At 39.8% G+C, this 140362-nt stretch overlaps 41 non-coding genes and 31 pseudogenes across 41 annotated transcripts; all 72 read right to left on the bottom strand.

The window, feature by feature from the left end:
* Positions 1-16442: 16442 nt before the first annotated feature.
* On the bottom strand, positions 16443-16561 carry LOC128650893 (uncharacterized; annotated as a pseudogene).
* Positions 16562-16751: 190 nt separating this feature from the next.
* LOC128650651 (5S ribosomal RNA) lies at positions 16752-16870 on the bottom strand. Its single transcript, XR_008400922.1, has one exon. It is a non-coding gene; the product is annotated as a 5S ribosomal RNA (ribosomal RNA).
* A 357-nt stretch (positions 16871-17227) lies between these two features.
* On the bottom strand, positions 17228-17346 carry LOC128650843 (uncharacterized; annotated as a pseudogene).
* Positions 17347-17702: 356 nt separating this feature from the next.
* LOC128650823 (uncharacterized) lies at positions 17703-17821 on the bottom strand (annotated as a pseudogene).
* Positions 17822-18180: 359 nt separating this feature from the next.
* Positions 18181-18299, bottom strand: LOC128650798 (uncharacterized; annotated as a pseudogene).
* Positions 18300-18659: 360 nt separating this feature from the next.
* Positions 18660-18778, bottom strand: LOC128650857 (uncharacterized; annotated as a pseudogene).
* Positions 18779-19139: 361 nt separating this feature from the next.
* Positions 19140-19258, bottom strand: LOC128650967 (uncharacterized; annotated as a pseudogene).
* Positions 19259-20636: 1378 nt separating this feature from the next.
* LOC128650836 (uncharacterized) lies at positions 20637-20755 on the bottom strand (annotated as a pseudogene).
* Positions 20756-21116: 361 nt separating this feature from the next.
* On the bottom strand, positions 21117-21235 carry LOC128650616 (5S ribosomal RNA). The gene has a single exon (XR_008400894.1). It is a non-coding gene; the product is annotated as a 5S ribosomal RNA (ribosomal RNA).
* Positions 21236-21600: 365 nt separating this feature from the next.
* LOC128650570 (5S ribosomal RNA) lies at positions 21601-21719 on the bottom strand. The gene has a single exon (XR_008400859.1). It is a non-coding gene; the product is annotated as a 5S ribosomal RNA (ribosomal RNA).
* Positions 21720-22076: 357 nt separating this feature from the next.
* On the bottom strand, positions 22077-22195 carry LOC128650733 (5S ribosomal RNA). The gene has a single exon (XR_008400993.1). It is a non-coding gene; the product is annotated as a 5S ribosomal RNA (ribosomal RNA).
* Positions 22196-22554: 359 nt separating this feature from the next.
* Positions 22555-22672, bottom strand: LOC128650960 (uncharacterized; annotated as a pseudogene).
* Positions 22673-23032: 360 nt separating this feature from the next.
* LOC128650808 (uncharacterized) lies at positions 23033-23150 on the bottom strand (annotated as a pseudogene).
* A 361-nt stretch (positions 23151-23511) lies between these two features.
* LOC128650981 (uncharacterized) lies at positions 23512-23630 on the bottom strand (annotated as a pseudogene).
* A 360-nt stretch (positions 23631-23990) lies between these two features.
* Positions 23991-24109, bottom strand: LOC128650952 (uncharacterized; annotated as a pseudogene).
* A 1378-nt stretch (positions 24110-25487) lies between these two features.
* On the bottom strand, positions 25488-25606 carry LOC128650837 (uncharacterized; annotated as a pseudogene).
* Positions 25607-25967: 361 nt separating this feature from the next.
* On the bottom strand, positions 25968-26086 carry LOC128650820 (uncharacterized; annotated as a pseudogene).
* Positions 26087-26451: 365 nt separating this feature from the next.
* LOC128650581 (5S ribosomal RNA) lies at positions 26452-26570 on the bottom strand. Its single transcript, XR_008400868.1, has one exon. It is a non-coding gene; the product is annotated as a 5S ribosomal RNA (ribosomal RNA).
* Positions 26571-26927: 357 nt separating this feature from the next.
* LOC128650758 (5S ribosomal RNA) lies at positions 26928-27046 on the bottom strand. Its single transcript, XR_008401016.1, has one exon. It is a non-coding gene; the product is annotated as a 5S ribosomal RNA (ribosomal RNA).
* Positions 27047-27405: 359 nt separating this feature from the next.
* On the bottom strand, positions 27406-27523 carry LOC128650944 (uncharacterized; annotated as a pseudogene).
* Positions 27524-27883: 360 nt separating this feature from the next.
* LOC128650867 (uncharacterized) lies at positions 27884-28001 on the bottom strand (annotated as a pseudogene).
* A 361-nt stretch (positions 28002-28362) lies between these two features.
* LOC128650979 (uncharacterized) lies at positions 28363-28477 on the bottom strand (annotated as a pseudogene).
* A 360-nt stretch (positions 28478-28837) lies between these two features.
* Positions 28838-28956, bottom strand: LOC128650994 (uncharacterized; annotated as a pseudogene).
* Positions 28957-30313: 1357 nt separating this feature from the next.
* On the bottom strand, positions 30314-30432 carry LOC128650752 (5S ribosomal RNA). The gene has a single exon (XR_008401010.1). It is a non-coding gene; the product is annotated as a 5S ribosomal RNA (ribosomal RNA).
* Positions 30433-30789: 357 nt separating this feature from the next.
* On the bottom strand, positions 30790-30908 carry LOC128651040 (uncharacterized; annotated as a pseudogene).
* Positions 30909-31272: 364 nt separating this feature from the next.
* LOC128650791 (5S ribosomal RNA) lies at positions 31273-31391 on the bottom strand. The gene has a single exon (XR_008401048.1). It is a non-coding gene; the product is annotated as a 5S ribosomal RNA (ribosomal RNA).
* Positions 31392-31750: 359 nt separating this feature from the next.
* Positions 31751-31869, bottom strand: LOC128650730 (5S ribosomal RNA). The gene has a single exon (XR_008400990.1). It is a non-coding gene; the product is annotated as a 5S ribosomal RNA (ribosomal RNA).
* Positions 31870-32359: 490 nt separating this feature from the next.
* On the bottom strand, positions 32360-32478 carry LOC128650835 (uncharacterized; annotated as a pseudogene).
* Positions 32479-32831: 353 nt separating this feature from the next.
* On the bottom strand, positions 32832-32950 carry LOC128650778 (5S ribosomal RNA). The gene has a single exon (XR_008401036.1). It is a non-coding gene; the product is annotated as a 5S ribosomal RNA (ribosomal RNA).
* Positions 32951-49650: 16700 nt separating this feature from the next.
* LOC128651069 (5S ribosomal RNA) lies at positions 49651-49769 on the bottom strand. The gene has a single exon (XR_008401075.1). It is a non-coding gene; the product is annotated as a 5S ribosomal RNA (ribosomal RNA).
* A 357-nt stretch (positions 49770-50126) lies between these two features.
* Positions 50127-50245, bottom strand: LOC128650559 (5S ribosomal RNA). Its single transcript, XR_008400853.1, has one exon. It is a non-coding gene; the product is annotated as a 5S ribosomal RNA (ribosomal RNA).
* A 14976-nt stretch (positions 50246-65221) lies between these two features.
* On the bottom strand, positions 65222-65340 carry LOC128651103 (5S ribosomal RNA). The gene has a single exon (XR_008401078.1). It is a non-coding gene; the product is annotated as a 5S ribosomal RNA (ribosomal RNA).
* A 344-nt stretch (positions 65341-65684) lies between these two features.
* Positions 65685-65803, bottom strand: LOC128650924 (uncharacterized; annotated as a pseudogene).
* Positions 65804-66163: 360 nt separating this feature from the next.
* LOC128650790 (5S ribosomal RNA) lies at positions 66164-66282 on the bottom strand. The gene has a single exon (XR_008401047.1). It is a non-coding gene; the product is annotated as a 5S ribosomal RNA (ribosomal RNA).
* Positions 66283-66638: 356 nt separating this feature from the next.
* On the bottom strand, positions 66639-66757 carry LOC128650902 (5S ribosomal RNA). The gene has a single exon (XR_008401059.1). It is a non-coding gene; the product is annotated as a 5S ribosomal RNA (ribosomal RNA).
* Positions 66758-67117: 360 nt separating this feature from the next.
* Positions 67118-67236, bottom strand: LOC128651017 (5S ribosomal RNA). The gene has a single exon (XR_008401070.1). It is a non-coding gene; the product is annotated as a 5S ribosomal RNA (ribosomal RNA).
* A 360-nt stretch (positions 67237-67596) lies between these two features.
* Positions 67597-67715, bottom strand: LOC128651133 (5S ribosomal RNA). Its single transcript, XR_008401081.1, has one exon. It is a non-coding gene; the product is annotated as a 5S ribosomal RNA (ribosomal RNA).
* Positions 67716-68075: 360 nt separating this feature from the next.
* On the bottom strand, positions 68076-68194 carry LOC128650475 (5S ribosomal RNA). Its single transcript, XR_008400774.1, has one exon. It is a non-coding gene; the product is annotated as a 5S ribosomal RNA (ribosomal RNA).
* Positions 68195-68554: 360 nt separating this feature from the next.
* On the bottom strand, positions 68555-68673 carry LOC128650488 (5S ribosomal RNA). The gene has a single exon (XR_008400785.1). It is a non-coding gene; the product is annotated as a 5S ribosomal RNA (ribosomal RNA).
* Positions 68674-69030: 357 nt separating this feature from the next.
* On the bottom strand, positions 69031-69149 carry LOC128650541 (5S ribosomal RNA). The gene has a single exon (XR_008400836.1). It is a non-coding gene; the product is annotated as a 5S ribosomal RNA (ribosomal RNA).
* A 360-nt stretch (positions 69150-69509) lies between these two features.
* Positions 69510-69628, bottom strand: LOC128650657 (5S ribosomal RNA). The gene has a single exon (XR_008400927.1). It is a non-coding gene; the product is annotated as a 5S ribosomal RNA (ribosomal RNA).
* A 356-nt stretch (positions 69629-69984) lies between these two features.
* LOC128650725 (5S ribosomal RNA) lies at positions 69985-70103 on the bottom strand. The gene has a single exon (XR_008400985.1). It is a non-coding gene; the product is annotated as a 5S ribosomal RNA (ribosomal RNA).
* A 356-nt stretch (positions 70104-70459) lies between these two features.
* LOC128650736 (5S ribosomal RNA) lies at positions 70460-70578 on the bottom strand. The gene has a single exon (XR_008400996.1). It is a non-coding gene; the product is annotated as a 5S ribosomal RNA (ribosomal RNA).
* A 356-nt stretch (positions 70579-70934) lies between these two features.
* Positions 70935-71053, bottom strand: LOC128650749 (5S ribosomal RNA). Its single transcript, XR_008401007.1, has one exon. It is a non-coding gene; the product is annotated as a 5S ribosomal RNA (ribosomal RNA).
* Positions 71054-71414: 361 nt separating this feature from the next.
* On the bottom strand, positions 71415-71533 carry LOC128650760 (5S ribosomal RNA). Its single transcript, XR_008401018.1, has one exon. It is a non-coding gene; the product is annotated as a 5S ribosomal RNA (ribosomal RNA).
* A 360-nt stretch (positions 71534-71893) lies between these two features.
* LOC128651115 (5S ribosomal RNA) lies at positions 71894-72012 on the bottom strand. Its single transcript, XR_008401079.1, has one exon. It is a non-coding gene; the product is annotated as a 5S ribosomal RNA (ribosomal RNA).
* Positions 72013-72371: 359 nt separating this feature from the next.
* LOC128650772 (5S ribosomal RNA) lies at positions 72372-72490 on the bottom strand. Its single transcript, XR_008401029.1, has one exon. It is a non-coding gene; the product is annotated as a 5S ribosomal RNA (ribosomal RNA).
* Positions 72491-72850: 360 nt separating this feature from the next.
* Positions 72851-72969, bottom strand: LOC128650784 (5S ribosomal RNA). Its single transcript, XR_008401041.1, has one exon. It is a non-coding gene; the product is annotated as a 5S ribosomal RNA (ribosomal RNA).
* A 361-nt stretch (positions 72970-73330) lies between these two features.
* LOC128650796 (5S ribosomal RNA) lies at positions 73331-73449 on the bottom strand. The gene has a single exon (XR_008401049.1). It is a non-coding gene; the product is annotated as a 5S ribosomal RNA (ribosomal RNA).
* A 361-nt stretch (positions 73450-73810) lies between these two features.
* On the bottom strand, positions 73811-73929 carry LOC128650807 (5S ribosomal RNA). Its single transcript, XR_008401050.1, has one exon. It is a non-coding gene; the product is annotated as a 5S ribosomal RNA (ribosomal RNA).
* Positions 73930-74290: 361 nt separating this feature from the next.
* LOC128650818 (5S ribosomal RNA) lies at positions 74291-74409 on the bottom strand. Its single transcript, XR_008401051.1, has one exon. It is a non-coding gene; the product is annotated as a 5S ribosomal RNA (ribosomal RNA).
* Positions 74410-74767: 358 nt separating this feature from the next.
* On the bottom strand, positions 74768-74886 carry LOC128650829 (5S ribosomal RNA). Its single transcript, XR_008401052.1, has one exon. It is a non-coding gene; the product is annotated as a 5S ribosomal RNA (ribosomal RNA).
* A 361-nt stretch (positions 74887-75247) lies between these two features.
* LOC128650840 (5S ribosomal RNA) lies at positions 75248-75366 on the bottom strand. Its single transcript, XR_008401053.1, has one exon. It is a non-coding gene; the product is annotated as a 5S ribosomal RNA (ribosomal RNA).
* Positions 75367-75727: 361 nt separating this feature from the next.
* LOC128650851 (5S ribosomal RNA) lies at positions 75728-75846 on the bottom strand. Its single transcript, XR_008401054.1, has one exon. It is a non-coding gene; the product is annotated as a 5S ribosomal RNA (ribosomal RNA).
* A 361-nt stretch (positions 75847-76207) lies between these two features.
* On the bottom strand, positions 76208-76326 carry LOC128650862 (5S ribosomal RNA). The gene has a single exon (XR_008401055.1). It is a non-coding gene; the product is annotated as a 5S ribosomal RNA (ribosomal RNA).
* Positions 76327-76687: 361 nt separating this feature from the next.
* Positions 76688-76806, bottom strand: LOC128650873 (5S ribosomal RNA). Its single transcript, XR_008401056.1, has one exon. It is a non-coding gene; the product is annotated as a 5S ribosomal RNA (ribosomal RNA).
* A 361-nt stretch (positions 76807-77167) lies between these two features.
* On the bottom strand, positions 77168-77286 carry LOC128650884 (5S ribosomal RNA). Its single transcript, XR_008401057.1, has one exon. It is a non-coding gene; the product is annotated as a 5S ribosomal RNA (ribosomal RNA).
* Positions 77287-95623: 18337 nt separating this feature from the next.
* On the bottom strand, positions 95624-95742 carry LOC128650966 (5S ribosomal RNA). Its single transcript, XR_008401065.1, has one exon. It is a non-coding gene; the product is annotated as a 5S ribosomal RNA (ribosomal RNA).
* A 358-nt stretch (positions 95743-96100) lies between these two features.
* LOC128650831 (uncharacterized) lies at positions 96101-96219 on the bottom strand (annotated as a pseudogene).
* A 356-nt stretch (positions 96220-96575) lies between these two features.
* LOC128650889 (uncharacterized) lies at positions 96576-96694 on the bottom strand (annotated as a pseudogene).
* A 361-nt stretch (positions 96695-97055) lies between these two features.
* On the bottom strand, positions 97056-97164 carry LOC128651102 (uncharacterized; annotated as a pseudogene).
* Positions 97165-97537: 373 nt separating this feature from the next.
* LOC128650985 (uncharacterized) lies at positions 97538-97656 on the bottom strand (annotated as a pseudogene).
* A 361-nt stretch (positions 97657-98017) lies between these two features.
* On the bottom strand, positions 98018-98136 carry LOC128650765 (5S ribosomal RNA). Its single transcript, XR_008401022.1, has one exon. It is a non-coding gene; the product is annotated as a 5S ribosomal RNA (ribosomal RNA).
* A 356-nt stretch (positions 98137-98492) lies between these two features.
* On the bottom strand, positions 98493-98611 carry LOC128651035 (5S ribosomal RNA). The gene has a single exon (XR_008401072.1). It is a non-coding gene; the product is annotated as a 5S ribosomal RNA (ribosomal RNA).
* Positions 98612-98971: 360 nt separating this feature from the next.
* LOC128650871 (uncharacterized) lies at positions 98972-99090 on the bottom strand (annotated as a pseudogene).
* A 360-nt stretch (positions 99091-99450) lies between these two features.
* Positions 99451-99569, bottom strand: LOC128650739 (5S ribosomal RNA). The gene has a single exon (XR_008400999.1). It is a non-coding gene; the product is annotated as a 5S ribosomal RNA (ribosomal RNA).
* A 361-nt stretch (positions 99570-99930) lies between these two features.
* LOC128651053 (uncharacterized) lies at positions 99931-100049 on the bottom strand (annotated as a pseudogene).
* A 360-nt stretch (positions 100050-100409) lies between these two features.
* On the bottom strand, positions 100410-100528 carry LOC128650866 (uncharacterized; annotated as a pseudogene).
* Positions 100529-100885: 357 nt separating this feature from the next.
* On the bottom strand, positions 100886-100994 carry LOC128651101 (uncharacterized; annotated as a pseudogene).
* A 353-nt stretch (positions 100995-101347) lies between these two features.
* On the bottom strand, positions 101348-101466 carry LOC128650949 (uncharacterized; annotated as a pseudogene).
* A 361-nt stretch (positions 101467-101827) lies between these two features.
* On the bottom strand, positions 101828-101946 carry LOC128650799 (uncharacterized; annotated as a pseudogene).
* A 361-nt stretch (positions 101947-102307) lies between these two features.
* Positions 102308-102426, bottom strand: LOC128650824 (uncharacterized; annotated as a pseudogene).
* Positions 102427-140362: the final 37936 nt, after the last annotated feature.

The following is a 140362-nucleotide window of genomic DNA, read 5'->3' on the forward strand; positions in this document are numbered from 1 at the left end:
ATATTCATTTTTATTTAGATTTATTGTAATTATATTTAAGTTAGGGGGTGTTAGGTTTAGGGTTATACTTAGGTTTAGGTGTTAATAAATTTAATATAGTGGCGGCGACATTGGGGGAGGCAGATTAGGGGTTAATAAATGTATGTAGGTGGCGGCGATGTTAGGGTCGGTAGATTAGGGGTTAATAATATTTAACTAATGTTTGCGAGGCGGGAGTGCTGCGGTTTAGGGGTTAATATGTTTATTATAGTTGCGGCGATGTCCGGAGTGGCAGATTAGGGGTTAAAACATTTATTTTAGTGTTTGTGATGCGGTAGGGCCTCGGTTTAGTGGTTAATAGGTAGTTTATGGGTGTTAGTGTACTTTTTAGCACTTTAGTTATGAGTTTTATGTTACATCGTTGTACCATAAAACTCTTAACTACTGACTTTTAAATGCGTTAGGGATCTTGGATGTAGAGGGTGTACCGCTCACTTTTTGGCCTCCCAGGACAGACTCGTAATATCAGTACTATGGAAGTCCCATAGAAAAAAAGACTTTACGAAGTTTACGTAAGTCGTTTTGCGGTAAGGCCAAAGAAGTGTGCGGTGCCCCTATACCTGCAAGACTCGTAATAGTAATAGTAGCGGGCGTAAAAAGCAGCGTTATGACCTCTTAAAGCTGCTTTTTTACCTTAACGCACAACTCGTAATCTAGCCGTAAGTTAGAAAAAATAACAAACACTAAGTTACACAAAAAAATAAACACTAAGTTAGAAAAAATAAAAAATAAATTATCAAAGATTTAAACTAATTACACCTAATCTAAGGGCCCTATGAAAATAAAAAAGCACCCCCAAAATAAAAAAAAATCCTAGCCTACAATAAACTACAAATATACCTTAAAAGGGCCTTTTGCTGGACATTGCCCCAAAGAAATCAGCTCTTTTACCTGTAAATAAAAAATACAAATACCCCCCCCAACAGTAATACCCACCACCCAAACAACCAACCCCCGAAATAAAAACCTAATTTAAGAAACCTAAGCTCCCCATTGCCCTGAAATGGGCATTTGGATGGACATTGCCCTTAAAATGGCATTTAGCTCTATTGCAGCCCAAAACCTAATCTAAAACTAAAACCCACCCAATACACCCTTAAAAAATCACACTAACCCCAGAAGATTCACTTACAGTTTTGAAGATCCAACATCCATCCTCCAAGAAGCCGGCAGAAGTCTTCATCCAAGCAGCCGAAGTCTTCCTCCAAGCCCGTAGAAGTCTTCACCCAGACGGCATCTTCTGTCTTCATCCATCCGGAACGGAGTGGCTCCATCTTCAAGACATCCGACACGGAGCATCGTCTTCAATCGCCGGGGTCTTCGGAATGAAGGTTCCTTTAAATGACGTCATCCAAGATGGCGTCCCTTAGATTCCGATTGGCTGATAGAATTCTATCAGCCAATCGGAATTAAGGTTGAAAAAAATCCTATTGGCTGTTGCAATCAGCCAAAAGGATTGAACTTCAATCCTATTGGCTGATCCAATTAGCCAATAGGATTGAGCTCGCATTCTATTGGCTGTTTCGAATCAGCCAATAGAATGCCAGCTCAATCCTATTGGATGATTGCAACAGTCAATAGGATTTTTTCAACCTTATTTCCGATTGGCTGATAGAATTCTATCAGTCAATCGGAATCTAAGGGACGCCATCTTGAATGACGTCATTTAAAGGAACCTTCATTCCGAAGAAGCGTTGATTGAAGAGGATGCTCCGTGTCGGATGTCTTGAAGATGGAGGCGCTCTGCGCTGGATGGATGAAGATAGAAGATGCCGTCTGGATGAAGACTTCTGCGGGCTTGGAGGAAGACTTCGGTCGCTTGGATGAAGACTTCTGCCGGCTTCTTGGAGGATGGATGTCGGATCTTCAAAACTGTAAGTGAATCTTCTGGGGTTAGTGTTAGGATTTTTTAAGGGTGTATTGGGTGGGTTTTATTTTTAGGTTAGGGCTTTGGCCAGCAATAGAGCTAAATTCACTTTTAAGGGCAATGCCCATCCTAATGCCCTTTTCAGGGCAATGGGGAGCTTAGGTTTTTTTAGATTAGGTTTTTATTTGGGGGGTTGGTTGTGTGGGTGGTGGGTTTTACTGTTGGGGGGGTATTTGTATTTTTTATTTACAGGTAAAAGAGCTGATTTCTTTGGGGCAATGCCCCGCAAAAGGCCCTTTTAAGGGCTATTTGTAGTTTATTGTAGGTTAGGGTTTTTTTATTCTGGGCGGCTTTTTTATTTTCATAGGGCCCTTAGATTAGGTGTAATTAGTTTAAATTTTTGATAATTTATTTTGTAAGTGTTTATTTTTTTGTGTAATTTAGTGTTTGCTATTTTTTGTAATTTAGTTGTAAGTTTTTTGTAACTTGGTAATGTTTTTGTGTATATTTTAATTATTTGAGTAGGGTTAGGTGTTTAAATATATAATATAGTTAATTTGTAGTTTAATGTAATTTAGTATAAAAGTTAGGGTAGATTAATTATTAATTTAATATAGTTTAATGTAATTTTAGTATAAAAGTTAGGGTAGATTAATTAATAGTTTAATATAGTTTAATGTAATTTTAGTATAAAAGTTAGGGTAAATTAATTAGTAGTTTAATATAGTTTAATTTAAATTAAACTATATTAATATTTAAATTTATTATAAGATAGGGATGAGTTAATATTTGATATAAAGTTAGCGGGTTAATAGTTTAATTTGGTTTATGGCGATGTGGGGGGGCTGACGGTTTAGGGGTTAATCGGTTTAGTAAGTGCTAGTGATGTGGGAGGCCAGGGGTTTAGGGGTTTATTTATTTAGTTGCGGTGGGGTCCATGAGCAGCGGTATAGGGGTTAATAACTTTTATTTAGGTGGCGGCATCGTCGGGACGGCAGATTAGGGGTGTTTAGACTCGGGGTACATGATAGGGTGTTAGGTGTAAACATAAATTTTATTCTCCCATAGAAATCAATGGGATATCTGGCAGCATCGAACATAAGCTTTCGCTGCTTTCAGACTCCCATTGATTCCTATTGCATCCGCCACCCCCAGGGCGGCGGATTGAAAACCAGATATGCTGGGCCGGAATAGTTGCGAGCGTACCTGGTAGTTATTTGATAACTAGCAAAAGTAGTCAGATAGTGCCGAATTTGCATTCGGAACATCTGTGGTGACGTAAGCATCGCTCTGTGTCAGACTGATCGTATGTTACATCACAGATTTCTACTTTTGCCGGTCTGTAGGCTTTGATAAATAAGGCGAATCAAGCTCTCCACAATTACGCTGTGGAATTCCAGCGTATTTGCAGTTGACGGCTTGATAAATAGGCCCCTCTGTGTGTCTTTGTGATTAGTATGATTTGTCCAATTAAGACTATTTTGTGCAGGCGTTAAAGGCTATACTGAACCCAAATTTTTTCTCATTCATGATTCAGATAGAGCATGCCATTTTAAACAGATTTCTAATTTACGCCTATTTTCTTCATTCTCTTGGTATCTTTATTGGAAAAAGCAGGAATGTAAGCTGATTGGTGGCTAAATGCAGCCCACCAATCAGAAAGAGCTATCCAGGGTGCTGAACCAAAAATGGGCCTTACAGCCTTGCTTTTTCAAATAACTATACCAAGAGAACGAAAGAAAATTAATGATAGGAGTAAATTAGAAAGTTGCTTAAAATGACATGCTCTCTCTGAATCATGAAATACAAATTGTTATGTTCAGTATCCCTTTAAAGTTTTGTTAAAGGGACATGAAACCCACATTTTTTCTTTCATGATTTAGAAAGAGCATGCAATTTTAAACAAGTTTCTAATTTACTTCTATTATCTAATTTGTTTTATTATCTTGTTATTCTTTGCTGAAAAGCATATTTAGAGAGGCTCAGTAGCTGCTGTTTGGTTCATGCACATAGAAGCCGCGTGTGATTGGCTCACCCATGTGTATTGCTTTTTCTTTAACTAAGGATATCTAAAAAATGAAGCAAAATAAATAATAGAAGTAAAATGTAATATTGTTTAAATTTGTATTCTCTATATGAATCATGAAAGAAAATTTTTTGAGTTTATTGTCCGTTTAATGTTCATGGTAATAGTAGGCTTGTCGCTTTATCACTACTTTATGCATGTTTGTGCATACTGTTAACTGTCCCTTTAAGACTTTTTTGTCTACTTTAATGTTCTGTCCCTTTTATTTTATACTATATATATATTTTTTAAATATAATTTTTAATTGATACACTGTGTAAAATACAAACAATATATGCTGCAATGAATACATTATTTACACAGTGATTCCTTTCACAAAGGGGGGGTAAAATACAAACAATATATGCTGCAATTTATGCATCTACATTCAGTATGAGAAAATTAGTTTCATCTGATAAGAGTACAATGAATACATTATTTACACAGTGATTCATTTACATCGCGCTTCGAATTGTTCTATTATCATTTTACTCATAACTAGTTCCGTGATTTATTTTAAACTTGGGGGTCTCTTCGACTTCCAAGTAGAGAAGATTACATTACGACCATATAGGATAACAAAGTTAATACATTTTACAATAATAAGTCCATTTTCCATTTCCTTTTAGGAAAATGATGTCTAATAAATTAATCAGCATCTGGAGTTAGTATTTTAGAGATCCAATCTTTGATCATGATCCAAAATTTCTTAAAGGGACAGTCTACACCTATAGCAACATCATTTCAAACCATAGATCGTGTTCCGATTGTTCTAACTCACCCCCTCTACCCTAACGAGTCTGCTACACAAAGCGAGTTATTAGAAACAAGAAGTTTGATTTCGGACGTTAGAAATGGCCGACAAACTCCGCCCAATCCCTTCTCCTCCTACCTTGTTGTCCTGTTCTTAAGTTAGCTCATACTCGTGCATGTAGCACAAAGTGACATAATGAGCCTCCTAACACGCCTGCAAATCTTTAGTGTTTTGTGTAACCGGAAGTCCATCCGCGCATCTGGAACCTAAAGCCTCCGCAAAAGAACAACAACATATTGCGCTTGAATAAAAAGGATTTAAACAATTGCAAAATAATATTGACTTAATTATTTTGATTGTCGCTTTACTTCACTTTAACATATGTTTGAGTTACGTTTTTTTGGTTCCTATGCTGCTGCGCATGTGTGAAAAAACTAAAGCGCAAGACAGATTTTTAACCTGTGATAAACTTTTGATTGGATCATTGAAAATAAGAGAGTCTATGATGTTGTTTATAGGAGGAGCTAGACGGCCATTTCTAACAATAGAAATCTAACTTTTGAATTTGAATAACTCAGTTGGTGTAGAGGACTCGTTATGGTAGTGGGGGTGAGTTAACTAATCGGAACACGATCTATGGTTTGAAGTTATGTTGCTATAGGTGTAGACTGTCCCTTTAACTTTCAGACACACTCCTAGGCAATGTGTAATATTGGCTTTCGGGACGCTAATGTACTGTTCCTTTTATTAGTTTCCTGGCCCCTTTAAGGCTGTGTGCATGTTGAGTGTGCTTCTCCTTTAAAGGGATACTGAACCCAAATGATTTTTTTTGCATGATTCAGATAGAGCATGACATTTTAAGCAACTTTCTAATTTACTCCTATTATCAGTTTTTCATCATTCTTTTGCTATCTTTATTTTAAAAGCAGGAATGTAAATTGTGATGATAGCAGGATGTGATGTCACTAGCTGGTGGGCGGGGCTTAGGTCCGGTGTCTGTGTCGCAGTTAGTTTAGTACAATCAACCTGTCTGGATGTGTATTGCTATGCTCTGTAATAAAATAGAGTTGTACCATCATTGCTGTGTCCTGCATATGTCCTGCATCTCATGACATGGTGTCAGAAGTTCTGGACTACGCTTCTGTTTCTGATGATGACGATGTCAAAGTTTACCCCACCTGAGCCTTTTGACTTTTCTCAGCCTGCAGCTTGGCCCACATGGCGTCAGCGGTTTCAGCGCTTCAGGATTGCATCCAAACTGAACAAGGAGAGTGGTGAAGTACAAGTTAATTCTCTTTTTATACTCTATGGGGAAAGATGTAGAGCCAGTGTTCAATGCTTTTACTTTTCAAGAAGGGGAAGAAGTTAACTTTGATATAGTTATGGATAAACTCAGTGCCCACTTTGTGCCCAAAAGAAATGTGATTCATGAGAGAGCTTGTTTTCACAAACGTAATCAGCGTGTGGGAGAATCTGTGGAGTCATTTTTGCGCAGCCTGTATGAATTAGCTGAATTCTGTGAGTTTGGTGTTGCTAAAGAAGAGCAAATCAGAGACAGAATAGTTATTGGAATTGCAGATGCTGAAGTCTCCCTGAAGCTGCAGTTAGAGCCTGATTTAACATTAGACGGGGCTATTAGGATGGCCCGCCAGAGTGAACTGGTGAAAAAGCAAAGTGCTGATCTGAGGTCTGAGAGTATTGTGGATGAAGTGCAACAGTCTAGGAAAATTACTAGTGAAAGGCACAGTGTGAGCGGTAGATCTAAAGTACTGGAAAGGCCTAGAAGTGGATGGGCGCAACATGGCCGATGCACACGGTGCTACCGGGCTCATGATCAGAGTGCTATATGCCCGGCCAGAGATAAAAGATGCAGAAAATGTAACAGAATAGGCCATTTTGAAGTGGTGTGTAAAACTGAATACATTAAGGAGATGCAGGTGGACAGTGACCAGGAGGGTCAGGAAGTGTCTTTTGTGGGGTCTGTTGTGGAACGGACAAGCTCAGAGGAAGATTGGAAAGTTACCTTTACTGTAATGGGAGCCAATGTTGATTTTAAGATTGACACAGGAGCAGATATCACTGTAATGTCTTTTGCTGAATTTATGAGACTGCCTCGACAGCCCCAGCTGGCGAAGGTTACTACAAATGTTCATAGTCCTGGTGGCCGCATTGATTGTGTGGGGAAATTTCTTGCCAGCTGTGAGTACAAACAAAGGAAGTTCACCATGTGGGTGCATGTGATCCGAGGTCAGTGTGTTAACAGTTTATTGAGCAGAAAAGCAGCCTGTGACTTGGGCCTCGTGGCCAGAGTGAATGAGATCTCTGAAGATATGTTTGGCGAGTTGGGCCTACTGAGCTGCAAACCTGTCCGTATAGCACTTAAAAGTGACGCAGTCCCGTACAGTATTTCTACTCCTCGTAGAATTCCGTTCCCGCTCATGCCTCAAGTGGAGAAAGAGCTCATGCGCATGAAGTCTATGGGGGTTATTGAAGAGGTTGTTGAAGCAACTGATTGGTGTGCCCCCATTGTACCAGTTGCAAAGAAAAACGGAAAGGTGCGCATCTGTGTGGACCTGAAAAGGTTGAATGAGGCAGTGAAGAGGGAGAGATTTGTGCTGCCGACATTGGAAGATATAGCCCCGAAGTTGGCTGGGGCGAAGTTCTTTTCCACATTAGACGCTTCTAGCGGCTTTTGGCAGATCCCCCTGGATCCAAAGTGCCGCAAACTGACTACCTTCATCACTCCGGTAGGTCGGTTCTGCTTCTGCAGACTTCCCTTTGGGATATCCTCCGCTCCTGAGATCTTTCAGAGGGAAATGAGTTCTCTCCTGAGTGGCCACGTGGGCACAGCAGTCGTCATGGACGACATTCTAGTGTATGGATCTACAGTGGAAGAGCATGATCAGCGTTTGAGTTGTGTGCTGCAGGCTATCAAAGAGTCTGGGCTGAAGCTGAATAAAGAAAAATGTCATTTTAGGAAAACTGAATTATGCTACTTTGGGCATATCATCAACGGGGATGGCATCAAGCCGGACCCCGAGAAAATTCGGGCTATCGAACAGATGAAAAGCCCTTCTGATGTACATGAGCTGAGACAGATATTGGGCCTTGTAAATTACGTGGGCAAGTTTCTTCCAGATTTATCTACAGTTTTGCACCCTATCACAGAGTTGCTTAAGAAAGATGTTGCCTGGGTTTGGGGACCCTCACAAGAAAAAGCGTTCCTGCATGCTAAGTCCCTGCTGGGGTCTGCCCCAGTGCTGGGGTTCTACGACCCTTCAAAAAAGACTGTGGTTAGTGCTGATGCAAGCAGTTATGGGTTGGGGGCTGCACTTCTGCAGCTGAATGACAACAAACTACAGCCCATCGCCTACTGTTCCCGCACACTGACGGCTGCGGAGTCAAAATACGCTCAAATTGAGAAAGAGTGCCTGGCTGCAGTTTGGGCCTGTGAGCGCTTTCAGCGTTATCTAGTGGGTTTGGAGAAATTTAGTCTGGAAACTGACCACAAACCGCTAGTCCCTCTTATCAATTCTTATGACATCGACAAAACACCCTTGAGATGCCAGAGACTTTTAATGAGACTGCTCAGGTTCAATGTTCAGGCAGTGCATGTGCCGGGGAAGCAGCTGGTTGTGGCGGATACACTGTCCAGGCTCCCGCTGGCTGCTGCTGAAGAATCCTCCACAGAGTCGGATGTAAAAGTGTATGTTGATTCAGTTCTGGCCTCTAAGTCCATTTCTTCAAGGAAGATGGAAGAGATAAAGAAAGAGACATATTTGGACACAGATCTGCAAGAAGTTATAAGGTACATAAGAGATGGCTGGCCCGAGAGCCGGGCAGCCTGGATGTCTTTAAATGCTTACCAGCCAGAGAGGTCACAGCTCACGGAGCTGGAGGGGTTGGTACTGTTCCAAGACCGTATTGTAATTCCTGTCAGCATGAGGAAGGAGATGTTGAACAGGATACACGATGGGCACTTAGGCATCACAAAGTGCAGAGAAAGAGCAGCTACAGCTGTGTGGTGGCCTGGGATCAGCTCCGACATTGCAAATCATGTGTCTAAATGTGCCTTTTGCCGGGAACGCCGGCCTACTCAGAGAAGGGAGCCCTTAATGTCTACTCCGCTGCCTGCGGGGCCGTGGCAGAAAATAGCTGCTGATTTGTGCGAACTGCACGGGAAAAAGTTTCTTGTTGTTATCGACTACTATTCCAGGTATTTGGAAATAGCACCCCTGAATGATATCACAAGTCAGGCCGTTATCATTCGCCTGAAGAGCTTGTTCGCCCGCTGGGGCATTCCAATGGAGCTGGTGAGTGATAATGGCATGCAGTTCGCTTCTACAGAGTTCAGTGCTTTCAGCAGGGAATATGATTTTGTACATTCCACGTCAAGTCCACATTATCCGCAGGCCAACGGAATGGCTGAAAGGGCAGTTCAAACAACAAAATTCATCCTAAAGCAATCTGAACCGTACCTAGCCCTCTTGTCATACAGGGCGACGCCCATTCAAGCCACCGGGTTTAGCCCGGCACAGCTGATGCTAGGACGCCAGATTCGCACCACTTTACCCTCAGTGGGTGTCTTCAAGCCGCCTGGCCCTGTTCCTCGGGACGAAGTCCTTAGGAGGGATGAAGAGGCCAAAAAGGGTTATCATTTCTTCTACGACAGGAGACATTCTGTCAGGCCTTTACAGGAACTGAAAGCGGGCCAAAGTGTCAGAATTAAACTGGATGATGAGAAGAAATGGAAGACGCCTGCTACGGTAGTGGGCCGCTCTCCAGAACCAAGGTCTTACACAGTCCTTACAGAGGGAGGGACGGTTACACGCCGTAACCGAAGACATCTTCAGCCTGTACCTGAGAGTCTGGAACCGGATACCTCAGTACCACCGCCGGTGGGATCTCCTGTTCTAAGAGAGGTGCCTTCCCCTCAGCAAGATCATAGCGGGGATATATCTTTGCCTCCAGCAGACTCTTGTTCACCATCTTCTGTATCAGAGGACAGTTCATGCAAAGTTACATCAAGCGGAAGAGTGGTGAGGCTTCCGGCCCGATACAGGGACTGACTTTAGCTAGAACAGTGACCGGAAGTATGGGCAGAATAATCCCATGGTCACTGTGGACTAGGGTAGTCTACCCCGATGTCCAAGTCAGGATGTAATTTATTTGTTCATGTTTTCTAATCCATCTGTTCTTATAATGTTCTAAAACAAAATGTTGTTGTATACCCTGTTGGTGTACTTTGTTATTTAATATATGCGAATGTATGCTTTGCCTTTGAAAAAGGGGAAGATGTGATGATAGCAGGATGTGATGTCACTAGCTGGTGGGCGGGGCTTAGGTCCGGTGTCTGTGTCGCAGTTAGTTTAGTACAATCAACCTGTCTGGATGTGTATTGCTATGCTCTGTAATAAAATAGAGTTGTACCATCATTGCTGTGTCCTGCATATGTCCTGCATCTCATGACATAAATCTTAGCAGCCAGCCCATTTTAGGTTCAGCACCATGGATAGTGCTTGCTTATTGGAGGCTGACATTTACCCACCAATAATCAAACAATAATCAAACATAACCCAGGTTCTCAACCAAAAATGGGTCAGCTCCTATGCATCACATTCCTGCTTTTTAAATAAAGATAGCAAGAGAATGAAGAAAAATTGATAATAGGAGTAAATTAGAAAGTTGCTTAAAGTTGCATGCTCTGTCTGAATCATTAAAGAAAAAAATGGGTTTAGTGTCCCTTTAAGGCTGCGTACACTGTTGGTGATTGTGCATCTGTGGTATCTTCTAGATTCCCATTCTACCCTCCTCCAACTAGACTATAGCTACCCAGATTACTTCTGCTCCTTCACAGAGCCCATATCCCCCACATCATATATTCCCTAGCCAGACACCCTGCATGTATTTTCCCTCTAGGTAGACATATTTCCCCCAACCAGATTACTTTTCTTTACCCTCCCCATTCTATCTTATCCCTATATTTCTCATTTCTCATTCTATCTGATCCCCATATCCCATATATTACAGGAATGGTTTGTTGTGTTCTGGCTAGCCTTGTCAAAGATGGAAAGAATGGGTCCTGTCATTTTTAGCCCTGCCCACAGATCGCCTTTGTGGCTTAGTGGGTTAGAAAGCAGCCTTGTAAACATAGGGTAGAGAGTTTGAATCCTGCTATGGGTGCAGGGCTTATGTTATGCTTTGCTTTTTAGTAGCATTTTACAACTAGCCATCGTGCCGGAGTGGTTTGGTCCGTTTTCTTGCAAGCAAACGGTTGTGGGTCTGTTTCCTGCTATGGGTGCTGGATCTTTGTTGATTTTATTCCATTTTATTTTCTTAAAACAACTCACTGCTTATATACTATTTCTATTTATTATTGTCTAAAAATGATGTCTACTGGTCCTGTCGGCGCTCCACATATCGGGCTTTTGCAGCTCAGTGGTTATCTCTACTGCTTTTGGAACGGAAGGTTGAGGCTTTCAATCCAGCTATGGTTCCATGGTCATCGGGGCCTTTTAGTAACATCCTTTTTAACTAGTTATTCAAAATTCAAAAATGTATTCTATTTTATGTTGTTCATTGATACAACTCAATAAAGCTGGCTGCAGTCACTAAGTTCTTATGTTGCATGTTCTTCTGGTAATATTTCACAACTAGTTGTCCAATTTGTTTTTGTTTTTTTAATTATTATTCTGCATGGTGCTCTGCCTGTCTACAGTTGGTAGTTTAGTAGTGGAATTGTATTTTAGCAAATTTCTTTTTTTCTTTTAGTCAACTGGACTCTTTGCTACTTACTGTATTTACAGTTTCTTGCATTGCTGGAGTAAAAGCAGCAAAATAATCGGTACTGGCCCAACAAACCCTCAATCTGTGGGGTTGTTGCGGCTCAGTGGCTAGGTCAACTGCGTCACAATCCAACGGTTGTGAGTTTGTACCCGGCTACAGCTTCCATTTCTTACGTTGCATGTCCTTCTGGTTACATTTGATAATAAGATGTCCATTATCAAATTTGTTTTATTCTCTTGTTATCCTTTTGCTGAAGGAACCGCATTGCACTACTGGCAGCAAGATGAACACATCTAGTCAGCCAATTACAAAACACAATTGTGTGCAGGCATCAATTAGCAGCAGCTCCCACTAGTGTAGAATATGTGCGTATTCCTTTTCAACAATGGGTACCAAGAGAAAAAAGCACATATGAAAATAGAAGTGAAGTTAAAAGTCTCTTAAAATGACAAGCTCTATCAGAATCATGTACGTTTCATTTTGACTTTCCAATCCCTTTAAGGATTATAGAGCACCCTAGCTTCGCCACCCCAAGACATTCTTCTAGCTTTAATAAAAACTAATAAACAAATTCCATTTGAAGAACCCAGTGCCCGAGTGTTTTTTGTTTTGTTTTTTACCCTTATTGCATCAACGCCCAAATGTCCTTTTTTTATTTGTCCTTTTTAACGTACAAGCAATGGGTAGTCTTAAATAAAACAGGCCATGGTCTAGCACCAATAGCTGGAATCAAACCCACAACCACTGGCTTGGAAGAAGAAACCACTCAACCACAATGGCACACCCTTTTTTCAGTTTTCAGGGCTTTTACCCATTACTTTGACCAATTTAGAACATTAAAGCAAGTAAAAGTATATAAGTACTTGAGCCACAATGGTTTGCAATGCCAAAGGAAGACAGGATCTGCATCCATTGTTTTTCTAGTTTTAGACCAATATTTGAAGCGATAGTATATAAGCAGTGAGTTGCTTTCAGGAAATAAAATGATTATTTATCTAGGTGTGATATGTCCCTAGAATGCAATACACTACAATAGCCCTGTTCCCCCAGCAGGATTAAAACTCTCATACATGTGTTTACAAGGTTGCTTTTTAACCCAACAATAAAGATAGCCCCAATAATGAGGTGACCCTTTGGGGCACACAGTATGTGTCTCTTTTTAGTGTAAAATTCGTAGAATGGCTGGTACTCTATTTTCTGCGATCACACGTTAAATACCAATGTCTCTGCTGTACTATAGACCCACAATGGGACTTACCCTCTCTTCACGGCCCTTGGTACTTTTACTCCGTCTCCATGCACCTTGAGTGGAGAGCCGTTTGGGAGACCTCACTCCTGGGCTCTCTACGGTACGCCGTATCCCTGCTTGGAGTCTGCTCCCACAAGCATGCAGCCGCCAACACGCTGCACTGGCGTCCGTCCGAACACTCTGGGGCTCCGAGAAATGACGTCACACAGACGCGGCCGGCTTACGGATGACGGAAGATATCGATGCCCAACAGGACAATCCTCTAGGCAATGGGGCAGCAGGTTAGTCGTGTGATCTAAATACACCACCTTAATTACTTTAGCCTCCAGGATTTCACCAGCTGCAATAGCTCCGTTCAGGAATAGGCTTGGGTATCAAAGAAAAAACAAGTAGTCCGGAGCTGCAGTTAAAAACGTCTAATCTTTTTTATTAATCCATAAAAGCATACAAGTATATGTTAGACAAAAACATGCCCTTAGTGTCCAAAGCTTTGGACACTAAGGGCATGTTTTTTGTCTAACATATACTTGTATGCTTTTATGGATTAATAAAAGATTAGAAGTTTTTAACTGCAGCTCCTTACTACTTGTTTTTTCTTTGCTTTTTAACCCACTAAGCCACCATAGATTTGTGAGCTGGTATAAAAACGACAGTACCTATTATTTCCAATGTTGGATCACAGTTAGTTGCTAGGTAGCTGCTGGGGTAAGTTCTTGTGCTAGAAAACACTAAGTCAGTGGTTCAAATCCACACTGTGACCACTACTTACAGAGTGACTTCCTGTGATTCTCCTGAAAGTAATGTACTAGTAGGTCTCCTGAAAGTAGTGTAGTGTAGTGAAGTGGGTATGGGATTATTCTGAAATATGGTCTTGTGATATGCAAAACATGATGGGATTAGTATATGGATGTGTGCAAAGGTGGGAGAAGTCTGGGTGGTGTGTGATTAGGGAAGATAGGATGTGGATTTGGAAGTGAGACATGGGAATGTGGGGAAGTAGTCTTGCTAGGTGACATGAGAGTGAGTCTGTTAAGGGTGGGAGAATAGAATGTTCATCCAGAAGGAAGAGGTGTTTGAGTAGACCGGATAGAAGCAGGAGGAACTGAGTTACGAAGCAGGATAGAGATGTGATGATGTGGAGCCTGGAATGAGAGGACTCATTAGGAAAAAAGAGGGGTTAGTGGAGTTAAAATTTGTGGCTGTGAGAGTAGTCATGCTGGGCTAAGGCAGGAAATGAATTGGGTGGTGTAGTCTGATTGGGTATGCAGTTTTTCATCTCTAGCCAGACTACTCCTCCATTCCTACCCCTATTTTTTCCCTCCAAGCTGACCCCTTCTTCTAGATTCACATTCTACCCTCCTCCAATCAGACTATAGCTACCAAGATTTCTTACTGCTTGTAATTTTTAGTAATATTAGGTTTTTTTATTTATGTAATTTTGTAAATTTTTTTAAGGTAATTAATATATTTGTCATTTTATTTCAGTGTATTTTAATTGGGGTTAAGTTAGGGGGTGTTAGGTTAGGGGGCTTAGTTATCTTAATACTTGGTATTGTGGGGGGTTGGTGGTTTAGGGGTTAATAGTTTAATTAGATACTTTGAGTTGTGGGGGGTTTGCGGATTGGGGTTAATAGTTTAATTAGATACTTTGATTTGTGGGGTGTTGGCGGTTTAGGGGTTAATAACTTTTATTAGTGATTGCGATGTGGGAGATGGTGGTTTAGGGGTTAATAACTTTTATCAAGGATTGTGATGGAGGATTGCTGTTTAGGGGTTAATAACTTTTTTTAGTGATTGCGATGTGGGAATGGTGTTTTGACGTGTCTGTTTAATTATTTTTTTTGGTTTTGATTTTTACGTGAGAATTCAACATTTGTTTAATTTTTAGTTGCGCGTGCAAGATGATATACTAGCGTAAGTTATTCCCTCCAGTTGTGGAAATGATTTTCTGCAGTGTAGCGGCCCCACCCTCTGATCACATTCTAAGGGTAAATCCTAAGGTCCTCCCACTATATCTTCCATATCGCTATGCTTAATGTTAAATATTACATTTCCCAGCATCCCTGTCTCTCACTGCAGATATATATAAAACAATGGCCACTTTAAAGCATCTTCACATGGACTTCAACCCCATTAGACTGCAACATTCAACCTATCTGTCCCTATACTGCTAACTACTTAAGGTGCTACACTGTCCCTGTTACCTACTCACCCAATCTGCACACATTCAGGGAGGGGTTTCTAGAAATAACATCACATTTTGACCCAACAGCCACTTTATCTACAGTGGGGGGTTATTTGCCCTACTCCAAACACTGCAGCTAATGGGAATCAAACATACTGCAGCAATCAGGCTGGCCAATTAACCTTAGTAACCTAACTGGTATTTATAGTCCTCAATCCAGGACTTTTTAACTTAGGGAGACTCCAAACAGTTTTATTTCACCCCTATATCAGAGCAACATTAAACATGCTAAACTGGCCATTTTCATCTGAAAAAAACAGACAGTAAAAACTGTTTTGTGATCCTGAATTTCAAATATTACAACTCCCAGCATGCCTTTCTCCAAGATCTGCCAACTAATTTGCATATTCAGTGAGATCACAGAAAGCTACATTACAGGAAGGGAATAGTAATATGACACAGTTGTTATCCATGTGTCTCCAATTGCAGTGCAAAAATATTGTCTTGTTTCATGCCAACACATAGAAAGAACTATTCTTTAAAACTAAACAAACTAAAAAAAAGGAAAAAAGGCAAATGTTTTCTATTTCCACTTACTTCTAGTTAAGTGGCTTAACCCTTTAGTGACCAGACCATTTTTTCCAATTTTCTTAACATTAAGGGCTGGTTTTACATTTCTGCAGTGTTTGTGTTGAGCTGTAATTTTCCCTCTTACTCATTTACTGTACCCACACGTATTATATACCATTTTTCTCACCATTAAATGGACTTTCTAAAGATACCATTATTGTCATTATATCATATAATTTACTATAAAAAATTATAAAATCTGTTACTCATCTACAACCACCAAAAACACCTATGCTAAATAGTTTTTAAATTTGTCCTGAGTTTAGAAATCCCCAATGTTTACATATTCTTTGCTTTTTTTGTAAGTAATAGGGCAATAAGTACAAGTAGCACTTTGCTGTTGCCAAACCATTTTTTTTCAAAATTAGCAAAAGATACATTGTATTATCTGTCAGGAATCCCTGAATAACCGCTCGCTCACATCTGTATATATCTTTTTTTTTTTTAGTAGACAACCCAAAGTATTGATCTAGGCCAATTTTGGTATATTTCATGCCACCATTTAACTGCCAAACTCAATCAAATTAAAAAAAAAATCACTTAGGCGAGTCATACTGCTCCAAAGAGCAGTAGAATGGTGCCACAGTGAAACACATAAAGCATGGAAACACATAGACAACATGATCCTTAACTCCAGGGATTTAGCCGCACTGTTATGGAGAAATGCCCAATACAGACCCACTAACATCTCAGATTTCCCACTTCTGGATGAAATGTTTACAGAGTGGGACAAAGTAAAGCACACAAGCTCCCACATTTCTACCCCGCACTCCCCTTTGACACCAATATATGGCAGTCACAAACTAGTTGCTAGTATCAGTAAATATGACGCATGCTTCACTGCTTTAAAAATGAAAAAAAAAAAAAAGCAAAGCGCACCTGGTGTTCCCAGGCGGTCTCCCATCCAGGTACTGACCAGGCCTGGCCCTGCTTAACTTCCAAGATCAGACGGGATCAGGTGCATTCAAGGCAGTGTGGCGGTAGACACTTAGCACTTCATACATAGATACAGAGTTTCCTGCCCCTCTTTCTGACTGTCTGTCTTTACAAAAGATAATTATCTTTAATACAATGGACATCTAATTTTTAGTAATTGCAAGCTACATTTGTTTCAATAAATATTGCTAGTATCAGTAAATATGACGCATGCTTCACTGCTTTAAAAATGAAAAAAAAAGCCTACCGCACCTGGTGTTCCCAGGCGGTCTCCCATCCAGGTACAGATCAGGCCTGGCCCTGCTTAACTTCCAAGATCAGACGGGATCGGGTGCATTCAAGGCAGTGTGGCGGTAGACACTTACCGCTTCTTCCCAACGCTTTTTGTTCTCGCTCATGCTGTCATTCACAGTCTGTAAAAAATTGAAGTTAAAACGGGGTTAAAATTTAGATGGCAAATATATAAATAAATTAATAAATAGTGCCAGTACAGGCCCAGATTCACTTGCTGACCCATGACAAAAAGTTTACACAGATAAAGAGTTTCCTGCCCCTCTTTCTGTCTGCTTGCCTGCCTGTCTGTCTTTACAAAAGTTAATTATCTTTAATACAATGGACATCTAATTTTTAGTTATTGCAAGCAACATTTGTTTCAATAAATATTGCTAGTATCAGTAAATATGACGCATGCTTCACTGCTTTAAAAATGAAAAAAAAGCCTACCGCACCTGGTGTTGCCAGGCGGACTCCCATCCAGGTACTGACCAGGCCTGGCCCCGCTTAACTTCCGAGATCAGACGGGATCGGGTGCATTCAAGGCAGTGTGAAGGTAGACACTTAGTGCTTCTTCCCAACACTTTTTGTTCTTGCTCATGCTGTCATTCACAGTCTGTAAAAAATTGAAGAGTTAAAACGGGGTTAAAATTGAGATGGCAAATATATAAATAAATTAATAAATAGTGCCAGTACAGACCCAGAATCACTTGCTGACCCATGACAAAAAGTATACACAGATAAAAAGTTTCCTGCCCCTCTTTCTGCCTGCCTGTCTGTCTGTCTTTACAAAAGATAATTATCTTTAATACAATGGACATCTAATGTTTAGTAATTGCAGACTACAGTTCTTTCAATGAATATTGCTAGTATCAGTAAATATGAGGCATGCTTCACTGCTTTAAAAATGAAACAAAAACCCTACGTCCCCTGGTGTTCCCAGGTGGCCTCCCACCCAGGTACTGACCAGGCCTGGCCCTGCTTAACTTCCGAGATCAGACGGGATCGGGTGCATTCAAGGCAGTGTGGAGGTAGACACTTAGCGCTTCTTCCCAACGCTTTTTGTTCTTGCTCATGCTGTCATTCACAGTCTGTAAAAAATTGAAGAGTTAAAACGGGGTTAAAATTTAGATGGCAAATATATAAAAAAATTAATAAATAGCGCCAGTATAGGCCCAGAATCACTTGCTGACCCATGACAAAAAGTATACATAGATACAGAGTTTCCTGCCCCTCTTTCTGCCTGCCTGCCTGTCTGTCTGTCTTTACAAAAGATAATTATCTTTAATACAATGGACATCTAATTTTTAGTTATTGCAAGCTACATTTGTTTCAATAAATATTGCTAGTATCAGTAAATATGACGCAAGCTTCACTGCTTTAAAAATGAAAAAAAAGCCTACCGCACCTGGTGTTCCCAGGTGGTCTCCCATCCAGGTACTGCCCAGTCCTGGCCCTGCTTAACTTCCGAGATCAGACGGGATTGGGTGCATTCAAGGCGGTGTGGCGGTAGACACTTAGCACATCTTCTTAACGCTTTTTGTTCTTGCTCATGCTGTCATTAACAGTCTGTAAAAAATTGAAGAGTTAAAACGAGGTTAAAATTTAGATGGCAAATATATAAATAAATTAATAAATAGTGCCAGTACAGGCCCAGAATCACTTGCTGACCCATGACAAAAAGTATACATAGATACAGAGTTTCCTGCCCCTCTTTCTGCCTGCTTGCCTGTCTGTCTGTCTTTACAAAAGATAATTATCTTTAATACAATGGACATCTAATTTTTAGTAATTGCAAGCTACAGTTGTTTCAATGAATATTGCTGGTATTAGTAAATATGAGGCATGCTTCACTGCTTTAAAAATTAAAAAAAAAGCCTACCGCACCTGGTGTTCCCAGGCGGTCTCCCATACAGGTCAGTACCGGGCCTGGCTCTGCTTAACTTCCGAGATCAGACGGGATCGGGTGCATTCAGAGCAGTGTGGCGGTAGACACTTAGCACTTCTTCCCAACGCTTTTTGTTCTTGCTCATGCTGTCATTCACAGTCTGTAAAAAATTGAAGAGTTAAAACGGGGTTAAAATTTAAATGGCAAATATATAAATACATTAATAAATAGTGCCAGTACAGGCCCAGAATCACTTGCTGACCCATGACAAAAAGTATACATAGACACAGAGTTCCCTGCCCCTCTTTCTGCCTGCCTGCCTGTCTGTCTGTCTTTACAAAAGATAATTATATTTAATACAATGGACATCTAATTTTTAGTAATTGCAAGCTACAGTTGTTTCAATGAATATTGCTACTATCAGTAAATATGAGGCATGCTTCACTGCTTTAAAAATGAAACAAAAAACCCTACTTCACCTGGTGTTCCCAGGCGGTCTCTCATCCAGGTACTGACCAGGCCTGGCCCTGCTTAACTTCCGAGATCAGACGGGATTGGGTGCATTCAAGGCAGTGTGGCGGTAGACACTTAGCGCTTCTTCCCAACGCTTTTTGTTCTTGCTCATGCTGTCATTCACAGTCTGTAAAAAAATGAAGAGTTAAAATGAGGTTAAAATTTAGATGGCAAATATATAAATAAATTAATAAATAAATAGTGCCAGTACAGGCCCAGAATCACTTGCTGACCCATGACAAAAAGTATACACAGATAAAGAGTTTCCTGCCCCTCTTACTGCCTGCCTGTCTGTCTTTACAAAAGATAATTATCTTTAATACAATGGACATCTAATTTTTAGTAATTGCAAGCTACATTTGTTTCAATAAATATTGCTAGTATCAGCAAATATGACGCATTCTTCACTGCTTTAAAAATGGAAAAAAAAAAGCCTACCGAACCTGGTGTTCCCAGGCGGTCTCCCATCCAGATACTGACCAGGCCTGGCCCTGCTTAAAGGGACAGTTTACTCAAAAAATTTCTCCCCTTTAATTTGTTCCCAATGATCCACTTTACCTGCTGGAGTGTATTAAATTGTTTACAAGTAGCTCCTTTACCCTTATATTGGCATTTGAAATTGTTAATTTAGCATGTGGTATCCCCACCTATTCTGAAAGTTTGTGGCCGCGCGTACCAGCTATAGATAAGCTTTGTAAACACAGCCAGCAGAAGAAATTACACTCCCAGTCGGATATAGCAGAGATAAGGTAATACAATGTTGATTTTCCATTGTTCTCTCAAAGTACTGGTGATTGTTTTAAGGACAGATATAAGATAAAGAAGCAGGTATATGTGCACAATGTGATACAGTAATGAGATCTGATTATACCTACAAGCTCAACCCATTTTATTAGGTTGTGGCTTCAAAACACAAAACTAGAGCTTTAATATACACAAATAAGCCTTAAAAAGCTAATTTTCATTCATTTTTTACTCTGCAGTTGGTAAAAAAAGCAATTGTAAACACATTAAGGGAAAAACTATTTTACAGTATACTGTCCCTTTAACTTCCGAGATCAGACGGGATTGGGTGCATTCAAGGCAGTGTGGAGGTAGACACTTAGCGCTTCTTCCCAACGCTTTTTGTTCTTGCTCATGCTGTCATTCACAGTCTGTAAAAAATTGAAGAGTTAAAACCGGGTTAAAATTTAGATGGCAAATATATAAATAAATTAATAAATAGTGCCAGTACAGGCGCAGAATCACTTGCTGACCCATGACAAAAAGTATACATAGATACAGAATTTCCTGCCCCTCTTTCTGTCTGCCTGTCTGTCTTTACAAAAGATAATTATCTTTAATACAATGGACATCTAATTTTTAGTAATTGCAAGCTACAGTTGTTTCAATAAATATTGCTACTATCAGTAAATATGACGCATGCTTCACTGCTTTAAAAATGAAAAAAAAGCCTACCGCACCTGGTGTTCCCAGGTGGTCTCCCATCCAGATACTGACCAGGCCTGGCCCTGCTTAACTTCCGAGATCAGACAGGATTGGGTGCATTCAAGGCGGTGTGGCGGTAGACACTTAGCATTTCTTCCCACCGCTTTTTGTTCTTGCTCATGCTGTCATTCACAGTCTGTAAAAAATTGAAGAGTTAAAACGGGGTTAAAATTTAGATGGCAAATATATAAATAAATTAATAAATAGTGCCAGTACAGGCCCAGAATAACTTGCTGACCCATGACAAAAAGTATACATAGATACAGAGTTTCCTGCCCCTCTTTCTGCCTGCCTGCCTGTCTGTCTGTCTTTACAAAAGATAATTATCTTTAATACAATGGACATCTAATTTTTAGTAATTGCAAGCTACAGTTGTTTCAATGAATATTGCTACTATTAGTAAATATGACGCATGCTTCACTGCTTTAAAAATTAAAAAAAAAAGCCTACCACACCTGGTGTTCCCAGGCGGTCTCCCATCCAGGTACTGACCAGGCCTGGCCCTGCTTAACTTCCGAGATCAGATGGGATTGGGTGCATTCAAGGCAGTGTGGCGGTAGACACTTAGAGCTTCTTCCCAAAGCTTTTTGTTCTTGCTCATGCTGTCATTCAGGGTCTGTAAAAAATTGAAGCGTTAAAACAGGGTTAAAATTTAGATGGCAAATATATAAATAAATTAATAAATAGTGCCAGTACAGGCCCAGAATCACTTGCTGACCCATGACAAAAAGTATACATAGATACAGAGTTTCCTGCCCCTCTTTCTGCCTGCCTGCCTGCCTGTCTGTCTGTCTTTACAAAATATAATTATCTTTAATAACAATGGACATCTAATTTTTAGTAATTGCAAGCTACATTTTTTTCAATAAATATTGCTAGAATCAGTAAATATGACGCATGCTTCACTGCTTTAAAAATGAAAAAAAAAGCCTACCACACCTGGTGTTCCCAGGCGGTCTCCCATACAGGTACTGACCAGGCCTGGCCCTGCTTAACTTCCGAGATCAGACGGGATCGGGTGCATTCAAGGCAGTGTGGAGGTAGACACTTAGCACTTCTTCCCAACGCTTTTTGTTCTTGCTCATGCTGTCATTCACAGTCTGTAAAAAATTGAAGAGTTAAAACGGGGTTAAAATTTAGATGGCAAATATATAAAAAAAAAATAATAAATAGTGCCAGCACAGGCCCAGAATCACTTGCTGACCCATGACAAAAAGTATACACAGATAAAAAGTATCCTGCCCCTCTTTCTGCCTGCCTGTCTGTCTGTCTTTACAAAATATAATTATCTTTATTACAATGGACATCTAATTTTTAGTTATTGCAAGCTACATTTGTTTCAATAAATATTGCTAGTATCAGTAAATATGACGCATGCTTCACTGCTTTAAAAATGAAAAAAAAGCCTACCGCACCTGGTGTTCCCAGGTGGTCTCCCATCCAGGTACTGACCAGGCCTGGCCCTGCTTAACTTCCGAGATCAGACGGGATTGGGTGCATTCAAGGCAGTGTGGCGGTATACACTTAGCACATCTTCTAAACGCTTTTTGTTCTTGCTCATGCTGTCATTAACAGTCTGTAAAAAATTGAAGAGTTAGAACGAGGTTAAATATAGATGGCAAATATATAAATAAATTAATAAATAGTGCCAGTACAGGCCCAGAATAACTTGCTGACCCATGACAAAAAGTATACATAGATACAGAGTTTCCTGCCCCTCTTTCTGCCTGCTTGCCTGTCTATCTCTCTTTACAAAAGATAATTATCTTTAATACAATGGACATCTAATTTTTAGTAATTGCAAGCTACAGTTGTTTCAATGAATATTGCTACTATCATTAAATATGACGCATGCTTCACTGCTTTAAAAATGAAAAAAAAAGCCTACCTCACCTGGTGTTCTCAGGCGGCCTCCCACACAGGTACTGACCAGGCCTGGCCCTGCTTAACTTCCGAGATCAGACGGGATCGGTGCATTCAAGGAAGTGTGGCGGTAGACACTTAGCGCTTCTTCCCAACGCTTTTTGTTCTTGCTCATGCTGTCATTCACAGTCTGTAAAAAATTGAAGAGTTAAAACGGGGTTAAAATTTAGATGGCAAATATATAAATAAATTAATAAATAGTGCCAATACAGGCCAAGAAACACTTGTTGACCCATGACAAAAAGTATACATAGATACAGGGTTTCCTGCCCTTCTTTCTGCCTGCCTGCCTGTCTGTCTGTCTTTACAAAAGATAATTATCTTTAATACAATGGACATCTAATTTTTAGTAATTGCAAGCTACATTTGTTTCAATGAATATTGCTGGTATTAGTAAATATGAGGCATGCTTCACTGCTTTAAAAATGAAAAAAAAAGCCTACCGCACCAGGTGTTCCCAGGCGGTCTCCAATCCAGGTACTGACCAGGCCTGGCCCTGCTTAACTTCCGAGATCAGACGGGATCGGTGCATTCAAGGCAGTGTGGCGGTAGACACTTAGCGCTTCTTCCCAACGCTATTTGTTCTTGCTCATGCTGTCATTCACAGTCTGTAAAAAATTGAAGAGTTAAAACGGGGTTAAAATTTAGATGGCAAATATATAAATAAATTAATAAATAGTGCCAGTACAAGCCCAGAAACACTTGCTGACCCATGACAAAAAGTAGACATAGATACAGAGTTTCCTGCCCCTCTTTCTGCCTGCCTGCCTGTCTGTCTTTCTTTACAAAAGATAATTATCTTTAATACAATGGACATCTAATTTTTAGTAATTGCAAGCTACATTTGTTTCAATGAATATTGCTAGTATTAGTAAATATGATGCATGCTTCACTGCTTTAAAAATGAAAAAAAAAAGGCTACTGCACCTGGTGTTCCCAGGTGGTCTCCCAACCAAGTACTGACCAGGCTTGGCCCTGCTTAACTTCCGAGATCAGACGGGATTGGGTGCATTCAACGCAGTGTGGAGGTAGACACTTAGCACTTCTTCCCAACGCTTTTTGTTCTTGCTCATGCTGTCATTCACAGTCTGTAAAAAATTGAAGAGTTAAAACGGGGTTAAAATTTAGATGGCAAATATATAAATACATTAATAAATAGTGCCAGTACAGGCCCAGAATCACTTGCTGACCCATGACAAAAAGTATACATAGACACAGAGTTTCCTGCCCCTCTTTCTGCCTGCCTGCCTGCCTGTCTGTCTTTACAAAAGATAATTATATTTAATACAATGGACATCTAATTTTTAGTAATTGCAAGCTACAGTTGTTTCAATGAATATGCTACTATCAGTAAATATGAGGCATGCTTCACTGCTTTAAAAATGAAACAAAAAACCCTACTTCACCTGGTGTTCCCAGGCGGTCTCCCATCCAGGTAATTACCAGGCCTGGCCCTGCTTAACTTCCGAGATCAGACGGGATTGGGTGCATTCAAGGCAGTGTGGCGGTAGACACTTAGCGCTTCTTCCCAACGCTTTTTGTTCTTGCTCATGCTGTCATTCACAGTCTGTAAAAAAATGAAGAGTTAAAATGGGGTTAAAATTTAGATGGCAAATATATAAATAAATTAATAAATAAATAGTGCCAGTACAGGCCCAGAATCACTTGCTGACCCATGACAAAAAGTATACACAGATAAAGAGTTTCCTGCCCCTCTTTCTGCCTGCCTGTCTGTCTTTACAAAAGATAATTATCTTTAATACAATGGACATCTAATTTTTAGTAATTGCAAGCTACATTTGTTTCAATAAATATTGCTAGTATCAGCAAATATGACGCATTCTTCACTGCTTTAAAAATGAAAAAAAAAAAGCCTACCGAACCTGGTGTTCACAGGCAGTCTCCCATCCAGATACTGACCAGGCCTGGCCCTGCTTAAAGGGACAGTTTACTCAAAAATTTTCTCCCCTTTAATTTGTTCCCAATGATCCACTTTACCTGCTGGAGTGTATTAAATTGTTTACAAGTAGCTCCTTTACCCTTATATTGGCATTTGAAATTGTTAATTTAGCATGTGGTATCCCCACCTATTCTGAAAGTTTGTGGCCGCGCGTACCAGCTATAGATAAGCTTTGTAAACACAGCCAGCAGAAGAAATTACACTCCCAGTCGGATATAGCAGAGATAAGGTAATACAATGTTGATTTTCCATTGTTCTCTCAAAGTACTGTTGATTGTTTTAAGGACAGATATAAGATAAAGAAGCAGGTATATGTGCACAATGTGATACAGTAATGAGATCTGATTATACCTACAAGCTCAACCCATTTTATTAGGTTGTGGCTTCAAAACACAAAACTAGAGCTTTAATATACACAAATAAGCCTTAAAAAGCTAATTTTCATTCATTTTTTACTCTGCAGTTGGTAAAAAAAGCAATTGTAAACACATTAAGGGAAAAACTATTTTACAGTATACTGTCCCTTTAACTTCGGAGATCAGACGGGATTGGGTGCATTCAAGGCAGTGTGGAGGTAGACACTTAGCGCTTCTTCCCAACGCTTTTTGTTCTTGCTCATGCTGTCATTCACAGTCTGTAAAAAATTGAAGAGTTAAAACCGGGTTAAAATTTAGATGGCAAATATATAAATAAATTAATAAATAGTGCCAGTACAGGCGCAGAATCACTTGCTGACCCATGACAAAAAGTATACATAGATACAGAATTTCCTGCCCCTCTTTCTGTCTGCCTGTCTGTCTTTACAAAAGATAATTATCTTTAATACAATGGACATCTAATTTTTAGTAATTGCAAGCTACATTTGTTTCAATAAATATTGCTACTATCAGTAAATATAACGCATGCTTCACTGCTTTAAAAATGAAAAAAAAGCCTACCGCACCTGGTGTTCCCAGGTGGTCTCCCATCCAGATACTGACCAGGCCTGGCCCTGCTTAACTTCCGAGATCAGACAGGATTGGGTGCATTCAAGGCGGTGTGGCGGTAGACACTTAGCATTTCTTCCCACCGCTTTTTGTTCTTGCTCATGCTGTCATTCACAGTCTGTAAAAAATTGAAGAGTTAAAACGGGGTAAAAATTTAGATGGCAAATATATAAATAAATTAATAAATAGTGCCAGTACAGGCCCAGAATAACTTGCTGACCCATGACAAAAAGTATACATAGATACAGAGTTTCCTGCCCCTCTTTCTGCCTGCCTGCCTGTCTGTCTGTCTTTACAAAAGATAATTATCTTTAATACAATGGACATCTAATTTTTAGTAATTGCAAGCTACAGTTGTTTCAATGAATATTGCTACTATTATTAAATATGAGGCATGCTTTACTGCTTTAAAAATTAAAAAAAAAAGCCTACCTCACCTGGTGTTCCCAGGCAGCCTCCCATCCAGGTACTGACCAGGCCTGGCCCTGCTTAACTTCCGAGATCAGATGGGATTGGGTGCATTCAAGGCAGTGTGGCGGTAGACACTTAGAGCTTCTTCCCAACACTTTTTGTTCTTGCTCATGCTGTCATTCAGGGTCTGTAAAAAATTGAAGCGTTAAAACAGGGTTAAAATTTAGATGGCAAATATATAAATAAATTAATAAATAGTGCCAGTACAGGCCCAGAATCACTTGCTGACCCATGACAAAAAGTATACATAGATACAGAGTTTCCTGCCCCTCTTTCTGACTGCCTGCCTGCCTGTCTGTCTGTCTTTACAAAATATAATTATCTTTAATAACAATGGACATCTAATTTTTAGTAATTGCAAGCTACATTTTTTTCAATAAATATTGCTACTATCAGTAAATATGACGCATGCTTCACTGCTTTAAAAATGAAAAAAAAAGCCTACCACACCTGGTGTTCCCAGGCGGTCTCCCATACAGGTACTGACCAGGCCTGGCCCTGCTTAACTTCCGAGATCAGACGGGATCGGGTGCATTCAAGGCAGTGTGGAGGTAGACACTTAGCACTTCTTCCCAACGCTTTTTGTTCTTGCTCATGCTGTCATTCACAGTCTGTAAAAAATTGAAGAGTTAAAACGGGGTTAAAATTTAGATGGCAAATATATAAAAAAAAAATAATAAATAGTGCCAGCACAGGCCCAGAATCACTTGCTGACCCATGACAAAAAGTATACACAGATAAAAAGTATCCTGCCCCTCTTTCTGCCTGCCTGTCTGTCTGTCTTTACAAAATATAATTATCTTTATTACAATGGACATCTAATTTTTAGTTATTGCAAGCTACATTTGTTTCAATAAATATTGCTAGTATCAGTAAATATGACGCAAGCTTCACTGCTTTAAAAATGAAAAAAAAGCCTACCGCACCTGGTGTTCCCAGGTGGTCTCCCATCCAGGTACTGCCCAGGCCTGGCCCTGCTTAACTTCCGAGATCAGACGGGATTGGGTGCATTCAAGGCGGTGTGGCGGTATACACTTAGCACATCTTCTAAACGCTTTTTGTTCTTGCTCATGCTGTCATTAACAGTCTGTAAAAAATTGAAGAGTTAGAACGAGGTTAAATTTAGATGGCAAATATATAAATAAATTAATAAATAGTGCCAGTACAGGCCCAGAATAACTTGCTGACCCATGACAAAAAGTATACATAGATACAGAGTTTCCTGCCCCTCTTTCTGCCTGCTTGCCTGTCTATCTCTCTTTACAAAAGATAATTATCTTTAATACAATGGACATCTAATTTTTAGTAATTGCAAGCTACAGTTGTTTCAATGAATATTGCTACTATCATTAAATATGAGGCATGCTTCACTGCTTTAAAAATGAAAAAAAAAGCCTACCTCACCTGGTGTTCTCAGGCGGCCTCCCACACAGGTACTGACCAGGCCTAGCCCTGCTTAACTTCCGAGATCAGACGGGATCGGTGCATTCAAGGAAGTGTGGCGGTAGACACTTAGCGCCTCTTCCCAACACGTTTTGTTCTTGCTCATGCTGTCATTCACAGTCTGTAAAAAATTGAAGAGTTAAAACGGGGTTAAAATTTAGATGGCAAATATATAAATACATTAATAAATAGTGCCAATACAGGCCAAGAAACACTTGTTGACCCATGACAAAAAGTATACATAGATACAGGGTTTCCTGCCCTTCTTTCTGCCTGCCTGCCTGTCTGTCTGTCTTTACAAAAGATAATTATCTTTAATACAATGGACATCTAATTTTTAGTAATTGCAAGCTACATTTGTTTCAATGAATATTGCTGGTATTAGTAAATATGAGGCATGCTTCACTGCTTTAAAAATGAAAAAAAAAGCCTACCGCACCAGGTGTTCCCAGGTGGTCTCCAATCCAGGTACTGACCAGGCCTGGCCCTGCTTACCTTCCGAGATCAGACGGGATCGGTGCATTCAAGGCAGTGTGGCGGTAGACACTTAGCGCTTCTTCCCAACGCTATTTGTTCTTGCTCATGCTGTCATTCACAGTCTGTAAAAAATTGAAGAGTTAAAACGGGGTTAAAATTTAGATGGCAAATATATAAATAAATTAATAAATAGTGCCAGTACAGGCCCAGAAACACTTGCTGACCCATGACAAAAAGTAGACATAGATACAGAGTTTCCTGCCCCTCTTTCTGCCTGCCTGCCTGTCTGTCTTTCTTTACAAAAGATAATTATCTTTAATACAATGGACATCTAATTTTTAGTAATTGCAAGCTACATTTGTTTCAATGAATATTGCTGGTATTAGTAAATATGAGGCATGCTTCACTGCTTTAAAAATGAAAAAAAAAAGCCTACCGCACCTGGTGTTCCCAGGTGGTCTCCCATCCAGGTACCAGGCCTGGCCCTGCTTAACTTCCGAGATCAGACGGGATTGGGTGCATTCAAGTCAGTGTGGAGGTAGACACTTAGCACCTCTTCCCAACACGTTTGGTTCTTGCTCATGCTGTCATTCACAGTCTGTAAAAAATTGAAGAGTTAAAACGGGGTTAAAATTTAGATGGCAAATATATAAATACATTAATAAATAGTGCCAGTACAGGCCCAGAATCACTTGCTGACCCATGACAAAAAGTATACATAGACACAGAGTTTCCTGCCCCTCTTTCTGCCTGCCTGCCTGCCTGTCTGTCTTTACAAAAGATAATTATATTTAATACAATGGACATCTAATTTTTAGTAATTGCAAGCTACAGTTGTTTCAATGAATATGCTACTATCAGTAAATATGAGGCATGCTTCACTGCTTTAAAAATGAAACAAAAAACCCTACTTCACCTGGTGTTCCCAGGCGGTCTCTCATCCAGGTACTTACCAGGCCTGGCCCTGCTTAACGTCCGAGATCAGACGGGATTGGGTGCATTCAAGGCAGTGTGGCGGTAGACACTTAGCGCTTCTTCCCAACGCTTTTTGTTCTTGCTCATGCTGTCATTCACAGTCTGTAAAAATTAAAATTTAGATGGCAAATATATAAATAAATTAATAAATAGTGCCAGTACAGGCCCAGAATCACTTGCTGACCCATGACAAAAAGTATACACAGATAAAGAGTTTCCTGCCCCTCTTACTGCCTGCCTGTCTGTCTTTACAAAAGATAATTATCTTTAATACAATGGACATCTAATTTTTAGTAATTGCAAGCTACATTTGTTTCAATAAATATTGCTAGTATCAGTAAATATGACGCATTCTTCACTGCTTTAAAAATGAAAAAAAAAAAGCCTACCGAACCTGGTGTTCACAGGCAGTCTCCCATCCAGATACTGACCAGGCCTGGCCCTGCTTAAAGGGACAGTTTACTCAAAAATTTTCTCCCCTTTAATTTGTTCCCAATGATCCACTTTACCTGCTGGAGTGTATTAAATTGTTTACAAGTAGCTCCTTTACCCTTATATTGGCATTTGAAATTGTTAATTTAGCATGTGGTATCCCCACCTATTCTGAAAGTTTGTGGCCGCGCGTACCAGCTATAGATAAGCTTTGTAAACACAGCCAGCAGAAGAAATTACACTCCCAGTCGGATATAGCAGAGATAAGGTAATACAATGTTGATTTTCCATTGTTCTCTCAAAGTACTGTTGATTGTTTTAAGGACAGATATAAGATAAAGAAGCAGGTATATGTGCACAATGTGATACAGTAATGAGATCTGATTATACCTACAAGCTCAACCCATTTTATTAGGTTGTGGCTTCAAAACACAAAACTAGAGCTTTAATATACACAAATAAGCCTTAAAAAGCTAATTTTCATTCATTTTTTACTCTGCAGTTGGTAAAAAAAGCAATTGTAAACACATTAAGGGAAAAACTATTTTACAGTATACTGTCCCTTTAACTTCCGAGATCAGACGGGATTGGGTGCATTCAAGGCAGTGTGGCGGTAGACACTTAGCGCCTCTTCCCAACACGTTTTGTTCTTGCTCATGCTGTCATTCACAGTCTGTAAAAAATTTAAGAGTTAAAACGGGGTTAAAATTTAGATGGCAAATATATAAATAAATTAATAATTAGTGCCAGTACAGGCGCAGAATCACTTGCTGACCCATGACAAAAAGTATACATAGATACAGAATTTCCTGCCCCTCTTTCTGTCTGCCTGTCTGTCTTTACAAAAGATAATTATCTTTAATAACAATGGACATCTAATTTTTAGTAATTGCAAGCTACATTTGTTTCAATAAATATTGCTAGTATCAGTAAATATGACGCATGCTTCACTGCTTTAAAAATGAAAAAAAAAAGCCTATCGCACCTGGTGCTCCCAGGCGGTCTCCCATACAGGTACTGACCAGGCCTGGCCCTGCTTAACTTCCGAGATCAGACGGGATCGGGTGCATTCAAGGCAGTATGGAGGTAGACACTTAGCACTTCTTCCCAACGCTTTTTGTTCTTGCTCATGCTGTCATTCACAGTCTGTAAAAAATTGAAGAGTTAAAACGGGGTTAAAATTTAGATGGCAAATATATAAAAAAAAATAATAAATAGTGCCAGCACAGGCCCAGAATCACTTGCTGACCCATGACAAAAAGTATACACAGATAAAAAGTTTCCTGCCCCTCTTTCTGCCTGCCTGTCTGTCTGTCTTTACAAAATATAATTATCTTTATTACAATGGACATCTAATGTTTAGTAATTGAAAGCTACAGTTGTTTCAATGAATATTGCTACTATCAGTAAATATGAGGCATGCTTCACTGCTTAAAAAATGAAACAAAAACCCTATCTCACCTGGTGTTCCCAGACGGCCTCTCACGCAGGTACTGACCAGGCCTGGCCCTGCTTAACTTCCGAGATCAGACTGGATCGGGTGCACTCAAGGCAGTGTGGAGGTAGACACTTAGCGCTTCTTCCCAATGCTTTTTGTTCTTGCTCATGCTGTCATTCACAGTCTGTAAAAAATTGAAGAGTTAAAACGGGGTTAAAATTTAGATGGCAAATATATAAATAAATTAATAAATAGTGCCAGTACAGGCCCAGAATCACTTGCTGACCCATGACAAAAAGTTTACACAGATAAAGAGTTTACTGCCCCTCTTTCTGTCTGCCTGCCTACCTGCCTGTCTGCCTTTGCAAAAGATAATTATCTTTAATACAATGGACATCTAATTTTTAGTAATTGCAAGCTACATTTGTTTCAATAAATATTGCTAGTATCAGTAAATATGACGCATGCTTCACTGCTTTAAAAATGAAAAAAAAAGCCTATCGCACCTGGTGCTCCCAGGCGGTCTCCCATCCAGGTACTGACCAGGCCTGGCCCTGCTTAACTTCCGAGATCAGACGGGATTGGGTGCATTCAAGGTAGTATGGAGGTAGACACTTAGCGCTTCTTCCCAACGCTTTTTGTTCTTGCTCATGCTGTCATTCACAGTCTGTAAAAAATTGAAGAGTTAAAACGGGGTTAAAATTTAGATGGCAAATATATAAATAAATTAATAAATAGTGCAAGTACAGGCCCAGAATCACTTGCTGACCCATGACAAAAAGTATACATAGATACAGAATTTCCTGCCCCTCTTTCTGTCTGCCTGCCTGCCTGTCTTTACAAAAGATAATTATCTTTAATACAATGGACATCTAAATTTTAGTAATTGCAAGCTACATTTGTTTCAATAAATATTGCTAGTATCAATAAATATGACGCATGCTTCACTGCTTTAAAAATAAAAAATAAAAAAGCATACCGCACATGGTGTTCCCAGGAGGTCTCCCATCCAGGTACTGACCATACCTGACCCTGCTTAACTTCCGAGATCAGACGGGATCGGGTGCATTCAAGGCAGTGTGGCAGTAGACACTTATCGCTTCTTCCCAATGCTTTTTGTTCTTGCTCATGCGGTCTCCCATCCAGGTACTGACTAGGCCTGGCCCTGCTTAACTTCCGAGATCAGACGGGATCGGGTGCATTCAAGGCATTGTGGAGGTAGACACTTAGCGTTTCTTCCCAACGCTTTTTGTTCTTGCTCATGCTGTCATTCACAGTCTGTAAAAAATTGAAGAGTTAAAATGGGGTTAAAATTTAGATGGCAAATATATAAATAAATTAATAAATAGCGCCAGTACAGGCCCAGAATAACTTGCTGACCCATGACAAAAAGTATACATAGATACAGAGTTTCCTGCCCCTCTTTCTGCCTGCCTGTTTGTCTGTCTTTACAAAAGATAATTATCTTTAATACAATGGACATCTAATTTTTAGTAATTGCAAGCTACATTTGTTTCAATAAATATTGCTAGTATCAGCAAATATGACACATGCTTCACTGCATTAAAAATGAAAAAAAAAAGCCTACCGCACCCGGTGTTCACAGGCGGTCTCCCATCCAGGCACTGACCAGGCCTGGCCCTGCTTAACTTCCGAGATCAGACGGGATCGGGTGCATTCAAGGCAGTGTGGAAGTAGACAATTAGCGCTTCTTCCCAACGCTTTTTGTTCTTGCTCATGCTGTCATTCACAGTCTGTAAAAAATTGAAGAGTTTAAACGGGGTTAAAATTTAAATGGCAAATATATAAATAAATTAATAAATAGTGCCAGTACAGGCCCAGAATCACTTGCTGACCCATGACAAAAAGTATACACAGATAAAGAGTTTCCTGCCCCTCTTTCTGTCTGCCTGTCTGTCTTTACAAAAGGTAATTATCTTTAATACAATGGACATCTAATTTTTAGTAATTGCAAGCTACATTTGTTTCAATAAATATTGCTAGTATCAGCAAATATGACGCATGCTTCACTGCTTTAAAAATGGAAAAAAAAAGCCTACCGCTCCTGGTGTTCCCAGGTGGTCTCCAATCCAGGTACTGACCAGGCCTGGCCCTGCTTAACTTCCGAGATCAGACGGGATCGGGTGCATTCAAGGCAGAGTGGCGGTAGACACTTAGCGCTTCTTCCCAACGCTTTTTGTTCTTGCTTATGCTGTCATTCACAGTCTGTAAAAAATTGAAGAGTTAAAACGGGGTTAAAATTTAGATGGCAAATATATAAATAAATTAATAAATAGTGCCAGTACAGGCCCAGAATCACTTGCTGACCCATGACAAAAAGTATACACAGATAAAAAGTTTCCTGCCCCTCTTTCTGCCTGCCTGCCTGTCTGTCTTTACAAAAGATAATTATCTTTAATACAATGGACATCTAATTTTTAGTAATTGCAAGTAGTGATGTCCCGAACTGTTCGCCCGCGAACGGTTCACAGCGAACATAGCTTGTTGGCTTTCGCGTTTGTGGGCGAACACATGGCGATGTTCGATCCGCCCCTATGTGTCATCATTGTGGAAACTTTGACCCTTTATGTCACAGCCGCTTGACACATTAGAGCCAATCAACATCAGACACTCCCTCACAGACACTCCCAGCTACTCGGAATCCGCCATTTTAGACTCATAACGACCTTGCTTTTTTAATGAGAGGACGTGTTGTGTTTTTGCTCCTGACATTAATAGGAAAAACATAGCTAGGCTAGTGTATTTACAATCCAGAAGGACTCCACTCATCTCTGCTGCAAGCACAGCACCCCAAAAAGCCCTTTTTAGGGCTTTATTTTGTGCCGTTTTTTTTTTTTTTAGCATTTGCCTGGCTTTCAGCTGTGTGTTTAAGGCTCACAGCATATGCTGTGACTACTGCCACCACTGATATCTCCCTAACAACATTAGTTTAAATTTAACTAACCCAAAAATATAATTATTTTTCTAGTGTAATTTTTTTTCATTTTCTATCAGGCCAGTGTCACACAGCTCATACTCTGGTTCATTGCTCTGTGCCAGCCAGCAGCCACCAGTGTTAATATCCGTTTATAACATTATTTTAAATTAAAAAAAAAAAAAAAAAAAATTTGCTAGTGTAATCTAATTACATTTACTATCATGCCAGTGTCTGTCAGGCTCACTCAGCATTAATATACCTCTTTTTTTTCAGTCTTTTGGTTAATTGGTCTGTGCCAGGCAGCCACCCAGCACTCATATCTATTCTCCTTCACCTTAATTTTAATATAAAAAAAAAAAGTTTAAATTTGTTTGCTAGTGTAATCTAATATAATTTTCTATCCGGACTGTGTGTTTTGCTGACATAGAGAGCCTACTGTGTTTACTTGCTGCCCTCCCTAGTCTATGAGCCACGACTCATATGTGTTTAACCTTTTTTTAATTCCTCCCCCCAAAAAATAATTTCAATCATTTTTCTAGTGTAATCTAATAGTATTTTCTATCAGGCGTGTGTGTATCCGACATACAGAGCCTACTGTTTTTAATAGCTGCCCTTCCAAGGCCATCAGCCACGACTCATATGTTTGTGCTTAACCTTTTTCTTAAAATTTCCAAAAAAAAGTCTTTAAATCATTATGCTAGTGTAATCTAATTGTATTTTCTATCAGACCTGTGTCTAACTGTCTATCTGACTTACACAGCATACTGTTGTTATAATTGCTGCCCTACGTAGCAGCCAGCCAGTGCGACCACTCATAGAGTCATATGTGCATTGCACTTCTTAACATAATTTTAATATTAAAATCTAAAATTTTCAAATATTTTGCTAGCGTAATGTAACTTAATTTTCTATCAGTCCTGTGTTTTTGTCACTTACACAGCATACTGTGTTAAATTGCTGCCCTACCTACCATCCACGACTCATATCTGCCAGCCTGTCTGCCAGGCCAAGTAGCCAATTAGTGGCACCAATCACAATTCTTGTAACAGTAATAAAAAAAAAAAAATCATAATTTTTTGGACTGCAAATATTCAGTCTCCTAGTGCCATTGAATTTCATTTACCTCCTGCCTGCCACTGCCAGCCTTTTGTGCCAGGCCGTCTAGCCAACTATTTACACCAATCATAATTGTTGTCACAGTCAGACAGTATAGTTATTAATTTAAATAAAAACATTTTTTAGTGTTGATCTTAATCCTCAGTTTGCTCGTGCCTTTGAATTGCACTTTTCTACAGCCTTCCAAGCCTGTGTGCCAGGCCTACTTAAAAAAATATTTACACCAATCATATTTGTTGTGACAGTATTCTAATAATTAAAAATTAAAATTTTTGGTAATAGTTGCTGTGATTTGAATCCTCAGTTTGCTGGTGCCATTGAATAGCACTTTCCTCCTGCCTTGCAGCCTGCTGTGAGCCAGGCCCACCTAGCCAATTGTTGTCAGCAATCATATTTCTGTTAACAGTATTGCAAAAATTGTCAATCATCACTGTTTAGACTGTCAGTAATCAGTCTCCTAGTTTCCTTGAATTGCATCTACCTCCTGCCTGCCATCCTTTTGTGCCAGGCCGTCTTGCCAACTATTTACACCAATCCTAATTTTTTTGTCACAGTATAGTTACTAATTACAATTAAAAAAATCTTTATTGTTGATGATCTTAATCCTCAGTTTGCTCGTGCGTTTGAATTGCACTTTTCTACAGCCTTCCAAGCCTGTGTGCCAGGCCTACTTAAAAAATATTTACACCAATCATATTTGTTGTGACAGTATTCTAATAATTAAAAATTAAAATTTTTGGAAATAGTTGCTGTGATTTGAATCCTCAGTTTGCTGGTGCCATTGAATAGCACTTTCCTCCTGCCTTGCAGCCTGCTGTGAGCCAGGCCCACCTAGCCAATTGTTGTCAGCAATCATATTTCTGTTAACAGTATTGCAAAAATTGTCAATCATCACTGTTTAGACTGTCAGTAATCAGTCTCCTAGTGTCCTTGAATTGCATCTACCTCCTGCCTGCCATACTTTTGTGCCAGGCCGTTTTTCCAACTATTTTCACCAATCCTAATTTTTTGCCACAGTATAGTTACTAATTACAATTAAAAAAATCTTTATTGTTGATGATCTTAATCCTCAGTTTGCTCGTGCCCTAGAATAGCACTTTTCTACAGCCTTCCAAGCCTGTGTGCCAGGCCTACTTAAAAAATATTTACACCAATCATATTTGTTGTGACAGTATTCTAATAATTAAAAATTAAAATTTTTGGTAATAGTTGCTGTGATTTGAATCCTCAGTTTGCTGGTGCCATTGAATAGTACTTTCCTCCTGCCTTGCAGCCTGCTGTGAGCCAGGCCCACCTAGCCAATTGTTGTCAGCAATCATATTTCTGTTAACAGTATTGCAAAAATTGTCAATCAACACTGTTTAGACTGTCAGTAATCAGTCTCCTAGTGTCCTTGAATTGCATCTACCTCCTGTCTGCCATCCTTTTGTGCCAGGCCGTCTTGCCAACTATTTACACCAATCCTAATTTTTTGTCACAGTATAGTTACTAATTAAAATTAAAAAAATCTTGATTGTTGATGATCTTAATCCTCAGTTTGCTCGTGCCCTAGAATTGCACTTTTCTACAGCCTTCCAAGCCTGTGTGCCAGACCTACTTGAAAAATATTTACACCAATCATATTTGTTGTGACAGTATTCTAATAATTAAAAATTAAAATTTTTGGCAATAGTTGCTGTGATTTGAATCCTCAGTTTGCTGGTGCCATTGAATAGCACTTTCCTCCTGCCTTGCAGCCTGCTTTGAGCCAGGCCCACCTAGCCAATTGTTGTCAGCAATCATATTTCTGTTAACAGTATTGTAAAAATTGTCAATCATCACTGTTTAGACTGTCAGTAATCAGTCTCCTAGTGTCCTTGAATTGCATCTACCTCCTGCCTGCCATCCTTTTGTGCCAGGCCGTTTTTCCAACTATTTTCACCAATCCTAATTTTTTGCCACAGTATAGTTACTAATTACAATTAAAAAAATCTTTATTGTTGATGATCTTAATCCTCAGTTTGCTCGTGCCCTAGAATAGCACTTTTCTACAGCCTTCCAAGCCTGTGTGCCAGGCCTACTTAAAAAATATTTATACCAATCATATTTGTTGTGACAGTATTCTAATAATTAAAAATTAAAATTTTTGGTAATAGTTGCTGTGATTTGAATCCTCAGTTTGCTGGTGCCATTGAATAGTACTTTCCTCCTGCCTTGCAGCCTGCTGTGAGCCAGGCCCACCTAGCCAATTGTTGTCAGCAATCATATTTCTGTTAACAGTATTGTAAAAATTGTCAATCATCACTGTTTAGACTGTCAGTAATCAGTCTCCTAGTGTCCTTGAATTGCATCTACATCCTGCCTGCCATCCTTTTGTGCCAGGCCGTCTTGCCAACTATTTACACCAATCCTAATTTTTTGTCACAGTATAGTTACTAATTACAAATAAAAAAATCTTTATTGTTGATGATCTTAATCCTCAGTTTGCTCATGCCCTAGAATAGCACTTTTCTACAGCCTTCCAAGCCTGTGTGCCAGGCCTACTTAAAAAATATTTACACAAATCATATTTGTTGTGACAGTATTCTAATAATTAAAAATTAATATTTTTGGTAATAGATGCTGTGATTTGAATCCTCATTTTGCTGGTGCCATTGAATAGCACTTTCCTCCTGCCTTGCAGCCTGCTGTGAGCCAGGCCCACCTAGCCAATTGTTGTCAGCAATCATATTTCTGTTAACAGTATTGCAAAAATTGTCAATCATCACTGTTTAGACTGTCAGTAATCAGTCTCCTAGTATCCTTGAATTGCATCTACCTCCTGCCTGCCATCCTTTTGTGCCAGGCCGTCTTGCCAACTATTTACACCAATCCTAATTTTTTGTCACAGTATAGTTACTAATTAAAATTAAAAAAATCTTGATTGTTGATGATCTTAATCCTCAGTTTGCTCGTGCCTTTGAATTGCACTTTTCTACAGCCTTCCAAGCCTGTGTGCCAGGCCTACTTAAAAACATTTACACCAATCATATTTGTTGTGACAGTATTCTAATAATTAAAAATTAAAATTTTTGGTAATAGTTGCTGTGATTTGAATCCTCAGTTTGCTGGTGCCATTGAATAGCACTTTCCTCCTGCCTTGCAGCCTGCTGTGAGCCAGGCCCACCTAGCCAATTGTTGTCAGCAATCATATTTCTGTTAACAGTAATGCAAAAATTGTCAATCATCACTGTTTTGACTGTCATTAATCAGTCTCCTAGTGTCCTTGAATTGCATCTACCTCCTGCCTGCCATCCTTTTGTGCCAGGCCGTCTTGCCAACTATTTACACCAATCCTAATTGTTGTCACAGTATAGTTACTAATTAAAATTAAAAAAATCTTGATTGTTGATCTTAATCCTCATTTTGCTTGTGCCATTGAATTGCACTTTTCTACTGCCTGCCAGCCTGTGTGCCAGGCCCAACTATCCAATTAGTGCCACCACTCATATTTATTGTAACAGGATTGGAATTTTTGTTAATCATAACTGTTTTGACTGTGATTCTTCAGTCTCCAAGTGCCATTGAATTGCAGTTTCCTTTCTCCCAGAGTGTGTGCCAGACAGGCCCATTTGCCAAATAGTGCCAAACAATCATATTTGTTACCACAGTACTTGTAAGTTGTAATATTTAAAAAAATTAACAATTTGTGATTTTTAAAACATCTGTCTTTTTTGTTGTTGTCAGTCTCACAGCGTATACTGTGCCCACTTTCACAGTGTCACCACTCAATTGGTGTAATAGTATTGTTAGTGTCCATTTAAAAAAAAATGACAGGCAGAGGCAGGCCACCCCGCAGGTTCCGTAGTCGTGGTCGTGGTGCTGTGATTCCTTTAGACCCTAGAAATATGCACATTGTTCAGACGCCGGGTGCCAGGGGGGATGCAAAAACTTCTGAGGAGGACCTAGTTGAATGGCTAACACAGGAAACCCAATCTTCTTCAGCTTCCGCTGCTAGTCCTCCTAACCTTGACGCACCATCTAAGTCCAGCTGTGCTTTGGGCAGGTCTAAAGTGACCAGTGCCACTCCGCCGCCTATCGCCACCACCAACACTAGCACCACAGCCGCTTCACTTGATCTGTCACAGGAGTTATTGACACATCATTTGGAAGAAATGAGTGATGCGCAACCATCATTGACAGAGGATGTAGATAATAGTGATCTGTCTCAGTCAGGCAGCATTACCGACATGGAGGTACGGTGTGATGATGATGATGATGATGATGATGTTGTACCCGCTGCTGCTTCCTTTCTTGATGTTTCAGATACAAGTGAAGCGGTTGATGATGATGTGTCGGTGGATGTCACGTGGGTGCCTGCTAGAAGAGAAGAAGAGGGGGAAAGTTCAGATGGGGAGACAGAGAGGAGGAGGAGACGATTTGGAAGCACGGGGAGGTCGTCTCAAGGAGCTAGTGGCACAGTCAGACAGCATGCATCGTCACCAGGGGTCAGCCAGACAGCCCGCCGACGCCCATCAACGCATGCTGTTGCCACCACCAGAATGCCGTCATCGCAGAGCTCAGCAGTGTGGCATTTTTTTTGTGTGTCTGCCTCTGACAACAGCGATGCCATTTGCAACCTGTGCCAAAAGAAACTGAGTTGTGGGAAGTCCAACAGCCACCTAGGTACAACTGCTTTGCGAAGGCACATGGTCTCCCATCACAAAGGCCGATGGGAAGAACACATGAGTAGAAGCAGCACACAAAGTGAAAGCCGCCCTCCTCCTCCTGCTCCAGCATCTTCAGCCACGTCAACCAGTGCTGTCCTCCTTGCCCCCTCTCAACCATCCTCCACTCAGTCTCTCTTACCGAGCAGTTCCTGGTCATCTGCCCACAGTCAGGTGTCTGTCAAGGACATGTTTGAGCGTAAGAAGCCAATTTCTCAAAGTCACCCCCTTGCCCGGCGTCTGACAGCTGGCTTGTCTGAACTCTTAGCCCGCCAGCTTTTACCATACAAGCTGGTGGAGTCTGATGCTTTCAAAAAATTTGTATCTATTGGGACACCGCAGTGGAAGGTACCTGGCAAAAATTTCTTTTCATAAAAGGCAATCCCAAACCTGTACTCTGTTGTGAGAAAGGAAGTTATGGCATGTCTGGCACACAGCGTTGGGGCAAGGGTCCATCTGACCACGGATAGCTGGTCTGCAAAGCATGGTTAGGGCAGGTATATCACCTACACTGCGCATTGGGTAAACTTGCTGACTTCTGACAAGCATGGAATGCGTGGCTCTGCAGAAGAGTTGGTGACACTGCCACGACTTGCAGACAGGCCTGCTGCTATCTCCTCTACTCCTCCTACTCCATCCTCTTCCATAACCTCTTCCTCGGCTGAGTCCTCTTCAACTTCTGCATCTTGCTCCACATCTATGGCACCCCCCCAGCTCCCCAGGTACTATGCTTCATCCCGGGTACGGCAGTGTCACGCCGTCTTGGGGTTGACTTGCCTGAAAGCGGAGAGTCACACCGCACCAGCACTCCTGACCGCCCTGAACGCACAGGTGGATCAGTGGCTGACTCCGCACCAACTGGAGATGGGCAAGGTTGTTTCTGACAATGGAAGTAATTTGGTGGCGGCATTGAAATTGGGCAAGTTAACACATGTGCCGTGCATGACACATGTGTGTAATCTAATTGTACAACGATTTGTCCATAAGTACCCAGGCTTACAGGACGTCCTGAAGCAGGCCAGGAAGGTGTGTGGCCAGGCCTTCCTTCACGGCCATGGCGCACTTGTCTGATATCCAGCGTCGAAACAACCTGCCAGTGAGGCGCTTGATTTGCGACAGCCCGACATGGTGGAATTCAACACTCCTAATGTTTGACCACCTGCTCCAACAAGAAAAAGCTGTTAATGAGTATTTGTTTGACCGGGGTGCTAGGACAGCCTCTGGGGAGCTGGGGATATTTTTGCCAAATTACTGGACGCTCATGCGCAATGCCTGTAGGCTCATGCGTCCTTTTGAGGAGGTGACAAACCTTGTCAATCGCACCGAAGGCACCATAAGTGACATCATACCATTTGTTTTCTTCCTGGAACATGCCCTGCGAAGAGTGCTGGATCAGGCAGTAGATGAGCGTGAAGAGGAAGCGGGAGAGTTGTGGTGTCCATCACCCCCGCAAACAGCCGAATCAGCATTGCTTGCTGGACCTGCGTCAACGCAGGAAGAGGATTGTGAGGAAGAGGAGTCAGAGGAGGAATGTGGCTTTGGGGAGGATGAGGAGGAGGAAGACCGAGCACAACAGTCATCCCAGGGTGCTAGTTGTTGTCACCTCTCTGGTACCCGTGGTGTTGTACATGGCTGGGGGGAAGAAGATACCATCAGTGAGATCAGTGAGGAGGAGGAACGCGACATGATTAGCTCAGCATCCAACCTTGTTCAAATGGGTTCTTTCATGCTGTCGTGCCTGTTGAGGGACCCTCGTATAAAAAAGCTGAAGGAGAACGACCTGTACTGGGTGTCCACTCTCCTCGACCCCCGGTATAAGCATAAAGTGCCTGAAATGTTACCAAATTCCCGCAAGTCGGAAAGGATGGAGCATTTTCATAATAAATTAAAAACTATGCTTTACACAGCGTATAAGGGTGATGTCACAGCACCACGGGAATGTAACAGGGGAAGAGATGAAATTAATCCTCCTCCTCCCACGACCACGGCGGCAAGGACCGGGCGCTTTCCTGACGTCTTGTTGATGGAGGACATGCGTACCTTTTTAACTCCCATGCACCATTAGAGCCTTTCGGGATCCAGCCTTAGAGAAAGACTCAACCGACAGGTAGCAGACTACCTAGCTTTAAGTGCGGATCTCGACACTCTCAGGAGAGATGGACCCCTTGACTACTGGGTGTGCAGGCTGGACTTGTAGCCTGAGCTATCCCAATTTGCAATGGAACTTCTGGCCTGCCCCGCTTCAAGTGTCCTGTCCGAAAGGACTTTTAGTGCAGCAGGAGGTTTTGTCACTGAGAAGAGAAGTCGCCTAGGTCAATAAAGCCTTGACTATCTCACTTTTATAAAAATGAATGAGGGCTAGATCCCGAAAGGACTGACATTGGGCGATACATTTGAATAAAAAACTACTGATGATGATATGAGCTGGCTTGGGCTACAACTGTTACACAGGCTGGCCTTTTTTTTTTGGTTATAAAGACGGAGGACTTGCTTGACTTATCCGCCAACAACTAGTGTTCAAGCCACAAGCTTTTAGGGCACTTTATAAATGTTTTACAAACATCGATTTTTCTGGCCGCTGCTACAGCAGTTGCTACAACAATACCCCAATTTTTCAGTCATTTGTACATTCCTAATTTTTCTGGCCTCTGCTGCATCTCTGTGGGTACAAAACTCAAATAAAAAAAATAAGGCACATAACACTAGTGATTAAACTGTTACGAATTGTACAACTTAACACACCACTCATATCCGGTGGACCATTCAATTGAACGCAAAATGCAACAAATTTGAAAGAGTAGGACCGACCAAGCATCTTTATCCATCTCTTGGTTGCTGCTCTAAATTATCTCCGTGTTCCATCTATGCCATACCTGTACTCTATTGTGCAAAAGGGTGGCATATGTTGTGTTTCATGCTGTTGTGCCTGTTGCGGGTCGTGGCCCATGATATAAAAAGGCTGAAGGAGAACGACCTGTAGTAATGGGTGCCCCATCCAGTTTTTAGAAAAATGTTCCTGGTTCCTCTCAATTATCTTTGGGTTTCTAAAATGGATGCCATACCTGTACTCGCTTGTTCAAAAGGATGGCATATGTGGTGGTGTTTCCTGCAGTTGTTTCTGTTGAGGGCGCTGGACCCTCTTATAAAAAAGCTGAAGGAGAACAACCTGGAGTGGGAGTCCAAGCATGGTTTTTGGGGCTATTTCACTTTTACAAAAAATTATCTGTGGGTTTCACAAATCAATGCCGTACCAGTACTCTATTGTTCCAAAGTATGCCATATTTTCTCTTTCCTGCTGGTATTTTGTTTGAGGGTCCTGGACACTCTTATAAAAAGGCCTAAGGTGAAAGAGGTGTACTGGGTGTCCACTCATTTTTCTTTTCTATTTCACATTTGACCAAAATTATCTCTGGTTTTGTAAAATCAATGCCGTACCTGTACTCTATTGTTCAAAAGGATGCCATACGTCCTCTTTCCTGCTGGTGTTTTTTTTGAGTGTCCAGGACCCTCTTATAAAAAGGCCTAAGGAGAAAGAGGTGTACTGGTTGGCCACTCATCTTTATTTTTCTATTTAACAATTGACCAAAATGATCTCTGGGTTTGTCAAATCAATGCCGTACCTGTACTCTATTGTTCAAAAGGATGCCATACGTCCTCTTTCCTGCTGGTGTTTTTTTTGAGGGTCCAGGAGACCCTCTTATAAAAAGGCCTAAGGAGAAAGAGGTGTACTGGTTGGCCACTCATTTTTATTTTTCTATTTAACAATTGACCAAAATGATCTCTGGGTTTGTAAAATCAATGCTGTACCTGTACTCTATTGTTCAAAAGGATGCCATACGTCCTCTTTCCTGCTGGTGTTTTTTTTGAGGGTCCTGGACCCTCTTATAAAAAGGCCTAAGGAGAAAGAGGTGTACTGGGTGTCCATCAAATCATTTTTTTTTATTCAAATTTCCATTTGCAAAAAATTATCTATGGGTTTCTAAAATAAATGCCTTTCCTGTACTCTATTGTTCAAAAGTATGCCATATGTCCTCTTTCCTGCAGGTGTTTTTTTGAGGGTCCAGGACCCTCTTATAAAAATGCCTAAGGAGAAAAAGGTGTACTGGCTGTCCATCGAATCATTTTTTTGATTCAAATTTCCATTTAAAAAAAAAATTCTATGGGTTTCTAAAATCAATGCCTTTCCTGTACTCTATTGTTCAAAAGTATGCCATATGTCCTCTTTCCTGCTGGTTTTTTGTTTGAGGGTCCTGGACCCTCTTATAAAAAAGGCCTTATGGAGAAAGAATTGTACTGGGTGTCCATCCAATCATTTTTTTAATTAAAATTCACGGTTGCAAAAAATTATCCCCGGGTTTCTAAAATCAATGCCTTTCCTATATTTTTTTTTTTCACAAAGGATGCCATATGTCCTCTTTCCTACTGCTGGTTTTGTTGAGTGTCCTGGAGCCTCTGCTAAAAAGGCCTAAGGATAAAGAAGTGTAATGGGTGTCTATTCAATGTTTTTTTAGATTTCCCGGTTGTAACAAATTTTTCTGTCTTTCAAAAATCAATGCCTTTCCTGTAATCTATTTTTCAAAAGGATGCCATATGTCCTCTTTCAAGCTGTTCTTTCTGTTGAGGCTCCGGGACACTCTTATAAAAAGGACTAAGGATAAAGAAGTTTACTGGGTGTCCAATCAATGTTTTTTTTCTATTTCCCGGGTCATATAACTGATCTCTGTGTTTCTAAAAACAATGCCTTTCCTGTAATCTAATTTTCAAAAGTATGCCATATGTCCTCTTTCCTGCTGGTGTTTTTTTTGAGGGTCCAGGACCCTCTTATAAAAAGTCCTAAGGAGAAAGAGGTGTACTGGGTGTCCATCGAATCATTTTTTTTATTCAAATTTACATTTGCAAAAAATTATCTATGGGTTTCTAAAATCAATGCCTTTCCTGTACTCTTACTCTATTGTTCAAAAGTATGCCATATGTCCCCTTTCCTGCTGGTGTTTTGTTTGAGGGTCCTGGATCCTCTTATAAAAAGGCCTAGGGAGAAAGAATTGTACTGGGTGTCCATCCAATCATTTTTTTTATTCAAATTCATGGTTGCAACAAATTATCCCCGGGTTTCTAAAATCAATGCCTTTCCTATAATCTTTTTTTCACAAAGGATGCCATATGTCCTCTTTCCTACTGCTGGTTTTGTTGAGTGTCCTGGAGCCTCTGCTAAAAAGGCCGAAGGATAAAGAAGTGTACTGGGTGTCTATTCAATGTTTTTTTAGATTTCCCGTTTGTAACAAATTTTTTCTGTCTTTCTAAAATCAATGCCTTTCCTGTAATCTATTTTTCAAAAGGATGCCATATGTCCTCTTTCATGCTGTTCTTTCTGTTGAGGCTCCGGGACACTCTTCTAAAAAGGCCTAAGGATAAAGAAGTGTACTGAGTGTATAATCTATGTTTTTTTAGATTTCACGGTTGCAACTAATGATCTCTGTGTTTCTAAAATCAATGCCTTTCCTGTAATCTAATTTTCTAAAGGATGCCATATGTCCTCTTTCATGCTGCTGGTTTTGTGGAGGGTCCTGGAGCCTCTGCTAAAAAGGCCTAAGGATAAATAAGTGTACTTGGTGTATAATCGAAGTTTTTTGCGATTTCACGGTTGCAACTAATGATCTCTGTGTTTATAAAATCAATGCCTTTCCTGTAATCTAATTTTCTAAAGGATGCCATATGTCCTCTTTCATGCTGCTGGTTTTTGTGGAGGGTCCTGGAGCCTCTGCGAAAAAAGCCTAAGGATAAATAAGTGTACTTGGTGTATAATCCAAGTTTTTTGAGATTGCACGGTTGCAACTAATGATCTCTGTGTTTCTAAAATCAATGCCTTTCCAGAAATCTATTTTTCTAAAGGATGCCATATGTCCTCTTTACTGCTGCTGGTTTTGTTGAGGGTCCTGGAGCCTCTGCTACTAAGGCCTAAGGATAAATAAGTGTCCTGGTTGTCTAATCCATTTTCTTTTAGATTTCCCGGTTGTAACAAATTATCTCTGGGTTTCTAAAATCAATGCCTTTCCTCTAATCTATTAGTCACAAGGATGCCATATGTCCTCTTTCATGCTGTTGTTTCTGTTAAGGCTACGGGAGACTCTTCTAAAAAGGCCTAAGGATAAAGAAGTGTACTGGGTGTATAATCTATGTTTTTTTAGATTTCACGGTTGCAACTAATGATCTCTGTGTTTCTAAAATCAATGCCTTTCCTGTAATATAAATTTCTAAAGGATGACATATCTCCTCTTTCATGCTGTTGTTTCGGTTGAGGCTCCGGGTCCCTCGTATTAAAAAGGCCTGAGGATAAATAAGTGTCACGGGTGTGTAATCAGTGTTTTTTTCTATTTCACGGATGCAAATAATGATCTGTGGGTTTCTAAAATCAATGCCTTTACTGTAATCTTTTATTCAAAAGGATGACATATCTCCTCTTTCATGCTGTTGTTTTGGTTGAGGCTCCGGGACCCTCGTATTAAAAAGGCCTGAGCATAAATAAGTGTCACGGGTGTCTAATCAATGTTTTTTTCTAATTTCACGGTTGCAAATAATGATCTGTGGGTTTCTAAAATCAATGCCTTTCCTGTAATCTATTATTCAAAAGGATGACATATCTCCTCTTTCATGCTGTTGTTTCAGTTGAGGCTCCGGGACCCTCGTATTAAAAAGGCCTGAGGATAAATAATTGTGTAACAGGTATCTAATGAATGTTTTTTTTTTATTTCACGGGTCAAATAAATGATCTCTGGGATTCTAAAATCAATGCCTTTCCTGTAATCTATTATTCAAAAGGATGACAGTACTACCAAAATACAGCCAATGAAGGGCCTTAGGAAGACTGAGCCAAGGTTGGATTGTAGTATTTGGTTAGGCTAATCATGATGGCCATGTAGACCACCACCACCGAGAGTCCTGGAAGTAACAGGGATGAGATGAAAGAAGTAAAAATATTAGAACTTGAAACAACAGAGTTAGCCATGGGTGTTAGTGCAAAACCGCTTGGCTTTTTTTTGGCTTTGGGTGCGGCTATTCATGCAGGCCATATAGAGCTGACAACATTCGGTGTCGTATCAGCTATTAAACTAATAAGAACAGTACTACCAAAATACAGCCAATGAAGGGCCTTAGGAAGACTGAGCCAAGGTTGGATTTTAGTATTTGGTTAGGCTAATCATGATGGCCATGTAGACCACCACCACCGAGAGTCCTGGAAGTAACAGGGATGAGATGAAAGACGTAAAAATATTAGAACTTGAAACAACAGAGTTAGCCATGGGTGTTAGTGCAAAACCGCTTGGCTTTTTTTTGGCTTTGGGTGCGGCTATTCATGCAGGCCATATAGAGCTGCCACCATTCGGTGTCGTATCAGCTATTAAACTAATAAGAACAGTACTACCAAAATACAGCCAATGAAGGGCCTTAGGAAGACTGAGCCAAGGTTGGATTGTAGTATTTGGTTAGGCTAATCATGATGGCCATGTAGACCACCACCACCGAGAGTCCTGGAAGTAACAGGGGTGAGATGAAAGAAGTAAAAATATTAGAACTTGAAACAACAGAGTTAGCCATGGGTGTTAGTGCAAAACCGCTTGGCTTTTTTTTGGCTTTGGGTGCGGCTATTCATGCAGGCCATATAGAGCTGACAACATTCGGTGTCATATCAGCTATTAAACTAATAAGAACAGTACTACCAAAATACAGCCAATGAAGGGCCTTAGGAAGACTGAGCCAAGGTTGGATTGTAGTATTTGGTTAGGCTAATCATGATGGCCATGTAGACCACCACCACCGAGAGTCCTGGAAGTAACAGGGATGAGATGAAAGAAGTAAAAATATTAGAACTTGAAACAACAGAGTTAGCCATGGGTGTTAGTGCAAAACCACTTGGCTTTTTTTTGGCTTTGGGTGCGGCTATTCATGCAGGCCATATAGAGCTGACAACATTCGGTGTCGTATCAGCTATTAAACTAATAAGAACAGTACTACCAAAATACAGCCAATGAAGGGCCTTAGGAAGACTGAGCCAAGGTTGGATTGTAGTATTTGGTTAGGCTAATCATGATGGCCATGTAGACCACCACCACCGAGAGTCCTGGAAGTAACAGGGATGAGATGAAAGAAGTAAAAATATTAGAACTTGAAACAACAGAGTTAGCCATGGGTGTTAGTGCAAAACCGCTTGGCTTTTTTTTGGCTTTGGGTGCGGCTATTCATGCAGGCCATATAGAGCTGACAACATTCGGTGTCGTATCAGCTATTAAACTAATAAGAACAGTACTACCAAAATACAGCCAATGAAGGGCCTTAGGAAGACTGAGCCAAGGTTGGATTGTAGTATTTGGTTAGGCTAATCATGATGGCCATGTAGACCACCATAACCGAGAGTCCTGGAAGTAACAGGGATGAGATGAAAGAGCTAAGAATAGTAGAACTTGAAACAACAGAGTTAGCCATCGGTGTTAGTGCAAAACTGCTTGGCTTTTTTTTTGGCTTTGGGTGCGGCTATTCATGCAGGCCATATAGAGCTGACAACATTCGGTGTCGTATCAGCTATTAAACTAATAAGAACAGTACTACCAAAATACAGCCAATGAAGGGCCTTAGGAAGACTGAGCCAAGGTTGGATTGTAGTATTTGGTTAGGCTAATCATGATGGCCATGTAGACCACCACCACCGAGAGTCCTGGAAGTAACAGGGATGATGAGATGAAAGTGCTAAGAATAGTACTACTTGAAACAACAGAGTTAGCCATGGGTGTTAATCCAAGACCGCTTGGATTTATTTTTGTATTGGGTGCGGCTAATCATGCAGGCCATATAGAGCTGCCACCATTCGGTGTTGTATCAGCTATAAAAATAATAAGAACTGTACTATCAAAATACAGACAATGAAGGGCCTATGAAGACTGAGCAAAGGTTGGATTGTAGTATTTTGTTCGGCTAATCATGATGGCCATGTAGACCGCCCGTAACAGGGATGAAAGTGCTAAGAATAGTACTAATTGAAACAACCGAGTTAGCCATGGGTGTTAGTCTAAGACCACTCTGCTTTTTTTTGGGTTTGGGTGCAGCTAATCATGAAGGCCAGATAGACCTGCCACCATTTGGTGTTGTAACAGGTATGAAAATGCAAAGAACAGTACTACTTAACACAACCTACTTACCATGGGTCCCACAGCATATGTTTGGTTGTTATATTTTGTAAGGGTAATCATGCAGGCCATATAGACCTCCACCGATAGGGTGAGTATGAGTAACAGCTATTAAAATGTGAAGGACATTACTAATTAACACAACATAGTTACCATGGGTCGCAGACCAAGAGCAGATGTCTTATTATTATATTTTGTATGGGTAATCATCCAGGCCGTATAGACCTCACCAAATAGGGGGAGTTACAGAGATTAAAATGCTAAGAATGGTAGTACTTAAAACACAACCTATTTAAAATAGGTAGCAGACCACATGTCTTATTATTATAATTTTTCAGGGTAATCTGGCAGGCCATATAGAACTCCCCCGATGGGGGGGGGGGGGGAACAGGGATTAAAGTGCTAAGAAAAGTACTAATTAACACAAGCTAGTTGGGTCCAAGAACGCATGTTTGATTATTAGAATTTATTAGGGTAATTATATATCTAACAAATCTATCTATTTCTCTTCTATCGATTCTATCTAACTATCAATCTATGTATATCTATCTATCCTATCTATCACTATCAATCTATCTTCTGTCCGGGATGTTTTGAGACAGCCACTTTGGGAATGTTAGTTGATTTAGACCCATTATGGCTTAAAAGCAGACTCTGCATCAACTATATAATTTTCCATGGGAGTTTTGCCAGGGATCCCCCTCCAGCATGCAACAGTCCAGGTGTTAGTACCCTTGAAACAACTTTTCCATCACTATTGTGGCCAGAAAGAGTCCTTGTAGGTTTTAAAGTTCGCCTGCCTATTGAATTCAATACCGGAAGTTCGAGTCCGCCGTTCGCGAACCGAAAATTTTAGGTTCGCGACATCACTAATTGCAAGCTACATTTGTTTAAATAAATATTGCTAGTATAAGTAAATATGACGCATGCTTCACTGCTTTAAAAATGAAAAAAAAAAGCCTACCGCACCTGGTGTTCCCAGGCGGTCTCCCATCCAGGTACTGACCAGGCCTGGCCCTGCTTAACTTTCGAGATCAGACGGGATCGGGTGCATTCAAGGAAGTGTGGCGGTAGACACTTAGCACTTCTTCCCAACGCTTTTTGTTCCTGCTCATGCTGTCATTCACAGTCTGTAAAAAATTGAACAGTTAAAACGGGGTTAAAATTTAGATGGCAAATATATAAATAAATTAATAAATAGCGCCACTACAGGCCCAGAATCATTTGCTGACCCATGACAAAAAGTATACATAGATACAGAGTTTCCTGCCCCTCTTTCTGCCTGCCTGCCTGTCTGTCTTTACTAAAGATAATTATCTTTAATTCAATGGACATCTAATTTTTAGTAATTGCAAGCTACATTTGTTTCAATAAATATTGCTAGTATCAGTAAATATGACGCATGCTTCACTGCTTTAAAAATGAAAAAAAAAAGCCTACCGCACCTGGTGTTCCCAGGCGGTCTCCCATCCAGGTACTGACCAGGCCTGGCCCTGCTTAACTTCCGAGATCAGACGGGATCGGGTGCATTGAAGGCAGTGTGGCAGTAGACACTTAGCGCTTCTTCCCAATGCTTTTTGTTCTTGCTCATGCTGTCATTCACAGTCTGTAAAAAATTGAAGAGTTAAAACCGGGTTAAAATTTAGATGGCAAATATATAAATAAATTAATAAATAGTGCCAGTACAGGCCCAGAATCACTTGCTGACCCATGACAAAAAGTATACATAGATACAGTTTCCTGCCCCTCTTTCTGCTGCCTGCCTTTACAAAAGATAATTATCTTTAATACAATTGTCGTGAGTGAGCTCGTCTCAGGTGCAGTAATAAAGAGGTCCAGACCAGATATTTATCAAACAAGGGCTCACCTCAGGAGAGGTAATCTTTATTACACTGTTGCAACAGTGTCCCAGAACAAAAAACAGCAACGCAAGACTAACACATTTTCATATACATGCATTTTTATACTATTACAGTAACTTACAAAGCAGAGAGCTAATTGGCTGATAATGATTGGCCAATAAATCTCACATGATTAGTGGTTACTAGGAAAGGAAGAAAAAAAACAGGTCCTCTATGTTAAAATTTGGGAGATATGTTTTCTTGGAATGTGTCCAGAGGCTAGCTGGCTAATTGGATTGAGAAGTTGATACTGTACAGAGAAGCCTTGGATTTTACCTTGAGTTTCAGATATTTAAAAAAACAATGTATGGGAGAAGCCATAACTTTAAGATGTACTGATATATACTTTTTAGGCTAAAAGTAAGTTGTTAAAGATACATCACTTATTAGGTCAGGAGTGAATTGCTGGAAAATACAGAAGTAATATATCTGCAGTTTCAGAGAAGAGTTCAGTAAAAGAAAAGGAAAAGTTTGGTTAAACATATAAAATAATGAAAATAGAATAAGCAGCTCATAACATTCCCCCCTTTGATCGCAAACGTCAAAGTGCTGCGATCACAAAAACTTAATGTGACTCATGGCGGTTTGACAATTACAATCACAATGCTATTAGTACATGGGTGCTCGCATCCAAGATGGTTCACAGGACTACAAGAGGGTAAGCAAATACAAGGTAGGAGTGAAGTTATTAGGTAGTAGGCAATTCCGCTATTACCGGACGCTAGTCGCCATCGGGTGGAGTAGACAACTACCTAAACATTCCTATGCTGTAAATGTGTGTGTGGCATGACATATGTGTGTGGCATGACATAGTGCAGAAACATCCCCTCCCAGATTTATTAACAACAATTAACAATCCCCATCATTCTTGCAGAGTTGATGGCGAATAGTGGGTTGTCAGGCAGTATCATGGCATGTTTGGGAGGTGAAGGAATTCTGCACCTGTGAAGGAAATATAGACAGTGTAAGTATAAGGTAATGCAATATGAAAGCAAAAAAAACAATACAGAAAGACAATGAAGAAATAGAAACCACCAGGGAGGGAAAAAGGAGTGGGTTATGGGTATACAGGCTACGACCGGGGTGGCCATCAAGGTAGATGATGGTCCATGGTCTCTCCGTGGCCAGTTTCCCAATGTAGGAAAGTTCTAGACGATCCCAGGGACGTAGTGCATCCTGCATAGGGATAAGACAGGGAATTTTAGGGCACAGCTGGTGGGTAGACAATAACATTGTAAGATCAAGAGGTCAAAAGAGACATAGAGTAGGAGAGAAGTAGGTGAACTCAGAAGAAATCAGGGTCAAGAGAGATCTCAACATGGTGGGGAGATTCAAAACAGATAGAGGGAAACAAGTATTTGGGAGAAGAATGAGACACAGTGAAAACATTCTTGCATGTAGAGATTAAACCAGGTACACATTGTATACAGCAACACATCAGGATAAGGCATACTATAATAACAATGCCATACAGAAAAACATAATTTATGTAAGAACTTACCTGATAAATTCATTTCTTTCATATTAGCAAGAGTCCATGAGCTAGTGACGTATGGGATATACATTCCTACCAGGAGGGGCAAAGTTTCCCAAACCTCAAAATGCCTATAAATACACCCCTCACCACACCCACAATTCAGTTTAACGAATAACCAAGAAGTGGGGTGATAAAAAAGTGCGAAAGCATATAAAATAAGGAATTGGAATAATTGTGCTTTATACAAAATCATAACCACCACAAAAAAAGGGCGGGCCTCATGGACTCTTGCTAATATGAAAGAAATGAATTTATCAGGTAAGTTCTTACATAAATTATGTTTTCTTTCATGTAATTAGCAAGAGTCCATGAGCTAGTGACGTATGGGATAATGACTACCCAAGATGTGGATCTTTCCACACAAGAGTCACTAGAGAGGGAGGGATAAAAATAAAGACAGCCAATTCCTGCTGAAAATAATCCACACCCAAAATAAAGTTTAACAAAAAACATAAGCAGAAGATTCAAACTGAAACCGCTGCCTGAAGTACTTTTCTACCAAAAACTGCTTCAGAAGAAGAAAATACATAAAAATGGTAGAATTTAGTAAAAGTATGCAAAGAGGACCAAGTTGCTGCTTTGCAGATCTGGTCAACCGAAGCTTCATTCCTAAACGCCCAGGAAGTAGAAACTGACCTAGTAGAATGAGCTGTAATTCTCTGAGGCGGAGTTTTACCCGACTCAACATAGGCAAGATGAATTAAAGATTTCAACCAAGATGCCAAAGAAATGGCAGAAGCTTTCTGGCCTTTTCTAGAACCGGAAAAGATAACAAATAGACTAGAAGTCTTACGGAAAGATTTCGTAGCTTCAACATAATATTTCAAAGCTCTAACAACATCCAAAGAATGCAACGATTTCTCCTTAGAATTCTTAGGATTAGGACATAATGAAGGAACCACAATTTCTCTACTAATGTTGTTGGAATTCACAACTTTAGGTAAAAATTCAAAAGAAGTTCGCAACACCGCCTTATCCTGATGAAAAATCAGAAAAGGAGACTCACAAGAAAGAGCAGATAATTCAGAAACTCTTCTGGCAGAAGAGATGGCCAAAAGGAACAAAACTTTCCAAGAAAGTAATTTAATGTCCAATGAATGCATAGGTTCAAACGGAGGAGCTTGAAGAGCTCCCAGAACCAAATTCAAACTCCAAGGAGGAGAAATTGACTTAATGACAGGTTTTATATGAACCAAAGCTTGTACAAAACAATGAATATCAGGAAGAATAGCAATCTTTCTGTGAAAAAGAACAGAAAGAGCAGAGATTTGTCCTTTCAAAGAACTTGCGGACAAACCCTTATCTAAACCATCCTGAAGAAACTGTAAAATTCTCGGTATTCTAAAAGAATGCCAAGAAAAATGATGAGAAAGACACCAAGAAATATAAGTCTTCCAGACTCTATAATATATCTCTCGAGATACAGATTTACGAGCCTGTAACATAGTATTAATCACAGAGTCAGAGAAACCTCTTTGACCAAGAATCAAGCGTTCAATCTCCATACCTTTAAATTTAAGGATTTCAGATCCTGATGGAAAAAAGGACCTTGTGACAGAAGGTCTGGTCAAGAGTCCACGGTTGGCAAGAGGCCATCCGGACAAGATCCGCATACCAAAACCTGTGAGGCCATGCCGGAGCTACCAGCAGAACAAACGAGCATTCCTTCAGAATCTTGGAGATTACTCTTGGAAGAAGAACTAGAGGCGGAAAGATATAGGCAGGATGATACTTCCAAGGAAGTGATAATGCATCCACTGCCTCCGCTTGAGGATCCCGGGATCTGGACAGATACCTGGGAAGTTTCTTGTTTAGATGGGACGCCATCAGATATATTTCTGGAAGTTCCCACATTTGAACAATCTGAAGAAATACCTCTGGGTGAAGAGACCATTCGCCCGGATGCAACGTTTGGCGACTGAGATAATCCGCTTCCCAATTGTCTATACCTGGGATATGAACCGCAGAGATTAGACAGGAGCTGGATTCCGCCCAAACCAAAATTCGAGATACTTCTTTCATAGCCAGAGGACTGTGAGTCCCTCCTTGATGATTGATGTATGCCACAGTTGTGACATTGTCTGTCTGAAAACAAATGAACGATTCTCTCTTCAGAAGAGGCCAAAACTGAAGAGCTCTGAAAACTGCACGGAGTTCCAAAATATTGATTGGTAATCTCACCTCCTGAGATTCCCAAACTCCTTGTGCCGTCAGAGATCCCCACACAGCTCCCCAACCTGTGAGACTTGCATCTGTTGAAATTACAGTCCAGGTCGGAAGCACAAAAGAAGCCCCCTGAATTAAACGATGGTGATCTGTCCACCATGTTAGAGAGTGTCGAACAATCGGTTTTAAAGATATTGATTGAGATATCTTCGTGTAATCCTTGCACCATTGCTTCAGCATACAGAGCTGAAGAGGTCGCATGTGAAAACGAGCAAAGGGGATCGCGTCCGATGCAGCAGTCATAAGACCTAGAATTTCCATGCATAAGGCTACCAAAGGGAATGATTGTGACTGAAGGTTTCGACAAGCTGCAATCAATTTTAGACGTCTCTTGACGTCTCCTTGTCTGAGGAATCAAAGAACTTTTTGGTAAATTGATCCTCCAACCATGATCTTGAAGAAACAACACAAGTCGATTCGTATGAGATTCTGCTAAATGTAAAGACTGAGCAAGTACCAAGATATCGTCCAAATAAGGAAATACCACAATACCCTGTTCTCTGATTACAGACAGAAGGGCACCGAGAACCTTTGAAAAAATTCTTGGAGCTGTAGCTAGGCCAAACGGCAGAGCCACAAACTGGTAATGCTTGTCCAGAAAAGAGAATCTCAGGAACTGATAATGATCTGGATGAATCGGAATATGCAGATATGCATCCTGTAAATCTATTGTGGACATATAATTCCCTTGCTGAACAAAAGGCAAGATAGTCCTTACAGTTACCATTTTGAATGTTGGTATCCTTACATAACAATTCAATATTTTTAGATCCAGAACTGGTCTGAAGGAATTCTCCTTCTTTGGTACAATGAAGAGATTTGAATAAAACCCCATCCCCTGTTCCGGAACTGGAACTGGCATAATTACTCCAGTCAACTCTAGATCTGAAACACATTTCAGAAATGCTTGAGCTTTTACTGGATTTACTGGGACACGGGAAAGAAAAAATCTCTTTGCAGGAGGTCTCATCTTGAAACCAATTCTGTACCCTTCTGAAACAATGTTCTGAATCCAAAGATTGTGAACAGATTTGATCCAAATTTCTTTGAAAAAACGTAACCTGCCCCCTACCAGCTGAGCTGGAATGAGGGCCGCACCTTCATGTGGACTTAGAAGCAGGCTTTGCCTTTCTAGCTGGCTTGGATTTATTCCAGACTGGAGATGGTTTCCAAACTGAAACTGCTCCTGAGGATGAAGGATCAGGCTTTTGTTCTTTGTTGAAACGAAAGGAACGAAAACGATTATTAGCCCTGCTTTTACCTTTAGATTTTTTATCCTGTGGTAAAAAAGTTCCTTTCCCACCAGTAACAGTTGAAATGATGGAATCCAACTGAGAACCAAATAATTTGTTACCCTGGAAAGAAATAGAAAGTAAAGTTGATTTAGAAGCCATATCAGCATTCCAAGTTTTAAGCCATAAAGCTCTTCTAGCTAAAATAGCTAGAGACATAAACCTGACATCAACTCTGATAATATCAAAAATGGCATCACAGATAAAATTATTAGCATGCTGAAGAAGAATAATAATGTCATGAGAATCACGATGTGTTACTTGTTGCGCTAAAGTTTCCAACCAAAAAGTTGAAGCTGCAGCAACATCAGCCAAAGATATAGCAGGTCTAAGAAGATTACCTGAACACAGATAAGCTTTTCTTAGAAAGGATTCAATTTTCCTATCTAGAGGATCCTTAAATGAAGTACCATCTGACGTAGGAATAGTAGTACGTTTAGCAAGGGTAGAAATAGCCCCATCAACTTTAGGGATTTTGTCCCAAAATTCTAATCTGTCAGACGGCACAGGATATAAATGCTTAAAACGTTTAGAAGGAGTAAATGAATTACCCAATTTATCCCATTCTTTGGAAATTACTGCAGAAATAGCATTAGGAACAGGAAAAACTTCTGGAATAACCGCAGGAGCTTTAAATACCTTATCCAAACGTTTAGAATTAGTATCAAGAGGACCAGAATCCTCTATTTCTAAAGCAATTAGAACTTCTTTAAGTAAAGAACGAATAAATTCCATTTTAAATAAATATGAAGATTTATCAGCATCAACCTCTGAGACAGAATCCTCTGAACCAGAGGAGTCATCAGAATCAGAATGATGATGTTCATTTAAAAATTCATCTGTAGGGAGAGAAGTTTTAAAAGATTTTTTACGTTTACTAGAAGGAGAAATAACAGACATAGCCTTCTTTATGGATTCAGAAACAAAATCTCTTATATTATCAGGAACATTCTGCACCTTAGATGTTGAAGGAACTGCAACAGGCAATGGTACTTTACTAAAGGAAATATTATCTGCTTTAACAAGTTTGTCATGACAATCAATACAAACAACAGCTGGAGAAAAAGCTACCAAAAGTTTACAGCAGATACACTTAGCTTTGGTAGATTCAGCACTTGACAGCGATTTTCCTGTAGTATCTTCTGACACAGATGCAACGTGAGACATCTTGCAATATGTAAGAGAAAAAACAACATATATATAAAGCAAAATTTATCAAATTCCTTAAATGACAGTTTCAGGAATGGGAAAAAATGCCAAAGAACAAGCTTCTAGCAACCAGAAGCAATAAAAAATGAGACTTAAATAATGTGGAGACAAAAGCGACGCCCATATTTTTTCGCGCCAAATAAGACGCCCACGTTATTTGGCGCCTAAATGCTTTTGGCGCCAAAAATGACGCCACATCCGGAACGCCGACATTTTTGGCGCGAAATAACGTCAAAAAATGACGCAACTTCCGGCGACACGTATGACGCCGGAAACGGAAATAGAATTTTTGCGCCAAAAAAGTCCGCGCCAAGAATGACGCAATAAAATGAAGCATTTTCAGCCCCCGCGAGCCTAACAGCCCACAGGGAAGAGTCAAATTTTTGAAGGTAAGAAAAAATGATTAAATCAAATGCATTATCCCAAATATGAAACTGACTGTCTGAAAATAAGGAAAGTTGAACATTCTGAGTCAAGGCAAATAAATGTTTGAATACATATATTTAGAACTTTATAAACAAAGTGCCCAACCATAGCTTAGAGTGTCACAGAAAATAAGATTTACTTACCCCAGGACACTCATCTACATGTTTGTAGAAAGCCAAACCAGTACTGAAACGAGAATCAGCAGAGGTAATGGTATATATAAGAGTATATCGTCGATCTGAAAAGGGAGGTAAGAGATGAATCTCTACGACCGATAACAGAGAACCTATGAAATAGACCCCGTAGAAGGAGATCACTGCATTCAAATAGGCAATACTCTCCTCACATCCCTCTGACATTCACTGCACGCTGAGAGGAAAACCGGGCTCCAACTTGCTGCGGAGCGCATATCAACGTAGAATCTAGCACAAACTTACTTCACCACCTCCATCGGAGGCAAAGTTTGTAAAACTGAATTGTGGGTGTGGTGAGGGGTGTATTTATAGGCATTTTGAGGTTTGGGAAACTTTGCCCCTCCTGGTAGGAATGTATATCCCATACGTCACTAGCTCATGGACTCTTGCTAATTACATGAAAGAAAAGGGAGTGTAACCATCCCAAATTAGGTAGCCAATCAAAGAGATGGTTAAAATTACCTCCAAGGCCAAATTTGTCATCAATCACATCTTGGACATCCTGGGATAGGGACCTAATAACTGTGAGATGGTGACTCAAATTAAGTGATTGATCAGTAACATAGGTACAACATTCTTTGCTCACAAGACTACACCCCCCTCCCCTCCCTGGGATGCCAGGAGGTAATCAAGGGCCATCCTATTCTGCAATGCTAGTTGTCTAAGCTGCTTCAACTCTTGGGCCACACTCTGAACAACTCCTGCACTCTCATTCATGAAAGTCTGTAGTGTCACAGATAACATGATGATGTCCTGATGATTCAGGTAGACACCAACGGCCGGGAGGATAGCTCGACCAGTTGAATCTCCAGCATACTGTTGGACAAGGGGGGGCAGCAAGCTTTCAGATTCACGTTTATTGCGAATTGGGCCCAAGGGCAGCGTGGGGACAACACGGATGGCTGGGGTTACCACACCCAGGAAGCAGATGGCTGTAGAGTTACCAGGGAGGACTGACACCGCTGTCTGTCCACATATCAATACAACCCAGGGGGTGGTCTGCTGAGGAAAGATTGTACAAGGGATGGGGAAACAAAAGTACAATTGGGGCCCTGGAGGAAACAAAAAAAGTGCAGTGAGATTATGATTCACAGTCAGGATCATTCCAGAGAAATTTACCAGCTGGAAATGAGTGCCATTACTGGAGATTACATACTCACATAGGGAGGCACCCAACCGCACCGTACCTTGGCCAATTTCCCTGCAGATAGTACCATATGAGGTGCCTCCCAAAGAGATAAAATTACCTGATGGGTTGAACAATGGTGTACCTGGAGGAATAAAAGTAGACAAATCAAAGGTAAACAAATCAACATTAATACCCATAAGAGGAATACCCCTCTTATGATGAGTGGGAATGCGAGCACAAATATAACAATTGCCCTCTGTGTGATTGGCTATAGTTTGGAGTAGGACAACGTTTGAGTTTAGTCCCCATTCACCTAAAGAATAGTTCTCTGTGGACAATTGGGCATTAGGTAAATTATCATCGTGGGGGTAAATAGGGGTTGTGGCAATTGTAGTTACAGGGGAACGTCAAGAAAGAAGGGGTGACTTTCATTTCTCAGCTACCCACTTCATAATTTTCAAACCACATTTACTAGTGGGGCTATGCAAATAGACTGGATAACAAACCCCTTAGGACCTTTAAATACGAACTTTGAGTATAATTACTTGTTGAGTGCAGCTAGTAGTAGGAGGAAAAACTGCCACAGATACAAGGTTACCAGAACAAGAGTATTTAGTAAAGGGGTTAGGACAAACACACTGACCAGAAGACACATATTGGGAAATAGAGTAAGAGAGCATGGTCAAAAGTGTGACACAAAACAAAGGAGACATATTGAGGGATGTTACTCAAGATATCAACAGAGGAGTGAGACAATGAAAATAAGAGAAAGACAGATCTTTCAGTTTCACTCATTCAGCTAGTGAGATTTCACTATTTCTGGTTAGTCTGAGTTTCAAACCCAGAAGGGTCTGAATTAACCAATCGTCGTCAGGGGTCTTGGTTACCCCTTCTTCAGAGGCCTTGGTTGCCCCAGCTTCTTCTTTCTTTGGCTTGTTGCAGGCTGCTTCTTTGTCTGGGCTGTATCTTTTACACCTGGAGTAGTGGATCCAAGAGTCGACCTCAGCAACTTTGATAGCTGTTGGAGTAGTCAGCAAAACCAGGAAGGGACCTTTCCAGAGAGGCTGCAGTGGCTTTTTTTTATTTTTGAAATCAGCTTTATTGAATGATCAGACATCATATTACAATCATTATCACACAGTGACATATCAAAATGCACAGAGCTCCACATAATTCAAAATAACGTTGTGTTGTGCGTATCTTAAAGCATTATGAACATTATGTAATAACAAGGCATCCGATCATTTTTTATATCAGAAAGCAGTGGCTTTTTTTTATAGGTCTGGACTAAAATGAAGTCACCTGACTGGAAGGGATGTGCAGTCATGTCCAATGGCAAAGACTGAGAGAGAGAGAGACATGTCTGTGGAGAGAATGTCTGCAGTTGCAAAAGATAAGCAGTTAGTTATACATCACCTACTGCAAGGTCAGGCAGGTGTAAGGTGTTGGCACTATACAAAGGAGTTGGCCTACCAAACAATAGTTCATATTGTGAGAGCTTGAGGGTCCCCCTATGGTTTGTGTGAGTCCCAAACAGTGCTAGGGGCAAAGCATCTACCCATTTAAGGCTTACTTGAGAACAAATTTTTGCAATAGTCTGTTTTAGGGTCTGGTTCTTTCTTTCCACTTGGCCTGAGCTTTTCTGGATGCCAAGGGGTATGGAGATGCCAAGGAAAGCCTAAGGCTAATGTCAGTTGCCGAATAATATTACTTGTGAAATGTGTTCCTCTGTTAGATTCAATTACTCTGGGAGGCCAAACCTGGGTATGAGTTCTTTTAGCATTCACTTGGCAACTTCTTGGACTTTCACAGTTCTTGTAGGAAAGGCCTCGACCCATCCAGTAAGTTGGTCCACTATCACAAGTAAATGTTTGAAACCCCTACAGGGAGGTATGTCAGAAAAGTCAATTTGTAAACATTCAAAAGTTTCAAATGCCCATGGGCATCCGCCTGGTGGGCCTTTAGGTTCCCCCCTTGGATTGAATTGAGCACGTCTCACAATTCAATACAACCCATTTTGCAGCTTGATGGGGGGGGGGGGGGCAAAGTTGTGTGGTACCTCAGTGTGTTTTGTTATGCAGAAAGGATAGCATAAGAGAGGGGTGTGGTTGAGGTAGAGCAGGGCATCCATCTGGAGTGGACCAGATACCAAAAGTCACAGGTAACACCAAGAATAGTCCAGAGGTGAACAGTTTGTTCAGGAAGAGAAGTGTAAAGAGAGACAATGTAGTGTAAATGGCAGAGAAGCTGCATGCTAAGCAATTTGATCAGCATAACTATTACAAAGGGAAATGGGTTCCTGTGAGTGGGTGTGTGCTTTGCAATGCATGACAGAGATGGAAGTGGGTAAATGGATTGAGTCAAGGAATGCAGAAGCTTGTGGTGCATTGGCAATTTGGGTACCAGCAGAAGTTAGAAAACCCCTTAATTTCCATAATTGACAAGTGGCATATACAATCCCTAAAGCATATTTACTATCAGTGTAAATGTTTACTGACCTGTCCTTTGAGAGCTGACAAGCAAGTGTGAGTGATAGCTCAGCCGCTTGGGCACTGTAGTGAGATGGGAGGGGCTCGGCCTCTATAACAGAATCTGTCATGACTACAGCAGAAACATTCACCATCCTCAAACTTCTATCACAGAACAGTGTCCAATCCAGGTTAGGTAGAGGCACATCAGAGAGGCCATCCCTTAGTTTGGATTAAAAGAGAGATACAGATAAACAGTCATAGTGTGGGGTACTATCATCAGGTAGAGGTAACAAAGTTGCTGGGTTGAGAGAGGTACAGTAGATGATAGTGATATTAGAAGGTACAAGAAGCAATGTCTCATACCTAGTGAGACGTTGGTTTAAAAAAATGTTGTGTATTTGTCTGACTGAGTAAGAGGTGTACTGCGTGTGGCACATAAATGTGTAAAGAATGTCCCTGTACAAGCTCCTTTCCTCTATTTTGGCATTTGAAATAGCTGATTTAGTCTGTGGTATACCCACCTATAGTAAAAGTTTTATACTGGAGTCTCATCTATCAATCAGCCTAAGTAAACAAGCCAGTAATAAGAAACCACACTCACAGGGGTGCAGGATAGTTAAAGGGACAGTTTACCCAAATTAAGAATAATTTTTAATTGAAACTGCTTGACATAGTTAAATATACTAGTGCTGAGCATACAATAAACTTCATTTTCTTTCTCTGTAAATATTTTTTGAAATCTCAGATTTTATATCAGTTTGCCTATACCCCTTTAAATATTTTTTTTTCCTGCCTTCTGTGCATAGCACTTGCTCCACCCCCTGACTCTGTGTTGAGCAGTGAGCAGTTTTTTTTAGAGCTTGAATACATTCAGGTCAGTGATATCTCTCAGTTTGCAACTTATTTGAAGAGAAAAAGAAAACGTTTGCATCATGCAATTCCACTCCTGTATTAGAACAGACTTTTACACAGACAGACCTGTATGTATTCAACTCAGAAGTCAAATCCACATCGGCATGAAGCCTCAATCAACTGGAAAGCAAATGTAACTCTTTTTTTTCACTGCTAGTCTCACAGATTTTATATTATCTATATATACAAGGAAAGGTCTACACAAGGTGATTATGTAAGCAAACTATTGTAAAACAAACTAAAGTAAAAATATAGAAAATCATCCAGGTCTTATGCAATTATTATGCTCCCAGAGACAGGACCAGTAAACACAGCAGATTTGCATAATCAACAAATGCAATATAACAAGACAATACAATAGCATTTAGTCTGAATTTCAAATGAGTAGTAGATTCTTTTCTAACACATTTCTAAGTTATGTATATTTCCACTCCCCCTGTACTATGTGATAGCAATCAGCCAATCACAAATGCATATACGTATAGTCTGAGTTCTTGCACATGCTCAGTAGGAGCTGGTGACTCAAAAAAAAAAAAATGTAAATATAAAAGACTGTGCACATTATTTTTAATGGAAGTAAATTGGAAAGTTGTTTAAAATTACATGCTGTATCTGAATCATGAAAATTTTATAAAACCTGAGTGTCCCTTTAAATGTAAAGTGTGGGGAGTGATATTTAAATTTATATTGTTAGCTGCCGATTATTTTTTATACTATGCAGCTTGTATAACAAGTCATTGAAAATACATTAATATAAAAACAATTTTACAGTGTACTGTCCCCATAAGGGCTGACCATTTATCATATTACATATTCAAACTTATTGTCTTATTTACCATCAAAATTCCACCTCCCCACTGCATCGCAACCTGCATATACTTAAATATTTATTGCAAAAGAAACAGACCCAAATACATACATCTAATGACACACAGTCCATAATACAGCAAAGAAGCAGAACTCCAATGGCAAACAAGACAAGTTTTTTTACCTTATTATCTTTTCCACAAACATACTTAACCCATTAGTCATATACAAGAAAAACTCTCATATTTACTAGAGCGTGACAAAAATGACACACACCATCGCACTTTCAAAGTCCTTAGCTACTTCACTTGCAGATATATTTTATATGCCTCAAACAGATGGAAACACATTAAATCTCTTATCAGCCCATACATAAAACAAATATCACTTAAAACTAAAAAAAATTCTATTATTGGCGCACAAAATTAAGAACATACATATGACTTTAAAACCAAGTTACAGCAATTACAAGCAAATCATTACGTCATCAAATTTCTTAGCTAAGAATCCCTGATACACACACACAGCTCCATCCTGCATCAAACATCAAGGCCAGCTTTCTTTTGCAGCGATTGTACACAAAAATTCTTATCAACTCGCATACCTCAAATATTTAACTCCCAGCATTTATTCTAAAGCAATGTTAACATACATGAAACTTTTAGTAATACAGAAAACACATTTTCATTTGGGTTTTGACGTCCGTAACCCTACTATTCTCAAACAGATAATAGTAGTCCATCTGGTCAGGGCATATATCAACCAGAAGATTGCGGAGGGCAATTAATTTAGGGAGCTCAAAGGACCCAAATCTCGGCCACCTTAATTCAGGATCAAGGCTGAGAGTATAGGAAACTCAGAGCCCTGTGCACAAAGTATAAATTCTATTTTTTTTTATAACCCAGCAGTACTGAGTTTTCCCTAATTTGCATATACTTTAACAAGGGGAGAGTCTTTGTCTACTTTAGACAGCCGGGATACCATTATTATATCCCTGTTCCTTAAAGTGAATGTAAATTTTTATGACAAAGTGCCCAGTCTACAAAAATTAGACCAAAAACAGGGGCACTTTAACTCCTCAAAATCCACACCTCACTTCAATCCCTAATCAAGTCCCTGCAGTTACCGGACGGACACTTCCTCAACGTCCCTGCCTAGCGGGAGAGATTAGCACTATAGTCAATCAAGCCCCTGCAGTTACCGGACGGACACTACCTCAACGTCCCTGCTTAGCGGGAGAGATTAGCACTATAGTCTCAAGTCACAATATGTCTTGGATCACTATTTCTGCCTCTGTAAAATCCCTACCACCTGAAACTTTATTTTATAGTGGGCTGGCACCCTAATGGTGTTTAACTGCCAGACAGATGTCCCACTGAATTTAATAGTGATCCAGTATATAAAACAAAAACAGGGTAAAAGACCCACAACATATATTACACGTACATGAACACAAAAGACATGAAGACACTCACAGACTGGTCCAAGGGGTAGATTGTGTCCGTTGTTTGTGGTCTGTTCCTCAGGACGTACTCCCTTATCGCCCCCCGGGACTCCCTGGCCAACAAGACAAAACCTCCCACAGGTAAGCTATAGACCTGAATCAGATGGGTGCGCGCAGATGTTGGTTCCCAGCCAGGGAGGCACGGAAAGGTCGACCTGAAGCATGTCCCACCAGAGTCGCCAAGTTACTGTCTTGAGTGAGCTCGTCTCAAGTGCAGTAATAAAGAGGTCCAGACCAGATATTTATCAAACAAGGGCTCACCTCAGGAGAGGTAATCTTTATTACACTGTTGCAACAGTGTCCCAGAACAAAAAACAGCAACGCAAGACTAACACATTTTCATATACATGCATTTTTATACTATTACAGTAACTTACAAAGCAGAGAGCTAATTGGCTGATAATGATTGGCCAATAAATCTCACATGATTAGTGGTTACTAGGAAAGGAAGAAAAAAAACAGGTCCTCTATGTTAAAATTTGGGAGATATGTTTTCTTGGAATGTGTCCAGAGGCTAGCTGGCTAATTGGATTGAGAAGTTGATACTGTACAGAGAAGCCTTGGATTTTACCTTGAGTTTCAGATATTTAAAAAAACAATGTATGGGAGAAGCCATAACTTTAAGATGTACTGATATATACTTTTTAGGCTAAAAGTAAGTTGTTAAAGATACATCACTTATTAGGTCAGGAGTGAATTGCTGGAAAATACAGAAGTAATATATCTGCAGTTTCAGAGAAGAGTTCAGTAAAAGAAAAGGAAAAGTTTGGTTAAACATATAAAATAATGAAAATAGAATAAGCAGCTCATAATACAATGGACATCTAATTTTTAGTAATTGCAAGCTACAGTTGTTTCAATGAATATTGCTACTATCAGTAAATATGACGCATGCTTCACTGCTTTAAAAATGAAAAAAAAGCCTACCGCACCTGGTGTTCCCAGGCGGTCTCCCATCCAGGTACTGACCAGGCCTGGCCCTGCTTAACTTCCGAGATCAGACAGGATCGGGTGCATTCAAGGCAGTGTGGCGGTAGACACTTAGCGCTTCTTCCCAAAGCTTTTTGTTCTTGCTCATGCTGTCATTCACAGTCTGTAAAAAATTGAAGAGTTAAAACGGGGTTAAAATTTAGATGGCAAATATATAAATAAATTAATAAATAGTGCCAGTACAGGCCCAGAATCACTTGCTGACCCATGACAAAAAGTATACATAGATACAGAGTTTCCTGCCCCTCTTTCTGCCTGCCTGTCTGTCTTTATTATCTTTAATACAATGGATATCTAATTTTTAGTAATTGCAAGCTACAGTTGTTTCAATGAATATTGCTACTATCATTAAATATGAGGCATGATTCACTGCTTTAAAAATGAAAAAAAAAAAAAATACCGCACCTGGTGTTCCCAGGCAGCCTCCCATCCAGGTACTGACCAGGCCTGGCTCTGCTTAACTTCCGAGATCATACGGGATCGGGTGCATTCAAGGCAGTGTGGCAGTAGACACTTAGCGCTTCTTCCCAACGCTTTTGGTTCTTGCTCATGCTGTCATTCACAGTCTGTAAAAAATTAAAGAGTTAAAAAGGGGTTAAAATTTAGATGGCAAATATATAAATAAATTAATAAATAGTGCCAGTACAGGCCCAGAATCACTTGCTGACCCATGACAAAAAGTATACACAGATAAAGAGTTTCCTGCCCCTCTTTTTGCCTGCCTGCCTGTCTGTCTGTCTTTACAAAAGATAATTATCTTTAATACAATGGACATCTAATTTTTAGTAATTGCAAGCTACAGTTGTTTCAATGAATATTGCTACTATCAGTAAATATGACGCATGCTTCACTGCTTTAAAAATGAAAAAAAAAGCCTACCGCACCTGGTGTTCCCAGGCGGTCTCCCATCCAGGTACTGACCAGGCCTGGCCCTGCTTAACTTCCGAGATCAGACGGGATCGGGTGCATTCAAGGCAGTGTGGCGGTAGACACTTAGCGCTTCTTCCCAAAGCTTTTTGTTCTTGCTCATGCTGTCATTCACAGTCTGTAAAAAATTGAAGAGTTAAAACGGGGTTAAAATTTAGATGGCAAATATATAAATAAATTAATAAATAGCGCCAGTACAGGCCCAGAATCACTTGCTGACCCATGACAAAAACTATACATAGATAAAGAGTTTCCTGCCCCTTTTTCTGCCTGCCTGCCTGTCTGTCTTTACAAAAGATAATTATCTTTAATACAATGGACATCTAATTTTTAGTAATTGCAAGCTACAGTTGTTTCAATGAATATTGCTACTATCAGTAAATATGACGCATGCTTCACTGCTTTAAAAATGAAAAAAAAAGCCTACCGCACCTGGTGTTCCCAGGCGGTCTCCCATCCAGGTACTGACCAGGCCTGGCCCTGCTTAACTTCCGAGATCAGACGGGATCGGGTGCATTCAAGGCAGTGTGGCGGTAGACACTTAGCGCTTCTTCCCAAAGCTTTTTGTTCTTGCTCATGCTGTCATTCACAGTCTGTAAAAAATTGAAGAGTTAAAACGGGGTTAAAATTTAGATGGCAAATATATAAATAAATTAATAAATAGTGCCAGTACAGGCCCAGAATCACTTGCTGACCCATGACAAAAACTATACATAGATAAAGAGTTTCCTGCCCCTTTTTCTGCCTGCCTGCCTGTCTGTCTGTCTTTACAAAAGATAATTATCTTTAATACAATGGACATCTAATTTTTAGTAATTGCAAGCTACAGTTGTTTCAATGAATATTGCTACTATCAGTAAATATGACGCATGCTTCACTGCTTTAAAAATGAAAAAAAAAGCCTACCGCACCTGGTGTTCCCAGGCGGTCTCCCATCCAGGTACTGACCAGGCCTGGCCCTGCTTAACTTCCGAGATCAGACGGGATCGGGTGCATTCAAGGCAGTGTGGCGGTAGACACTTAGCGCTTCTTCCCAAAGCTTTTTGTTCTTGCTCATGCTGTCATTCACAGTCTGTAAAAAATTGAAGAGTTAAAACGGGGTTAAAATTTAGATGGCAAATATATAAATAAATTAATAAATAGCGCCAGTACAGGCCCAGAATCACTTGCTGACCCATGACAAAAACTATACATAGATAAAGAGTTTCCTGCCCCTTTTCTGCCTGCCTACCTGTCTGTCTGTCTTTACAAAAGATAATTATCTTTAATACAATGGACATCTAATTTTTAGTAATTGCAAGCTACAGTTGTTTCAATGAATATTGCTACTATCAGTAAATATGACGCATGCTTCACTGCTTTAAAAATGAAAAAAAAAAGCCTACCGCACCTGGTGTTCCCAGGCGGTCTCCCATCCAGGTACTGACCAGGCCTGGCCCTGCTTAACTTCCGAGATCAGACGGGATCGGGTGCATTCAAGGCAGTGTGGCGGTAGACACTTAGCGCTTCTTCCCAAAGCTTTTTGTTCTTGCTCATGCTGTCATTCACAGTCTGTAAAAAATTGAAGAGTTAAAACGGGGTTAAAATTTAGATGGCAAATATATAAATAAATTAATAAATAGCGCCAGTACAGGCCCAGAATCACTTGCTGACCCATGACAAAAACTATACATAGATAAAGAGTTTCCTGCCCCTTTTCTGCCTGCCTGCCTGTCTGTCTGTCTTTACAAAAGATAATTATCTTTAATACAATGGACATCTAATTTTTAGTAATTGCAAGCTACAGTTGTTTCAATGAATATTGCTACTATCAGTAAATATGACGCATGCTTCACTGCTTTAAAAATGAAAAAAAAAAGCCTACCGCACCTGGTGTTCCCAGGCGGTCTCCCATCCAGGTACTGACCAGGCCTGGCCCTGCTTAACTTCCGAGATCAGACGGGATCGGGTGCATTCAAGGCAGTGTGGCGGTAGACACTTAGCGCTTCTTCCCAAAGCTTTTTGTTCTTGCTCATGCTGTCATTCACAGTCTGTAAAAAATTGAAGAGTTAAAACGGGGTTAAAATTTAGATGGCAAATATATAAATAAATTAATAAATAGCGCCAGTACAGGCCCAGAATCACTTGCTGACCCATGACAAAAACTATACATAGATAAAGAGTTTCCTGCCCCTTTTTCTGCCTGCCTGCCTGTCTGTCTGTCTTTACAAAAGATAATTATCTTTAATACAATGGACATCTAATTTTTAGTAATTGCAAGCTACAGTTGTTTCAATGAATATTGCTACTATCAGTAAATATGACGCATGCTTCACTGCTTTAAAAATGAAAAAAAAAGCCTACCGCACCTGGTGTTCCCAGGCGGTCTCCCATCCAGGTACTGACCAGGCCTGGCCCTGCTTAACTTCCGAGATCAGACGGGATCGGGTGCATTCAAGGCAGTGTGGCGGTAGACACTTAGCGCTTCTTCCCAAAGCTTTTTGTTCTTGCTCATGCTGTCATTCACAGTCTGTAAAAAATTGAAGAGTTAAAACAGGGGTTAAAATTTAGATGGCAAATATATAAATAAATTAATAAATAGTGCCAGTACAGGCCCAGAATCACTTGCTGACCCATGACAAAAACTATACATAGATAAAGAGTTTCCTGCCCCTCTTTCTGCCTGCCTGCCTGTCTGTCTTTACAAAAGATAATTATCTTTAATACAATGGACATCTAATTTTTAGTAATTGCAAGCTACAGTTGTTTCAATGAATATTGCTACTATCAGTAAATATGACGCATGCTTCACTGCTTTAAAAATGAAAAAAAAAGCCTACCGCACCTGGTGTTCCCAGGCGGTCTCCCATCCAGGTACTGACCAGGCCTGGCCCTGCTTAACTTCCGAGATCAGACGGGATCGGGTGCATTCAAGGCAGTGTGGCGGTAGACACTTAGCGCTTCTTCCCAAAGCTTTTTGTTCTTGCTCATGCTGTCATTCACAGTCTGTAAAAAATTGAAGAGTTAAAACGGGGTTAAAATTTAGATGGCAAATATATAAATAAATTAATAAATAGCGCCAGTACAGGCCCAGAATCACTTGCTGACCCATGACAAAAACTATACATAGATAAAGAGTTTCCTGCCCCTTTTTCTGCCTGCCTACCTGTCTGTCTGTCTTTACAAAAGATAATTATCTTTAATACAATGGACATCTAATTTTTAGTAATTGCAAGCTACAGTTGTTTCAATGAATATTGCTACTATCAGTAAATATGACGCATGCTTCACTGCTTTAAAAATGAAAAAAAAAGCCTACCGCACCTGGTGTTCCCAGGCGGTCTCCCATCCAGGTACTGACCAGGCCTGGCCCTGCTTAACTTCCGAGATCAGACGGGATCGGGTGCATTCAAGGCAGTGTGGCGGTAGACACTTAGCGCTTCTTCCCAAAGCTTTTTGTTCTTGCTCATGCTGTCATTCACAGTCTGTAAAAAATTGAAGAGTTAAAACGGGGTTAAAATTTAGATGGCAAATATATAAATAAATTAATAAATAGCGCCAGTACAGGCCCAGAATCACTTGCTGACCCATGACAAAAACTATACATAGATAAAGAGTTTCCTGCCCCTCTTTCTGCCTGCCTGCCTGTCTGTCTTTACAAAAGATAATTATCTTTAATACAATGGACATCTAATTTTTAGTAATTGCAAGCTACAGTTGTTTCAATGAATATTGCTACTATCAGTAAATATGACGCATGCTTCACTGCTTTAAAAATGAAAAAAAAAGCCTACCGCACCTGGTGTTCCCAGGCGGTCTCCCATCCAGGTACTGACCAGGCCTGGCCCTGCTTAACTTCCGAGATCAGACGGGATCGGGTGCATTCAAGGCAGTGTGGCGGTAGACACTTAGCGCTTCTTCCCAAAGCTTTTTGTTCTTGCTCATGCTGTCATTCACAGTCTGTAAAAAATTGAAGAGTTAAAACGGGGTTAAAATTTAGATGGCAAATATATAAATAAATTAATAAATAGTGCCAGTACAGGCCCAGAATCACTTGCTGACCCATGACAAAAACTATACATAGATAAAGAGTTTCCTGCCCCTCTTTCTGCCTGCCTGTCTGTCTGTCTTTACAAAAGATAATTATCTTTAATACAATGGACATCTAATTTTTAGTAATTGCAAGCTACAGTTGTTTCAATGAATATTGCTACTATCAGTAAATATGACGCATGCTTCACTGCTTTAAAAATGAAAAAAAAAGCCTACCGCACCTGGTGTTCCCAGGCGGTCTCCCATCCAGGTACTGACCAGGCCTGGCCCTGCTTAACTTCCGAGATCAGACGGGATCGGGTGCATTCAAGGCAGTGTGGCGGTAGACACTTAGCGCTTCTTCCCAAAGCTTTTTGTTCTTGCTCATGCTGTCATTCACAGTCTGTAAAAAATTGAAGAGTTAAAACGGGGTTAAAATTTAGATGGCAAATATATAAATAAATTAATAAATAGTGCCAGTACAGGCCCAGAATCACTTGCTGACCCATGACAAAAACTATACATAGATAAAGAGTTTCCTGCCCCTTTTTCTGCCTGCCTGTCTGTCTGTCTTTACAAAAGATAATTATCTTTAATACAATGGACATCTAATTTTTAGTAATTGCAAGCTACAGTTGTTTCAATGAATATTGCTACTATCAGTAAATATGACGCATGCTTCACTGCTTTAAAAATGAAAAAAAAAGCCTACCGCACCTGGTGTTCCCAGGCGGTCTCCCATCCAGGTACTGACCAGGCCTGGCCCTGCTTAACTTCCGAGATCAGACGGGATCGGGTGCATTCAAGGCAGTGTGGCGGTAGACACTTAGCGCTTCTTCCCAAAGCTTTTTGTTCTTGCTCATGCTGTCATTCACAGTCTGTAAAAAATTGAAGAGTTAAAACGGGGTTAAAATTTAGATGGCAAATATATAAATAAATTAATAAATAGCGCCAGTACAGGCCCAGAATCACTTGCTGACCCATGACAAAAACTATACATAGATAAAGAGTTTCCTGCCCCTTTTTCTGCCTGCCTGCCTGTCTGTCTGTCTTTACAAAAGATAATTATCTTTAATACAATGGACATCTAATTTTTAGTAATTGCAAGCTACAGTTGTTTCAATGAATATTGCTACTATCAGTAAATATGACGCATGCTTCACTGCTTTAAAAATGAAAAAAAAAAGCCTACCGCACCTGGTGTTCCCAGGCGGTCTCCCATCCAGGTACTGACCAGGCCTGGCCCTGCTTAACTTCCGAGATCAGACGGGATCGGGTGCATTCAAGGCAGTGTGGCGGTAGACACTTAGCGCTTCTTCCCAAAGCTTTTTGTTCTTGCTCATGCTGTCATTCACAGTCTGTAAAAAATTGAAGAGTTAAAACGGGGTTAAAATTTAGATGGCAAATATATAAATAAATTAATAAATAGCGCCAGTACAGGCCCAGAATCACTTGCTGACCCATGACAAAAACTATACATAGATAAAGAGTTTCCTGCCCCTTTTTCTGCCTGCCTGCCTGTCTGTCTGTCTTTACAAAAGATAATTATCTTTAATACAATGGACATCTAATTTTTAGTAATTGCAAGCTACAGTTGTTTCAATGAATATTGCTACTATCAGTAAATATGACGCATGCTTCACTGCTTTAAAAATGAAAAAAAAAGCCTACCGCACCTGGTGTTCCCAGGCGGTCTCCCATCCAGGTACTGACCAGGCCTGGCCCTGCTTAACTTCCGAGATCAGACAGGATCGGGTGCATTCAAGGCAGTGTGGCGGTAGACACTTAGCGCTTCTTCCCAAAGCTTTTTGTTCTTGCTCATGCTGTCATTCACAGTCTGTAAAAAATTGAAGAGTTAAAACGGGGTTAAAATTTAGATGGCAAATATATAAATAAATTAATAAATAGTGCCAGTACAGGCCCAGAATCACTTGCTGACCCATGACAAAAACTATACATAGATAAAGAGTTTCCTGCCCCTTTTCTGCCTGCCTGCCTGTCTGTCTGTCTTTACAAAAGATAATTATCTTTAATACAATGGACATCTAATTTTTAGTAATTGCAAGCTACAGTTGTTTCAATGAATATTGCTACTATCAGTAAATATGACGCATGCTTCACTGCTTTAAAAATGAAAAAAAAAGCCTACCGCACCTGGTGTTCCCAGGCGGTCTCCCATCCAGGTACTGACCAGGCCTGGCCCTGCTTAACTTCCGAGATCAGACGGGATCGGGTGCATTCAAGGCAGTGTGGCGGTAGACACTTAGCGCTTCTTCCCAAAGCTTTTTGTTCTTGCTCATGCTGTCATTCACAGTCTGTAAAAAATTGAAGAGTTAAAACGGGGTTAAAATTTAGATGGCAAATATATAAATAAATTAATAAATAGTGCCAGTACAGGCCCAGAATCACTTGCTGACCCATGACAAAAACTATACATAGATAAAGAGTTTCCTGCCCCTTTTTCTGCCTGCCTGCCTGTCTGTCTGTCTTTACAAAAGATAATTATCTTTAATACAATGGACATCTAATTTTTAGTAATTGCAAGCTACAGTTGTTTCAATGAATATTGCTACTATCAGTAAATATGACGCATGCTTCACTGCTTTAAAAATGAAAAAAAAAGCCTACCGCACCTGGTGTTCCCAGGCGGTCTCCCATCCAGGTACTGACCAGGCCTGGCCCTGCTTAACTTCCGAGATCAGACGGGATCGGGTGCATTCAAGGCAGTGTGGCGGTAGACACTTAGCGCTTCTTCCCAAAGCTTTTTGTTCTTGCTCATGCTGTCATTCACAGTCTGTAAAAAATTGAAGAGTTAAAACGGGGTTAAAATTTAGATGGCAAATATATAAATAAATTAATAAATAGCGCCAGTACAGGCCCAGAATCACTTGCTGACCCATGACAAAAACTATACATAGATAAAGAGTTTCCTGCCCCTCTTTCTGCCTGCCTGCCTGTCTGTCTGTCTTTACAAAAGATAATTATCTTTAATACAATGGACATCTAATTTTTAGTAATTGCAAGCTACAGTTGTTTCAATGAATATTGCTACTATCAGTAAATATGACGCATGCTTCACTGCTTTAAAAATGAAAAAAAAAAGCCTACCGCACCTGGTGTTCCCAGGCGGTCTCCCATCCAGGTACTGACCAGGCCTGGCCCTGCTTAACTTCCGAGATCAGACGGGATCGGGTGCATTCAAGGCAGTGTGGCGGTAGACACTTAGCGCTTCTTCCCAAAGCTTTTTGTTCTTGCTCATGCTGTCATTCACAGTCTGTAAAAAATTGAAGAGTTAAAATGGGGTTAAAATTTAGATGGCAAATATATAAATAAATTAATAAATAGCGCCAGTACAGGCCCAGAATCACTTGCTGACCCATGACAAAAACTATACATAGATAAAGAGTTTCCTGCCCCTTTTTCTGCCTGCCTACCTGTCTGTCTGTCTTTACAAAAGATAATTATCTTTAATACAATGGACATCTAATTTTTAGTAATTGCAAGCTACAGTTGTTTCAATGAATATTGCTACTATCAGTAAATATGACGCATGCTTCACTGCTTTAAAAATGAAAAAAAAAAGCCTACCGCACCTGGTGTTCCCAGGCGGTCTCCCATCCAGGTACTGACCAGGCCTGGCCCTGCTTAACTTCCGAGATCAGACGGGATCGGGTGCATTCAAGGCAGTGTGGCGGTAGACACTTAGCGCTTCTTCCCAAAGCTTTTTGTTCTTGCTCATGCTGTCATTCACAGTCTGTAAAAAATTGAAGAGTTAAAACGGGGTTAAAATTTAGATGGCAAATATATAAATAAATTAATAAATAGTGCCAGTACAGGCCCAGAATCACTTGCTGACCCATGACAAAAACTATACATAGATAAAGAGTTTCCTGCCCCTCTTTCTGCCTGCCTGCCTGTCTGTCTGTCTTTACAAAAGATAATTATCTTTAATACAATGGACATCTAATTTTTAGTAATTGCAAGCTACAGTTGTTTCAATGAATATTGCTACTATCAGTAAATATGACGCATGCTTCACTGCTTTAAAAATGAAAAAAAAAAGCCTACCGCACCTGGTGTTCCCAGGCGGTCTCCCATCCAGGTACTGACCAGGCCTGGCCCTGCTTAACTTCCGAGATCAGACGGGATCGGGTGCATTCAAGGCAGTGTGGCGGTAGACACTTAGCGCTTCTTCCCAAAGCTTTTTGTTCTTGCTCATGCTGTCATTCACAGTCTGTAAAAAATTGAAGAGTTAAAACGGGGTTAAAATTTAGATGGCAAATATATAAATAAATTAATAAATAGTGCCAGTACAGGCCCAGAATCACTTGCTGACCCATGACAAAAACTATACATAGATAAAGAGTTTCCTGCCCCTTTTTTCTGCCTGCCTGCCTGTCTGTCTTTACAAAAGATAATTATCTTTAATACAATGGACATCTAATTTTTAGTAATTGCAAGCTACAGTTGTTTCAATGAATATTGCTACTATCAGTAAATATGACGCATGCTTCACTGCTTTAAAAATGAAAAAAAAAAGCCTACCGCACCTGGTGTTCCCAGGCGGTCTCCCATCCAGGTACTGACCAGGCCTGGCCCTGCTTAACTTCCGAGATCAGACGGGATCGGGTGCATTCAAGGCAGTGTGGCGGTAGACACTTAGCGCTTCTTCCCAAAGCTTTTTGTTCTTGCTCATGCTGTCATTCACAGTCTGTAAAAAATTGAAGAGTTAAAACGGGGTTAAAATTTAGATGGCAAATATATAAATAAATTAATAAATAGCGCCAGTACAGGCCCAGAATCACTTGCTGACCCATGACAAAAACTATACATAGATAAAGAGTTTCCTGCCCCTTTTTCTGCCTGCCTGCCTGTCTGTCTGTCTTTACAAAAGATAATTATCTTTAATACAATGGACATCTAATTTTTAGTAATTGCAAGCTACAGTTGTTTCAATGAATATTGCTACTATCAGTAAATATGACGCATGCTTCACTGCTTTAAAAATGAAAAAAAAAAGCCTACCGCACCTGGTGTTCCCAGGCGGTCTCCCATCCAGGTACTGACCAGGCCTGGCCCTGCTTAACTTCCGAGATCAGACGGGATCGGGTGCATTCAAGGCAGTGTGGCGGTAGACACTTAGCGCTTCTTCCCAAAGCTTTTTGTTCTTGCTCATGCTGTCATTCACAGTCTGTAAAAAATTGAAGAGTTAAAACGGGGTTAAAATTTAGATGGCAAATATATAAATAAATTAATAAATAGTGCCAGTACAGGCCCAGAATCACTTGCTGACCCATGACAAAAACTATACATAGATAAAGAGTTTCCTGCCCCTCTTTCTGCCTGCCTGCCTGCCTGTCTGTCTTTACAAAAGATAATTATCTTTAATACAATGGACATCTAATTTTTAGTAATTGCAAGCTACAGTTGTTTCAATGAATATTGCTACTATCAGTAAATATGACGCATGCTTCACTGCTTTAAAAATGAAAAAAAAAAGCCTACCGCACCTGGTGTTCCCAGGCGGTCTCCCATCCAGGTACTGACCAGGCCTGGCCCTGCTTAACTTCCGAGATCAGACGGGATCGGGTGCATTCAAGGCAGTGTGGCGGTAGACACTTAGCGCTTCTTCCCAAAGCTTTTTGTTCTTGCTCATGCTGTCATTCACAGTCTGTAAAAAATTGAAGAGTTAAAACGGGGTTAAAATTTAGATGGCAAATATATAAATAAATTAATAAATAGCGCCAGTACAGGCCCAGAATCACTTGCTGACCCATGACAAAAACTATACATAGATAAAGAGTTTCCTGCCCCTTTTTCTGCCTGCCTGCCTGTCTGTCTGTCTTTACAAAAGATAATTATCTTTAATACAATGGACATCTAATTTTTAGTAATTGCAAGCTACAGTTGTTTCAATGAATATTGCTACTATCAGTAAATATGACGCATGCTTCACTGCTTTAAAAATGAAAAAAAAAAGCCTACCGCACCTGGTGTTCCCAGGCGGTCTCCCATCCAGGTACTGACCAGGCCTGGCCCTGCTTAACTTCCGAGATCAGACGGGATCGGGTGCATTCAAGGCAGTGTGGCGGTAGACACTTAGCGCTTCTTCCCAAAGCTTTTTGTTCTTGCTCATGCTGTCATTCACAGTCTGTAAAAAATTGAAGAGTTAAAACGGGGTTAAAATTTAGATGGCAAATATATAAATAAATTAATAAATAGCGCCAGTACAGGCCCAGAATCACTTGCTGACCCATGACAAAAACTATACATAGATAAAGAGTTTCCTGCCCCTTTTTCTGCCTGCCTGCCTGTCTGTCTGTCTTTACAAAAGATAATTATCTTTAATACAATGGACATCTAATTTTTAGTAATTGCAAGCTACAGTTGTTTCAATGAATATTGCTACTATCAGTAAATATGACGCATGCTTCACTGCTTTAAAAATGAAAAAAAAAAGCCTACCGCACCTGGTGTTCCCAGGCGGTCTCCCATCCAGGTACTGACCAGGCCTGGCCCTGCTTAACTTCCGAGATCAGACGGGATCGGGTGCATTCAAGGCAGTGTGGCGGTAGACACTTAGCGCTTCTTCCCAAAGCTTTTTGTTCTTGCTCATGCTGTCATTCACAGTCTGTAAAAAATTGAAGAGTTAAAACGGGGTTAAAATTTAGATGGCAAATATATAAATAAATTAATAAATAGTGCCAGTACAGGCCCAGAATCACTTGCTGACCCATGACAAAAACTATACATAGATAAAGAGTTTCCTGCCCCTTTTTCTGCCTGCCTGCCTGTCTGTCTGTCTTTACAAAAGATAATTATCTTTAATACAATGGACATCTAATTTTTAGTAATTGCAAGCTACAGTTGTTTCAATGAATATTGCTACTATCAGTAAATATGACGCATGCTTCACTGCTTTAAAAATGAAAAAAAAAAGCCTACCGCACCTGGTGTTCCCAGGCGGTCTCCCATCCAGGTACTGACCAGGCCTGGCCCTGCTTAACTTCCGAGATCAGACGGGATCGGGTGCATTCAAGGCAGTGTGGCGGTAGACACTTAGCGCTTCTTCCCAACGCTTTTTGTTCTTGCTCATGCTGTCATTCACAGTCTGTAAAAATTGAAGAGTTAAAACGGGGTTAAAATTTAGATGGCAAATATATAAATAAATTAATAAATAGTGCCAGTACAGGCCCAGAATCACTTGCTGACCCATGACAAAAAGTATACATAGATACAGAGTTTCCTGCCCCTCTTTCTGCCTGCCTGCCTGTCTGTCTGTCTTTACAAAAGATAATTATCTTTAATACAATGGACATCTAATTTTTAGTAATTGCAAGCTACATTTGTTTCAATAAATATTGCTAGTATCAGTAAATATGACGCATGCTTCACTGCTTTAAAAATGAAAAAAAAAGCCTACCGCACCTGGTGTTCCCAGGCGGTCTCCCATCCAGGTACTGACCCAGATAGCATGTATTTTTGCTGCAAGTTTGAAAATGAATAGTTAAACTCTTGCTAGACTTGCCAAGCTTCAAAAGTTTGCTGTACAATTGTTGCAAATCTTTATTGTAAGTCTCTGGAATAGACTTGCTTTGTAAATTTGCATCAAGTATGCCACAATTGTGTATAGCATTTTTTTTTTCTGTAAAAAATTGCAAATATATTGCTAAACTCTTGCTAGACTTGCCAAGCTTCAAAAGTTTGCTGCACATTTGTTACAAGTCTGTGTAGAAAGTCTTCAGAATAGACTTGTGTTGTAAATTTGCTGAAAGTTTGCCACAATTGTGTATAGCATGTTGGTTTTTTCTGTTAAAATTGCAAAGGAATTGCTAAATTCTTGTTAGACTTGCCAAGCTTCAAAAGTTTGCAGCACATTTGTTGCAAATATGCGTAGAAAGTCTTCAGAATAGACTTGCTTTGTAAATTTGCTGCAAGTTTGCCACAATTGTGTATAGCTTGTGTTTTTTTTTCTGTTAAAATTGCAACGGAATTGCTAAACTCTTGCTAGACTTGCCAAGCTTCAAAAGTTTGCAGCACATTTGTTGCAAGTCTGCATAAAAAGTCTTTAGAATAGATTTGCTTTACAAATTAGCTGGAACTTTTCTGCCAGATTACAAGTGGCACAGCCCTTTTGGGCACAGAGATAAGACCATTAATTTTACAAGTTGAAAGTAAATGCGAACGCGAGAGTGTAATCACGATTTAGGTTTTTTGGGTTTATGTGACTTCAAAGCTCTGGTTAACTGTTACACTCAACTAAATAGTTGCGCGATACACATCAAAAACATATGTAACAGTACAGTTACATTCATATTGACACTGTCTGATAGAAATTATTGCATAAAAATATTGCATTACAAAGTTAAAGGGACACTCAATCAAAATTAAACTTTCATTATTCAAATTGAGCATGCTATTTTAAACAACTTTCCAATTTACTTCCATTAACTAAATGTGCACAGTCTTTTTATATTTAAACGTTTTGAGTCACCAGCTCCTACTGAGCATGTGCAAGAATAAGTGTGTATGCATTTGTGACTGGCTGATGGCTGTCACATGGTACGTGTATGCATTTGTGACTGGCTGATGGATGTCACATGGTACAGAGGGAGTGGAAAAAGACGTAACTTTTAAAATTGTCAGAAAAAAATCTACTGCTCATTTGAAGTTCAGACTAAGTGCTATTGCATTGTCTTGTTATCTTGCATTTGTTGATTATGCAAATCTACTGTGTTGACTGGTCCTTTAAAAGAGTGCAAAAATATGAAAACACACATGCCAGCTGTTATTTTTTGCTGTTGTTCAAAATAAGGCTCCATTAAAGCCTAGGGGGAATACGATCCTATGCTCACAAATTCGCAAAGCCTTTTTTTCTGCACAAGGATGCGACAACGAGAGCGCAAAATTGTTACTTCCAACCTGTAATAAGTGCACAATAGTAAAAAATGAGTGCAGATAACACGCTCGCAGGAGTGCAAAATTGTGCTCCACTCTTAGGGGCATATTTTTCAAGCTCCGTTGCTCCATAACTTGTCCATCTGCTCCATAACTTGTCCGCCTGGTCTGAGGCGGCGGACAGAAATCAACCCGATCGAATATGATCTGGTTGATTGATACCCCCTGCTAGTGGCCAATTTGCAGGGGGCGTCATTGCACCAGCAGTTCTGCTGAAGCAATGATAAATGCCGACAGCGTATGCTGTCGGCATTTATTGATGTGTTGCGGAAATGATACGCTACTTCATTTTATGTCCGCTCGAACATTGATAAATATGTCCCTTAATCTTGCCCTTTATGTTTCCCCTACATAATTTTAAATTTGGTATCTAAAAATTCACTATTCCTTGATTTTACATATTTATTGATTTGAATATACTTTGCATTGATTATACTTACATTGAAGTCATACTGTGGAAGTAATAATTTCTTTGACTCATCTTTTTATACTAGCTATGTCACTTTTAGCACCTTTAGAAATTATTTCAACATATATTAAATATATATTATATAATATATAATGCAACTGATTTTTACTATTTACCTTTTGAAAAGCTGCAAACTAAATTTTTATTACGTAACAAAGGGCCATAATCCTCATTCTGAATTAGAAACTAAAATATATTCAAGGGAATCATTGTCAATATTTTTTTCTGAATTTCTTCTCTCTCTATGCTGGCAGGTTTTTTTTATCATCCGATAAGACAACTCTGTTTAACAATATTACTTTCACTTTAATAAAACACATCGTAATAAAAGGTCACTTCTCTTTTTGACTCATCTGGACTCCAGTCCAGTCTGGACTATTATAGTCAGGGATCAGGGTGGGGAGCAGACACCTATGCATGCAAATGCACTGAATTTGTCAAGGTTGTGCGAGTAAAGATCTAGGGGTCGATTTATCAACACCCGCATGTATCTGTTTCCCCGCGAGCCTTTGGGCTCGCTGGAAACAGGAGTTATGATGAAGCAGTGGTCTTATGACCGCTGCTTCTTAACTTATCTGCCACCTCTGAGGTGGCGGACAGCAATCAGCCCAATCGGATACGATCGGGATGAGTGACACCCCCTGCTAGCGGCCGCGAATGTGCATTGGGTGGCATTGCACAAGCTTCACTATAAATGCTTGTGCAATGATAAATGCAGATAGCATTTATTGATGTGCGGCGGACATGATCTGCTACAGCGGATCATGTCCGCTCGCACATTAGTCAATCGCCCCCCTTAAAAAAATGTGCACCAAATACAACATAAGTACATTAAAATAAAGTGTTACACCCATATATACACTACCTGATAAAATGATTAGCTGAAATATTACTACAATTTTTTTTATAAGGGTTAAAAGTTATATGGTATATGAAAAGGTGCTTTAACTTACTTCAGCTATAACGCTGTAGGTCTTACACAGTGTTGGGTTAGTGCGCAAACAATAAGTATTTTTTTAAAAGCGCACTCTATTGAAAACTATATGGAGAAGAAGTTAACGGGATCATAATATTCAAAGTCCTGAAGTTAGCATGCATCAGGTTTTACTCATGTTCAAATGATTTACTTTCAACTTGTAATACAAGCGCTAACCTGCCCGTGTTAAAAGTTTACTTTCAGCTGTGTTTACGAGCGAACAAAATAAATATTTAACGCACCACTTGTAATCTGGCCCAATATGTGGTTTGAAGGTAAATTGTCTGTAATCACCATCCTTACAATAATAAATAGAAAAAGTAGTAATCTTGCTGTCTTAGCCACCATCCATCAGTTGTACAATATATACTTGTATCATTTCACCTACACCCATTTATTCTGTTTGCCTATATCTTACAAAAGCATTAAAGCAATAAAACATGAAACCTAAAAAAATGTTTTCATGATTGAGAAAGAGAATACAATTTTAAAAAACTTTCCAAATTTTCTTCTATGATCTATTTTGCTTTTATCTTGGTATCCTTTGTTGAAGAAAATCAATCATTACTGGGAGCTAGTTAACACATTTGGGTGAGCCAATTACATGAGGCATATTTGTGCACCCACCAATCAGCAGCTTCTGAGACTACCTAGGTGTGCTTTTAAACAAGGGATGCCAAGAGAACAAAACAAATTAGTTAAAATAAGTAAATTGGAAAGTTATTTTTAAATTGCATGTTACATCTGAATCATGAAAGAAAAAAATTGGGTTTCATGTCCCTTTAAACTGGAGTCATATCAGGTCATCCATCCCCACCCATTAGACAACCAGGAATCATTGATCTTTAATAAAAGTTATATAAAACAAATAGACATCATAAAATTTGCTGTTCCCCTAGTGGTGTTGACCGAATAACCTGGGCTGTAACCCATTTCACAAACTATTACAATCAGCACTGCTAGGCACATTTTTGTACATATCGACACAAGAGAAAAAGAAAAAACAATGGGACACACAGTATAATTGTTTGTAGAAAATGCAGGAGACCTTGTCTGCATTTACACAGTAATACATTATAATAAGTACTGAGTTAAAGTGGGTAAAAGCCAATTAGTATATTTAAAAAAATTAAATAAAAAACACTTTTTTGTGGGGAAAAAATCAATACTACAAAGTCCAAATCAAATATGACACTGGTAATCAACTTTAGTATCTGCAAGTCGCTTCTACCTAATGTTTGTTCAATGCTTCTCCTCACCACCCCATAAAATTCGGACTAACTGACTCTGACAAATAGCTGCAGTACATTTAACAAGCTGAATCAATATGTATAGGCTATGGACTCATTCTCGTGGTTCAGAAATCTCCCATTCAAAATGCTCAGTCTCTCATAACGGGCAACGCATGTGAGTTACTTGTTGGTGAAAAAGAAATCCAGATCTGCACAATCGCTACTATTGCTTGCTGTTCTGCGTAAAGCGATGAGCGCTGTGTATACGCAGTCATAATACTCATAAACAGGTAGCAAAAGAGCAGGGCACACACTTAAGGGGTATGTAAATAGCCTTCAGTGACAGGCTTTGCATAAAGGTCCTCACAGAGTGATAGTACAGGAGTCAGCTTTCAATTCAAATTCTCGTGAAATATATTAAAAAGGTGAGGATTTATGACGGAAACATATTTTTTTAATATTAATGAAATAATCCTTTCCACCAACATTTTATTTTGCTATCTGCCCCTTTAAATATTGAAAAATTGGTTATTAAAGGGACAGCTGCTGTTATCTTAGTGCCCTGGAGCAACATACTAAGGCTTATATTTTCAGCCAAAAGTTTGTATGTGCACACATCGGAAGAGACAGCTGAAATGGGAGGGTTAAAGATTTTATTCAGCATCACAGGAGAAGCTTTCAAGAAGAGAAAAAAAGAAATGAAAACACATGCAGCAATAAAATGAGATTAATAAACAAACAATGACATCTACTAAACTAAGGTAGGTAAACCTATTACTAAAAATTATCATTCATTGTGCCTTTTGTGAGCACTTTTACTGTGAGCATGCATGCAAATCATACTTAAAGGTACACTCTAGTCAAAACTAGATAATAAAAAATGCACTTTTAAACAACTTTCCCATTTACTTTTATCATCAAATTTGCTTTGTTCAATTGGTATTCTTTGTTGAAAGCTAAACATAGGTAGGCTCATATGCTAATTTCTAAACCATTGAACCCTCTCTTATCTCAGTAAATTTTTACAGTTTTTTACAGTTAGACACTGCTAGTCCATGTGTGTCATATAGATAGCATTGTGCTAACTCCTGTGTAGTTATTTATGAGTCAGTGCTGATTGGCTAAAATACAAGTCTGTCAAAAGAACTGAAATAGGGGGGCAGTCTGCAGAGGCTTAGATACAAAGTAATCACAGAGGTAAAATGTATTAATATAACTGTGTTGGTTATGCAAAACTGGGGAATGGGTAATAAAGGGATAATCTATCTTTTAAAACAATACAAATACTGGAGTAGTTTGTCCCTTTCAGTACACAAAAAAACCAGTGTACATGTGAAGCATGTATACCATTTTAAACAACTTTCTAATTTACTTCTATTATCTAATTTGCTTCATTCTCTTGATATTCTTTCCTCAAAAGCATATCTAGATAGGCCCAGTAGCTTCTGATTGGTGGCTGCCCATAGATGCCTCATGCTATTGGCTCAACCATGTGTATTGCTATTTATTTAACAAAAGATATCTAAAGAATGAAGCAAATTAGATAATAGAAGTAAATAGGAATGTTGTTTAAAATTGTATTCTCTACCTGAATCATGAAATATTTTTGGGGGGTTTAATGTCCCTTTAAGTACACTGCATGTGCTCAGAGCTGGTACTGCATGTATTGCATGGGAAATGACTCAGCATGTGTCATGTACACCACCGCTGGCTCTCTTCGCAGATACACTTTTTAAAATTAGTGTTTATATGCTCCTATTAGGAAAGGTAAATTTAAACAGTGATATATGTTTTCTAGAGCATTTTTACCAATGCATGTGTATTGGAAAAATGATTCTATTCAAAATAGAAATGCAATGATGCACATTTTGCTGGAATGTCCCTTTAAGATGGCTAACTTGTATTTTAAATTCTGACTCTAAAGCTAAATAATACATAGTTTTATAGTGAGGCATTGTATATTTGTTGTGTTCTGGAATAAATTAAAGTTCATGTGTCACCCATACTGCTAGCTTTTAGCTACAGTTTACATTAGACTGTGTTTAGTATATAATATTGTGTGCAGTGTGGTCTTACCACCACAGAGGGCGCTGCGGCATTTGAGTGCACTCACTGTCTCACTACCATGAACTTTCTGTGTGCTCTGTGCTGCAGACAAGCCATGTGCAATCAGGTAAGATCAGCCATTAGATTAGATATATAAATTTGATTGTTGTATGATTTGTTTAGCAGCATTAGTAAGCCACCTACTACTGCATTACACAGAACATACAAACACAACTAGATTTAAATGTTAAAGGGATAATACAAATACAATTGAAATGTGCATCTTTAGTTTTCTGTTTGAAAACGAGCATTTTTGTAATATACAGACAGAAAACTATTATCACTGTTTTATATGAGAGATTTCACTGTTAAGTGTATGTAACATTAGCAAACAAACTGCATCTACGTGTGACTTTCTGATATAATGGTGTAGCAGTTCTAGAAGGGTGGGAGCTGTAGTGTATTTTATGAATTGCTTTGATGCTGTTCAGAAGCCTGGCAGGGGTTAATATTTTGTGTTGTTTTTGGTGTGGGTTACAGTATTTGTGCAGTTTAAAATAACTATGTCCTGCTATGTAGATGCTGAAGGGTTAATAATGTAACCCTTGCTTGTTTAATTTGGCCCTACATTGCAAAAGTATTATTCATATGCAAGTGAGCTGTAAGGGTATTTTATTTAACATGCATTACAAAATACAGTAAATATTCTAAGGTAATTGGTGATTTTAATCTAATTTTCTTGCTGCAAATGTTTTAATTTATTTTTTGAAATGATTCTACTGTGATGCTTATCAAAATCTTTAACTTAAATTAAAAGACTTGCAGCAAGAAACTGAGATTAAATCCATATTCCCTAAAAAATAATCCTTGTTAACAGTCCCTTTAATATCAGTTGCCAATTATTTTGATCTAGGGCAGTGTTTTTCAAACCTGTCCCCAGGCCTCCCCAACAGGCCAGATTTTCTGGATTACCTTGGATGAGAGCAGGTAAATAACCATCAGCCAGATTACGAGTTTTGTGTTATGAGCGGCTCGCTACTAACTTGCAAGTTATTTCCACCGCTCACCTTTAATAGCGCTGCTATTACATGTTTGCAAAAACCCGGCCGTTAGCAGGCAATATGGCAGCATTGAGCTCCATACCGCACACAAATACGAGCGCTGCTTTGAGCTGGTTTTACGTGCTCGTGCATGATTTTCCCAGAGTCATCAATGGGGAGAGCCGGCTAAAAAAAAGCCTAACACCTGCAATAAAGGAGCGTAAAGCTCCGTAACGCAGCCCCATTGATTCCTATGGGGAAAGAAAATGTATGTTTACACCTAACACCCTAACATAAACCCCGAGTCTAAACACCCCTAATCTTTTGCCCCCGACATCGCTGACGCCTACATTGCACTTATTAACCCCTAATCTGCCGCCCCCAATGTTGCTGCCACCTACCTACACTTATTAACCCCTAATCTGCTGCCCCTAATGTCACCGCCACCTACATAACTTCGGTCGAATGACTGGAGTGGGAGGGAAGGGAGGAGCTATTTAACAGCTCTGCTGTGGTGCTCTTTGCCGCCTCCTGCTCATCAGGAGGTGAATATCCCATTAGTAATAAAGATGATCCGTGGACTCATTGTGTCAAAAAAGAAATACATTTATCAGGTAAGCATACATTTTCTTTACAATTTACTTCTATTATCTAATTTGTTTTGTTCTCTTGGTATTCTTTATAGAAAAGGATACCTAAGTATGTTCAGTAGCTGCTGATTGGTGGCTCCACATGTATACTTCACGTTATTGGCTCACCCAATGTATTTAATAGCTCCCAGTAGTGCATTGCTGCTTCTTCAAAAAAAGGATATCAAGAGAATTAAAGGGACACTGAACCCAAAAATGTTCTTTCATGATTCAGATAGAGCATGAAATTTTAAGAAACTTTCTAATTTACTCCAATTATCAAATGTTCTTCATTCTCTTGCTATCTTTATTTGAAATGCAAGAATCTAAGTTTAGATGCCTGCCCATTTTTGGTGAACAACCTAGGTTGTTCTTGCTGATTGGTGGATAAATTAATCCACCAATAAAAAATTGCTGCCCAGAGTACTGAAGCAAAAAAAAAAAGCTTAGGTGCCTTTTTCAAATAAAGATAACTAGAGAACGAAGAAAATTGCTAATAGGAGTAAATTAGAAAGTTGCTTATAAAATTGCATGCTCTATCTGAATCACAAAAGAAAAAAATGGGTTCAGTGATCCTTTAAGCAAATTAAATAATAGATGTAAAGTGGAAAGTTGTTTAAAATTGTATGCTCTGTTTCAGGGTTCTTCAAACTTTTCCCCCCAAGACCCAGTGCCATGATACCACATACCTTTGGGACCCAATTTTTATACTTGGTCTTGAAATAATTTTGTAAGAAATAAATAACATGATAGCTGCAATTTTTGGAAAAGAAACTAAAATATGTGAATGCTTTATTCCTGATTGTAGTCAAATCTGAAAGCGTTGTAAAACGTAATAACACACACACTCTCACTAGGCTGACCATATTGCCGCTTTAAGAAGGAACACATGTGAAAAATACATATCTGAGGGTTCTTATACAAAACCATTTCTTTAAACAGCCCTGACATATGTATTTTTCATATGTGTCCCTTTTTAAAGTGGCAATATGGTCAGCCTAACTCTCATACAACACACATTTTCATGTAACACACATACCACACAGACTCATACAACACACATACCACTCACACTCACCCCATACACTCTTACAACACACACACACATACACACACACTTTCATATTACACGCATACCGCATACCACACACACACACTCTTATACAACACACACACTTTCATATAACACACATACCAAACACACACTCTCATACCACACACACACGCACACTTTCATATAACACACATACCACACACACTCTCATACAACACACATACTTTCATATAACACACATACCACAAACATGATACAGCAGGGGAGTGTTTGTTTCTGTTTATACAACATGCTTATATGGATGTGATACGGCAGGGGAGTGTTTGTTTCTGTTTATACAACATGCTTATATGGATGTGATACAGCAGGGGAGTGTTTGTTTTGTTTATACAACATGCTTATATGGATGTGATACAGCAGGGGAGTGTTTGTTTCTGTTTATACAACATGCTTATATGGATGTGATACAGCAGGGGAGTGTTTTATTTTTGGTTATACAACATGCTTATATGGATGTGATACAGCTTTACTCACTTCCCTGATCCTCCCATGATCATAAATAGAGCAGCCATGTTGGAGTTTTCTCTGTGCTTGGATAGAGCTGACCCTTTGAAAGGAATGTTCCATTTTGATAGGGGTGCTTCTTTGTGACAGGATTTTTATTGCATTATCAACTAATATCAATTAAAATGTTAATGAATTATAAATCTTGTCTAAAAAGAAGCATTCTTCAAACAAAGGAATGCTCCTGTCACAAGAAGAGTAAATGAAACTCCCTTTACAATTTTCAGTGCTTCAGCAACATGCAACTTAAGATAAAACAATATATATTTCTTTAAAAGGACATATTAGTAAATAAATACATGCTCTAATTTGTTTTAATTCATTTTAAGACCATCAACCCTGCACTAACCCACAAAGGGGTTAAACAGACAGTAGAAGTACTGCTTGGAACCACAGAGCACTGCTGATCCTGAGCGGAAGTGCTGCTGATCCAATCATGAGTGCTAGTTATTTAACTAGTATTTCTGATTAGATAAGCAGCAGTTGGCAGTTTTTGCTCTGGACCAGCAGTGCTCTGCAGGTACCAATCAGTACTTCCACTGTGTGTTTAAAGCCTTTGTGTGGGTTAATCGCACAGTAGTGCCGGGTCTTAAATTTACATTAAAGGATGTAATTTTTTTTTACTATTAAGGCCCTTTTAAAAGGGACAATAAACACCTTGAGATGGTAATATAAAATGATAAACTGTGTGTATGTGTGTGTGTATATATATATATATATATATATATATATATATACTTTCATTATTTATTTTGTCCCCTTTTCCTGTAATTCTATTCTGAAATTGTGAGCTTACCAGCTCCTGTTAGAAATGGAAGTGCAGAACACTTATATTCCATATATTCCACACAGCCATTGGCTGCACACTCTAGTGACAAATTTATAATTGTCCCTAATTGGCCACAGCAGAGAATGTAACCTAAGTTACAACATGGCAGCTCCCATTGTTTTATAGAAACTAAAACTTTACACTTAGTTTGTTAATGTTTAAACACCAAATAAAACTTTAAAAATACATCTACATGTTATTCACAGACTAACCTTTTCTTTCAATACTTCATTCTATCTAGCATTTATTTAGGGCTAGATTGCAAGTGGAGCGCTAATTTATTGCGCGCCCGCAAGTGGGAAAATGTGCCCTTTTGCGGGCACGCAATAAATAACCAGCCATTAGAAGTGTCTGGTTATTGCTACTATATGCTTGTGGTAGCAACTAGCGCTTATAAGATTAACCAGAGATCAGATCTCTGGTCAATTTTATAAATATGACCCAAATGCCCCCAAAATACAGTGTCGTGTATTTTATAAAAAAATACAAATTGTATTATTTTTATGTTTTAATAAAATAATTGCACTAGGTAGTATTTTGGGGGTAAAGTTGGCCGGAGTAGGGTGTTATATTTGCTGCATCACTGCGCTACTTACCCCCTTCAATGCACTTATATTCTGAGCTTGCGTAACTTTACACTTTAGTTGTAATACCAGCTAATATTAGCGGGCGCTGGTATTACTCAATGGAGCACTAATATTGCTTGCACGCAAGCAATATTTAGCACTCTGCTTGTAATCTGGCTCTTAGTGTTTAATGTCCCTTTAAATAAGCAAGCAGTGCAGCACCTCACATAGCATGGGAGTATCACAGAAGTAAATAGAATACTGTCTTACTAAATGCTACTCTGCTATATCATTTTCCTTTGGGAAGGGAAGTGGGGATATGAAGATTTAGAATATGACAAATCTAGATAGCACATTACTTTATATTTTGTAAAAGGAAAAAAACACAATTGAAAAGGAAATAAACTGCACATTGTGACTTTCCCTCTTTTATCTCCAAAAGTCTAGGAACACAACCAAAAATTTAAATTACAACATAGGGTATCAAATAGTCCACATTGATTTCTAGAGAAGTAAAATATAAATATCTTAAGGAAAAAAAGAGTCTGAAAATAGTAACCCCTTAACGACTGAGATGTACCATGTATGTTGCCGCTCATTAATGGTTATATTTTTTTAAATAGCACGTGTCCCACCACAAGTGGCGGTACTGCGCTATTATACCCTCCCTTCTTTTCATCGTAAAAAGCGTGGCCTCAACACTGGCGGCGAGACCGCGCGTTTAATAGCACTTCCCTATTCAAAGATGAGTGATGTACAGGGTACGTTGCTAGTCTTTAAGGGGTTAAAGTATAGGTTCTAAGCATCCCATTGGCAGGTAGTGATCTGTTTGATTAGGAAGGACCGTGGCCAAATATGTTAATATCTAGATGGAAATTGCATGGACATGAGAATTTATGGCAGTTACATATACAATTCTTTTTTAGTATTCATCACAACCTTGAAGTTGAAATAAAGGCGTGTTATTTTTTTTGTCAGATTTACTTTTATAGTTCTACAAATTAAAGTTCTGCTGTAGACTAAGCAATTAGCACAGAATGCCCATGTTTATGTAATATTTGTTTTTATTTTTACAGGCCGGTGCCAAATTCAAGATCATAGAACAGATACAGATGGACATCATATTATATTTTTGTTGTTCTGTCAACATTATTGTGCAACTGCATTATACTTGTACCCTAGGCCTATACTATATGTTATTCTCTGGTTTATTACAATGTCATATTGAAAATGTTTTAATACCTGGAAAATTTGAAGCCTAATAAAAGTTTAAATTACGTTTGTAAGAGTCAATGCTGTTGTTTTTATGGAGTCATTTCTAAAGGATTTTTTGGTGAATATTTTTATCTTCATACAGTATTGAGGTTAACAGATCATATTTACCAGACAGGCAAAGGCTAATTTTATTAAAATCAGTAAAATATAAAAAATAAATATGATTTTCCTAGTTTAACTTCTGGTAACAATTGCAGTTAGTTATATACAATAATTATTTTTTATATCTGGACAGAAATGGAGAAATCTGTAAAACAAATATTCATAAAGAAAATAATCAATTAAAATGACGGCCAAAAAAGACTGAAAGGGAGGTAAAAACATGAAACATAATAACCATGGGCAGAACTGAAGACTGATTTACAAGTGGAATGCCTTAAAGGGGTGTGCTGTACAAAGAGGCCATACTGTACCTGATAAGTATTCAACTTAAAGGGATACTAAACCCATTGTTTTGCTTTTATGATTCAGATAGAGCATGCAATTTTCGAATGTACTCCTATTAGCAATTTTTCTTTGTTCTCTTGCTATCTTCAATTGAAAAAACAGAAATGTAAGATTAGGAGCTGGCCCATTTTTGTTTTAGCATCTGGGTAGCGCTTACATATTGGTAGCTACATTTAGCCACCAATCAGCAAGCGATACCCTTGTGCTGAAACAAAAATGGGCCGACTCTTGAGCTTACTTTCCGGCTTTTTTTAATAAAAATAGGAAGAAAACGGAAAAAAATGATAATAGGAGTAAATTAGAAAATTGCTTAAAATTGCATGCTTTGTCTGAATCATGAAAGAAGAAATGTCAATTTAGTGTCCCTTTAATATGTTACCTGTCATAATATTAGTTTTATATATGAATATACAGGGAGTGCAGAATTATTAGGCAAGTTGTATTTTTGAGGATTAATTTTATTATTGAACAACAACCATGTTCTCAATGAACCCAAAAAAACTAATTAATATCAAAGCTGAATATTTTTGGAAGTAGTTTTTAGTTTGTTTTTAGTTATAGCTATTTTAGGGGGATATCTGTGTGTGCAGGTGACTATTACTGTGCATAATTATTAGGCAACTTAACAAAAAACAAATATATATACCCATTTCAATTATTTATTTTTTACCAGTGAAACCAATATAACATCTCAACATTCACAAATATACATTTCTGACATTCAAAAACAAAACAAAAACAAATCAGTGACCAATATAGCCACCTTTCTTTGCAAGGACACTCAAAAGCCTGCCATCCATGGATTCTGTCAGTGTTTTGATCTGTTCACCATCAACATTGCGTGCAGCAGCAACCACAGCCTCCCAGACACTGTTCAGAGAGGTGTACTGTTTTCCCTCCTTGTAAATCTCACATTTGATGATGGACCACAGGTTCTCAATGGGGTTCAGATCAGGTGAACAAGGAGGCCATGTCATTAGATTTTCTTCTTTTATACCCTTTCTTGCCAGCCACGCTGTGGAGTACTTGGACGCGTGTGATGGAGAATTGTCCTGCATGAAAATCATGTTTTTCTTGAAGGATGCAGACTTCTTCCTGTACCACTGCTTGAAGAAGGTGTCTTCCAGAAACTGGCAGTAGGACTGGGAGTTGAGCTTGACTCCATCCTCAACCAGAAAAGGCCCCACAAGCTCATCTTTGATGATACCAGCCCAAACCAGTACTCCACCTCCACCTTGCTGGCGTCTGAGTCGGACTGGAGCTCTCTGCCCTTTACCAATCCAGCCACGGGCCCATCCATCTGGCCCATCAAGACTCACTCTCATTTCATCAGTCCATAAAACCTTAGAAAAATCAGTCTTGAGATATTTCTTGGCCCAGTCTTGACGTTTCAGCTTGTGTGTCTTGTTCAGTGGTGGTCGTCTTTCAGCCTTTCTTACCTTGGCCATGTCTCTGAGTATTGCACACCTTGTGCTTTTGGGCACTCCAGTGATGTTGCAGCTCTGAAATATGGCCAAACTGGTGGCAAGTGGCATCTTGGCAGCTGCACGCTTGACTTTTCTCAGTTCATGGGCAGTTATTTTGCGCCTTGGTTTTTCCACACGCTTCTTGCGACCCTGTTGACTATTTTGAATGAAACGCTTGATTGTTCGATGATCACGCTTCAGAAGCTTTGCAATTTTAAGAGTGCTGCATCCCTCTGCAAGATATCTCACTGTTTTTTACTTTTCTGAGCCTGTCAAGTCCTTCTTTTGACCCATTTTGCCAAAGGAAAGGAAGTTGCCTAATAATTATGCACACCTGATATAGGGTGTTGATGTCATTAGACCACACCCCTTCTCATTACAGAGATGCACATCACCTAATATGCTTAATTGGTAGTAGGCTTTCGAGCCTATACAGCTTGGAGTAAGACAACATGCATAGAGGATGATGTGGTCAAAATACTCATTTGCCTAATAATTCTGCACTCCCTGTATATTACCTCAGAAAATGAATGGATACAACTTTAAGATCAATTAAATTCATACAAACAACTTACATAGATAAACTTTTGCAGGAAAAAACATTTTATTATTAATTTGTAAATATGATTGACGTAAATAATAGTAAATTTGTAGTGCTCTTGTGGCAGACACTGCTCTTAATTGTGATATATGTGCCAGAGATATCCTAAAGATTTGCAGTATTCTTGCTGTTGACTTGCTAGAGATTTGTAACAGACTTGCAGGGCTTTTGCAGTAGACTTGAAGGGCTCTTGCTGTTAAATTGTCAGAAATTTGCTGCAGATTTGAAGGACTATTGCTGTTGACTTGTCAGAAATTTGCAGCAGACTTGCAGAGCTCTTGCTATTGACTTGTCAGAAATGTGCAATTATCTTGCAGAGCTCTTGCTGTTAACTTGCCAGAAATTGACTAGACACTTGCACAGCTCTTGCAGTTGACTTGCCAGAAATTGACAAGAGACTTACAGAGCTCTTGCAGTTGACTTGCCAGAAATTCTCTTACTAGAGACTTGCCAGGCAAACTTGCTGCAAGTTGAAAAACTGTCAATTAGAATTTTTGCTGCAATTATGATGCAAGTAAAAACACTTGCCAGTGAAAACTTGCAGCAAGTTATACCGACTTACAGCAAAAGTTAGCTACAAGTTTGTGGCAACTTATCCTTGCTATCTGGGGACCAGGCTTGTCCCTGCTTAACTTCCGAGATCAGACGGGATCGGGTGCATTCAAGGCAGTGTGGAGGTAGACACTTAGCGCTTCTTCCCAACGCTTTTTGTTCTTGCTCATGCTGTCATTCACAGTCTGTAAAAAATTGAAGAGTTAAAACGGGGTTAAAATTTAGATGGCAGGGGCGTGTCCTAGCCGCAGCCGTGAGAAGTCACAGTTTTGAGGAGCTCTTCTTATAACTCTATAATTTGTTGATAATCTCCTCTCTAACCAGCTACTTTTACTCCTAAATTGAGAAACTGTCAGGGGAACGACTTGGGACCTTTTCGGTACTAGCTGCTACCCTGCTAACTTCGACAAATTACAGTATAGAAAAGCAACTTGAGCCTTCAAGGATCGACAGCTGCGGCCTCACATCTTTTTTTGCATCTATCATCCCCCCCCGGTTTGTTACCTGCCGGGTAAAACTAACTCACACTAGTGAAACTTTATTCATCTACTACTACCTTGAACTTTGTGCTCTGCCATGGAGGGGAATTTACACTTGCAGCTCCAGTTGGTGTTTGAAGCTCTGACACGACGGATGCACCGCCATTTTGACGACCTGCGACATACCCTGAGATCAGCCAGCGGCAAGGAAACATATGACCCCTTTAGATCGTTAGAGGGAATAGACATTGTTACTCAGCAGCCGAACCCTAACCCAAACGAGTAATCCCTCCTTTTGGCGCTCACACCCGATCCTGAGCCTAATATTGAATCGGAGGAGCCTTTAATCCCACAGCTCTCTCTTTCCTCAAGAGAACCCATAGCACCTCAAGATGAAACGAGTGCTCACCCTACCAATCCAATCACCAGTGATCCGCTCTGTAAAGGCATTGTGGAGATACCGGAGAACACCCGACCTGAAAACAACATCACGATCTCCTACAATACCGGTGCCACCCCATTCACACATATCTATCAAGCAGTAGTGGCCATAGTACCTACCTCGGCCATTTCCTGGGAGGGTGCGGACGACCCCCTGGGACCCGCCGAGGTCTCAGAAAAGAAGCCGGAGCAGCACAGCGCTAACTGGAGAGCTGATAATGTGAGAGAATCGAGGCTCCTGCAACTTAACATCGTGGCTACCTTTTTCTCCAGTATATGGCCTGACATGGATCAGTCACCTAGAAGAGGTATGGGCTGACTGCAAGGACTCTCTCATTTACACAGGGTAGTGTACATTTATGTTTTCAGTTGCTGCCCACTTTTCTAATTTAGCTTATTCCCCTCTATAGTTGCTTGTATGTATTTTTTAGCCCTCTCTTTGTGTCTTTGAGCCCTTTTTACCGATATAGGTCCCTCTATGTGTCTAATTTAATATTGAGCCTATAGAGTTTTCTTCATTTACCATGTGGACGCTCTCTACTCTGTGGCTGCATCACTCTCCACACAGCTGCAGCTTTGATCCTCATTGGACACCAATAAAAGGACTAATGTAATCATTTTATTTCTAAGCCCATTTTAGGGGGACAGCTTCTTTACTCTGGATGTACATACTTAACGGACGATTTCTTTTAGCATATTGTACAGTTGGGTATAGGGGTTGTTATACAATAAGATGACAGATGTCATATTATATCTGAAGAGTGAGCTATGTGTTATAAGGTTAGTGAAATCATATTGGATATTATTACTGTATTAGTACTATCTCACCATTGCACACTATGTCCACATGTGAAATTGCATTACATGCGAACCCTAGTTAGTTTATCTCTCTTTGTGTATACATTTTAAGCTAACATCCCTACCTAATATACCTAGGACTTCCCTATCCTCCCTCGTAACTACTTATGACCGACATCTTATTTCTTGCCTCCCACCCCTCTATAACCACATGTTAATACAGTAATTCGCCCATACTACTCTCCCCCAGGATCAGATTTAATACCCCCTCCATGTCATAGTATATTCACTAGCACAATTAGAAACCATGCTACAGTATATACCCCTACTTTCCCTCATACGAGTGGCTCTGGCCCACTGCTAACCCTTCCCTTTGCCCCCTACAAAAGAAAAAAAAAGAGGTTCCTTTTAATACGTAAGGTTAGCCATTGACTGTTTTAACTAGTTATTTCAATACAGTTATGTCCGCTAGTATGAAGATTATGGATACTGTCTGTGTAAAATATTATGTTGGGAAATTCTGTATTTGAACTCTTAATCACTGTGTTGCCCAACCTCATTCTTAACGTTCTCAAGGTGGACTCAAATGACAGACACTGTGGATATTTCTAGCTATATGTTCTCAACTATCTATGTTACTAATGAAACTATAACATTGTTGTAATATATTACTTCTGAAAACCTCAATAAAAATATAAAATACAAAAATTTAGATGGCAAATATATAAATAAATTGATAAATAGTGCCAGTACAGGCCAAGAATCACTTGCTGACCCAAGACAAAAAGTATACACAGATAAAGAGTTTCCTGCCCCTCTTTCTGCCTGTCTATCTGTCTTTACAAAAGATAATTATCTTTAATACAATGGACATCTAATTTTTAGTAATTGCAAGCTACATTTGTTTCAATAAATATTGCTTGTATCCGTAAATATGACGCATGTTTCACTGCTTTAAGAAGGAAAAAAAAAAGCCTACCGCACCTGGTGTTCCCAGGTGATCTCCCATCCAAGTACTGACCAGGCCTGGCCCTGCTTAACTACCGAGATCAGACGGGATCGGGTGCATTCAAGGCAGTATGGCGGTAGACACTTAAGCACTTCTTCCCAACGCTTTTTGTTCTTGCTCATGCTGTCATTCACATTCTGTAAAAAATTGAAGAGTTAAAAAGGGGTTAAAATTTTGATGGCAAATATATAAATAAATTATTAAATAACGCCAGTACAGGCCCAGAATCACTTGCTGACCCATGACAAAAAGTATACATAGATACAGAGTTTCCTGCCCCTCTTTCTGCATGCCTGCCTGTCTGTATTTACAAAAGATAATTATCTTTAATACAATGGACATCTAATTTTTAGTAATTGCAAGCTACAGTTGTTTCAATGAATATTGCTACTATCATTAAATATGAGGCATGCTTCACTGCTTTAAAAATGAAACAAAAAAGTCTACCTCACCTGGTGTTCCCAGGCGGCCTCCCATCCAGGTACTGACCAGGCCTGGCCCTGCTTAACTTCTGAGATCAGACGGAATCGGGTGCATTCAAGGCAGTGTGGCAGTAGACACTTAGTGCTTCTTACCAAAGCTTTTTGTTCTTGCTCATGCTGTCATTCACAGTCTGTAAAAAATTGAAGAGTTAAAACGGGGTTAAAATTTAGATGGCAAAAATATAAATAAATTAATAAATAAATAGTGCCAGTACAGGCTTAGAATCACTTGCTGACCCATAACAAAAAGTATACATAAAGAGTTTCCTGCCCTCTTTCTGCCTGCCTGTCTGTCTGTCTTTACAAAAGATAATTATCTTTAATACAATGGACATCTAATTTTTAGTAATTGCAAGCTACATTTGTTTCAATAAATATTGCTAGTATCAGCAAATATGACGCATGCTTCACTGCTTTAAAAATGGAAAAAAAAAGACTACGGCACCCGGTGTTCCCAGGCTGTCTCCCATCCAGGTACTGACCAGGACTGGCCCTGCTTAACTTCCGAGATCAGACGGGATCAGGTGCATTCAAGGCAGTGTGGCGGTAGACAATTAGCGCTTTTTCCCAATGCTTTTTGTTCTTGCTCATGCTGTCATTCACGGTCTGTAAAAAATTGAAGAGTTAAAAGGGGGTTAAAATTTAGATGGCAAATATATAAATAAATTAATAAATAGTGCCAGTACAGGCCCAGAATCACTTGCTGACCCATGACAAAAAGTATACATAGATACAGAGTTTCCTGCCCCTCTTTCTGCCTGCCTGCCTGTCTGTCTGTCTTTACAAAAGATAATTATCTTTAATACAATGGACATCTAATTTTTAGTAATTGCAAGCTACATTTGTTTCAATAAATATTGCTAGTATCAGTAAATATGACGCATGCTTCACTGCTTTAAAAATGAAAAAAAAAAGCCTACCGCAACTGGTGTTCCCAGGTGATCTCCCATCCAGGTACTGACCAGGCCTAGCCCTGCTTAACTTCAGAGATCAGGTGCATTCAAGGCAGTGTGGAGGTAGACACTTAAAGCTTCTTCCCCTCGCTTTTTGTTCTTGCTTATGCTGTCATTCACAGTCTGTAAAAAATTGAAGAATTAAAACGGGGTTACAATTTAGATGGCAAATATATAAATAAATTAATAAATAGTGCCAGTACAAGCCCAGAATCACTTTCTGACCCATGACAAAATGTATACATAGATACAGAGTTTCCTGCCCCTCTTTCTGCCTGCCTGCCTGCCTGCCTGCCTGCCTGTCTGTATTTACAAAAGATAATTATCTTTAATACAATGGACATCTAATTTTTAGTAATTGCAAGCTACATTTGTTTCAATAAATATTGCTAGTATCAGTAAATATGACGCATGCTTCACTGCTTTAAAAATAAAAAAAAATAGCCTACCGTACCTGGTGTTCCCAGGTGGTCTCCCATCCAGGTACTGACCAGGCCTGGCCCAGCATAACTTCCGAGATCAGACGGGATAGGGTTCATTCAAGGCAGAGTGGCGGTAGACACTTAACGCTTTTTCCCAACGCTTTTTGTTCTTGCTCATGCTGTCATTCACAGTCTGTAAAAAATTGAAAGGTTAAAATGGGGTTAAAATTTAGATGGCAAGTATATAAATAAATTAATAAATAGTGCCAGTACAGGCCCAGAATCACTTGCTGACCCATGACAAAAAGTTTACACAGATAAAGAGTTTCCTGCCCCTCTTTCTGTCTGCTTGCCTGCCTGTCTGTCTTTACAAAAGATAATTATCTTTAATACAATGGACATCTAATTTTTAGTAATTGCAAGCTACATTTGTTTCAATAAATATTGCTCGTATCAGTAAATATGATGCATGCTTCACTACTTTAAAAATGAAAAAAAAAAGCCTACCGCACATGGTGTTCCCAGGCGGACTCCCATCCAGGTACTGACCAGGCCTGGCCCTGCTTAACTTCCAAGATCAGACGGGATCGGGTGCATTCAAGGCAGTGTGGCGGTAGACACTTAGCACTTCTTCCCAAAGCTTTTTGTTCTTGCTCATGCTGTCATTCACAGTCTGTAAAAAATTGAAGAGTTAAAACAGGGTTAAAATTCAGATGGCAAATATATAAATAAATTAATAAATAGTGCCAGTAAAGGCCCAGAATCACTTGCTGACCCATTATAAAAAGTATACATAGATACAGAGTTTCCTGCCCCTCTTTCTGCCTGCCTGTCTGTCTGTCTTTACAAAAGATAATTATCTTTAATACAATGGACATCTAATTTTTAGTAATTGCAAGCTACATTTGTTTCAATAAATATTGCTAGTATCAGCAAATATGACTCATGCTTCACTGCTTTAAAAATGAAAAAAAAAGCCTACCGCACCTGGTGTTCCCAGGCGGTCTCCCATCCAGGTACTGCCCAGGCCTGGCCCTGCTTAACTTCCGAGATCAGACAGGATCGGGTGCATTCAAGGCAGTGTGGCGGTAGACACTTAGCGCTTCTTCCCAATGCTTTTTGTTCTTGCTCATGCTGTCATTCACAGTCTTTAAAAAAATGAAGAGTTAAAACGGGGTTAAAATTTAGATGGCAAATATATAAATAAATTAATAAATAGTGCCAATACAGGCCCAGAAACACTTGCTGACCCATGACAAAAAGTATACAAAGATACAGAGTTTAATGCCCCTCTTTCTGCCTGCCTGCCTGTCTGTCTGTCTTTACAAAAGATAATTATCTTTAATACAATGGACATCTAATTTTTAGTAATTGCAAGCTACATATGTTTCAATAAATATTGCTAGTATTAGTAAATATGACGCATGCTTCACTACTTTAAAAATGAAAAAAAAAGCATACCACACCTGGTGTTCCCAGGCGGTCTCCCATCCAGGTAGTGAACAGGCCTGACCCTGCTTAACTTCCAAGATCAGACGGGATCGGGTGCATTCAAGGCAGTGTTGCGGTAGACACTTAGCACTTCTTCCCAATGCTTTTTGTTCTTGCTCATGCCGTCATTCACAGTCTGTAAAAAATTGAAAGGTTAAAACGGGGTTAAAATTTAGATGGCAAATATATAAATAAATTAATAAATAGTGCCAGTACAGGCCCAGAATCACTTGCTGACCCATGACAAAAAGTTTACACAGATAAAGAGTTTCCTGCCCCTCTTTCTGTCTGCTTGCCTGCCTGTCTGTCTTTACAAAAGATAATTATCTTTAATACAATGGACATCTAATTTTTAGTAATTGCAAGCTACATTTGTTTCAATAAATATTGCTTGTATCAGTAAATATGACGCATGCTTCACTACTTTAAAAATGAAAAAAAAAGCCTACCGCACATGGTGTTCCCAGGCGGACTCCCATTCAGGTACTGACCAGGCCTGGCCCTGCTTAACTTCCGAGATCAGACGGGATCGGGTGCATTCAAGGCAGTGTGGCGGTAGACACTTAGCACTTCTTCCCAAAGCTTTTTGTTCTTGCTCATGCTGTCATTCACAGTCTGTAAAAAATTGAAGAGTTAAAACAGGGTTAAAATTTAGATGGCAAATGTATAAATAAATTAATAAATAGTGCCAGTAAAGGCCCAGAATCACTTGCTGACCCATTATAAAAAGTATACATAGATACAGAGTTTCCTGCCCCTCTTTCTGCCTGCCTGTCTGTCTGTCTTTACAAAAGATAATTATCTTTAATACAATGGACATCTAATTTTTAGTAATTGCAAGCTACAGTTGTTTCAATGAATATTGCTACTATCATTAAATATGAGGCATGCTTCACTGCTTTAAAAATGAAAAAAAAAAAAAAGCCTACCACGCCTGGTGTTCTCAGGCGGCCTCCAATCCAGGTATTGACCAGGCCTGGCCCTGCTTAACTTCCGAGATCAGACGGAATTGGGTGCATTCAAGGCAGTGTGGCAGTAGACACTTAGTGCTTCTTCCCAACGCTTTTTGTTCTTGCTCATGCTGTCATTCACAGTCTGTAAAAAATTGAAGAGTTAAAACGGGGTTAAAATTTAGATGGCAAATATATAAATAAATTAATTAATAAATAGTGCCAGTACAGGCCCAAAATCACTTGCTGACCAATGACAAAAAGTATACATAGATAAAGAGTTTCCTGCACTCTCTTTCTGCCTGCCTGTCTGTCTGTCTTTACAAAAATAATTATCTTTAATACAATGGACATCTAATTTTTAGTAATTGCAAGCTACATTTGTTTCAATAAATATTACTAGTATCAGCAAATATGACTCATGCTTCACTGCTTTAAAAATGAAAAAAAAAGCCTACCACACCTGGTGTTCCCAAGCGGTCTCCCTTCCAGGTATTGACCAGGCCTGGCCCTGCTTAACTTCCGAGATCAGACAGGATCAGGTGCATTCAAGGCAGTGTGGCGGTAGACACTTAGCGCTTCTTCCCAACGCTTTTTGTTCTTGCTCATGCTGTCATTCACAGTCTGTAAAAAATTGAAGAGTTAAAACGGGGTTAAAATTTAGATGGCAAATATATAAATAAATTAATAAATAGTGGCAGTACAAGCCCAGGATCACTTGCTTACCCATGACAAAAAGTATACATAGATACAGAGTTTCCTGCCCCTCTTTCTGCCTGCCTGTCTGTCTGTCTTTACAAAAGATAATTATCTTTAATACAATGGACATTTAATTTTTAGTAATTGCAAGCTACATTTGTTTCAATAAATATTGCTAGTATCAGTAAATATGACGCATGCTTCACTGCTTTAAAAATAAAAAAAAATAGCCTACCGCACCTGGTGTTCCCAGGCGGTCTCCCATCCCGGTATTGACTAGGCCTGGCCCTGCTTAACTTCCGAGATCAGGTGCATTCAAGGCAGTGTGAAGGTAGACACTTAATGCTTCTTCCCCACGCTTTTTGTTCTTGCTCATGCTGTCATTCACAGTCTGTAAAAAATTGAAGATGTTAAAACGGGGTTAAAATTAAGATGGCAAATAAATAAATAAATAGTGCCAGTACAGGCCCAGAACCACTTGCTGACCAATGACAAAAAGTATACATAGATACAGAGTTTCCTGCCCATCTTTCTGCCTGCCTGCCTGTCTGTATTTACAAAAGATAATTATCTTTAATACAATGGACATCTAATTTTTAGTAATTGCAAGCTACATTTGTTTCAATAAATATTGCTAGTATCAGTAAATATGACGCATGCTTCACTGCTTTAAAAATAAAAAAATAAAATAGCCTACCGCACCTGGTGTTCCCAGGTGGTCTCCCATCCAGGTACTGACCAGGCCTGGCCCAGCATAACTTCCGAGATCAGACGGGATAGGGTTCATTCAAGGCAGAGTGGCGGTAGACACTTAGCGCTTTTTCCCAACGCTTTTTGTTCTTGCTCATGCTGTCATTCACAGTCTGTAAAAAATTGAAAGGTTAAAATGGGGTTAAAATTTAGATGGCAAATATATAAATAAATTAATAAATAGTGCCAGTACAGGCCCAGAATCACTTGCTGACCCATGACAAAAAGTTTACACAGATAAAGAGTTTCCTGCCCCTCTTTCTGTCTGCTTGCCTGCCTGTCTGTCTTTACAAAAGATAATTATCTTTAATACAATGGACATCTAATTTTTAGTAATTTCAAGCTATATTTGTTTCAATAAATATTGCTAGTATTAGTAAATATGAGGCATGCTTCACTGCTTTAAAAATGAAAAAAAAAAGGCTACCGCACCTGTTGTTCCCAGGCGGTCTCCCATCCAGGTACTGACCAGGCCTGGCCCTGCTTAACTTCCAAGATCAGACGGGATCGGGTGCATTCAAGGCATTGTGGCGGTAGACACTTAGCGTTTCTTCCCAACGCTTTTTGTTCTTGCTCATGCTGTCATTCACAATCTGTAAAAAATTGAAGAGTTAAAACGGGGTTAAAATTTAGATGGCAAATATATAAATAAATTAATAAATAGCGCCAGTACAGGCCCAGAATCACTTGCTGACCCATGACAAAAAGTATACATAGATACAGAGTTTCCTGCCCCTCTTTCAGCCTGCCTGCCTGTCTGTCTGTCTTTACAAGAGATAATTATCTTTAATAAAATGGACATCTAATTTTTAGTAATTGCAAGCTACATTTGTTTCAATAAATATTGCTAGTATCAATAAATATGACGCATGCTTCACTGCTTTAAAAATGAAAAAAAAAAGCCTACCACACATGGTGTTCCCAGGCGGTCTCCCATCCAGGTAGTGACCAGGCCTGACCCTGCTTAACTTCCGAGATCAGACGGGATCGGGTGCATACAAGGCAATGTGGCGGTAGACACTTAACACTTCTTCCCAACGCTTTTTGTTCTTAATAATACCATTTAACTCAGTTGTAGTAGAGTTGGTAAGCACTACATAACCCTCAATTCTCACCACTATCACTAGAAGTAAATATTCGGCGCACCGGAAGTGATGTCATTTGATGGTGACCGGAACCGGAAGTGCAGTCGTTATTTGCCAATTTTAGTGCCAAAATATTTAAAAATAGGGGCTATTTAAGGGTCCCACCGGATGGACAAACAGAGCCTTGACAAGGACCATTATAGGTCGAAACGCGTGAGTACTTGTAATCCTTAGTGTTTTATATGTATTTTTAACAGGGTTGCACTATTTTTGCTTTGTTGATTTTGTCCCACAGGTTCATACTTTTTGAATTAGAAACAAAAAGAGGATGTCTTGTGCCTAACTGCCATTTAATTTATATTGTCTGTGGACAATTGGTACTCGTTTCCTCATACTTTTCCAGATTTTTTTGGATCTCTGTGGACAATATAGAACTTTGGACTGGACTTGTCAGTGCCGACACTATAATTAATTTATTACCCTACATTCCGACTGGCTATTCCAATCAGCCAATAGAATGCAAGCTCAATCCTATTGGCAGATTGGATCAGCCAATAGAATGAAAGCTCAATCCTATTGGCTGATTGTAACAGCCAATAGGATTTTTTCCTCTTAATTCCTATTGGCTGATAGAATTCTATCAGCCAATCGGAATGTAAGGGACGCCATCTTGGATGACGTTATTTAAAGGGAAACTTCATTATTCAACAGCCATCAGAAGAAAAGGATGCTCTGCACCAGATGTCTTGAAGATGGCCCCACTCCACACCGGATGGATGAAGATAGAAGATGCCGTCTGGATGAAGACTTCTGCCTGCTTGGATGAAGTCTTCTGCCGGCTTCGATGAAGACTTCTGCCTGCTTGGATGAGGACTTCGCTGTCTGGATGAGGATGGATGTCAGGTCTTGAAAAACTGTAAGTGGATCGTCGGGGGTTAGTGTTAGGTTTTTTATGGGTTTCTTGAGTGGGTTTTATTTTTAGAGTAGGGTTTGAGCAGTAAAAGAGCTAAATGCCCTTTTAAGGGCAATACCCATCCAATTGTCCTTTTCTAAATGCTCTATTTAGATAGGATTTTATTTGGGGGGGGTTGGTTGTGTGGGTGGTGGGTTTTACTGTTGGGGGGTTGTTTGTATTTTTTTTTCAGGTAAAAAAGCTGATTTCTTTGGGGCAATGTCCCGCAAAAGGCCCTTTTAAGGGCCATTGGCAGTTTAGTGTAGGCTAGGTTTTTTTTTATTTTTAGGGGGGGCTTTTTTATTTTGATAGGGCTATTAGATTAGGAGTAATTCTTTTTTATTTTTGACAATTTCTTTTTTTATTTTGTGTAATTAAGTGTTTCTTATTTTTTGTACTTTTGATAATTGTATTTTATTAATTTTATTTTATTGTAATGTTAGATTTCAGTGTAAGGCAGGTTAGGTTTTATTTTACAGGCAAATTTGTATTTATTTACCAACTAGTCTACCTAGTTAAAATAAATATAAACTTACCTGTGAAGTAAAAATAAAACCTAAGATAGATACTATTAGTTATATTGTAGCTAGCTTAGGGTTTATTTTACAGGTAAGTATTTATTTTTAAATATTAATTATTTAGTTATTAATAGTAGGTTTTATTTAGAATTATTTTAATTATGTTAAAGTTAAGGGTGTTAGGGTTAGGGTTACGTTAGGGTTAGACTTAAAGGGACACTGAACCCATATTTTTTCTTTCAGGATTCAGATAGAGCATGACACTTTAAGCAACTTTCTAATTTACTCCTATTATCAATTTTTCTTTGTTCTCTTGCTATCGTTATTTTAAAAAGAGGAATGTAAATCTTAGCAGCCAGCCCATTTTAGGTTCAGCCCCATGGAAAGTGCTTGCTTATTGGAGGCTTCCATTTACCCACCAATAAGCAAGCATAACCCAGGTTCTCAACCAAAAATGGGCCGGCTCCTATGCATCACATTTCTACTTTTTAAATAAAGATAGCAAGAGAACGAAGAAAAATTGATAATAGGAGTAGATTAGAAAGTTGCTTAAAATTGCATGCTCTATCTGAATCATGAAAGAAAAACATTGGATTTAGTGTCCCTTTAAGGTTAGGGTTACATTAGGGGTTAATATATTTATTTAGTGTTAGTGATGTGGGAGGCCAGAGATTTAGGGGTTAATAACTTTACTATAGTGGCAGTGGAAAATGAGGGGTTAATAAGTGTAGGTAGGTGGCAGCGATATAGGGGGCGGCAGATTAGGAGTTAATAAATGTAATGTAGGTGGCAGCGATGTCGGAGGCGGCAGATTAGTGGTGTTTAGACTCAGGGTTTGTGTTAGGGTGATAGGTTTAAACATACATTTTTTTCACCCATAGACATCAATGGGGCTGCATTACAGAGTTTTTGTTTCCGTGATCGCAGGTGTTAGGCATTTTTTTAGCCGGCTCTCCCCATTGATGTCTATGGGGAAATCGTGCACAAGCAGGTGAAAACACTGCTTGTATTTGGGTGAAGCATGGAGTTCAATGCAACCATATTGCCAGCACAAGCCGTTTTTTTGCAAACCTTTAATAGCAGCGCTATTAAAGGTGAGCGGTGAAAATAACTTACAAGTAATTAGCGAGCCAGCAATAACACAAAACTCGTAATCTGGCTGTATGCTTGTTATCTTATGCTTTTTAATGGTAACATATTTTGCCTTATTGTATTATTTATAGCTATAAATATTTGTCAGAAACAGCAGGAAAACATTGCTACACAATAAATGAAGGCTAAGCAAATCCAAAGAACCACAACTCCTAAAATTTTACTTTTGGACCTGATTCAAAACTTTGAAAAAAAACCTAACACCTGCAAAAAAGCCGCGTTCAGCTCCTAACGCAGCCCCATTGTTTGCTATGCGGAAACACTTCCTACGTCTGCACCTAACACTCTAACATGTACCCCGAGTCTAAACACCCCTAACCTTACACTTATTAGCCCCTAATCTGTCGCCCCCGCTATCGCTGACCCCTGCATATTATTATTAACCCCTAATCTGCCGCTCCGTAAACCGCCGCTACTTACATTATCCCTATGTACCCCTAATCTGCTGCCCTAACATCGCCGACCCCTATATTATATTTATTAACCCCTAATCTGCCCCCCACAACGTTGCCTCCACCTGCCTACACTTATTAACCCCTAATCTGCCGACCGGACCTGAGCGCTACTATAATAAAGTCATTAACCCCTAATCTGCCTCACTAACCCTATAATAAATAGTATTAACCCCTAATCTGCCCTCCCTAACATCGCCGACACCTAACTTCAATTATTAACCCCTAATCTGCCGACTGGAGCTCACCGCTATTCTAATAAATGTATTAACCCCTAAAGCTAAGTCTAACCCTAACACTAACACCCCCCTAAATTAAATATAATTTACATCTAACAAAATTAATTAGCTATTTTAGGATTAATATTTATTTGACAGGCAACTTTGTAATTATTTTAAACAGGTACAATAGCTATTAAATAGTTAAGAACTATTTAATAGCTACCTAGTTAAAATAATTACAAAATTACCTGTAAAATAAATCCTAACCTAAGTTACAATTAAACCTAACACTATACTATTATTAAATTAATTAAATAAACTACCTACAATTACCTACAATTAACCTAACACTACACTATCAATAAATTAATTAAATACAATTCCTACAAATTACAATTAAATAAACTAGCTAAAGTACAACAAATAAAAAAGAACTAAGTTACAAAAAATAAAAAAAATATTTACAAACATAAGAAAAATATTACAACAATTTTAAACTAATTACACCTACTCTAAGCCCCCTAATAAAATAACAAAGACCCCCAAAATAAAAAATGCCCTACCCTATTCTAAATTACTAAAGTTCAAAGCTCTTTTACCTTACCAGCCCTGAACAGGGCCCTTTGCGGGGCATGCCCCAAGAAGTTCAGCTCTTTTGCCTGTAAAAAAAAAACATACAATACCCCCCCCCCAACATTACAACCCACCACCCACATACCCCTAATCTAACCCAAACCCCCCTTAAATAAACCTAACACTAAGCCCCTGAAGATCTTCCTACCTTATCTTCACCATACCAGGTTCACCGATCCGTCCTGAAGAGCTCCTCCGATGTCCTGATCCAAGCCCAAGCGGGGGGCTGAAGAGGTCCATGATCCGGCTGAAGTCTTCATCCAAGCGGGAGCTGAAGAGGTCCATGATCCGGATGAAGTCTTCATCCAAGCGGGAGCTGAAGAGGTCCATGATCCGGATGAAGTCTTCTATCAACGGCATCTTCAATCTTCTTTCTTCCGGATCCATCTTGCAGACCTCCGACACGGAACATCCTCTTCTCCCGACGCCTACTAGCCGAATAACGGTTCCTTTAAGGGACGTCATCCAAGATGGCGTCCCTCGAATTCCGATTGGCTGATAGGATTCTATCAGCCAATCGGAATTAAGGTAGGAATATTCTGATTGGCTGATGGAATCAGCCAATCAGAATCAAGTTCAATCCGATTGGCTGATCCAATCAGCCAATCAGATTGAGCTCGCATTCTATTGGCTGATCGGAACAGCCAGTAGAATGCAAGCTCAATCTGATTGGCTGATTAGCTATTGTACCTGGTTAAAATAATTACAAAGTTGTCTGTCAAATAAATATTAATCCTAAAATAGCTACAATATAATTATAATTTATATTGTAGCTATATTAGGATTTATTTTACAGGTAAGTATTTATCTTTAAATAGGAATAATTTATTTAATAAGAGTTAATTAATTTCGTTAGATGTAAATTATATTTAACTTAGGGGGGTGTTAGGGTTAGGGTTAGACTTAGCTTTAGGGGTTAATACATTTATTAGAATAGCGGTGAGCTCCGGTCGGCAGATTAGGGGTTAATAAGTGTAGGCAGGTGTAGGCGACGTTGTGGGGGGCAGATTAGGGGTTAATAAATATAATATAGGGGTCGGCGGTGTTAGGGGCAGCAGATTAGGAGTACATAAGGATAACGTAGGTGGCGGTGCTTTGCGGTCGGCAGATTAGGGGTTAATAAGTGTAGGTAGGTGGAGGCGACGTTGTGGGGGGAAGGTTAGGGGTTAATAAATATAATACAGGGGTCGGCGGTGTTAGGGGCAGCAGATTAGGGGTACATAAAGATAACGTAGGTGGCGGTCGGCAGATTAGGGGTTAAACAAATTTAATCGAGTGGCGGCGATGTGGGGGGACCTCGGTTTAGGGGTACATAGGTAGTTTATGGGTGTTAGTGTACTTTATAAAGCTCTTAACTACTCTGCTCTAAACCGGCGTTAGCCCAGAAAGCTCTTAACTACTGACTTTTTTCCTGCGGCTGGAGTTTTGTCGTTAGATGTCTAACGCTCACTTCAGCCACGACTCTAAATACCGGAGTTAGAAAGATCCCATTGAAAAGATAGGATACGCAATTTACGTAAGGGGATCTGCGGTATGGAAAAGTCGCGGCTGAAAAGTGAGCGTTAGACCCTATTTTGAGTGACTCCAAATACGGGAGTTAGCCTAAAACCAGCGTTAGGAGCCTCTAACGCTGGTTTTCACGGCTAACGCCAAACACCAAATCTAGGCCTTTGTGTTTTTATCTACACATAGCTGTAAAAAACAGAATTTATGCTTACCTGATAAATTACTTTCTCCAACGGTGTGTCCGGTCCACGGCGTCATCCTTACTTGTGGGATATTCTCTTCCCCAACAGGAAATGGCAAAGAGTCCCAGCAAAGCTGGTCACATGATCCCTCCTAGGCTCCGCCCACCCCAGTCATTCGACTGACGGACAGGAGGAAATATATATAGGAGAAACCATATGATACCGTGGTGACTGTAGTTAGAGAAAATAATTCATCAGACCTGATTAAAAAACCAGGGCGGGCCGTGGACCGGACACACCGTTGGAGAAAGTAATTTATCAGGTAAGCATAAATTCTGTTTTCTCCAACATTGGTGTGTCCGGTCCACGGCGTCATCCTTACTTGTGGGAACCAATACCAAAGCTTTAGGACACGGATGAAGGGAGGGAGCAAATCAGGTCACCTAAATGGAAGGCACCACGGCTTGCAAAACCTTTCTCCCAAAAATAGCCTCCGAAGAAGCAAAAGTATCAAATTTGTAAAATTTGGCAAAAGTGTGCAGTGAAGACCAAGTCGCTGCCTTACATATCTGGTCAACAGAAGCCTCGTTCTTGAAGGCCCATGTGGAAGCCACAGCCCTAGTGGAGTGAGCTGTGATTCTTTCAGGAGGCTGCCGTCCGGCAGTCTCATAAGCCAATCGGATAATGCTTTTAAGCCAAAAGGAAAGAGAGGTAGAAGTCGCTTTTTGACCTCTCCTTTTACCAGAATAAACAACAAACAAGGAAGATGTTTGTCTGAAATCTTTAGTAGCCTCTAAATAGAATTTTAGAGCACGGACTACGTCCAAATTGTGTAACAAACGTTCCTTCTTTGAAACTGGATTCAGACACAAAGAAGGTACAACTATCTCCTGGTTAATATTTTTGTTGGAAACAACTTTCGGAAGAAAACCAGGCTTAGTACGCAAAACCACCTTATCTGCATGGAACACCAGATAGGGCGGAGAACACTGCAGAGCAGATAACTCTGAAACTCTTCTTGCAGAAGAAATTGCAACCAAAAACAGAACTTTCCAAGATAATAACTTAATATCTACGGAATGTAAGGGTTCAAACGGAACCCCTTGAAGAACTGAAAGAACTAGATTTAGACTCCAGGGAGGAGTCAAAGGTCTGTAAACAGGCTTGATCCTAACCAGAGCCTGAACAAATGCTTGAACATCTGGCACAGCTGCCAGTCTTTTGTGAAGTAAAACAGATAAAGCAGAGATCTGTCCCTTCAGAGAACTTGCAGATAATCCTTTCTCCAAACCCTCTTGTAGAAAGGATAGAATCTTAGGAATTTTTGTCTTGTTCCATGGGAATCCTTTAGATTCACACCAACAGATATATTTTTTCCATATTTTATGGTAAATTTTTCTAGTTACAGGCTTTCTAGCCTGAATCAGAGTATCTATTACAGAATCTGAAAACCCACGCTTTGATAAAATCAAGCGTTCAATCTCCAAGCCGTCAGTTGGAGGGAAACCAGATTCGCATGTTCGAATGGACCCTGAACAAGAAGGTCCTGTCTCAAAGGTAGCTTCCATGGTGGAGCCGATGACATATTCACCAGGTCTGCATACCAAGTCCTGCGTGGCCACACAGGAGCTATCAAGATCACAGAGGCCCTCTCCTGATTGATCCTGGCTACCAGCCTGGGGATGAGAGGAAACGGTGGGAATACATAAGCTAGGTTGAAGGTCCAAGGTGCTACTAGTGCATCTACTAGAGTCGCCTTGGGATCCCTGGATCTGGACCCGTAGCAAGGAACCTTGAAGTTCTGACGAGACGCCATCAGATCCATGTCTGGAATGCCCCATAATTGAATTATTTGGGCAAAGATTTCCGGATGGAGTTCCCACTCCCCCGGATGGAATGTCTGACGACTCAGAAAATCCGCTTCCCAATTTTCCACTCCTGGGATGTGGATCGCAGACAAGTGGCAGTAGTGATCCTCCGCCCATTGAATTATCTTGGTCACTTCTTTCATCGCCAGGGAACTCCTTGTTCCCCCCTGATGATTGATATACGCAATGGTCGTCATGTTGTCTGACTGAAACCTTATGAATTTGGCCTTTGCTAGTTGAGGCCAAGCTCTGAGAGCATTGAATATCGCTCTCAGTTCCAGAATGTTTATCGGGAGAAGAGACTCTTCCCGAGACCATAGACCCTGAGCTTTCAGGGATTCCAAGACCGCGCCCCAGCCCACTAGGCTGGCGTCGGTCGTGACAATGACCCACTCTGGTCTGCGGAAGCTCATTCCCTGTGACAGATTGTCCAGGGTCAGCCACCAACGGAGTGAATCTCTGGTCTTTTGATCTACTTGAATCGTCGGAGACAAGTCTGTATAATCCCCATTCCACTGTCTGAGCATGCACAGTTGTAATGGTCTTAGATGAATTTGTGCAAAAGGAACTATGTCCATTGTTGCAACCATCAATCCTATTACTTCCATGCACTGCGCTATGGAAGGACGAGGAACAGAGTGAAGTACTTGACAAGAGCTTAGAAGTTTTGATTTTCTGACCTCTGTCAGAAAAATCCTCATTTCTAAGGAATCTATTATTGTTCCCAAGAAGGGAACTCTTGTTGACGGGGACAGAGAACTTTTTTCTTTGTTCACCTTCCATCCGTGAGATCTGAGAAAGGCTAGGACGATGTCCGTATGAGCCTTTGCTTTTGACATGGACGACGCTTGAATCAGGATGTCGTCCAAGTAAGGTACTACTGCAATGCCCCTTGGTCTTAGAACCGCTAGAAGGGACCCTAGTACCTTTGTGAAAATCCTTGGAGCAGTGGCTAATCCGAATGGAAGTGCCACAAACTGGTAATGCTTGTCCAGAAAAGCGAACCTTAGGAACTGATGATGTTCCTTGTGGATAGGAATATGTAGGTACGCATCCTTTAAATCCACGGTAGTCATAAATTGATTTTCCTGGATAGTAGGTAGGATCGTTCGAATAGTTTCCATTTTGAACGATGGTACCCTGAGAAATTTGTTTAGGATCTTTAGATCCAAAATTGGTCTGAATGTTCCCTCTTTTTTGGGAACTATGAACAGATTGGAATAAAATCCCATTCCTTGTTCTCTTATTGGAACTGGATGTATCACTCCCATCTTTAACAGGTCTTCTACACAATGTAAGAATGCCTGTCTCTTTATTTGGTTTGAAGATAATTGAGACCTGTGGAACCTTCCCCTTGGGGGTAGTTCCTTGAATTCCAGGAGATAACCTTGAGAAACTATTTATAGCGCCCAAGGATCCTGAACATCTCTTGCCCAAGCCTGATCAAAGAGAGAAAGTCTGCCCCCCACTAGATCCGGTCCCGGATCGGGGGCTATCCCTTCATGCTGTTTTGGTAGCAGTGGTAGGCTTCTTGGCCTGCTTACCCTTGTTCCAGCTTTGCATTGGTTTCCAGGCTGGTTTGGGTTGTGAAGTATTACCCTCTTGCTTAGAGGATACAGAATTAGAGACTGGTCCGTTTCTTAAAATATGTGAAAAAGTATCTTAAAGCATTAAAAGTATTGCACACCAAATTTCAGAGCTTTAACCCTTAAATTAACGGAACCGGAGCCATTTTTACATTTAACCCCTATACAGTCCCAGCTATATGCTTTGCTGAGACCCAACCAAGCCCAGAGGGGAATACGATACCAAATGACGCCTTCTATAAGCTTTTTCAGTGATTCTTAGCTCCTGACACATGCATCTGCATGCCTTGCTCTCCAAAAACAACTGTGCATTAATGGCGCGAAAATGAGGCTCTGTCTATAACTAGAAAGGCCCCCATCTGAAAAAGGCGTCCAACACAGTGCCTGCCGTTTTTCTAAACGTTCCCCAAGATTATAATACCAATTATTAGTTAGAATCTGCATAATATGCCTAGTAAAGCAATCGTTTTAGCCCAGAAAAAAGTCTACCAGTTTTTAAGCCCTTTTTGAAGCCCTTTATTCTTTTATGTTTAACTAAGAAAATGGCTTACCGGTCCCCATGAGGGGAAATGACAGCCTTCCAGCATTACATGGTCTTGTTAGAAATATGGCTAGTCATACCTTAAGCAGAAAAGTCTGCTAACTGTTTCCCCCAACTGAAGTTACTTCATCTCAACAGTCCTGTGTGGAAACAGCAATCGATTTTAGTTACTGTCTGCTAAAATCATCTTCCTCTTACAAACAGAAATCTTCATCCTTTTCTGTTTCAGAGTAAATAGTACATACCAGCACTATTTTAAAATAACAAACACTTGATAGAAGAATAAAACTACATTTAAACTCTTAACCATCTCCGTGGAGATGTTGCCTGTGCAACTGCAAAGAGAATGACTGGGGTGGGCGGAGCCTAGGAGGGATCATGTGACCAGCTTTGCTGGGACTCTTTGCCATTTCCTGTTGGGGAAGAGAATATCCCACAAGTAAGGATGACGCCGTGGACCGGACACACCAATGTTGGAGAAACCATCCCTGGCAGGTTCCCAATTTAATTTCAGTTTGCTAACTTGCAATAAATTACAATATTCTCATTTATCTATATGCTTATATACATATATATTTATGTGTTAATGTGTATATACAGATATGAACACATACATATATATATATATATATATATATATATAAGCATATACATATATATTTAAAGGGGAAGTATACACTAATTCTCATGTGACTGCATGTAATAGACACTACTATAAAGAATAATATGCACAGATACTAATATAAAAATCCAGTATAAAACCGTTGAAAAACTTACTTAGTAGCTCACAGTTTAGCACTGTTGAAAAGGTTAGCTGGAACACCCACTGTAAGTTGTTCTATAGCAAATAAAGCAACCCCCCCCCCCTTCCTCTGCATATGAAAAGACTCTTTACACAAACAGGAGCAATCAGTATTCTCAAAAACTTTGGGGCTGTATAGGCTATATAAATGGATCATCTATAAAACATTTATGCAAAGAAATCTAGTGTATAATGTCCCTTTAAACATGCTGCCATTGCTGCGCTATTTACCCCCTTCGCCGCGCTGAAGTTCTAATGCGAGGAGGAAAGGGATTAGCGTGGCATATGCTGTTAGATTATGGTAAATGTGGGAACTTTGCATCTATGGTAAGTTACAGCATACATGGCTATGTGTGTGTTTTAGTTTTTTGGGATGTTGGGGTGGAGAGCGAAATTACATGGGGGGGGTCCAAGAAAATGTTTGCCCAGGGTCCAATCAATATTAAAGACTGCCCTGCAGGTAGTGATCAGGTCTGGCCCTGCTGAACTTCCGAGGTCAGATGGGTGCATTCAGGGAAGTGTGGCGGTAAACACTCAGTGCCTTTTGCCAAAGCGATTGTTCTTGCTCATGGTTTATTCACAGTCTGTAAACAATTGACGAGTTAAAACTAAAATTAAAATTAAATAAATAAATCATGTCAATACAGGCCCATGACAAAAAGTATACAAGGATAATGTTTCCTGACCCTCTGTCTGTCTTTACAAAAGATAATTATCTTTAATCCAATGGACATCTAACTATTAGTAATTACAAGGTACTGTTGTTTCAATTAATATAGCTACTTTCAGGTGATATTACGCATGCTTCACTGCTTTAAAAATGAGAAGAAAAACGTAGATTATGTAAAGTATTGGAGATATCTTAAAATAAATTAGTAGATGTTTGTTATTATTTCAAACATAAAGATATATTTGAAAATATTTGTTTATGTTTAAAATAATATTAAGCAAACATTAAATCTATTTTATGATATCTACAATAATTTAAACAATATGCATTGTACATGACTATGCATATTATTTAAACATTGACCCCTAATCTGCCATAACCTAAAACTAACTGTAGAAGCTAAGGCTAAAAACAAATATATTTAATATTTAAATGAAGCATTGTTATGTAAATTGAATAATGTTTAAATACTTGTGTTTTATTTTTTCTAATTAAAGACAGTATAATTATTATAGGTCTACATAACTGCATGTCTGTTATGTAAATATTTAATTTAATGATACGGACTACAGTAACATAAATATATATTAAAATATATATCTATGTTATCCCTAATAAACACAACAAGCTTACATTAACACGTTTTAATTTATATGCAATACTTAAACCATTATGCAATATACATGTATAACTGTTAAAATATTGAATATCAATGCAAGGCCTGACAACATTATAGAATCTTTGAAATAAAATGCATGGTTATATATAATGAATATTATATAAGTACTGGATATATAAATTAAAATGTAGATATTCTTGCTTGATGCATTTATTTTTGAAATAAAAAAATATTTATAAAATAGATATTTATGTTATAAAATACAGTTGCATTATAATTTTAGTATCACATAACTGCATGCCTGTTATGCAATAAAACAATTGTAACACTAATGCCTTTTTTTAACATGAATATCATTTTTAAAATATATATTTATAATTAAAATAAAAAACACAACAAGAAAAAAAACATAATTTATGTAAGAACTTACCTGATAAATTAATTTCTTTCATATTAGCAAGAGTCCATGAGCTAGTGACGTATGGGAAATACATTCCTACCAGGAGGGGCAAAGTTTCCCAAACCTCAAAATGCCTATAAATACACCCCTCACCACACCCACAATTCAGTTTAACGAATAGCCAAGAAGTGGGATGATAAGAAAGGAGCAAAAGCATCAAAATAAGGAATTGGAATAATTGTGCTTTATACAAAAAAATCATAACCACCACAAAAAAAGGGTGGGCCTCATGGACTCTTGCTAATATGAAAGAAATGAATTTATCAGGTAAGTTCTTACATAAATTATGTTTTCTTTCATGTAATTAGCAAGAGTCCATGAGCTAGTGACGTATGGGATAGTAGATACCCAAGATGTGGAACTTCCACGCAAGAGTCACTAGAGAGGGAGGGATAAAATAAAGACAGCCAATTCCGCTGAAAAATAATCCACAACCCAAAACAAAAGTTTTAATCTTAATAATGAAAAAAACTGAAATTATAAGCAGAAGAATCAAACTGAAACAGCTGCCTGAAGTACTTTTCTACCAAAAACTGGAAACATCAAAATGGTAGAATTTAGTAAAAGTATGCAAAAAAGACCAAGTTGCTGCTTTGCAAATCTGATCAACAGAAGCTTCATTCCTAAAAGCCCAGGAAGTAGAAACTGACCTAGTAGAATGAGCCGTAATCCTTTGAGGCGGGGACTTACCCGACTCCACATAAGCATGATGAATCAAAGACTTTAACCAAGACGCCAAAGAAATGGCAGAAGCTTTCTGACCTTTCCTGGAACCAGAAAAGATAACAAATAGACTAGAAGTCTTTCTAAAATCTTTAGTAGCTTCAACATAATATTTCAAAGCTCTTACTACATCCAAAGAATGTAAATATCTCTCCAGAGAATTCTTAGGATTAGGACACAATGAAGGGACAACAATTTCTCTACTAATGTTGTTGGAATTCACAACCTTAGGTAAAAATTGAAATGAAGTCCGCAACACCTCCTTATCCTGATGAAAAATCAGAAAAGGAGATTCACAAGAAAGAGCAGATAACTCATAAACTCTTCTAGCAGAAGAGATGGCCAAAAGGAACAAAACTTTCCAAGAAAGTAATTTAATATCCAGAGAATGCATAGGTTCAAACGGAGGAGCCTGTAAAGCCCTCAGAACCAAATTAAGACTCCAAGGAGGAGAGATTGACTTAATGACAGGTTTGATATGAACCAAAGCCTGTACTAAACAATGAATATCAGGAAGATTAGCAATCTTTCTGTGAAAAAGAACAGAAAGAGCAGAGATTTGTCATTTCAAGGAACTTGCAGACAAACCTTTATCCAAACCATCCTGAAGAAACTGTAAAATTCTAGTAATTCTAAAAGAATGTCAGGAGAATTTATGAGAAGAACACCAAGAAATGTAAGATTTCCAGACTTGATAATAAATCTTCCTAGACACAATTACTGAGTCAGAGAAACCTCTATGACTAAGAATCAAGCGTTCAATTTCCATACCTTCAAATTTAATGATTTGAGATCCTGATGGAAAAAAGGGCCTTGAGATAGAAGGTCTGGTCTTAACGGAAGTGTCCAAGGTTGGCAACTGGCCATCCGAATGAGATCCGCATACCAAAACCTGTGAGGTCATGCTGGAGCCACCAGCTGTACAAACGAACGTTCCATTAGAATTTTGGAAATCACCTTTGGAAGAAGAACTAGAGGTGGAAAGATATAGGCAGGATGATAATTCCAAGGAAGCGACAACGCGTCCACTGCTTCCGCCTGAGGATCCCTGGATCTGGACAGATACCTGGGAAGTTTCTTGTTTAGATGAGAGGCCATCAGATCTATTTCTGGAAGTCCCCAGATTTGAACAATCTGAAGAAATACCTCTGGGTGAAGAGACCATTCGCCCGGATGTAACGTCTGGCGACTGAGATAATCCGCTTCCCAATTGTCTACACCTGGGATGTGAACTGCAGAGATTAGACAGGAGCTAGATTCCGCCCATACAAGTATCCGAGATACTTCTTTCATAGCCTGAGGACTGTGAGTCCCACCTTGATGACTGACATATGCCACGGTTGTGACATTGTCTGTCTGAAAACAAATAAATGATTCTCTCTTCAGAAGAGGCCAGAACTGAAGAGCTCTGAAAATCGCACGGAGTTCCAAAATGTTGATTGGTAATCTCGCCTCCTGAGATTCCCAAACCCCCTGCACTGTCAGAGATCCCCATACAGCTCCCCAACCTGACAGACTCGCATCTGTTGAGATCACAGTCCAGGTTGGACGAACAAAAGAAGCCCCTTGGACTAAATAATTGGTGATCTATCCACCACGTCAGAGAGTGTCGTACATTGGGATTTAAGGATATTAATTGTGATATCTTTGAATAATCCCTGCACCACTGGTTCAGCATACAAAGCTGAAGGGGTCTCATGTGAAAACGAGCAAAGGGGATCGTGTCCGATGCAGCAGTCATGAGACCTAGAATTTCCATGCACAAAGCTACCGAAGGGAACGATTGAGACTGAAGGTTTCGACAGGCTGAAACCAATTTCAGACGTCTCTTTTCTGTTAGAGACAGAGTCTATTTGAAACCCAAAAAGGTTACCTTTGTCTGAGGAATCAAAGAACTCTTTGGTAAATTGATCCTCCAACCATGTTTTTGAAGAAACGACACAAGTTGATTCGTATGAGATTCTGCAGAATGTGAAGACTGAGCAAGTACCAAGATATCGTCCAAATAAGGAAATACCGCAATACCCTGTTCTCTGATTACAGAGAGAAGGGCACCGAGAACCTTTGAAAAGATCCTTGGAGCTGTTGCTAGGCCAAACGGAAGGGCCACAAACTGGTAATGCTTGTCTAGAAAAGAGAATCTCAGGAACTGATAGTGATCTGGATGAATTGGAATATGAAGGTATGCATCCTGTAAATCTATTGTGGACATATAATGCCCTTGCTGAACAAAAGGCAGAATAGTCCTTATAGTCACCATTTTGAATGTTGGTATCCTTACATAACGAGTCAATATTTTTAGATCCAGAACTGGTCTGAAGGAATTCTCCTTCTTTGGTACAATGAATAGATTTGAGTAAAACCCCAGACCCCGTTCCAGAACTGGAACTGGCACAATTACCCCATCCAACTCTAGATCTGAAACACATTTCAGAAACGCCTGAGCCTTCACTGGGTTTATTGGAATGCGAGAGAGAAAAAATCTTCTCGCAGGCGGCCTTACCTTGAAACCTATTCTGTACCCTTGTGAAACAATGTTCTGAATGCAAAGACTGTGAATCGAATTGATCCAAATATCTTTGAAAAATCGTAACCTGCCCCCTACCAGCTGTGGTGGAATGAGGGCCGCACCTTCATGTGGACTTGGGAGCTGGCTTTGACTTTCTAAAAGGCTTGGATTTATTCCAGACTGGAGAAGGTTTCCAAACGGAAACCGTTCCTTTAGGGGAAGGGTCAGGCTTCTGTTCCTTATTCTGACGAAAGGAACGAAAGCGATTAGCAGCCCTGTATTTACCTTTAGATTTTTTGTCCTGAGGCAAAAAGGTTCCTTTCCCCCCAATAACAGTTGAAATAATAGAATCCAACTAAGAACCGAATAATTTATTACCTTGGAAAGAAAGAGAAAGCAAAGTTGACTTAGAAGTCATATCTGCATTCCAAGTTTTAAGCCATAAAGCTCTTCTAGCTAAAATAGCTAAAGACATATATCTGACATCAATTCTAATGATATCAAAAATGGCATCACAAATAAAGTTATTAGCATGTTGAAGAAGTTTAACAATGCTATGAGTATTATGGTCTGACACTTGTTGCGCTAAAGCCTCCAACCAGAAAGTGGAAGCAGCAGCAACATCAGCCAAGGAAATAGCAGGTCTAAGAAGATTACCTGAACATAAATAAGCTCTCCTTAGAAAGGATTCAAACTTCCTATCTAAAGGATCCTTAAAGGAAGTACTATCCGCCGTAGGAATAGTAGTACGTTTAGCAAGAGTAGAGATAGCCCCATCAACTTTAGGGATTTTGTCCCAAAACTCTAATCTATCAGATGGCACAGGGTACAATTTCTTAAACCTTTGAGAAGGAGTAAATGAAGTACCCAGATTATTCCATTCCCTAGAAATTACTTCAGAAATAGCATCAGGGACTGGAAAAACTTCTGGAATAAATATATGAGGTTTGAAAACCGAATTTAAAGGCTTAGTAGATTTAGTATCAAGAGGACTAGACTCCTCCATATCTAATGCAATTAACACTTCTTTAAGTAAAGAACGAATACATTCCATTTTAAATAAATATGAAGATTTATCAGTGTCAATATCTGAGACAGAGTCTTCTGAACCAGATAGATCCTCATCAGAAACAGACAAGTCTGAATGGTGGCGGTCACTTAAAAATTAATCTGAAATATGAGAAGTTTTAAAAGACCTTTTACGTTTACTGGAAGGAGGAATAACAGACAGAGCCTTCCTAATAGATTTAGAAACAAATTATTTTACATTAACAGGAACATCCTGAGCATTAGACTAATGGAACTACAATCTGCATTAGAAAGTTTATCATGACATTCATCACAAACTACAGCCGGAGGAACAGTTACCGAAAGTTTACAACAAATGCACTTAACTTTGGTAGAACCAGCATCAGGCAGCGTCTTTCCAGAAGTAGATTCTGATCCAGGGTCAAGTTGAGACATCTTGCAATATGTAATAGAAAAAACAACATATAAAGCAAAATTATCAAATTCCTTAAATGACAGTTTCAGGAATGGGAAAAAATGCCAATGAACAAGCCTCTAGCAACCAGAAGCAATGAAAAATGAGACTGAAATAATGTGAAAAAAAGGTGGAGACAAGAATGACGCCCACATTTTTTGGTGCCAAAAATGACGCCCACATTATCGGTGCTAAGTACAACGCCTATATTTTTTGCCGCCAAGTATGACGCCACATCCGGTGACGCTGACAAAAACGACGCCCACATTTTTGGCGCAAAAAAAACGTCTGAACACAAAAAACCTCAAAAAATGACGAAACCATGAACAAACTTCCGGCGTCAATTAGGGCACCGGAAATGAAAAAATTTTTGCGCAATAAATTGAAGAATTTTCAGCCCCCGCGAGCCTAACAGCCCACAGGGAAAAAAGTCAATGTAAAAAATTTTTAAGGTAAGAAAAAATAATCATTCATATGCATTATCCCAAATAATGAAACTGACTGTCTGAAATAAGGAATACTGATTACCCTGAATCATGGAAAATATAAGTTTAAACACATATATTTAGAACTTTAGAAATAAAGTGCCCAACCATAGCTTTAGAATGTCATAAAAAAATAAGACTTACTTACCCCAAGACACTCATCTACAAATAGTAGATAGCCAAACCAGTACTGAAACGAGAATCAGTAGAGGTAATGGTATATTAGAGTATATCGTCGATCTGAAAAGGGAGGTAGGAGAAGAAATCTCTACGACCGATAACAGAGAACCTATGAAATAGATCCCCTAGAGGAAGACCATTGAATTCAAATAGGGAATACTCTCTTCACATCCCTCTGACATTCACGGCACTCTGAGAGGAAAACCGGGCTCCAGCCTGCTGCGAAGCGCATATCAACGAAGAATCTAGCACAAACTTACTTCACCACCTCCACGGGAGGCAAAGTTTGTAAAACTGAATTGTGGGTGTGGTGAGGGGTGTATTTATAGGCATTTTGAGGTTTGGGAAACTTTGCCCCTCCTGGTAGGAATGTATATCCCATACGTCACTAGCTCATGGACTCTTGCTAATTACATGAAAGAAATAAATACATTATAATTTATATACAATAGTTAAAAGAATATGCATCATACATAACAATCCATAGTATTTTAAAAATTGTAGATAAATGCACTATTACCCCCTAAGATGCCCTAATCTAATCACCTAATCAACCCCAATATGATAGTTGGTTTGATAATTAAGGCCTAATAAATAGTAATAATCAATAATCACCTAATCAACCCTCATACAGGTATGAAGGGTGGTTAATTAATTACAGCCTAATAAATGGTAACCATCAATAATCACCTAATAAACCCTCATACAGGTATGGGGGGTGGTTAGGAGATTAAAGCCTTAAACGCCACCTACCAACACAAAATAGAGCTACACTAACAACTAAACCCCCTTCTAAATTAACCACCCTCTAAACTAAACCCCACTAAGTTACAAAAATTACAAACATTTTAAGTTACAGAAAATAAAAAAACTAAGTTACAAAAAATAAAAAATACATTATCCAAAAAAATATATACTTAACTCTAAACTACATGCACAAACCCCCAAAATAAAAACCCCCCTTAACCTAAAATAATTTACAATAGTCCTTAAAAGCGCCTTTTGTAGGGCATTGCCCTAAAATGATCACAGCTCTTTTGAAAAAAATAAAGAAAGCTGCAAAACCTAAATTTAACGTAACCACCCACCCCCAAAATAAAAAAAAATCTAACCTAAAAATCCTAGCCTACAAAACAACAATTAAAATGTCTAAGCCTATTCTGAAAAATAAAAAACCCACCCCCAAAAAGCCCTCACTAACCCCACAATTGTTACTCACAGTTGATGAGGACTCCTCCTGATTCGTTGTCGAGCCCATCTTTGTCCAGGCTCCAGGAGCTTGGGACCCATCTTCACGGTGGCGATGGTGGACTTCAGCAGTTTCTCCGCCACCTCCGTAATCTTCATCACCTCTTTCTATTGTATTACCTAGCCTAGGATTTTAAAGTTAGATTTTATTTTTATTTGGGGGGATTTTGTAACTTTTTTTCATTCAAAAGAGCTTTGATTGCTTAATGGCAATGCCCTTTTAAAGGCCTATTGTAGGGCATTTTTTTATATATTTTACTCACTTTGCATCTGATCTGTACATTTGAGTTAGATATCCTGTTTGTCTAATTTAGTCTCCTGCTGCTATATGTTAAGGTGAAGTGCACTAAGCATCCAAATCTCTATAGAAACCTCACCATGGCTAGAAGGTTGAACATTTTAAAGTTTTTATGCTTCTATTTGTATTTGCACATTTGGTGTTCTTTATATAAATTCATGGTAACACTCTTCTAGACAGTAGCTTGATGTTTAACAACAGACATGGGATAGTAGCCCTTTTTTGTGCAATCCCATCTGTATCTATAGTTAATATATAAGTAAGCGTGTTATTCAGTACATGCTAGCATCCTTGTTACCAAAACTGTCCATATTACTTATGTATCTCTTTTTCAAGCTGATTATATTTTACTTTGACCAGTGCTTCACAGCTACAGCTACTTCTATAGTTGTTACTAGTTTTAGATCTTTAACCTCTTAACGACCAGTCCCGTACCATTTACGACGCTGGTGGTTAAGCCCTTAAGGACCAGCGTTGTACAGGCTGTCCTGGGCCTCTCTCTGCCGCAATCTCACTAAAAGTAGCAAGATTGTGCTATTTATGCATGCCCCACAAGTGGGGCAGTGCAGAAATAGAGTTGCAGAGTTACCAATGCATAGAGGACCCCTCTGTTGCCCTCTCTGCATCGGGCAGTGGTGGTGCCTATCGTTGGTGGTGTAGGAGGGTAAAGAGGGAAACGGGTGGGACTGCTATGCTACAGAAAAAAAAAAACTCTCAGTGGGGCAGGGAAGTGGGAAGGAAAGAGGGGGAGGAAGGAGAGGGGGTGTCCTGTATCCTACTGTGGAGGTGGGTCTAGAGAATCTAGAGGGAGCAGCTACACCACAGAAAAAAAATGTATGGGTTTTTTTATTACATAAAATTGTCAAATTTTGGAAAACTGGTTACCGGCAGACAGCTGCTAGTACCTAAGATGGTGGTAATTAGTTAGAGGGAGGAGAGGAGGAGAGTTAGAAAGCCTTTTGGGAGTGATTAGGGAGGTGGGAAGGTAAGAGGGTAATTCCTACACTAAGAACAATAATAAAAAAATAAAATTAAAAAAGCTGTAAAACTGCATACTGACAAACTGTCTGCCAGTACTTAAGATGGTGGTGACCAATGGGGGGGGGGGGTTTGAGAGTGAATAGGGAGGGAACAGGGGTGAGAAGTGTCAGGTGGGAGGCTGATCTCTACACTTAAAATTAAAACCTTACAAGCTACCTACCTAATTAACCCCTTCACTGCTGGGGATACTAAAAGTGTGGTGCGCAGCTGCAATTAGCTGCCTTCTAATTACCAAAAAGCAATGACAACGCCATATATGTCTACTATTTCTGAACAAAGGGAATTCCAGAGAAGCTTTTACAACCATTGGTGCCATGATTGCACAAGCTGTTTGAAAATAATTTCAGTGAGAAGCCTAAAGTTTGTTAAAAAGTTAACTATTATTTTTTATTTGATCACATTTGGTGAAATGGGGGCATGAAATATTCCAAAATGGGCCCTTAATCAATACTTTGGGTTGTCTACTAAAATAAAAATATATATAGTTTTGATAGGTAAATAAAAAAAAAACAAGGCTATTTCTGTTTAAATGGAGTGATGGCAAAAATGCTAAAAATGCTCTGGTCTTTTGGGGAAGTTTTAGTCTGAAATGCCCAGTCCTTAAGGGGTTAAATAATATTGCATATGTATATTTATAGAGCTAAGTATATGGCCCATGAGTGGCATATTACGGTTTCTTTATATTATAAAATAAGGTTCTACCTCTGGATGGGATCCAAACGTCTTCCACTATTTATCATCCGCCTTTTATAAGCTTTAGGTTTTGGAAGGGTCCAAAAGCGTCCCTCACTATCAGCTAGAAGGCCTTGTTATGTTGTACTATCAGACATGAATATTGATAATCAATGTGATATATTTTCTTTATTATTGTTTCTTGTAGGATGAGATGACAGCATTTCTTTTTGTATATAATTTTGAGTTTATGCATCAGTGTCTTACAATGTAATTTGTCTGCAATCTACTGTATCTACTAAATCAAAGGCGCAAGCTGCAAATAATTTGTTTTAAACAAATCGTTCGTAAGGAATATTATATATATATAAATATTTTTTAGAATATTCATTAGATGCACTATTCGGTATTTGTTTTGTTTATAAAAAAAGGAATACTGAATATTTGATAACATTACATTCGTTTTTGTTAAAACTAATGTAAATATTCCTTAGCTGCAGGTAAAAAAGTGCCGCCTGTAGTTTCATACTTACCTATCGCGCGGTGGGGGACTTGCGCTGATACCAACCATTCTAATAGGAGGCTAAGAGCAGCAAATACCAGGACCTTCTCCTTAAGTGCAGGTTCTACTCCTCCTATTAGTGCGGCCTTGTGAAGAAAGGTCATGATTAGTGCGGCTCACCAGAGTGCTATAGATAAGTATTTTACCTTTAAAAGCTAATTTAAAGGAAACATGTATATACTAACGATTTGTCATTAGCATATGTTTGTTTTCTTTAAATTAGTTTGTGCATTCGTTCGGATATTTGTTTGCTTTTTCACTATGAATATGAATTTGTAATAAAATAAATGCACATGCCTACCGACATCATAAAAGATGCATTAAGATGGGTTACCAGCAGTGGAACAATGGTGACAAACAGATTACAGTAGTTGACTATGACAGTCTAGATAAAGCAATCCGTTTCAACACAATTTCAATAATGCCAATACTGTTAGTGACAATCTTGACAGTGGGATTTACAATCAAAATGTAAAAAAATTAATATTGGTAGATGTTGATGTCCTGAAGTGACTATAGAAGTATATCTATCATGCCAACATATGTATGGATTTCATGTGGTTGAGGATCAATTCTAATGACAATAGGTTAATGTGACACAGGCAAATGAGTATTTTCCTTGCAAAATGCAAAAACAGAATTTATGCTTACCTGATAAATTACTTTCTCTTGCGGTGTATCCAGTCCACGGATTCATCCTTTACTTGTGGGATATTTTCATTCCCTACAGGAAGTGGCAAAGAGAGCACACAGCAGAGCTGTCCATATAGCTCCCCTCTAGCTCCACCCCCAATCATTCGACCAAAGGTTAGGAAGAAAAAGGAGAAACCATAGGGTGCAGTGGTGACTGTAGTTTAAACAAAAAAAAAAAAAATTACCTGACTTAAATGCCTGGGCGGGCCGTGGACTGTATACACCGCAAGAGAAAGTAATTTATCAGGTAAGCATAAATTCTTTCTCTTGCAAGGTGTATTCAGTCCACAGATTCATCCTTTACTTGTGGGATACCAATACCAAAGCTTAAGGACACGGATGAAGGGAGGGAACAAGACAGGTACCTTAAACGGAAGGCACCACTGCTTGCAAAACCTTTCTCCCAAAAATAGCCTCCGAAGAAGCAAAAGTATCGAATTTGTAAAATTTGGCAAAAGTATGCAGTGAAGACCAAGTCACATAGGCCAAACGGATGATGCTTTTCAGCCAAAAGGAAAGAGAGGTAGCAGTCGCTTTCTGACCTCTCCTCTTACCAGAATAGATAACAAACAAGGAAGATGTTTGTCTGAAATCCTTAGTTGCTTGTAAATAGAACTTTAAAGCACGAACCACATCAAGATTGTGTAAAAGACGTTCCTTTTTTGAAGATGGATTAGGACACAGAGAAGGAACAACTATTTCCTGGTTAATATTCTTGTTAGAAACAACTTTAGGAAGAAAACCAGGTTTGGTACACAAAACTACCTTATCTGCGTGGAACACCAGGTAAGGTGAATCACACTGTAAGGCAGATAATTCTGAAACTCTTCGAGCAGAAGAGATAGCTACCAAAAACAAAACTTTCCAAGATAACAACTTAATGTCTATGGAATGTAAAGGTTCAAAAGGAACCCCTTGAAGAACTGAAAGAACTAGATTCAAACTCCATGGCGGAGCCACAGGTTTATAGACAGGCTTAATTCTGACTAAAGCCTGAGCAAATGCTTGAACGTCTGGTACTTCTGCCAGACGCTTGTGTAACAGGATAGACAAAGCAGATATTTGTCCTTTTAAGGAACTAGCTGACAATCCTTTCTCCAATCCTTCTTGGAGAAAGGACAATATCCTGGGAATCCTAATCTTACTCCATGAGTAACCCTTGGATTCACACCAACAAAGATATTTCCGCCATAACTGACTCAGAGAATAGATGATAGAATTAAGCGTTCAAACTCCAAGCAGTCAGACGTAGAGAAACTAAATTTGGATGCTTGAACGGACCCTGTATTAGAAGATCCTGCCTCATTGGCAGTGTCCGTGGTGGGACAGATGACATGTCCACTAGGTCTGCATACCAAGTCCTGCGTGGCCACGCAGGCGCTATCAGAATCACCAAAGCATTCTCCTGCTTGACTCTGGCGACCAGATGCGGGAGGAGAGGAAACGCTGGAAAAACATAAGCCAGATTAAAGGACCAAGGCGCTGCTAGAGCATCTATCAATACTGCCTTGGGGTCCCGGGACCTGGACCCGTAAAGAGGAAGTTTGGTGTTTTGACGGGATGCCATCAGATCCAAATCTGGAGTACCCCATAGCTGAGTCAGCTGGGCAAATAACTCTGGGTGGAGTTCCCACTCCCCCGGGTGAAAAGTCTGACGACTTAGAAAATCCGCCTCCCAGTTGTCTACTCCTGGGATGTGAATTGCTGAGAGATGGCAGGAGTGGTACTCCGCCCACCTGATTATTTTGGTTACTTCCATCATCGCTAGGGAACTCTTTGTTCCCCCCTGATGATTGACGTAAGCTACAGTCATGATGTTGTCCGACTGAAATCTGATGAATTTGGCCGCAGCTAGTTGAGGCCATGCTTGAAGAGCGTTGAATATCGCCCTCAGTTCCAGAATGTTTATCGGGAGAAGCGTTTCTTCCCGAGACCATAAGCCCTGAGCTTTCAGGGAGTCCCAGACTGCACCCCAGCCTAACAGACTGGCGTCGGTCGTTACAATGACCCACTCTGGCCTGCGGAAACATATTCCCTGAGACAGGTGGTCCTGAGACAACCACCAGAGAAGAGAATCTCTGGTCTCCTGGTCCAACTTAATTTGAGGAGACAAATCTGCATAATCCCCATTCCACTGTTTGAGCATGCATAGTTGCAGTGGTCTGAGGTGTATCCGAGCAAAAGGGACTATGTCCATTGCCACTACTATTAATCCAATTGTCTCCATGCACTGAGCCACAGATGGCCGGGGAATGGAATGAAGAACTTGGCAAGTAGTTAAGAGTTTTAATTTTCTGACCTCCGTCAGAAATATTTTCATTTCTACCAAGTCTATTAGAGTCCCTAGAAAGGGAACCCTTGTGAGAGGGGAAAGGGAACTCTTTTTGATGTTCACCTTCCACCCGTGAGACCTCAGAAAGGCCAATACAATCTCTGTGTGAGACTTGGCTCTTTGGAAAGACGGCGCATTAATTAAAAACAGAATTTATGCTTACCTGATAAATTACTTTCTCCAACGGTGTGTCCGGTCCACGGCGTCATCCTTACTTGTGGGAATATCTCTTCCCCAACAGGAAATGGCAAAGAGTCCCAGCAAAGCTGGCCATATAGTCCCTCCTAGGCTCCGCCCACCCCAGTCATTCGACCGACGGACAGGAGGAAAAAACAGGAGAAACTATAGGGTGCCGTGGTGACTGTAGTTAGAGAAAATAATTAATCAAACCTGATTAAAAAACCAGGGCGGGCCGTGGACCGGACACACCGTTGGAGAAAGTAATTTATCAGGTAAGCATAAATTCTGTTTTCTCCAACATTGGTGTGTCCGGTCCACGGCGTCATCCTTACTCGTGGGAACCAATACCAAAGCTTTAGGACACGGATGAAGGGAGGGAGCAAATCAGGTTACCTAAACAGAAGGCACCATGGCTTGCAAAACCTTTCTCCCAAAAATAGCCTCTGAAGAAGCAAAAGTATCAAATTTGTAAAATTTGGCAAAAGTGTGCAGTGAAGACCAAGTCGTTGCCTTACATATCTGATCAACAGAAGCCTCATTCTTGAAGGCCCATGTGGAAGCCACAGCCCTAGTGGAGTGAGCTGTGATTCTTTCAGGAGGCTGCCGTCCGGCAGTCTCGTAAGCCAATTGGATGATGCTTTTAAGCCAAAAGGAAAGAGAGGTAGAAGTCGCTTTTTGACGTCTCCTTTTACCAGAATAGACGACAAACAGAGAAGTTTGTCTGAACTCTTTTGTAGCTTCTAAATAGAATTTTAGAGCACGGACTACGTCTAAATTGTGTAACAAACGTTCCTTCTTTGAAACTGGATTCGGACACAAAGAAGGTACAACTATCTCCTGGTTAATATTTTTGTTAGAAACAACCTTTGGAAGAAAACCAGGCTTAGTACGCAAAACAACCTTATCTGCATGGAACACCAGATAGGGCGGAGAACACTGCAGAGCAGATAACTCAGAAACTCTTCTAGCAGAAGAAATAGCAACCAAAAACAAAACTTTCCAAGATAACAACTTAATATCTATGGAATGTAGAGGTTCAAACGGAACCCCTTGAAGAACTGAAAGAACTAGATTTAAACTCCAGGGAGGAGTCAAAGGTCTGTAAACAGGCTTGATCCTAACCAGAGCCTGTACAAATGCTTGAACATCTGGCACAGCTGCCAGTCGTTTGTGTAATAAGACAGATAAAGCAGAAATCTGTCCCTTTAGAGAACTCGCTGATAATCATTTATCCAAACCCTCTTGTAGAAAGGAAAGGATCTTAGGGATTTTGATCTTATTCCATAAGAATCCCTTGGACTCACACCAGCAGATATATCTTTTCCATATTTTATGGTAAACTTTTCTAGTTACCGGTTTTCTGGCTTGAACTAGAGTATCTATCAAAGAATCTGAAAACCCACGCTTTGATAGAATCAAGCGTTCAATTTCCAAGCCGTCAGCTGGAGGGAGACCAGATTTGGATGTCCGAATGGACCCTGTACAAGAAGATCCTGTCTCAAAGGTAGCTTCCATGGTGGAACCGATGACATATTCACCAGGTCTGCATACTAAGTCCTGCGTGGCCACGCAGGAGCTATCAAGATCACCGAGGCCCTCTCCTGCTTGATCCTAGCTACCAGCCTGGGAATGAGAGGAAACGGTGGAAACACATAGGCTAGGTTGAAGGTCCAAGGTGCTACTAGTGCATCCACTAGAGTCGCCTTGGGATCCCTGGATCTGGACCCGTAGCAAGGAACCTTGAAGTTCTTACGAGACGCCATCAGATCCATGTCTGGAATGCCCCATAATTGAGTCAACTGGGCAAAGATCTCCGGGTGGAGTTCCCACTCCCCCGGATGGAATGTCTGACGACTCAGATAATCCGCCTCCCAGTTTTCCACACCTGGGATGTGGATCGCAGATAGGTGGCAGGAGTGATCCTCCGTCCATTTTATTATTTTGGTCACTTCTTTCATCGCCAGGAAACTCCTTGTTCCCCCCTGATGATTGATATAAGCAACAGTCGTCATGTTGTCTGATTGGAATCTTATGAATCTGGCCTTTGCTAGTTGAGGCCAAGCCCTGAGAGCATTGAATATCGCTCTCAGTTCCAGAATGTTTATCGGGAGAAGAGACTCTTCCTGAGACCATAGTCCCTGAGCTTTCAGGGATTCCCAGACCGCGCCCCAGCCCACTAGACTGGCGTCGGTCGTGACGATGACCCACTCTGGTCTGCGGAAGCTCATTCCCTGGGACAGGTGGTCCAGGGTTAGCCACCAACGGAGTGAGTCTCTGGTCTTCTGATCTACTTGAATCACTGGAGACAAGTCTGTATAGTCCCCATTCCACTGTTTCAGCATGCACAGTTGTAATGGTCTTAGATGAATTCGTGCAAAAGGAACTATGTCCATTGCTGCAACCATCAACCCTACTACTTCCATGCACTGAGCTACGGAAGGACGAGGAATAGAATGAAGAACATGACAAGCGTTTAGAAGTTTTGACTTTCTGACTTCTGTCAGGAAAATCCTCATTTCTAAAGAATCTATTATTGTTCCCAAGAAGGGAACTCTTGTCGACGGAGACAGGGAACTTTTTTCTATGTTCACCTTCCATCCGTGAGATCTGAGAAAGGCCAGAACGATGTCTGTGTGAGCCTTTGCCTTTGATACGCTTGTATTAGAATGTCGTCCAAGTACGGTACTACTGCAATGCCCCTTGGTCTTAGAACCGCTAGAAGGGACCCAAGTACCTTTGTGAAAATCCTTGGAGCAGTGGCTAACCCGAATGGGAGGGCCACAAACTGGTAATGTTTTTCCAGAAATGCGAACCTTAGGAACTGATGATGTTCTTTGTGGATAGGAATATGTAGATACGCATCCTTTAGATCCACGGTAGTCATAAATTGACCTTCCTGGATTGTAGGTAGAATCGTTCGAATGGTTTCCATTTTGAACGATGGTACTCTGAGAAATTTGTTTAGGATCTTTAAATCCAGAATTGGTCTGAAAGTTCCCTCTTTTTTGGGAACTACAAACAGATTTGAGTAAAATCCCATTCCTTGTTCCGCCTTTGGAACTGGGTGTATCACTCCCATCTTTAACAGGTCTTCTACACAATGTAAGAATGCCTGTCTCTTTATTTGGTTTGAGGATAAGAGAGACATGTGGAACCTTCCCCTTGGGGGTAGTTCCTTGAATTCCAGAAGATAACCCTGAGAAACTATTTCTAGTGTCCAGGGATCCTGAACATCTCTTGCCCAAGCCTGAGCAAAGAGAGAGAGTCTGCCCCCTACTAGATCCGGTCCCGGATCGGGGGCTACTCCTTCATGCTGTTTTGTTAGCAGCAGCAGGCTTCTTGGTCTGCTTACCCTTGTTCCAGCCTTGCATCGGTTTCCAGGCTGGTTTGGTTTGTGAAGCATTACCCTCTTGTTTAGAGGATGCAGAGTTAGAGGCCGGTCCGTTCCTGAAATTGCGAAAGGAACGAAAATTAGACTTATTCTCTTTCAATTCTGGCCCAAAGAGAGTTTTACCCTTGAAGGGGATATTAAGCAATTTTGTCTTGGAAGATACATCCGCTGACCAAGACTTTAGCCAAAGCGCTCTGCGCGCCACAATTGCAAACCCTGAATTTTTCGCCGCTAATCTAGCTAATTGCAAAGCGGCATCTAAAATAAAAGAATTAGCCAACTTGAGTGCGTGAACTCTGTCCATAACCTCCTCATACGGAGTCTCTCTACTGAGCGACTTTTCTAGTTCCTCGAACCAGAACCACGCTGCTGTAGTGACAGGAACAATGCACGAAATGGGTTGCAGGAGGTAACCTTGCTGTACAAAAATCTTTTTAAGCAAACCCTCCAATTTTTTATCCATAGGATCTTTGAAAGCACAATTATCCTTGATAGGGATAGTAGTGCGCTTGTTTAGAGTAGAAACTGCCCCCTCGACCTTAGGGACTGTCTGCCATAAGTCCTTTCTGGGGTCGACCATAGGAAATAATTTCTTAAATATCGGAGGGTGGACAAAAGGTATGCCGGGCTTCTCCCACTCCTTATTCACTATGTCCGCCACCCGCTTGGGTATAGGGAAAGCGTCGGGGTGCACCGGAACCTCTAGGAACTTGTCCATCTTGCATAATTTTTCTGGAATGACCAGGTTGTCACAATCATCCAGAGTAGATAACACCTCCTTAAGCAGTGCGCGGAGATGCTCTAATTTAAATTTAAATGTCACAACATCAGGTTCAGCCTGTTGAGAAATTCTACCTGAATCTGAAATTTCCCCATCTGACAAAACCTCCCTCATGGCCCCTTCAGATTGGTGTGAGGGTATGACAGAGCAATTATCATCAGCGCCCTCCTGCTCTTCAGTGTTTAAAACAGAGCAATCGCCCTTTCTCTGATATGCAGGCATTTTGGATAAAATATTTTCTATGGAGTTATCCATTACAGCCGTCAATTGTTGCATAGTAATAAGCATTGGCGCGCTAGAAGTACTAGGGGCCTCCTGCGTGGGCAAAACTGGTATAGACACAGAAGGAGATGATGTAGAACTATGTCTACTCCCTTCATCTGATGAATCATCTTGGGCAACTTTACTATTTGTGGTAGCACTGTCCTTACTTTGTTTGGACGCTATGGCACAATTATCACACAATTTTGAAGGGGGAGACACATTGACTTTCATACATATAGAACATAGCTTATCTGAAGGTACAGACATGTTAAACAGGCTTAAACTTGTCAATAAAGTACAAAAACCGTTTTAAAATAAAAACGTTACTGTCTCTTTAAATTTTAAACAGTGCAGACTTTATTACTGAATATGTGAAAAAGTATGAAGGAATTGTTCAAAATTAACCAAATTTTCACCACAGTGTCTTAAAGCATTCAAAGTATTGCACACCAATTTTCAGAGCTTTAACCCTTAAAATAAAGAAACCGGAGCCGGTTACAGTTTTAACCCCTCTACAGTCCCAGCTACAGCCTTTGCTGTGACTTTACCAAACCCAGGGGGGAATACGATACCAAATGAAGCCTTCTAGGAACTTTTCCAACTACTTTCAGCTCCTCACACATGCATCTGCATGTCTTGCTCTCAAAAATAACTGTGCAGTAATGGAGCGAAAATGAGGCTCAGCCTACAACTGGGAAGGCCCTTCCTGACTGGAAAGGTGTCTAACACAGTGCCTGACGTTAAAAAACGTTCCCCAAGCTTATAAGTGTGAATTACAAGCATAAACATGTATAAAATGCCCAAATAAAGCAATCGATTTTGCCCATAAAAGTGTCTACCAGTTTTATAGCCCATATTAAGCCCTTTATTCTGTTTGAGACTAAGAAAATGGCTTACCGGTCCCCATGAGGGGAAATGACAGCCTTCCAGCATTACACAGTCTTGTTAGAAATATGGCTAGTCATACCTTAAGCAGAAAAGTCTGCTAACTGTTTCCCCCAACTGAAGTTACTTCATCTCAACAGTCCTATGTGGAAACAGCAAACGATTTTAGTTACTGTCTGCTAAAATCATCTTCCTCTCACAAACAGAACTCTTCATCTTTTTCTGTTTCAGAGTAAATAGTACATACCAGCACTATTTTAAAATAACAAACTCTTGATAGTAGAATAAAAAACTACAACTAAACACCATATACTCTTAACCATCTCCGTGGAGATGTTGCCTGTGCAACGGCAAAGAGAATGACTGGGGTGGGCGGAGCCTAGGAGGGACTATATGGACAGCTTTGCTGGGACTCTTTGCCATTTCCTGTTGGGAAGAGATATTCCCACAAGTAAGGATGACGCCGTGGACCGGACACACCAATGTTGGAGAAATGACGTCTAGGTAAGGCGCCACTGCTATGCCCCGCGGTCTTAGCACCGCCAGAAGGGACCCTAGCAAAAAAAATTCTGGGAGCAGTGGCTAAGCCAAAAGGAAGAGCCACAAACTGGTAATGCTTGTCCAGAAAGGCAAACCTGAGAAACTGGTGATGATCTTTGTGGATAGGAATGTGTAGGTATGCATCCTTTAGATCCACGGTAGTCATATATTGACCTTCCTGGATCATTGGTAAGATTGTCCGAATGGTCTCCATTTTGAAAGATGGGACTCTGAGGAATCTGTTTAGAATTTTTAGATCCAGGATGGGTCTGAAAGTTCCCTCTTTTTTAGGAACCACAAACAGGTTTGAGTAAAAACCCAGTCCTTGTTCCACAATTGGAACTGGTTGGATCACTCCCATTGTATGTAGATCTTCTACACAGCATAAAAACGCCTCTTTCTTTGTCTGATCTGTAGCCAGATGAGAAATGTGGAACCTCCCCCTTGGAGGAGAACCCTTGAATTCTAGAAGATATCCCTGGGATACAATATCTAACGCCCAAGGATCGTGTACATCTCTTGCCCAGGCCTGAGCGAAGAGAGAGAGTCTGCCCCCTACTAGATCCGCTACCCCTTCATGCTGTCTTGGTGGCAGCTGCAGGTTTTTTGGCCTGTTTCCCCTTATTTCAGCCCTGGTAAGGTTTCCAAGTTGCCTTGGGCTGTGAAGCGTTACCCTCTTGCTTTGCAGCCGGAGAGGATGAAGCGGGGCCGTTCCTGAAATTATGAAAGGAACGAAAATTAGCTTTGTTCTTTGTCTTAAAGTACTTGTCCTGAGGGAGAGCATGGCCTTTTCCCCCGGTGATTTCTGAAATAATCTCTTTCAATTCAGGCCCGAAAAGGGTCTTTCCTTTGAAAGTGATGTTCAAAAGCTTGGATTTAGACGACACATCGGCCGACCAGGACTTTAGCCATAGCGCCCTGCGCGCCAAAATGGCGAAACCTGAATTTTTTGCCGCTAACTTAGCTATTTGGAAAGCGGCGTCAGTGATAAAAGAATTAGCTAGCTTTAGAGCCTTAATTCTATCCATAATTTCCTCATATGAGGTCTCCGTTTGGAGCGAGTCTTCCAGCACCTCAAACCAGAAAGCGGCTGCAGTAGTTACAGGAATAATGCAGGCAATAGGCTGGAGAAGAAAACCTTGTTGAACAAAAATTTTCTTAAGTAAACCCTCTAACTTCTTATCCATAGGGTCTTTGAAAGCACAACTGTCTTCAATTGGTATGGTTGTGCGTTTAGCAAGTGAAGAAACAGCCCCCTCCACCTTAGGGACCGTCTGCCACGAGTCCCGCACAGGGTCAGATATGGGGAACATTTTCTTAAAAACAGGAGGGGGAACAAAGGGAACACCTGGTCTATCCCACTCCCTAGTAACGATATCCGCAATCCTCTTAGGGACCGGAAACGCATCCGTGTAAACAGGGACCTCTAGGTACTTGTCCATTTTACACGATTTCTCTGGGATCACCAAAGGATTGCAGTCATCCAGAGTAGCTAGTACCTCCCTAAGAAAAATGTGGAGGTGTTCTTGTTTAAATTTAAAAGCCAATGTATCTGAATCCGTCTGAGGAGGAACCTTTCCTGAATCAGAGACTTCTCCCTCAGACATCAAATCCCTCGCTCCCACTTCAGAGCGTTGTGAGGGTATATCGGATACGGCTACCAAAGTGTCAGAATGCTCATAATCTGTTCTTAAAACGGAGCTATCACGCTTTGCAGGTTACACGGGCAGTTCAGATAAGAAGGCTGTAAGAGAATTATCCATGACTGCCGCTAAGTCTTGTAATGTAAAAGGGTTAGACGCACTAGAGGTACTAGGCGTTGCTTGCGCTGGCGTAACTGGTTGTGACACTTGGGGAGAGGCAGACGGGCTACCCTCGTTACCTTCAGTCTGAGAATCATCTTGGGCCACATTCTTAAGTGCAACAATATGATCTTTAAAGTGTATAGACATATCAGTACAAGTGGGACACATTCTGAGAGGGGGTTCCACCATGGCTTCTAAACACATTGAACAAGGATTTTCCTTAGTGTCAGACATGTTTAACAGACTAGTAGTATACACAAACAGGCTTGGAAATCACTTTAATCAAATAAAAAACACAATTTGAAAAAACGTTACTGTGCCTTTAAGAGATAAAAAGAGCACACAGTTTTACAAAACAGTGAAAAATGCAGCAATCCTTTTGAAATTTTCACAGTATGTACCTAAAGCCTTAATAAGGCTTTAAGTTGCAGAACGATTAACCCCTTAATGCCCAAAATGGAGCAGCTTAAAGCCAACACCCGGTTAAAATTACTACAGCACCTTGCCACAGCCTTGCTGTGGCCCTACCTGCCCTTAGGGATCAGATTTGCGGGAATATAGCTTCTTTAAGGCCCTCAAATAACAGCAGGACCCTCCATGTGAAGCAGCATGAACTTCTCTGCAATTCTAAGTGCGCATCTGAGGCGCAACATTAGGCCCCTCCCACTCTACTCCGGAGTTGTGAGGCCTACTAAATCACTCCTAAGTGAATAAAAAACAGCGATGTGGGTAATAACCACAGAAAGAACACAAAAGGGCTTTCAAAGTGTCTGCAAAACGATTTTTCCTTAGCTAAACAATCGATTGCCCTTAATAAGTGTCAACCAGTATATTAGCCCTATTATGTAAGCATTAAATTCCTTACTAAGTCTGTGACCATAACTTACCCTCCCCTCATGGGGATATTGTCAGTCTCTTCTAGCATTATCTCAGTCTTGTCTAGAAATAAATGACTGAACATACCTTATTGCAGATCACCCTGCAAACTGTTCCCCCCAACTGAAGTTTTCTGGTACTCCTCAGTCCTGTGTGGGAACAGCAGTGGATTTTAGTTACAACATGCTAAAATCATTTTCCTCTCAGCAGAAATCTTCAGCACTTTTCTGCTAGAGAGTAAATAGTACAAACCGGTACCATTTAAAATAACAAACTTTTGACTGAAGATAATAAAACTACAATTCTAACACCACATTCACTTTACCCTCCCGAGAGAGACCCTAGTGCTTAGAGCCGGCAAAGAGAATGACTGGGGGGTGGAGCTAGAGGGGGAGCTATATGGAGAGCTCTGCTGTGTGCTCTCTTTGCCACTTCCTGTAGGGAATGAGAATATCCCACAAGTAAAGGATGAATCCGTGGACTGGATACACCTTGCAAGAGAAAAGGGGTTACATAAATAAACCTTTCATGTAACCTAAGAGATGTGAATGGGCTATTGCACCAGTCCGTTTCGGAAGACCTCCTAGTTTCTATTTCGAAAACAGCTACTTAATACACAAAAAGTTCTTAATACACAAAATGGAGCTTGATGCCCCTGTTTCCGCGCGAGCCTTTAGGCTTGCCGGAAACCACAGTTATGAAGCAGCGGTCTTAAGACCACTGCTCCATGTCTTGTACACCTGCTCTGAGGCTGCAGACATCAATCCACCCGATCCTATATGATCGGGCTGATTGGTACCCCCTGCTAGCGGCCGATTGGCCGTGAATCTGCAGGCGCACCATTGCACAAGCAGTTCACAAGAACTGCTTGTGCAATGATAAATGCCAACAGCGTATGCTGTCAGCATTTATCAATGTATGGTGGACATAATACGCTACATCGTATCATGTCCGCTCGGACTTTCATAAATTGACCCCTGAGTCCTCAAAATAGAGACATTCAACAAAAAAGTAAGCCCCATACAATTGTCGCGTTTCACTTACGTACATGCGCTTCATCAGAGATCTTATTCAGGAGCTTATCGGTTGAAACTGAATTTGCAGTGGTGAGATTTTAACAAACAAAATAATATAGCATTGTGATCACTTGAGAAACTCGCCTACTAATTCAATCAGAAAGCATAAAAATGTTTTTAGCAGGAAATCAAGGACAGATTGTAATCAAGACCTTAATGTTACACTACATTCCAGTTACAAAACAATATTCCTAAATATAGTCAATTTGCATAGCCCATAAATCACTCCATATTTACCCAATTCACATAAAGGTGCATTCACATAACATGTATTAAGATTGCAAGAAAATCACTTAAAACAATTTAATGTCAGTTTAACAGAGTAACTAGTCTAAGTGCTAAAGATAAAACAACTAATGCAGCAAAGATACAATTCATACAATGCTGTCTTTGTTAAAGGCTCTGTACCTAGTGACAAGGAAAATAAGTTGCCATTACGTCATTGTAGTAACCACAACTGAGACCCAAAAAGGGTTATGTTATTATAAATCTCAGTTGTGGCTTTTTTAAAGCATTATACAACAACAAATGCAGGTGAATTTGGATTAGGACGATAAAAGAAAAATAGGAAAGTCGCTTAGAAACAAATCTGAATTAGAGAACTGTGGCAAACTGATATGAGTATTTCATGTCACTAATGTTTCACTGACTTTATAAAGATGTTTTTTGTATATAACTTTATTTTTCACATAAATCAGGAACAATACTATAATTTCATCTGGTTTTTTGTCTTATTCTCTCCTCTACAGAGACAGAACTGATACAGTACAAAAAGATCTTATACCTGAATGTCATACAGCTGGAGGGAGAAAATGGAAGAAGCGCATGTGTCACTCATTTTGAGATTGCTTTATTGGACTTATTTACTGCTGCATCAAATAGCTTGTTTGTGACTTCACATCGGTCTTTCTACTGCATATGAACTTTCCACCTTTTTAATGGACATAAATCTTAACCGGATAAGACATTTTTATTTTCTTTTTACCTGAACTGACTCTTCATTTTTATTGGCCTTTCATAGGCCTAGATTTAGAGTTGGGCGGTAGCCGTGAAAACCAGCGTTAGAGGCTCCTAACGCTGGTTTTTACCGCCCTCTGGTATTTGGAGTCAGTCAGGAAAGGGTCTAACGCTCACTTTCCAGCCGCGACTTTTCCATACCGCAGATCCCCTTACATCATTTGCGTATCCTATCTTTTCAATGGGATCTTTCTAACACCGGTATTTAGAGTCGTGGCTGAAGTGAGCGTTAGAAATCTAACAACAAGACTCCAGCCGCAGAAAAAAAGTCAGTAGTTAAGAGCTTTCTGGGCTAACGCCGGTTTATAAAGCTCTTAACTACTGTGCTCTAAAGTACACTAACACCCATAAACTACCTATGTACCCCTAAACCGAGATCCCCCCACATCAACGCCACTCGATTAAATTTTTTTAACCCCTAATCTGCCGACCGCCACCTACGTTATACTTATGTACCCCTAATCTGCTGCCCCTAACACCGCCGACCCCTATATTATATTTATTAACCCCTAATCTGCCCCCCTCAATGTCGCCTCCACCTGCCTACACTTATTAACCCCTAATCTGCCGAGCGGAACGCACCGCTACTATAATAAAGTTATTAACCACTAATCCGCCTCACTCCCGCCTCAATAACCCTATAATAAATAGTATTAACCCCTAATCTGCCCTCCCTAACATCACCGGCACCTAACTTCAAGTATTAACCCCTAATCTGCCGACCGATTCTCACCGCTACTGTAATAAATGGATTAACCCCTAAAGTGAAGTCTAACACTAACACCCCCCTAAGTTAAATATAATTTAAATCTAACGAAATAAATTAACTCTTATAAAATAAATTATTCCTATTTAAAGCTACTTACCTGTAAAATAAACCCTAATATAGCTACAATATAAATTATAATTATATTATAGCTATTTTAGGATTTATATTTATTTTACAGGTAACTTTGTATTTATTTTAACCAGGTACAATAGCTATTAAATAGTTAAGAACTATTTAATAGCTAAAATAGTTAAAATAATTACAAAATTACCTGTAATATAAATCCTAACCTAAGTTACAATTAAACCTAACACTACACTATCAATAAATTAATTAAATACAATATCTACAAATAAATACAATGAAATAAACTAACTAAAGTACAAAAAATAAAAAAGAACTAAGTTACAAAAAATAAAAAAATATTTACAAACATTAGAAAAATATTACAACAATTTTAAACTAATTACACCTACTCTAAGCCCCCTAATAAAATAACAAAGCCCCCCCAAAATAAAAAAATATTTTTTGTACTTTAGTTAGTTTATTTAATTGTATTTATTTGTAGGAATTGTATTTAATTAATTTATTGATAGTGTAGTGTAAGGTTTAATTGTAGATAATTGTAGGTATTTTATTTAATTCATTTATTGATAGTGTAGTGTTAGGTTTAATTGTAACTTAGGTTAGGATTTATTTTACAGGTAATTTTGTAATTATTTTAACTATTTTAGCTATTAAATAGTTCTTCACTATTTAATAGCTATTGTACCTGGTTAAAATAATTACAAAGTTGCCTGTAAAATAAATATAAATCCTAAAATAGCTATAATATAATTATAATTTATATTGTAGCTATATTAGGGTTTATTTTACAGGTAAGTATTTAGCTTTAAATAGGAATAATTTATTTAATAAGAGTTAATTTATTTAGTTAGATTAAAATTATATTTAATTTAGGGGGGTGTTAGGGTTAAAGTTAGACTTAGCTTAAGGGGTTAATACATTTATTAGAGTAGCGGTGAGCTCCTGTCGGCAGATTAGGGGTTAATACTTGAAGTTAGGTGTCGGCAATGTTAGGGAGGGCAGATTAGGGGTTAATACTATTTATTATAGGGTTATTGAGGCGGGAGTGAGGCGGATTAGGGGTTAATACATTTATTATAGTAGCGCTCAGGTCCGGTCGGCAGATTAGGGGTTAATAAGTGTAGTTAGGTGGAGGCGACGTTGGGGGCGGCATATTAGGGGTTAATAAATATAATATAGGGGTCGGCGATGTTAGGGCAGCAGATTAGGGGTTCATAGGGATAATGTAGGTGGCGGGGTGTACGGAGCAGCAGATTAGGGGTTAAAAATAATATGCAGGGGTCAGCGATAGCGGGGCGGCAGATTAGGGGTTAATAAGTATACGGTTAGGGGTGTTTAGACTCGGGGTACATGTTAGAGTGTTAGGTGCAGACGTAGGAGGTGTTTCCCCATAGGAAACAATGGGGCTGCGTTAGGAGCTGAACACGGCTTTTTTGCAGGTGTTTTTTTTTCAGCTCAAACAGCCCCATTGTTTTCTATGGGGGAATCGTGCACGAGCACGTTTTTGAAGCTGGCCGCGTCCGTAAGCACCGCTGGTATCGAGAGTTGAAGTTGCGGTAAATATGCTATACGCTCCTTTTTTGGAGCCTAACGCAGCCCTTCTGTGAATTCTAAATACCAGCGGTATTTAAAAGGTGCGGCCAGAAAAAAGCACGCGTAGCTAACGCACCCCTTTGGCCGCAAAACTCTAAATCTAGGCGAAAGATTCTACACCTGCTTCACAATATAGGAGAAACCATATGGTACCGTGGTGACTGTAGTTAGAGAAAATAATTCATCAGACCTGATTAAAAAACCATGGCGGGCCGTGG

This window comes from Bombina bombina, chromosome 2 (genome assembly GCF_027579735.1).
Source record: "Bombina bombina isolate aBomBom1 chromosome 2, aBomBom1.pri, whole genome shotgun sequence".
Taxonomy (NCBI): domain Eukaryota; kingdom Metazoa; phylum Chordata; class Amphibia; order Anura; family Bombinatoridae; genus Bombina; species Bombina bombina.